We start from the raw sequence: 144,179 nt of genomic DNA, 5'->3' as shown, positions 1-144,179 counted from the left end.
CTTTTTCCTCTTTCCTTTTTCCCTTGTCTTGTTATATGCTAGATACTATATGTTGAATTATTGTCTTCGATTACGTTGTCATGTAATACTTGTACAATATTATTTTTTCATTTTGAATGTTTATCGAAAAATAAAAATGAAAACGTATTCAATCATTAGAAATCTATCCTTTTCTGCATTTGGTAGAAAATGCTGCAGAGAGCTTTCAGATAGACAGTGTCAGCCCTGGAGGCCATCTTTTTCTTTGGATCTTCAGGGCTGCTACACTTAGTGCTGTGGGAAAGTGGGGTTGCATGGAGTTGATAGAGTTATTTAGCCATAACAACATTCTTTTTTCTGAGAGTCAAGGAAGTTCAGCCTGCACCTGGAGAGGCATGACTGGGGAAACATCTCCAGTTGAGACGGTGGATTGATTGGACCATGTGATGGACATGTAGGTGCAGGGGAAGGGACTTTGACTTTCCTTTGGGTGGGGAAAACCCGGGTGCTTTCAGATTTGGATTTTCCCAGATGTGCCAATATGATATCTCTAATAAAATGGATCTTTGAGGAACTGCCTGCCTCGGAGTCTTATTGGTTGGGAGTGTTACTTGGAACCCTGACACAGATCCTTATGATACCCAATAAAATTTATTTATTTTGTGTTTTTCACCTTAACATTTTTCCTAGTATGAAAAAAACAGATGATAAATGGATGATGAAAACACCTGGATCTCTTTACAAACTATGAGTTCAGGTATGATAAAATCTTATCTACGGTATGCTATGTTACAAAACATTCTGAAAAATATTTATAAACACACTAGAAAAATGTTTACAGAAGTTACAGTACAGTTGAAAACTGTACTGTTTAACCTGCATTCAATTTTGCATATATTGAAATTATACATCTGGTGTTATAATAGATATAGTATCCTATATTAAGTATTTATATGTAGGTCAAGAGATCTGACTTATCTAAATGATTTGGTCCATATTTAGAAATTGGCTTGATCAATTCAAATTTCCATTTAAATCAGAGAATATTAATTCCAAATGTATGCCTTTAGAATATTACAGTTTTTTGAGAAATTGAATATTTCTTGATGAACTGAAGAATTCCAGACCCATTATTTTTTATGTGGTTCTCTTGTATGTGATCTATTTGGGAGTTGGGACTTGGAAGAGTAAAGTTATGTTTCTGTTCTAACAGTAAATATTTTGCTTCAAGAGTTTCCCTTAAACGTCTCCAGCTTTGCTTTGGCATTTGTAGAGCAGCAGGATACCATTATCCTATGATAAAAGTCTTTTGCACAGACATGATAGTTTAATTAGAGCAATATGGAAACAACTTTAGTATCTTTGACATAGACTCTGCATAGTGAGTCATTGATATTATAACCAAAGACAGATTTTTGGCATTGTTAAGGACAGTAGGAAAAGGATTTAGGAATATAAAATTCTTCTCCATTGGAATGGTAATTTTCTAAACAGATTCTAAACAGATAGACAAGGCCAGGGATTTGTCAGGGCCCCTAACAATGGCAAAAGGTGAAATCCCCAGTAATACTGCCATTAAACTTAGGGCACTCAAATATATGATTGTGAGATTATGCTTGGTTTCAATAAGAATAATGTGTTTCTGTTTTGCCTAGTAGATATGCTTGTGTAGTCTCCCCAGTTCCTTGATTTGGCAATACCATTATACTGCCAATTGTACTTCATACATTTTTGTCTTTCTCGCTGAATGAATCTTAGGCTTTATAAGAATATAGTCCTCCTAGAACAATTCCTGCACCAGTAGCAAGGAAAATGAGTTTATGGGTGGGTGGGGTGGGGGCTATATTATGGAAGATTTATCTGTGAGTTAAAAAAAAAAAGATGGAATTGGGTGATATTTTCAAAACAACTTTTACTACTACATTTTAGGTAGAATCATTCTGGTGATTCTGGGTGGGGAATCTATTCTCCTCTAGATTTAGTTACATATTAGTTATCAGCAGCCTGCAAAACATGGCCAATGGTAAGGAATGGAATGAATTGTAATGAAATAATATTTTGGGAGTATTTGGGCAAACTAATAATAATCCATTTGGAAATTCAGTTAATAGGGCTGCTTGTTATGCACCAGTACTTATTCTCTGAACAATGATGAGATTGCTTGTTATACAGGTAGTCCTCAACTTATGACCACAATTGAGTCCCAAATTTTGGTTGCTAAGTAAGACGTTTGTTAAGTGAACTTTGCTCCATTTTACGACCTTTTTGCTACAGTTGTTAAGTGAATTCCTGCAGTTGTTAAATTAGTAACATGGTTGTTAAGTGAATCTGACTTTCCCATTGACTTTGGTTGATAGAAGTTTATAAAAGGTGATCACATGAACCCAAGACACTGCAGCCATCATAAATATGAACCAGTTAACAAACATCCAAATTTTAATCAAGTGACCATTGGGATTTTGCAATGGTCGTAAGTGTGAAAAATGTTCATAACTCACTTCTTTCAGTGCTGTTGTAACTTCAAAGGAACTGTTGTAAATCAAGGACTACCTGTATGTAAAAATGGAACAGTGGAAATACTGATAGGATAGGCACTTTTTTCAGCATTTATTGTAAGGAATAACTGGGTAGATGGCGAGCAGCTTTCTAAAATTACAGAACTGGTGTGTGTGTGTGTGTGTGTGTGTGCACGTGCGTGTATGTATGCATGTGTGTACAACTTTTCCAACTCAATTATTTTATCAATTCTCAATTTTCCTAAACTATTGAGGCCATAGGGAACACATTTGATCAGAACAGTGTTCCAAGGTGGTAGTTTAGGTTGTTTTTCTAATCAAAATTGTCCCCATGTTTTCCGTGTCTATTGGAAAAAAGATAATTCTTATTTCTTATTTTAGAAGAAAAGTCACAGTAAGGGTCTCAAATTCAAACTCAAGTGCTTGCCTGAGGCTGAAGGCTATACCACTAAACCCTTTTCGTATATTGTTACAAAAGTCTCCAATGAATCAGGTTTTTTTTTTTAAAAAAAAAGAAGAGTATCATAGTATCCAATTAAACAATAGTAACAACAACAACAACAACAACAAAAACCCTTAACTATCTTTTTACTATTTCATTTTGACCACTTACAAGGCAGCAGTCTTCATTAATTGGATCCTAACATTTGGTTTGGTTATTATGAACCTAATCATTAACACTTGGCAGGATTTATCCCCTCAGAAAAAACAACTAAACCTAAAATTATTTCAAATACTGCCAAGCAATAAAAATTGCATTGGCACTTCTCAAAGAGAGAGGAAAAAAGTGTTTTGTCTTCAATTTGGCATATACCTCTTTCATAGTATGAGACGATAATTTCTGGAAATTTAGCTCAGTTTCAAAGCTCAATTTTAATGGAAAGCAGGCTAAAAATTGATTACATAAATATATTTTATTGCACGGGGGAAAAAACAGTTTCAGCTTTGAAGAACAAGGAAGTCATAAGTGATGTTGGCCTTGCCTGTCCATGCTTCAATCACTCTATCTCCAGTTTGTTGAAGTCATGCTCAAACCTCAGCCTCGTGCACTCATGGCAAACTGACAGGCTCTGAGGTATGATGAAGCTTTTTTGTTCAGTAGGCCATTGGCAGCTTTGTGGAATGCACTGATGCAAAGAAACAAATCTTGAAGTATTAAAGGATCTGCATTTCTGTAAGTCTTACACAGGTGCAGACTACCGGGGACAGCCGAACAAAGCTTCCACCAAGGCACAACATTTGAAAGAGGGATGCTTCAAATGCCGTGCACAATCCTATTGTACACATGTTTCCCCTTTGTTGCCATGACACTTGCAATTTACCATATCTACCTTTCATTCAAAACTCCATCAGCATCTTGATGTGGCAGAAGATTGTTTTCTCAGTCTTCTTCAAACACAGTTTATGCCAAAAACAATTTAAATTGAACCGATAGAGCTCACCCTATTGAGATGTTAAAGTAGTGCTCGACTTATGACCCACAATTGAAGCCGATATTTCTGTTGCCAAGCCAAACAGTTGTTAAATGAGTTTTGCCCCATTTTGTGTCCTTTGTTGCTTGCCACAGTTGTTAAGTGAATTGCTAAGTTAGTAACACAATTATTTATTTATTTATTTATTTATTTATTTATTTATTTATTTATTTATTTATTTATTTATTTATTGGTTCAATTTATATGCCGCCCTTTTCTAGAGACTCAGGGCGGCTAACAATGGGTTAAGCAATAGCCTTCATACTTTTGTATATACCTGCTTAGTAGGGCTTTCGGCCCCCCCTAAGCAGTGTTCTTTTTTATACAAAGTCATCTTATTGCCCCCATAATCCGGGTCCTCATTTTACCTACCTCGGAAGGATGGAAGGCTGAGTCAACCTTGAGCCTGGTGATATTTGAACTTGCAGTAATTGCAGGCAGCTGGTGTTACTTAACAGTGCTTTAGTCTGCTGCGCCACCAAGGCTCTTGTTAAATGAATCTGGCTTTCCCATAGATTTTGCTTGTCAAAAGGGCGAAAAACATGATCACATGACCTTGGAACACAGCAACCCTAAATACATGCCAGTTGCCAAGTGTTTGAATGTTGATCATGTGGCCATGGGGATGCAAGCATCATAAATGTGAAAAATGGTCATAAGTCACTTTTTTCATTGCTGTTGTAACTACAATCAGTCATTAAAATGACTGATTCTAAGTCGAGGACTATTGACTGTATAATAAAATTGATTATTGAATCATAAGAGCAATAGAAAACAGGTTAAGAGATGTTGGAAGAGTTGAATTTTGCAACTGAGGCATGCATTTAGGAACATAAGAATCGGAATGGTATGTAACTTCAAAGTGGTGGTTTGTTTTGGTAATACTTTCAGCTAAATGCCTCATTAAAACCATCTTTAAAATGCATACAATAAATGTAAAATGGAAGGGGATACAATTGTTTTTTAAAAAAATCAGATGAAATAAACAACTACATTGTATCTAGAACTATTTGAAACTATTTGATTAAAGCAGTATTTATTTCTTTGATCTCACCTTAGCATTCAAACAATGATGCTGAAGGGGTCTAACCACCAAATGAAACAGAACAATTAAATATAGAATTAAAAACAGGACAACCATATGCATGAATGGGAGAAATAAAACCCAAATAAATAATGTAGAATGTCCTAGAAACAACCGAACATGCTTACATTGTTCCATCAAAAGCTAATCTTGGAATACAGTAAGTTCACTTTTATAAAGGACTGGGTCTTTCTTCAGGCAATATTTTTACCTATATGTTTTAAAGTATTTGTCCATTTAAACTCCAAACAGTGCAATTCATTTAATGCATAAATCCTGGTTTAGGAACTGGGTTATTCAAATGGCCAAGATGACATTAAGGAGGCAAACTTTGTGGGAGGAGAAACATCTTCCTTGAAGTCCATTCCATACTGTTCTTAGAGTGTCATTCCACTTCATAGAGTGAGGAATGGTATAGTGGAAGTTCCTATCTCCCAGACAGTATCGTTCTTTCTTCATGGTCTGGATGATTACATCTGGTTAATGTCAGCTGACCTCCTTCAAGTCCTGTTGTGTTTCCTTATTGTGATGGTGGTGTGTGTTTCTGGGAGGGGTGAGCAAAGAATTCTGGGAATACCTGTCAGGGTATATGGTCCCAGAAGAGTCACTGAAAATATTATTGTCATTGCAACTGCCCAGCTAAATCTAGCAGGAAACTATACTTGGCAGCAATGCCATAGGTTTAGGCATCTGCCTAGTGGGGCTAACAGCTGGAAATATTAAAAAGAAAAATGTAATTGGACTATATATGGCTTAGGAAACTATGAAGCAGGATAACAATTTATTAATTTCTGTCAATCTAATGACTTCTTCATTGTTAGCACAGTCTTCCAATAATAACAATTACACATATACAGACATCATCAGATGGAAGAAATCAAATTGGCTATATTATAGGTAGATGGATGAACTCGATTAAAACAGATATGTCCATCAGAAACATCAGAAATTACTTTAAAGTCCTGAACCTTTTCCACTGAAGCTCTGTGGAATGAAATTAAAGAAGTTGTTAAGGATGAATAATGAAAAGAGACTGCCAAAGAGCAAGTAACAGAAAAAAGTAAATTGATTGTCAGAAAAAAATAATGGAAATAGCCAAGAACAGAAGAGAAGCCTAAGTCAAAAATAATAAGTCAAATAATTTCAGAGAGCTATTAGAAGAGACAAAGAGATCTCTGAACTCAGAAGGAGGTTTCAACTTTGAATTGGTGTGCTAAAAATGCTAATGGGCAGATAGTAACTAATTTAAAGATCAAAAAGATGGAAGGACTGAAATTCTGTATGTTAGAAATGTCAGCATCCTAGATACCTTAGAAAGTATTCTCTATATACATGAATTTCTAGTACTAGAAGATGAAGTTAGATCAGCACTTTGATCATTGCTAAATCATTGCTAGAGGGAATGATGGAATATCTAAAGAATTATGGTACACAACGGAACTGATCATCTAGGTATATGATATAAAGGAGATGACATTGACTTAATGGCACATCATCGTTATAATTTTCAGCCAGTTCATCTACAATTTGCAGGGAACTGGAGATGGGAAAGGCTAATGAAAGCTAGATGTCTGTAAATTTGGTGACTACGATGAGAACAAGAGCCAATTCATACTTTCAGTTTTTTTGTTCATGCATTTCCTTCCTTCAACATCCGATTTTGTTATATGCAAGTAAAATAACATTCTTATTTATCCATGTCATTCTCATTTGCAAATGGAAAGGCTAGCCATAAGGTCAAAAGTTCAAAGGGAATATTTGCTCCTAGTCTGTGAGATGAGATCAAAGACAACCAGAAGTCCAGCAAAACCACAAGCAAAGATAGTCCCGTTTGATCCTAGTATGAAGATTGTAGGTCTCTTAAAAGTGCAAAAACACAGCTTGGATATGAACTTGTATACATCTATGGTATACTATTAATTATCCTCTAATGTAATTTAACTACTCTATATTTTTCTCTCTCTTTTGCTACACACACACATGTTTTAGTGTTTCCTACTTCATAATTTTGGAGAGACAGAAAAATAATTTTCGAGCACTGATAAGCTCCAGCAAGATAGTTACTAACCATTAGGTTCCCCCACCCCACCCCCCATACATTACAGGAAAAATAAAACTCTCACTTGTGTTTTTGTTCAGCCTTAAGAAGGATTGTTTCAGAGAAGTCACATATCTCAACTTACAGAAATGCCTGCGTCCATTTTCATAGTGAAAACAATGGCAATCCTTGAAACAGTGCTAAAATTCAATTAATAAAATTAATTGAAGCAATCTATGGTTAGGTACATTTTGTTCTGGAACATTATCTGTGATAAACTTCAAGTTTAGTTCTAGCATTTCCTACATGTTACTTCCAGAGAATACTGATGGAGGAAGTCAGTTTATGAGCTCTTGTCAGTGGAAATCAAGGGCAGCTTTCTTAGATCTACTGCTGTGCCTCACCAATGACAGTTCAAGTTTTCTGCAACTCACAGAAAGTCTCTAGGGATATCATTTGTCATCCTTTGTCAACACTGCTCTTCCGTGTTGTGTAAACACAAGGCAGTATGTCATCTATTGGACAAAGTCTGTGTTATAAAGTTCATCAGCCTGGCAACTTTTACTCATGCTTACAGATAAAAAATTATAAGTTTCCATCATAATTGAAAATATATCCATTGGACTAATAATGCTGAGAGATACCAACTCAAAGTACATCTCTAAAGGACTGAAAAGGCTTGGCTTGTTTTCACATCAAATTCCATCTGTCTTAGAAAGCTGTACACATAGTTGATGTCAAATGAACCTAGTGGAAAAGATTTCAAAATAATATTCTGTGTCAATCCTTGCTTTCCAGTTTCATATATGTGTTAAAATTTGCATCTGATCCACAGTGGGCTGGCATGAATCAGGCTTACTTGTAGCTGCTTGTGCCTAATATTTAAAACAATCTCTTACTAAAGGTATACATTCATACTTACTCAAAGTCATGCAAAAATATTAAAGAGGGTTTGCAATTCTTTTTCAAGTGGAATGCAATGATTGAGTCAATAGTTTAAAAAGAATTACTTAAGCAGTGGCTCATATATCTCACGATGTAAGATTAACATTAGTTATTCTTCCCCTGTGCCCTTAATCAAGCAACCTCTTCTAGTATATTTCTGCTGCATGTCTTGACTGGTCTTGTCCAACTTGTGGGTCTCCAAATATGTTGGCGCTATCAATCACATTATTCCCAACCAAAATGGTTATTGTCAACCGTGAATTCTTTAAAGTCAAAGATATATTATTATATTACATCTTATTTGTGAATGGTAGGGCTGTGCTGTGTTGTTTTGCTTCTCTCTAGATTGAAGGACACAATTTTTTAAAGTCTCACTCCAAAATGTAGTTTGAGCAAAAGTTAAATCTTATGAAATTTAAAACAAAATTATAGTGAAAACTAAATTGACATGATTATTCCAGAATATCCTTAATAATAATCTGGTACCACATTAAAAAAAATACATGTGATAAAATTTTCTGAGCCCAGGAACCCAAATAATTATTTTAAAAAAATATTGTAGTACAAGAGGAGAAGGTTGCTTTTGTGGAATCAAAGAAACAATTAACTTCCTCCCCATTAAAAAGAAGATCACATGCAGTCAAGAGGCCCCACCTGAATATATTCACTGATGAATAAGAGCTGAGGTACACATACTGACTTTCCAATATTCTGTAATCTAACCCTTTTTTTCCTCCTTGCTTCCTATCCTGAAAATCTTACTTTATGCTTGTGAGCTGATGTAATGGGTTTAGTAATACAATTTGGTGACAACATTTGGAGAGAATCATAAGTCACATCCAAGGAAGCCACACAAAACCCATTTGGACTGTGGGCTTCTGATATATAAGATAAGCTTCATCTGAAAAAATGTTCCTCGTGACTCCATTTGTTCTTCTTTTCTCCTGTGAAACTTCAGTTTGTATTTGATAAATATATTTCAACCATTTTTAACAAAGTCCTACACTAGCTTTACAATAGCCCAAGCTGGACTTCTGATAAAATGACCTAATGACTAAGATCTCGCTATCTTGCATTTGAATTATTTTCTTTGAAGAAGAGTAGTTTACAGGGCTTAATTACAAAAACCAATTGAAGTTTAAAAATAATTAAAGTCATAGGAGATTGGTTTTGTGGACTTTCTGTATTTTGAAACTGACTTTAAACTGCAGACCTAACGGCCACAGTATTTAGCCTAATTTTTAGATTTTCCAATTTGTCCCTTAACCTCTGCTTTTTGTGTCATCTTGCTTGTGGTTACATTTTGGAGAATTAGAAAATTAATTCTCACTGCTTTGCAATTTTCATTGTCTTTAGTAACAATTTTGCCCAACGATGAGTTTTTTCCCCCAAAGTTACATTTATTTTTAAAATACTTTTTAGAATCATTAAAATTAATTAGGAGAGCATAATGGATTTAATACTTCTGAGTGCTCGCTTTTCCCAATTCTCTGAAGGCTTTGGAACATCTGAAGGACAAGGATGTATTTTTTGAAATTAATAAAATAATTTCCTTTCTCCCTTCATTTCTTGCATTCAGTTTGGGAAGCAACTGAGCAAATCAAAGATTCTATTCTGACTAAGCATGCAACAACCTCTCCCAACTATGATTTGGCATAATACTTTGTACTATGTTTTAAAGACCTGCATGCTATAGCAGTGTTTCATAACTCTATGGCAATAGGGATCAACAATTTAGGTAGTTCTCAATAATGACTGTAATTGAGACTATGAACTGAGTAATATGGTCATAAAGTAAAAAATCATGTGACCATACCAACTTATAACTGCAGTAACGGCAGTTTTGGCTGTGTAAGCAAATTATCGTTAAGTGAGTCATCACATGATCATGACTTGAGACTTCCTGTCGGCTTCCCTGTTGCCTTTGTTTGTTGGAAGCTGGTAGTGAAGGTCGCAAGTGATGATCACGTCATAATTGTGAGCCGGTTGCCAAGAGCCCAAATCACAATAACGTGGCCTCAGGAATGCTGCAGTGGCCGCAACTTTTGAGGACTGGTCATAAATCTCCTCATTCTGGAGGAGTAATGTGGAACGATCGCTGAATGAGGACTATCTATGTGCAAGTTCAGACTGACAGTACTGGAAACCCTACAGTAAGTTCTTTGTAAACATTGCTTTAAATCTCACTACACATTTCCGTTTTGTATTCTTCTTCTACCTGATTGTCTCTTTCCCTCAGAATTTAATTCCACTGCCAATTTTACATTCATCCCAAATTTGTTGCTGTTTTGAGTTCTCCCTTAAGGGCCATGATCAAATGGTTACAAAGTATAAGAATTTCCATGGGCCCAGTGGCAACAATACTTTTTATTGTTTAAAAGTGATTTTCATCTGCTAGACTTAAAGCATTTACTGTGAATAAACTTGGTTCCTTGACAACAGGGCTGGATAATCTCCATCAAGAGCTTTCACGTAAACAATGTTGTGAAGTTATCATTTACAAAGAATCTGCCTGCCCTATGCGTTTGACTTGTGAAGGCCTGCTATATATCCTACTTAACCCATATAAAGCTAAGGGGGCAAGCTTTAGACCGCCCCTCCCCAATGTAAAGATGTCCCCAACCCTATTAGCATTTAGGATGGAAGTGAAAACAACCCTTATTTCATTGGGTGTTGGATTTTAATTTGGGAGTAGTGGTGCAATGGCCAAGCTGAGGTAGTCATTATTATTACCAATAGTATGACTCTACATTATTGTGATTTGATAGTAGTGTTCATTGGTGAGCCACCCAGAGAATTGTGATAAGGCAGCAAAGACATTGAACAAAATAATAAATAAATAAATCCACATTATATATGAGTGATGTGCCTGGATATTTGGGGTGGGTGGTGGGAATTTGGATGATTTAGGAGGGCATTTTTTAATGCTTATTTGTGAGTATTTACAATAGTTTTGATTACTTCCATCTCAAATGAGCAGTTAATGATAGTGGTCATTGCCAGTGTCTGTAGAAAGTATGAAAATCAATCAGGAGGCATGTGAGGCAGAACGAACAAAGTTTTACCCCTTTGATAGGTGTGTCATGCATGCACACAAGGGGGGGGTTTAATTGCACTGCCCCTTTGCTTTTGCTGAGACCTCCTAGTAATTGCTGCTGCTGCTAATTTTCATCAGTGTTGGTCAAATGGGACTCCAAGGTCATCAAATGAAGCTGGTGCCCACACCAAGCATACCTATCTTTTCATTTACATATAGATTTAAGTTTCCCATTGGACATTTGGACACATTGTCCAATGGAGAATGGACGCAATATGCATATTTCTAGAAGACATATTCATATTTTGCTCACTTTGGGTGCATTAGAATGGAACTGAAAATCGTAAGAGTTTCTCATTTGGAAAATATGTAAAGCAAAAGAGCAGAGAAAATGATAAGTGGGCCATCCCTTCTTTTGCTCTAAATACAACTCAAACCTGGTGATACTGACAGAGGCCCATCCATTCTCTCTATTTGATCAAACCAAGGAATATGACTCTGGTTTCTAATGGCACTTCTTCAGTGAGAGGGAAAACTTTGAATAATGTTTTCAAGGACAGATGGCTACAGCCCTTTCAAACTGGTGTATAGGAATGGATTTTATATGTGTAGGTGTATATTGCTGAGAATTAGGTTTTCAAACATATAGGAATACTTCACTGAACCCAGTTTCTGTTAGGACTAAAAATTAATTGGTTTTAACTTGCATTAACTTTGGAATCTTTCATCATTTACCTGTAATCCCCTACTGCTATGTAACTTTTTTATCTTCAAGATCTTAGTTACAATTACACATATTTGGAAGCTCAGAAATATTTCTCATGTATTTTACAACAGTCCTTTCTTGCAACATACAGGTCTACCTTTTTCTTGTAATTTTTGCAATATTGATGTAAAAAAAAAGCTGTGTGTTTATATCAACCTACTCTGCTGAAGTCTTTCATGGCTGTTCATGTATTTTCTCAAGACTTGAATAGTTTGTAACTATTACTATGGACAGGGAAATTTTCATTAAAAGTTATACAATCCTTCCCTTATTTTTAATCAAATAGGTTACAGAAATCAGATTTTATTGCTACAGACTATTTCATGAAAGAGTTGATTTCGGTGGCCTTTAAAATTAACCTAATTAGTATACTTTTTTTGTTTTGCATAATTTATTCTGTTACTTGCTCCATTTTTTGGAATAAACAGTGAAGTTGGTGAGACAAATCCATAACTGGACCTTCTTTTTTTAAAAAATATAGGTTATATACTCTAGGTATTTAAAATTAAATAGTGTTTAATGATGGGAGCAAAATAATGCTGGAAGGTAATGCTTAATTATGGGAAAATTTCAAAATGATGGATTTGGTAATTGGTGAATTGGCAGTTTATCAAAAGGCAGAAATGTAATTAAAGCAACAGCTGTCTGAGTTTTGGAACAAATCTCTTATGATTACAGAGAGAAGGCAGAAAGTACTATTTACTAAAAGTATAAAAACTGAAAAGATGCTTTTGTGGAGAAGAATTGGAAGAATTAGTTATTACTTGAGTAGGCAAAGCTTTAGCAAAAATTATTACTTAGATTAAGTTTGCATCACATGTTTGACTGAATCAATAGAGGAGTCCAGCGTGTTATATGGAAACCAAATAATAATCAGAAGTGGTATAGGAGAGCACTGAGGCAACCTGGGCTATTGTGGATTAGCCATGTCTCAAATAACAAATCCAATTAAGTGGGGAATAATTTCCAAAGTCACAAAGTCAATTCTCAAAGAAAAATAGGAGAAACAAGGCTGCTATAAAACAAGTCTCACTATAACAAAATTCTATGCCAAAGCTTCACTGCACAGACTATACCCCCCAAAATACTGTGTAATAATAAAAAACCATGTAATAATAATGATAATAATAATAATAAGTCATGCCTACTGCTGCTTGACTGATCAATGGGGATTTTTAAATTTTTATTTTGTCAAGAACGTATTAGGTGATATATATACAATAAGTATAAGCATGAATTGAATACATAAAATAGATACGAATAGAGGAAACATTAGGACAGGGGTGGTAGGCACACTGGTGCTCTTATGCATACCTTTTACAGACCTCTTAGGAATGGGGTGAGGTCAACAGTAGATAGTCTTAGGTTAGAATTTTGGGGGTTTTGGGATGAAACCACAGAGTCAGGTAGTGCATTCCAGGCATTGACCACTCTGTTGCTGAAGTCATTTTTTCTGCAATCGAGTTTGGAGCGGTTCACTTTAAGTTTGTATCTATTGCTTGCTTGTGTATTGTTGTGGTTGAAGCTGAAGTAGTCCTTGACAGGTAGGACATTGTAGCAGATAGTTTTATCAGCTATGCGTAGGTCATACCGAAGGCGGCGTAGTTCTAAGTTTTCTAAGCCTAGAATTTCAAATCTGATAGCATAAGGTATTTTCTTGCTAGCAGAGGAGTGGAGGACTCTTCTTGTGAAATATTTCTGGAGACGTTCAATTGTATTAATGTCCAATATGTAGTGCGGGTTCCAGATAGATGAGCTGTATTCGAGAATTGGCCTAGCAAATGTTTTGTATGCTCTGGTTAGTAGCGTGATATTACCGGAGAAGAAGCTACGCAGGATTAGGTTTACAATGCTTAATGCCTTTTTGGTGATGTTGTTACAGTGGGCTTTGACACTTAGATCATTAGATATGAGTACTCCAAGGTCCTTGACAGAGTGAAGGTCATCTACAAGGTTGTGTCCCCTCAGCTTGTATTTTATGTTTGCCAATGTGTAAGACAGAGCATTTGTTGGTTGAGATTTGGAGTTGCCAATTGTTTGACCATTTCAACACAAAGTCAAGGTCTTTTTGAAGGGTAGCAGCATTGTCGGTGGTGTTAAAGATTTTTACATCATCAGCGAAGAGAACGCAGTTGCTTATAATATGATCACAACGGTCATTTATGAATTTATTAAAATTCATTTCATTTTAGTGAAACCAACATTCTCCTGTTACAAAGGCTCTGGGACACCAGACTGGTCTGCCGGAAGTGAACAGGGAATTTGTATTCCCAAAAGTTGTTTCTTGACATAGTTAATGTGATTCAGTTTTACCAAATTCACTGGTAAAGTCTCAGTCAGTGATTAACTACGTTAAGTATGTGTGCACACTCAGTTTCGGAGAAAGAAATTTATCAAAGAAAATTTGCTCGCTCAATGGGTTATAGAGAAATCTTGTAGAAAGGGCACAAAATTGCCTAGATATCTGGTTATGTTTATAACATTATTTTACTGATTAAACCCCTCCTGCTCCAGTTTTGCCAAGTAGCTGTTGTATCTTTCTTGGTTTGATAGTACTACTGGCTATTTCTGATGATTTCTCAGAATTATTACATCTGAACGTCTTATTAACAAATGTCAAGTTTTTTGCTGAATTTTTTTTATGGAGGTGATCGTACTGATATGTATTAAAGTTGCTAAAGTCGGAATGTCAGTTTGTAATAGTTCACAACCAGGTGAGCATTATTGCAACAGTGGAAAAAATAACATTAAAAGAATAAAGAGAGCAGTCCAAGAACCAACTTAGTTCATCATTTTGTTTCCAGCCAGAAGCAGGAAATGGAACTGTGTCATGCTTCCATTGTTTTACTCCATAGCCCTCAGACAACGTGGGGGTCTTCAAGAGCAAGAGATCTTTGCTAGATCTGTCCTTCATGAATTTATCCATTTTTTTTCATCAGATCGAGAAATTTAGATCTGCCAATGGAGCTTTAAAGAGCAGTTCCATTTTATACTTCCCCATTTGCATGATTAAGCTAAGAAACTTAAAAATGTCTCGCTCAAGTTTATTCTCAAAACAGATGCATGTGACTTGTAAAAAAAAAAAAAAGAAACTCTAAGGCCTGCTCGCAGGATTTTAAAGACAGACTGGATCAATAAAAGTTATAACTTGTTAATTATTAAATCATGTATGCCAGATAGCAGTGGACCAATTCACAAATTAAACTGTTGTTGATACCAATAGAAGAGAGTACAGTAAGTACTATAAATGTAGCTTAGGGTTGAACTGTGGAGTTCTTGATGCTGAGTTGGTTGTTGGTTGAGTAGGTTACCCAACTCAAATATGTAAGAAGTCCAGTATATGTTATGGAAAAGGCAGTTTTCCTGGCTTAAACATGGTATCTGTCTAAACAGCTAAAGAAGGGCTTGCTGGAAGAGAAGATCTCTCTTTTTATATCAGGCAATAAAAAGTTGGAAATAAAATCTACTGTATATTCGATGCATATGAGGAAAGCTGGGTCAAACTTTTATTTGAGAACATTAAACAGTTAAATGGCTGTATTATACAGATATCTTGGACACTCTGACCTTGAAGTATCAGTTAAGATAATAAATTAGTGTATGTGATGGAACTTGATGTTCGCTTCCACTTTTGTTGAGGATTGCTAATAAATTTTGACTAAAATGCAAAAGTCTCTTGCATGTTTTTAGGTGGAGAAAGCATGAATGTCCATGAAGGAGGTGGCATTTTTGCAATAGTTTTTAAAAAATACAACCCCTAATATTTTGCTCTACCAAAACAACTTGACAGTCCTATATTCAATGCAGAAAACTGTTTGTTTTCATCTAATGTTAACATATGGTTGACATTATAAAATATTTTTCTTTGCTCCGGAAGAGCTTTAATATTTAGTTTTAATCAGGCAATGGAGAGTAATAGAATTTTCCTGGCAAACAAAAATAGAAATATAATTTGAAAGAAAAGGATAGGATCTAACAGCGACTTGTATTCAGGCAGAAATAAATTCTTAAATATAGCCAGATATCAACTATCACAGGAAATTAAAGACTATAAATCCAGAAAAGGAAAACAATATTCATGATGTACATGTGAAAACACTGTTTTTTTTTTTTTATTGCAAAAGTTTTACAATTACATTTTCACCCCTTTTTTTCACCCCCCCACCTCCCTCCCCAAACTTCCCGTCCTCCCTAACCCTCCCTAACCCTCCCCCCCCCAGACTTCCCTATTATATACTCATAACTAATAACACTGATATATATACCTGAACCCATCCCTCCCCCTACATAATTTTCCCTCTTTGTCTCTTTATATTAAAATATTTCTAATACATTGTTTTCAAATAAAAGCTATTTGATACTTTCTAATTTGATATTTGTTCTGAACATATTCTATCCACCTTTTCCATTCCCATTCATAAGTCTCTTGTGAACAATCTTTTAAATATGCTGAAATCTTCGCCATCTCTGCAAAACTGGCCATCTTCGAAGTCCATTCCTCGATAGTAGGCAAAGCTTCATTCTTCCAATATTTACCTATCAACAATCTTGCTGCTGTTATCATATACAATATTAATTTTGTTTCATCCCGTGTAAAACCCTTAACTATACCCAATAAAAACAATTGTGGAGAAAATTGAATTTTTTTCTTCAAAACATTCTGCATGACCCACCATATTTTTATCCAAAAAGCCTTAACTTTCCTACAGGTCCACCAAACATGATAATACGTAGCATCCAAACATTCACATCTCCAACATTTTGGCTGAACATTAGGGTACATACATGACAACTTTTTAGGATCTAGATGCCATCTATAAAACATTTTATAAAAATTTTCCCTCAAATTCTGCGACTGTGTAAATTTAACATTCTGAACCCAAATTTTTTCCCATGTTTCCAACATCACTGGTTCTTCAAAATTTTGTGCCCACTTAATCATACAATCTTTAACTAATTCCGTTTCTGAATCCCTTTCTAGCAAAACGTTGTAAAGCCTTTTAATATGCATTGGACCTTTCTCTCTTATATGTCTAACCAATTCTTCCTCATGCAACATAATACCAGTTTTTTGGTCCTCTTTCCATCTCAATTGTAATTGATTATATTGTAACCAGGTTAAATTAATCCCTTCGTCCAACAGTGTCTGCAATGTCTTCAACTGCCATCTGCCCGCATCTGTAAAAAGAACCTCTTTGTATAAAAACCCCCCGAGTGACATTATATTTGTATTCCACAAGGTATGACCAAGATCCAGCCATAGCGGTATTTTATAATCCCATTTGAGTCGGTGCTTCTTCCAAACTCTCATCAAAGAGTCTCTAAGTATATGACTTTTAAATACTTTATCAACTTTGTCATCATAAAATAGGTAAGCATGCCATCCAAATTCAAGATCAAAACTTTCTGCATTCAATATTCCAGCCTTTTTACTTCCAAACCAATCACTTGTTAAAGTTAAAGCTGCTGCATCATAATATAACTGTAGGTTTGGAAGTTTAAGGCCTCCTCTTTCTGGAACATCTTGCATAATTTTCAATTTCACTCTCGACTTTTTCTCGTTCCAGACAAACTTATTAAGTCCAGTTTGCCAAACTTTCAGTTGTTTATCACTTTTAAGCACCGGAATCATTTGAAACAAAAACAAAAATCTTGGCAAAATGTTCATCTTAACTGCTGCTATTCTTCCAAGTAAAGACAGTTGCAGCTTTTTCCAAGTCTCCATGTCTTTCTGAACCTCTCGCCACAACACCTCATAGTTATTTTGAAACAATTTCATGTTTGATTCTGCAACCTGAACTCCAAGATATTTTACCTTAGGTACAATTTCAAAACCTGCCCTCCTTTCAAACTCATATTTACGATCTTGTGTCATATTTTTGACTATCATTTTAGTCTTTTTTGAGTTCACTCTGAAACCTGAAACTCTACCATAGTCTTGTATAATGTCGTTCATCAAGATTATTGATTCCATTGGTTGTGATAGGGTAACCACCAGATCATCTGCAAATGCCTTTACTCTATAATCCTCTTGCCTTATCATTATGCCTTTCAAAATTTTTGAGTCCCGTATTGTATTTAGCAAGACTTCCAATGTTAAAATAAATAAAAGTGGGGACAACGGACATCCCTGTCTTGTTCCTTTTTCAATTTTAAACTCTGTCGTCAAACTTCCATTAATAATAATCTGTGCTTTTTGCTCTTGATAAATTGCTGAAATTGCCTGTGTAAACTGGTCCCCAAAGCCCATCTTTTTTAAAGTCTTTAGTAGAAAATTCCAATCCACTCTATCAAAGGCCTTCTCCGCATCCAAAAAGACCAGCACTGCAGAAATCTGTTTATTCTTATCAAGATATTCCAATAAGTCTATTACTTGCCTTACATTGTCCTTCATATATCTACCCTCAATAAATCCCGCTTGGTCCTCATGAATCACCTTTTGAATTACTGGCATCAACCTGTTGGCTAATACCTTCGCATAAATTTTATAGTCTGTATTCAAAAGAGATATTGGTCTGTAGTTCTCTGGTTTTTTAGGACCAACTTGTTCTTTTGGTATCAAAGATATATAAGCAGTTGTCCAGGATGGGGGTATTTTACCCCCTTGTTGAATATTGCAAAATAAATCTCTAAGTTGTCCCACCATTTCAGCTTGTAAAGTTTTATAATACACTGCAGTCAAACCATCCGTGCCAGGAGCTTTGGCTGTTTTTAGCTGTTTAATTGCTGCTGTTATCTCCTCCTCTGTTATAGGATAATTCATTCTTTCCTTTTGTTGATCAGTAATTTTTATAACTCTCTTGTCCTTTAAATATTTTTCTATAAGTCCATTCTGCACCTCATCTTTGGCATATAGTTTAGTGTAATAATCCACAAAAGCTTCTTTAATTAGTTTTTGTTGAAAAATTTCTTTCCCTCCAATATCAATACTATCAATAGTCCGTATACTTTGTTTTTTCCTCAATGTGTAAGCCAACCATCTGCCCGGTTTATTAGCATTGCAAAATGTATTATGCTTCGCGTATTGTAAACTTGTTGCAACTTGTTCCGCCATAAGCATTTGGAATTGGTCTTTCAAAAGTTTTATAGCACTTCGTATTCTTTCATCTGTTGGGTTTTTAATAAGTAACTGTTCTTTATTCTTTATTTCCATTTCCAACTCAGATCTTTTCTTTTGTCGGAACAGTCTATGTTTAGAATTCATGTAGATAAGTACCCCTCTCATATAAGCTTTACTTGCATCCCAAACAATTTCAACTGGGGTACCTTTATTCAAATTTATTTCAAAAAATTCTTTCAAATGCTTTTTAAGTTCTATTATATTTTTTTCATATCTAAACAGGTTCTCATTTAATCTCCAAGAACGTCTCTCAACCTTATCCATCTCGATTTCTATCCATACAGGACTATGATCAGTCAAAATTCTTGGAAAAATCTTTGTTCTTTTTGTCTTAACAAGTAGATCATTTGACAACAAGATAAAATCAATCCTAGAAAAAGATCTATGTCTATCAGAAAAAAAAGTGTAATCCAATTCATTTGGGTTATGTATTCTCCAAACATCTTTTAGTTCCATATCTTCTTTCATATCAAAAAAGGTCTGTGGTAATCTAATTCTAGACTTTGCCAAGCTCTTTTTATCTAATTTAGAATCAATTACTCCATTCCAATCTCCCATAATTAAAATAGATCTGTAGTCCCATTGCAATATTTTAGTATGTAACATCTTGTAAAAATAATCCTGTTGTTGGTTGGGAGCATAAATTCCAATCAACCATTTGCTGTAAACAATTCAATTGCTACAAATCTGCCATCTTGATCTACTTCTATAACTTTTGCTGTTAATTTTTTATTTACATAAATAACCACACCATTCTTTTTCTGCGAAGTTGAAGATATATAATGTGCTCCTAGTTTTGAGTTTATCAAATATTTTTGATCTTGAGTTGTAATGTGCGTTTCTTGTAAACATATTATATCATTATTAAATTGTTTCAAATATGTAAATAATTTTTTCCTTTTCTGTGCTGAATTCAACCCATTGACATTCCAAGATAAACACTTAAAGGTCATTAACCTCTTCATGGAGCGCGGAGCAATATGCTTGAAGTTGATCCACAAGCTTCGATCTCGCTCCTCCCATAGCGCCAATCTCTTGTGCAGTGCTCTTAACTGCCTTCTTGTCTTGTCTTTCCTGTTGTTGTTGTTGCTTCTGTTTAAGTAGCTTGGATTGAGCTCTAGTTATACGTTGATCTTTAACTTCAGTCAACTGAATCAAATCCAAAATTGGAGAAGAATCCAGCGATGGCTCACTCAGAATACCTCCTTCTGCACCTTGCACGTTTTCTAATTCCTGCTTAGACTGTTCTTTCAATTGCCTCTCTTCACTCTCCTTAATCTCCAGAACTGTAGATGTACGTGGAGATGGTGTTCTTTCCATAAGAATAGTACTATAAAAGTGTTGCGCCTTCTCCACGGTATTCAACCGATATCCTTCTCCCTTATATCTGAAAATTACCCCAGCTGGTGCATCCCACCGGAAGGGTATCTGTAAATTTTTCAATTCCTTAACAAGAAAACCAAATTCTTTTCTAGCTTTCAGCATTTTAGGAGGTAACTCTTTAAAAATTACAAGCCGTGAGCCCCCCACTTGTATAGAGGTGTGGAAAGATTTTTGCAGGATATCATTTCTAATTTCTCTCTCAGTAAAGTATATGACCACATCTCTAGGTAATTGTCTTTGCCTGGCCACCCAAGAGTTCACTCTGTAAATTTTATCTATTTTATGAAATACCAAATCAGGATTAACTTGTAGAATCTTAGCCAGGGCTTCAGAGCAAACTTGTCTCAAGTCCTGTCTTTCCTCCTCTCGAATTCCCCGAAGCCGTATGGCAAATTCCATCGCCCGGAATTGTATCATAACAATCTCATCTTCAATTCTCTGCATTTTATTGTCGACTTCATCAATTTTATAATCATTGTCTTTCATCCTAACATTAACTTCTGATTTAAATTCTTCAACTTTAAAATCAACTTTCCCAATAAAATCTGCCAGGCCAGACGCCACTTCTGATATTTTTTTGGTCACCATAATTTGATTCTGTTTCACCATGTCTTTAATTTCATTAATTTCCTGCAAAAATTCCTGATGTGATTTTTGAAGTTCCTGTTGTGATTCTTGAAATTTATCATCCAAAGTTTTAGAAATAAATTCTTTTAAATCTGCCACATCAAATTCTTTTTTCTGAGTTTGTAACTGTTGAGCAGGGGGAAATTGCGTTTGCTGTTTGTGTGTGGGGGATCCCCCCCCTAATGCCTTCCCTTCCTGCTTCTTTGAAGCCATCCTGGCTCGTGATCTAGTTTTTCTAAAGAGGGAGGTTCCTTTTCCTTTCCCTCCTGCACAAAGACTTCTAAAAAAGTCCCCCAGATTTGATCAAACAAGGGTTAAAATAAAGCAAAGTCCAATATTGAAAAGGGAAAAAATTTCCGAGTTATTTCTCTTGTAACAAGCAAGGCAGCTTAGTAGCAACTTGGAAACTTTGTAGCAAAACAAAGTAACTTCACCAATCCACACTCGCTGGCTCGTTAACTCTGAAGCTAGGCGCCATGTTTTTTCAAAGCACTTTCACTCACTCGCATTTTCTCAGATTGAAAAGTCAACAAAGTGCTAATACTTGCGTTTCCAAATTTCAGGATTCAGGTAGTTTCGCTGTTTATTAAAGCTGGTTCTTTCGCTTTAAGTTTCCTGCAGCCGGCTTGTTCTGCAGAGGCAGAATCGTCCCACGCCGCCCGGAGTCTCAGCAGGTTGGGAGGGAGCCGCGCCTGTTTCCTCCCCAGAAACAATTCCCTGGGGGGTTACAGGGGCTCGACCTGTGCCCTGCTATCTCTCCTCCAACAATCCTCAGGATTTTGAAGTTTTCGAGCCGCTTCTCGATCGCGAAGCGGCTCTACAGGCGGCGGGGCTGGCGGAGCTTCAAAGAGCGCCGCCGTCGCCGAAGACAAGGAAACCGGAAGTCCATGTGAAAACACTGTTAAAGGAGCAAGAAATATTCACAATAAGACCATAATTTACAGCATATGTATATTTTGCCCTCTCCCCAAGAAGATCAAATGATTGTAATTACTCTTCATATATTCTCCATGTTTTAGCATCTGAAGAATTCTGTTAAAAACCAACAATAAGAATACGTTATTTCATTTTATTTATTTATTTATTGGAATTTGTCAAACAAAAACGAGAACAAGAATAAGAGAATTAAAATACAATGACAGGGACAATAGGCACGTTAGTGCACTTATGCATCCCCCCCCCTTTAGTGACCACTTAAGTATGAAGTAAGGTCCACGGAAGTCAATTTGTGACTGAAACTGTGAAAATTTGTAGCTGAGACAACTGAATCAGGTAGGGCATTCCAGACTTTGACAACTCTATTACAGAAATCATATTTTTTACAGTCAAGTTTAGTATCAACCATAAGATCCTGATTTCCTCTCTTGGAAGGTAATCTGCTTTAACTCCAGAATGAATTTAGAAACCTAGAGGTTCATACCTTCCATAATTACCATGGGAAATCCATAAATAGTTTTCTTTTTCTTTTTTAAACTTTGTGATAGAACTGGATGAACTTTGCAGTCTCTATAAAGCCTGCCAAGAGGATGAGTTAAAGTTTGCTTGCCAAGTTTCTTTGCATATTGATTTTTTAAAACATGCATCTCTAACTTGTTTACTTTTCTCAAAATAAGATGTCACTTCAAGACATGGTTGCCACTTACATAAAAATACATCTGTAAACAATTAAGTGCCTATATTTCTATGTATGTACTGGTATATAAAATTGCATTTGGTAAGAATGTGCTAATTATGTACAATATTTTGTGACTGATTAATTTCTGCCATCAAATCAATGTTGAGTTTTAGTGTTTTAGACCACATAGATCTTCTCCAGGATGATCAGTGACCAGATAAATCTTTTTGGGATGATTTGTCCCCAATCTGGTCCTTCAGGTCCCCCTACAATGCCCCAATTGTTGGACACAGTGAATCCATCCATTTTGATGCTGGTCATATTCTTCTTTCCTTTCCTTCCATGTTTCCCAGCGTTATAGGCTTCTCAAGGGAGCTGAGTTTCACATAATGCCTCCAAAATATGACAATTTGAATCTTGTCATTTGTGCCTTAATCTGATTGATTTGTTCAGTTTTCATTTGTTTGTTCTTTTGATTATTCATAGAATTCTCAAGAACCTCTCTCAAGAATCACCAAAATTCAAAAGCAATATTACTTCCTCTGTACCTGTACAAACAAAAGCCAAAGCCTTCTCATTCCTACTTGGAAGATAGACATGATCATGTCATTTGCCTCTCAAAGCTGGAAGCACATGGCCTTTAATATAGGGAGGGGATGAGTGCAGATAAAGAGGTTCTGAAGTAGAGAGATTATTGGTTGACCTACACATTTGAAAGTAAAGGGATTAGGATATTTCCTGTCTTACCCCATTATGCATAGTGACAACTCCAGAGAGTATTATTTCTAGGGACAGCATCTGATTCTCAAAGCAGTATTTTTAGAATAGAATAGAATAGAATTCTTTATTGGCCAAGTATGATTGTACACACAAGGAATTTGTCTTGGTGCATATGCTCTCGATGTACATAAAAGAAAAGATGCATTCATAAAGAATCATAAGGTACAACACTTCCAACACTTAATGATAGTCATAGGGAACAAATAAGCAATCAAATCACATTAGGAAATAGTCAGTATAAATCTTAAGGATACCAGCAACAAGGTTATAGTCATACAGTCATAAGTGGGAGGAGGTGGGTGATAGGAACGATGAGAAGATTAATAGTAATGCAGACTTAGTAACTAGTTTGACAGCATTGAGGGAATTGGCTAAAAGTTGGACAAGGCCAGTAACAAATCTGCTTCTACAAATCTGCACCAATCACAGTGAACTAAATATAATTCACAACAAGGTGAGAGGCCACATACCATAAAGAAAGAGCTCTGGAATACTGGGGGGAAAATAATGATATAGTGCATATTAGTTTAAAAAAAAAAAACTGATTAACACAGAATAGGGAAAGGGTAGTATCCATATAACTCCAGGGAGAGAGCAGCACCAAAACATGAAAGTTAAGAATCAAGTTATGAATGGATGTGTTGGGATAGAAGAGGAAAGATTTTCAGAAAACGTTTGAAAAGCTGGAGAGGAGTTAGAAGAATGATGGTTGGTTAAAATGCTCAAAGAACCAACAAAACAAAGAAATAACACCTCTCATTCTTTCCACCAAAGCTTTTATGACATGCCTATACTCGGATGAGAAAAACAACAAACACTGAAGATCAGAGTAGAGCAAAGCTTAATACAAGACTCAACAACCTTCTACAAAGCCAGTGTGATTGGAGAATATTTGGGGAACTTTGTTTAGAAAGCAAGTCTTCCATTCATTCAACACTTCCCTTTTTTTCTGACTCATTTTCTACAGATGAAAAGAAAAGGAGCAATCTTGCTAGGAGTGATAGAGTTCTCACACTCTTAGGAAAGACCAGGTTTAATTCTTTTACTTCATATAATTTCTTGAAATTTGGGGGTTGATATATAGGATGGTTGCCCAACGGGATAGAAAACAATGATTGGCAGATACTCAGTGAGTTTCATAGCTGCACTAGGGTTATGAATCTATCACTTTCATGTCCAAGAGAAATACTGCACTACACTGCAGTGGCTTAGTGAACAATTTATTTTGTAAGGGGAGTGTCCCTGCATTCAGGTAACTATCATTCTAAGCAATAAAATGTCTAATTATACTTTCAGTTAGAGTTTGACGTTTGCAAACTTTTTTAACAGGAATAGCTTGATACTTGATTACTTAATAATACTGAATGATGTACTGGTATGTCCCCTGTCACTGACTTTATTTCATCATTAATACTTAGAAATGTATGAGTTGCTCCTTTCAAGCTGAATAGAAATTGAGTATTTTTTCTAGCTGCACCTGGCCGCAGCCAGTTCTGCTGTACTAAGACCTTTTCTTCTCCTTCTCCTCAGTCCATAAGAAAGATAATCCTAAGAGATTCCTAAGAAATTCTTAGCTGCACATCCTTGTTTTGACTATCCAAGGACAGTTTCAAAGGTTATAAAACCCATGAAGCTTTGGAGAAATGCCAAATAACTGGATTGAAAGAAGCCCCTCAATGTCTCCCAAGTCTTTTACAGCAAAGATAGCAGCCTAACACCTGCTTGGTGTTAACATGACTATTAATCATTTTCTTGGTATGGGTTTAATTTAATTTTTAAAAACTCTTCTTTTTTTTAAATTGAGAAGTTACCTAACTTTTATTTTACAAGAATGTCTCTAGGTTCTGCATGGGCACCTTTTTAAAAAAGATAAATGACTTTGTTTGGAAACATTTGTGTTGTTAGTGTGGGGAAATAGAGCCGAACGGTAAGGTAGACTGCAGTGGTGGGTTTCAAATTTTTTTACTACCGGTTCTGTGGGTGTGGCTTGGTGGGCGTGGCTTGGTGGGCATGTCAGGGGAAGGATACTGTAAAATCTCCATTTCTTCCCAAACAGCTGGGACTTGGGAGGCAGAGAATAGATGGGGACAGGGCCAGTCAGAGGTGGTATTTACTGGTTCTCTGAACTACTCAAAATTTCCATTACCGGTTCTCCAGAACTGGTCAGAACCTGCTGAAACCCACCTCTGGTAGACTGTCACCTTAAAAATGGGCAGCAATCTTATCTGTTGGCCTGATATGACTGGGTATGTCCACTGTGGCAGCTGATTAGTAAGTACCAAGCTGCCATTGTCACCATTTTGGCAGAAAACCTATACTTGCTTTCAAAATTCTCAGTATGAGTTTGGGTAACACATTTTATTTCCTGGGTCTCATGGAATGATATGCAGTTGTCACCAAACAGAGCTAGAATTAATCTAGCATTAACAAGAACACTTTTTTCACTGCAGCTAAGCAAAAACAGAGCCTCATTCTCCACACACACCCCACTCCTTTTATTTACTTTCCTTTTCCCCTCTAGTATCATTGTGCTTCTCCTATATTTAGGCCTAATAAAGAGAGGTGAAAATCTGGATTTGCCTCTCAGTGAGGAAGCCCAGCTTGCTTCTCTGTCCTTAAGTCACCTTGTTGCTGCTGGGCATTGCAGAGCCTGTTAGCTGAAGTCAAAACTTGAACATTTGCCAAGTACAGCATGTCATTTTAAACATGGAAAAAGAATGCAGGCCTGTTCCTGTAGTGTTTTCTCACACAATGCTCCTTCTGAACTTGGTAGGATTTTTTTTGCGTACGGCAGGTCTTAAAAATAGGATTGGGTTAGTGTCTTTCTAGAATAGAATATCCAAATAATATTGCAAATACTGTCTCACTTCCAGGATGAATCTATCCCATTTCCTTTTGTTCTCTTCTACATGCCAAAAGAGTTACTCGTGTTCTTTCAAACAGAATGTTGATTAGACGGTTTTTCTTTCTTTTCTTCTTTTTTCAAAAAAACTTGCATAACTTACATAAAGAAAAATCTAACCAGCCCTGGAAAGAAGAAACAACTTTTGAGGCCATAAACTGAATTTCAAAAAAAAAAAAAAAAAATCAACAACCCCCCAAAAAACCCAGTGTATGTTTGTACAAGTGAGACAAATTGGTTTGAAAATCTGTTGTACTCAAAGTGTCTGTTGGTTAAGGCAAAGAATATTTTGGTCAAGCCAAATTTTTTTATATTCGTATTTCAGAGAAGTAGTAAAGCTGTTTCGATCCTTAAAGATCAAAACCTCACTGTAATAAAACAGTCTGTTGGAGTATTTACTTAGAAGTCCCACTGAGGGGTTTTATGCCCCAGGAAGTGAATTATAGCCTAGGAAGATTTTTGAACACAAATGTAGAAAATCTTGGAGTTCATAAAAAACTTCAGATTGCCAGAAGTCATCTGCTTTTCCTCTGAGAATGTCTGCACTCTGGGTGACCATCGGAAGAGGGAAAGGAAAGAAGAGAGGGAGGAGAGGTGCAGGGTGAAATCCAGCAGGTTCTGGAGAACCAGTAGTGGAAATTTTGAGTAGTTAGGAGAACTGGCAAATACCACCTCTGGCTGGCCCTAGAGTGGGGAGGGAATGGGAATTTTGCAATATCCTTCCCCTGCCACACCCACCAAGCCACGCCCACAGAACCGGTAGGGAAAAAATTTGAATTTCACCCCTGGAGAGATGCCAAAAAAGTTAAGATGGTAGCCACCCCACTGTAGATTCCTTTGCCAATAGCAGCAGTGCTCGCACCTTGTTGTAACAGCAATATTTTTTCTTTCTGTTTCAACTCTTGGGCCACCAGTTTGTTCAAAAAGCATTTTTATGTGCTACTCCTTCCTTTAGCAAAACAACTGTGTATAATACATTGATTGCTATTATATTTGAATCCCTTGCAGGGGTGTCAAACTGGCAGCCCGTGGGCTGGGTGTGTCATGTGCAGGCCACGCCCACCCCAGCTCCGCGAATGGGAAAAACGTCACAGAACGTCACATGATGGCAATGTGACACTGCGAGTTTGACACTTGTGCCTTACAGCATATAAGAACTCTTCAGGTCACAGCCAGATATAGAAGAACTATGTGGAAATATCCCATTTATGGTTGTTCTATGTGAGGGCTATATCAATGCCCCCCCCCCCAAGTAGAGCAGGGAATATGGCTTAGCATGATTTGCCACTGAATTAAGGCCTTCTCCTGAAATAGTCACAAATGAAACCTTTTTAGGAGGACTTTGTAGAGCTGGATAATAAGATATTGATCAACGGTGTAGTTATGTATCTTCATAAAATTAGCGATAGGTATCTGCTACCTATCCAAACTTCCTTGTTTCATCTATTGCATAGACAGAGAAGCAATTGGAAGTTGTAAATATTGAACAGTGTTTACTGATGATAGATAGATAGATAGATAGATAGATAGATAGATAGATAGATAGATAGATAGATGATAGACAGACAGACATAAAAAAGATATGGGTGAATGTGGAAGAGGAGAAAAAACCAATAAAACTTGTTTTTTAAAAAAGACAGATAGACAGACAGACAGACAGACGAGAGAGAGAGAGAGAGAAATGGCTAGATAGAATCTGATTGGATTTTGAATCTTTTTTATTGTATGGAAATATAATCAAGGCACTATTGGCTTGTGGATCACTGTTTTAGTCAAATGAATAATGCTAACCAAAACCCATATTATGGCTTAAAACTCATATTCAAACTATACTTGTGCCTCTAAATCACTGGTTCCTACACTGGAGGTAATTATCCTGGGGTAATGGAACAATTTGTAATTGTTTGTTTGTGAGTTGAGAGTCCAGTTTGCAACTTCTATTGCCAATGTGCTTGTGTAAAACAAAAGAGTCTGGGTCTTTTATAAGAGTGGGCAATTATATTATTTGAGATGTGGGAAAAGGCATAATTGGGTCCAATGATTTAAGAACCAGTGCTTTAAATAAATTATGGGAAAATGTATTTAACCAAAAGAAATGGTCTGGGTTATAGTATGGTTTGAATAATGAAATAACGTTGGAATAATGAAATAATTACACTGGTTTGATTGATGGGATTAGAAACATTTCTAAGAAAAAAAAAACATTTTATTGATTGTTTAGTAGTGAGATGCCATCAAATAAATCCCATCTGTTGGTGACAGAATGGATGCTTGTTTGCTGTCCTGACTTGTCCCCAGCACCACATTGTAGCTCTTCCAAAGCCATTTCTTTAATCCTCTCTATTCACATTGTCCATTGTCTTGCCTGCTTCCTGTCTCTCAACCTGGCCAAGCATAGCCTTTTTCCTAGTCCTTCATCCAATTGCATTACTTGTGTGAGTTTCTCAAGGGAGAAGTCAACCTTATTTGGCCTGAGACTGATTGGATGGTTCTTTTGTACTTTCTTGTTCCCGGTGAAGATTTCTCAGAAGGATAATCAGGTATTCTAGTATACATGCTAGCTTTAATTCTTTCCATATTTTGGCTCTATTGTAGCGAATGATACAAAAAATAAGTTTCTTAGGCTCTCCATTATCCATCTTATGTTAGCTGTGTTATTTCATATCCCTGTCTTTTCTGAAAGCTTCCTCTGGGTATGTGTGTACATGTACATAACACACACACAGGAAACTTTCAGACAAAAATAGAAGGATATAGCATCATATAGTTAACATGTGTGCACCAGTAGTGGGTTTCAAATCCCATTGCTACCGGTTCGCTCGTGGGTGCGCACGCGTGCACGCAATGCTTCTGCGCAGAGACATCTGGGTGGGTGGGTGGAGCCTCCAGCCACCACCACTACCAATGCGCCCAAATCGGGGCGAACAGGTAGCAACCCACCACTGGTGTGCACATATGTGTATATGGGCTTATTTATTTATTAAATTTATATCCTGCATCTCACTTAGAGGTAACTAGGTGGCATATACACATAAAGGTCTACAAAAAGAAAAGAAAAAATAAATACTGTACCTTTACAGGGAGAATACATGGGATGAGGGTGTGGCTAACTGATGAGGACTAATAAGTCAAAAATAGATCTATCTTAGTCTACTTAGTCTCCCAATGGCAGCAGGGTGCTTGCTGGCTGCCTGAAAAAAGCCTAGAAACTAGTGGATTGTGATTTCACTGAACTAGGGCTGCATAAAAATCTTGGTTTACATAGGAAGAACCTGGCTAAAGAGAAATACATATGGAGGAGGAGAAAGAGGAGGAGGAGGAAGTGGAGGAGAAGAAGAGGAGGAGGAGGAGGAGTTGGAAGGGACCTTGGAGGTCATCTAGTGCAACTCCCTGCACAAGCAGGAGAGTTTATACAGTGGTGGGTTCCTCCCGGTTCAGTCCAGTTCCTCCGAGCCAGTAGCGGTGACAATATGATGTCACCGAACCGGTTCTGCCCCCCCCCACCCCCCCACATTATTCTTACCTTTTATTTGGCCCCACCCCCAATCTATTGCTGCCTCCTGAGTCCCAGCTGATCGGCTAGAAGGAAACAAAATGTTTAAACTCTTGCCACGGGGCTTCAAAGGGCCGCCCTACAGCTGATCAGTGTTAAAAAGCAGTGTGGTGGTAGACTGGTGCCTCCAAAAACAAATGAGTGGACCAGTGCCTGCAAAAATAAATGGGTAGACCGGTGCCTCCAAAAACAAATGAGTAGACCGGTACAGCTCTACAAGCAGTTAAAAGCCTGGTAGACCAGTACCTCTGCTAAATCCTAAAGAATTGTCACATGACCACCAAGCCACACCCACAAAATAAGCCACGCCCACAGAACCAGTAGTAAAAAATTTTAGAACCCACCCCTGGTCTATACCATTTCAGACAAGTGACTGTCCAGTTTCTTCTTGAAAGCCTCCAGTGATGGGGCACCCACAGCTTCTGAAGGCAAGGCATTCTACTGATTAATTGTTCTCACAGTTAAGAAATTTCTTCTTAGTTCTGGGTTGCTTCTCTCCTTGATTATTTTCCATCCATTGGTTCTTATCTTGCTTTCTGGTGCTTTGGAAAATAGTTTTACCCCCTCATCTTTGTGATAGCCCCTCAAATATTGGAATATTGTTTTGTTGAATCTCTTCCTCCTCCTCCTCCTCCTCCTCCTCCTCCTCCTCCTCCTCCTCCTCCTCCTCCTCCTCCTCCTCCTCCTGCTCCTCCTCCTCCTCCTCCTAAGGTAGCAGAATTTTAAAACAGTTAACTAATGTTTTCTTTTGCATCCTGCTTCTTCATTCTGAGTACATCAACAATTTTTGGACACAGAACTGCTAGTATTTTAACTGTTTCTGTTCCTACAGCTTGAAGAAATTAAACAAATATCTCTCCATCTGGAGATGTGCTATTTGACTACTTATTATCAATTGCCAGGCTCTCTGTAGCCTGCTTTATAATGGATTGCAATACATTCTTTATCTCTTCCTTTGACCTCATATGCCTCTATCAGATCTCTTGCCATGTTTACGTCTGAGCAGAGGTGTGCAACATTTTGAAACTCAGGACACGCTATTTTCAGCTAGAAACAGGTACTTCAAGTTTTGAGCAAGTTGTTTTGGCCATCCAGAAGTGTTTTGAGCTGAAACATCTGTGCACCTGAGCTTGAAATAGGTGGGGTTTTTTTTAAGTTTGAAATTGGATTCAAGCTTGGAATACCTCCTACAAGGTTGGAAGAGTTATGTCAAGTTCAGAACATGGCATTTCACGCTTGAAACGCTTCAAATTCAGAATGTTTTGTATACTGTAACAAGTATTTTTACTTGTCCTTTCTTTTCTTGACATTGAAAGCCTCTGTTAAGCATCCTACTTCCTTCTTTCCCAAGCCTTTCATGTTGGCTATTATTTATTTATTCCTTAAATTTATACGCTGCCCATCTCATTCTGCAAAATGACTCTGGGTTATATACAGTTAAAATCAGAAATATTAAAAGAATAACCACATTAGGTACAACAATAAGAAACTAAAAGCAAGAATGGTACAGTAGTGGCATTTTTCCTATCAGTCCTCCAGCCATCTCCAACATAGAAGACCCTTGTCTGGACCCCAAACCAACTGGCAGGGCCAAGTTTTAATGTCCTTCCAGAAGGAAAAAGGGTGGGGACAGACCTCACCTCAGGCAGCAGGATAGTCCAAAGAGTGGGGGCCACAGCAGCAAAGGCTTTCCTCCTAGACCTCATCAGCTGAAACGCTTTGACTGATGGGGCCCACAGCAAGACCCTTCTGTCAGATTGAGTGGGTCGATAACCTGTTCTAAAAGCTAATTGGATCTTTTCCTCTTTGAAATTTTGACTCCACCCTCTTTTGGTTTGCTTTTCCCATAGCTCCTCAGATTCTTTTTCACGTAAGTTAAATGTACTAATTCTATTTTTTACACTGAATTTATAATCTGATTCTATACTCTCATTGTATATACCTGATTACTTTCAATTTTCTAAATTTAATCTGTATGTTTGACATCAGTAATTCATGGTTCCCTAATCTGCACCTAGAACAAATCTTCTGATTTGTTGATTTCATTTCTCTACCTTTGTTATTTTATTTTGTTTTATTTTATTCTTTTTCTTTTATATTTTATATTTTATATTATTTTATATTATTTTATATTATTTTATATTATTTTATATTATTTTATATTATTTTATATTATTTTATATTTTATATTTTACTTTACTTTACTTTACTTTACTTTACTTTACTTTACTTTACTTTACTTTACTTTACTTTACTTTACTTTACTTTACTTTACTTTATACCAGCCATCCAATGATGTCTGTATGCAACTTTGTATTCAAGTTTCTTGAGGTAGGTGTTCACTATAAATAAAGATTACTCTTTGCAAAACATATTAACCTATTGTTACCCAAATGTACCCATAGTTCTAGGTCCCACCATTGCAATTTTCATTTTTATTGCCAACGCATACTAGTACTAGTTCTTTTATCCTTTCTTGGGGTTATATAAACACCTCATCGGATAATATCAAAATGAGGTGCAGATAGAGACCCCATCCAATATGTGCCTGAAATCATAATTATAATAGCCATTCATAGAGATTAGAACCACTTCATACTTATGCTAATCCTCAAATAAATTCTATCTTCCATTTTTCTCACACATCCTCTTATCTTGGGATTTAAAGCCTGTTGTTGCAGCATTAATGCAATCTTCTTTTGCTCTCTAAGCATCCATCCCTCTTGTAATAGTCTCTTTGGGGTTGCGAAATGGCCATTTTAATAGACCTATCCCTACCCTTTTTTTCCAAGCAGACAAAAGTTTATACCAACCTCAATCATAAAAACGATCGTTAACACTGAATGAATGTTTCTATCATGCTCCATTGCCATAAAAACATTTGCATCAGCTGTTTTCCCCAGGTTCCTTACATTTTCTGTTTCATTTTCTTTGGCTAAGTACAGCCACATTTCCAGAAGAGAAAAATGTTCCAAAATATTTCTTTTAAATAACAACAAAGCAGAGTCGGTCAATTGGTCAGTCTGTCTGTCTACTCACAGTACACAGTTTCATTCTGCTTTTCCCTGCCGTGCAATTACTTTTGAAAAATCAGATTGTGGACTTCCTTCAGAAGTAAAAGTGCCCAGAGCAAAATTCTGACTGGATGTGCTGTCCTAGTGTGTTGGAGTTGAGAAAGAGGCAATTGCATAGTTCATTGTTACAAAGACCTGGGCCTTTCCCCGGTTGTATTTTGAAAGCTGTTTTGTTTGTTTAAATTGAAGGACAACTGCGGGCTCTGACTTCACCCAAAACAATAAAAGGAAAGTACTAAAACCTTGGGAACAAAATTTATAAATAGCACCAAACTATGATGTCTCGCTGTAAAACCAAACACAATCATTTTGGTAATATAGTCAAACTGTGCAGTTCGATTCTCACAGTTTCTCATGTGTGGGAAGCAAGAAAGGAGTTGTTTGAATGGAAAGCAGTATTTACTTACTTGTGTATATATTCACAGTTAACAATAACAGAATTGGAAGGGATCTTGGAGGTCATCTAGTCCAACCCCCTGCTCACGCAAGAGACCTGTACTAGGGATTCAAATTGCCGAACTGCTGACCTTTCTGATTGACAAGCTCAGTGTCTTAGCTACAGAGGTACCTAGTCATATAGGCTCCCTATTTCTTAGACTCTAGGTAGCTTACAATATTAAAACATAAACATCAAGAGAATACCCATAATGTTGCTGTTGTCTTCAAGGGCAGCCCCATGTAGCCTGAATTGTAATCGTCTAACCAGGAAAGAATACATGTGACAAATCAACATTGTTTGAAACTTCTACCACATCTGCTCAGCCTGGGGAAGAGACTGGAAATTGATAAATGGATAATGTTTTTAGAAGAAGGTCATATATAGTTTGCTTAAGTGCTCAAATTAGTTTCATGTCCTCACGACACATTATGAAAGTTTCAGGAAGGTACTTTGGAACCAAACGTTTCCCCAGTAATTCTTACTGTGGGTAAGGAGACATTTGAATTCTTATCAGTGATCCGCGTGGAGTTATGGCCTAGTCTTAAGCGATGCAAACCTTAGCTGTTTAGAAGCCTGCTGATAAGACAGCATTATTTGTTTCACTCTCCATATACAGTATGTCTATATAGTTAGTAGATATTGAGAAATACTGGTGTTCAACTTAGTAGCTTAAACTTCCAAACGGCCTACAAAGATCACAGTATTATAGTAAAGCTCATTCAGAGAATGTTCTGGTATGTTCTGGACTCTCTTATCTTCACTTCTCCTTTGCGACAATCAAAGGTGGACTGAATGCAGGGGACAGAGGGCTCAGCTTGAGCAGAATATTCTAAGTTGCTCAGCCCCAAAATTTTCAGGATGAACTTGAGTCTTCACCATTTCTCCATTTTAATTCATTTTACTGTGAGATTCACTTCAATAGGAAGCACTAGCTACACAATCCTGCATATAACATGAGTTGGGAAGTATATAGTAACATTTTTGAAAGGAAGGGTAGGATAGGTCTGATATACTTGTATATTAGAATACTACTCAACATTTGTTAAATGCTTCAAAGTATACAAGACAAAGTCTCTATCATCAAATATTGCAATCTGGATTCATTACTACGATAAGCATGAGCTATGGAGTTGCCATAATATTTTCAACCTCTTGTTGGAACGAGTTTTGGGTCAAGAGGTACAACTTAACTTCCTCAACTTTGCCCTAACTAGCAGAAGTTGATAATGCTTAGCAAAAACTAACATTTCCACATGTCTTCTTATGATTGTTCTATCAAATATACAATATATATTGTAAAGAGACAGTGTGGGATAGTGGTTAGGGTGCTGGACCAAGACCCTGGTTCAAACCTATCCTCAACCAAGAGGTTGATTTTGGACGAGTTCCTCACTTTCAGTCCATCCTTCTTCTCAGAGGTGTCGTTTTAAGGATAAACTGAAAGCATATTCTCCTATCAGGCTCTTAGAGAAAAGACATATACATTTAAAAAGTAAATGTGAAGCATGAACGCATTCGTTCTACTGCACAATGGTAATTACGAAGCAGTGGTAGGTCCTCCTTTTTCTGGAAAGGCTTTTAGTAAGAGTATTCATGATCATTCATGTCAATCAGGCCATGTGCAAATGCCAGCAATCATTACAAGCTAATGAGGCGTCTTCTTCACTTGTTGTGCATCAGTAACCAAGGGTTCCATATATTTACATAGATTATCTTCATATGCTAGATAGGCATTGGAAACTGTTCTATGGAATTGCCCTAGTTAAAATTGCCCAACTAGAGTCTTAATCACAGAAAGAATCAATTCAGCAGGGCTGTATTGGTATCATAAATAACTTATCTTGATTGAGTTGAATGACACTTGTTTTGAAGGAGCACTCAGTATAATATTGCAGAGTTTGTATAGAAAAGGAGGCTGGTTTTACATTTAATGTAGAATGACTCCTGCCTATTGAAATTTTCATGTTTCCCAAATGAATTCTGGCACGTCATAAAAATCTACTCTGCTATCTGCCTTTCCGTGGAATCATCCTACTTAAGGCTTGGATCTCATTTACAACCCCACGCCAAGTGCAGGAATCTATTACTAGAGCAATAAATCTGCTGTTCCCTCAGTTTGAATCCTGTCTATCCAGAAGATTTAGAAGGAATTAAGAATAAATAAAGATGTTCTTATTAAATCACCCAGTGCTGGGTATATAATTAATCTTAAATTTGAAACAAGTACAGATGGGCCTCAAACTTATGACCACAATTGAGCCCAAAATTTCTGTTACTTAGGGAAACATTTGTTAAGTGAATTTTGCCCCACTTTACAACTTTTCTTGCCGCAGTTGTTAAGTGAATCACTATGGTAGTTAAGTTAGTATCACGATTGTTAAGTGAATCTGGCGTCTCCAATGTGTTTCCTTGACAGGTTGCAACAGGGGATCACATGACCCCAGGAGACTGAAACCATCATAAATATGAGTCAGTTGCCAAGCATCTGAATTTTGATCATGTGACTGCAACAGTTGTAACTGAAAAATGGTCATAAATCACTTTTTTCAGTGCTGTTGTTGCTTTGAATGATCACTAAATGAACTATTGTAAGTCGAGGACGACCTGTAGTTGATTTTAAGGTTGCTCACATATACATACACATCAGTGGTGGGATTCAAGTAATTTAACAACCGGTTCTCTGACCTAATGATTTCTTCCAATAATCAGTTTGCCAAACTGCTCGGAAAGTTAACAACCGGTTCTCCCGAAGTGCTGTGAACTGGCTGAATCCCACCACTGATACACATGTGCTCCACACTTCAAGAAATTTGGTGGCAGCTGTGGACAGATGCAGGGACATCTATGGAGGGACTAAATACATAACAAGATGGTGGGTGCAAGTAAGTGATCAACTTAATTTCTTTTTAAATGTGCGTTGCAGGCATATAAGAGGGGGCTTCAAATATATGACCTCTTGGTTTTTTTTTTTCTGGGCAAGTGGAATCATAAATGGCCTTTTTCAATTTTTACTTGCTCTTATTATTCCAGACTGGTTTTATGATCGATCTTTGGACTTCAACCCTGCTATAAAATGTCTGAATTTCTCTTCTATGGCATCACAATACATCCAATGACTATGAATCTACATAAAGCTGAGCTGTATAATTTCCCCTCAAAGTAATGCATAAGTCATTATTGACAGTAAGTCATTGCGTACCTCTTCGTTCCTGGTTTTAAAAAGATTTCATGCATTCTTTTTTTTTTCTCTTGTATGAGATGAATATTTTGATGCTGCTTTAATAAAACAGCAAGACCTTTGTCACTTAAACTGGACAGTTTAAGTGGACACGTTGACTGGACAGTTTCTGAACATCGCTTGCTTTGCGTTCTTATAACCTGGATCATTTGTTGAGGATCTAAGTATTCGGCATGACTCAGGAAGGAGATTGTGTTTAAACTAATCTATTTAGCCCAAATAATTTTGGCTATTAGCCTAAATAATTTTGGTATTATAGAGCAAAGCAACTACTTTGAACTCTGCCTAGGAGGCTACAGAGAACCAGAGCAGATGCTGATGTAATTTGCTGTTGGATATGCAGTGCTGTTGGGGGTCAGCTGTTCTCTCCTTTGCCAGCTGCAACTTCTTACAGACATCAAAGTCAACTGTGCATTACACTAGTCTATACTTGAAATAAGAAATGAAGATGGGATTCTCTTGAGCTCTTGATCTAAAGAAGAAAAACAAAAAAGACTCAAAAGAGAGAATGAAGGGAAAGGACTCCTGGGCTTAGAGAATCCAGGAAAACAAGGAAGTTGCCCTGGGATTGAGAGTCCTCTTGGCACATCTCAGTGGATAATTTGAATTCTAGTCTATCTGTAGTTAACCCTAGCATCTGTTTACAATGCCAGGCCTCAAATTTGGAATATGTCAAAACAATACAGGAGTATCGTATCAAATTAGAACAGGTGAATGCAGTCATGTTAAGGTAGAAAGCAGCAATGAACCTTTGGTGAACATATTGAAGATGGGGGTCAGATCCGAGTCAATTGTAATAAGTAAATGATTAATAATGACCCTCCCCATATATCGGATAGTTTCCTCTTTAACATACATTGCAAATGTATGCAATGCAAACATTGCATGTTCATCTCAACTTTTAGAGGGCCCACCTTGCTCAGTCTCCTTTGGATATTAACTGCAGGCACATTTGCATCAGTCTACTTTAGAAGACCTCCAGGATTGCCAGATTTGGACTGCAGAACTTTAGGTGATCAGTAGATGGCAGCATAGAGCTAGACTATTTACCATTTCTCTGTCTCCATCTCCTGGTCACCTGAGTTCTTACAAACCAGGTTTGGTCAACTTTACTGACTATCCTGTAAAAGTCTTCAGGAAGCAATGTCCATTCAGTCAAAGGAAAACTTCTAAGAACTATCAGTGCTAGAAACTTTGACTCTTCTTCTTTTTACAAATATAGGTTTCAAAAAATGGTTCCCCCCCCTTTTTTTTATAACCTAACAACTTACATTCATTTTTGCTTCCATCCAAGCAGACAATGAAAAGAGTTTATGTTGGCATTTTTGTCCCAAAAGTGCTTTTTCAAGAAGCAAAGATGAAACATTTGAAGATGTTTCGTTTCTCATCCAAGAAGCTTCTTCAGATTCTTATTCTTCTTGGATGGGAAGCAAAACTTCTTCAAAGAAAAACCAGAAAGTCCAATTGCCTCTTGAAAAAGCACCTTTGGGACAACCACGACCTGGTTGACTGAGAATCTCCATAGACATTGGCATTTTTGCTTAATCTTGCAAGGAAACTGATATAAAACAACATATACAACAAAATGAAGCCCACATTCTTGATCGTCTTTCCGATGATTTCCACTGATTTTCTGGTTGTCCAACTACATCAAAAGTGTCCCAGTGTCAAACTCTCTCTTTTAACAAAAGGATGGATGGAGCTAAGCAGAGGTCAGCCAGCGCTGATCAGTGAAAGTGAATAAACTCAGTCAACTCAGTCATTTCTCTTTGATTAACATGATTTTTATTTTTAAACTCAGATGAAACTCTTAATTAGTACAGCAATGAATGGTTAGCTTTGTTATGCCTTTAACTTCAATAGCACCATTTATTATAACAATATGAGTATATGGCTCCTTCAGCGATGGCATTAAAGGCCAAATGAGTTGGAAACAACCTCCTTTCTGTTTACTTTTTTATTTGTTTGTTTCCAGGAACTACTGGGATGTGAAATTGCTGGTCTTGTTATATACACTGATTGTTGCGCATATTTTTCCACTTTGGTTAATGCTTATATGATCTTTTTAAATAATAGTTGCTATGGATGTTTGAATTCTAAGCTGTTTTCCAATGAATCTGCACTATGGATCAAGATCAGGGGTGAAATGCTCCCGGTTCGGACCGGATCGCCCGATTCGGTAGCGATGGTGGCAGGTGGTTCGGAGAACCAGTAGCAAAATTCCCTGCTCCCCCCGCCATTGCCCAGCTGAGCTGCATGATCATCAGAGGCTTTTTTTTTTTTACTTTTAAAAGCATTTTTTCTACCACTTCTTCCGATGAAAAAATGCTTTTAAAAGTAAAAAAAAAAGCCTCTGATGATCACGCGGCTCAGCTGGGATCCTCAGAGGCTTTTCAAAGCATTTTTTTCTGCAACCTCTTGGCTGAAGAGGTGGTAAAAAAATGCTTTGAAAAGTCTCTGATGATCCCAGCTGAGTTGCCTGATCGGCAGAGAGGTATTTTTTTAAAAATACCTCTCTGCCGATCAGGCAACTCAGCTGGTTGTATTTTTTAAAAAATACAAAAAATATAAAAAAATACATCAGGCAACTCAGCTGGGATCATCAGAGAGGTATTTTTAAAAAAGTCTCTCTGACGATCCCAGCTGAGTTGCCTGATCGGCAGAGGCTTTTCAAAGCATTAGAAAAAATGCTTTGAAAAGTTAAAAAAAAAAAGTTGGCCATGCCCACCCAGTCACATTACGCCCCCCCACCAAGCCACGCCCACAGAACCGGTAGTAACAAATTTTACATTTCACCCCTGATCAAGATATAGCCATAGCTTACATTCTTTCTCCCCCCACCCCCAACTCACTTGTTTTCTTTGTTGACTAATCATTATTCCCAACTAAAGATACCGGTATCTTTACATTTGTCTTAAAATTGCAACATATCATTTGCCCTCAAAAAGTCATGATATAAAACTTCAGCAGTTGCCTACAACTTAATATAATTGGCATGTCCTTTCCTTCCCTTTTTACTTAATATTATTATAAAATAATAGTAATGGTTCAGGAACCCGGAGGAAGACAATGACAAATCACTTCCATCCTACTGTCAAGAAAACTATATAAATACCTCTACGCAATGTAATGTGGGGTCCTTGGTGCTCTCTGAGCTTGGTGGTTTTCTTGTGGACATTTCATTACAAAACTAGGTAACATCATCAGTGCTGTAGGTATCAGGTATCACTGATGATGTTACTTAGTTTGGTAATGAAATGTCCACAAGAAAACCACCAAGCTCAGAGAGCACCAAGGACCCCACATTACATTGCGTAGAGGTATTTATATAGTTTTCTTGACAGTAGGATGGAAGTGATTTGTCATTGTCTTCCTCCGGGTTCCTGAACCATTACTATTACAAATATTCTCTTCTATCGGTACTTTTGTGAGGCTCAAGCAAGAATCTGAAGAAGCCTAAGGATTGCTTCTTCCAGGATCAGCCTTATTCTTTATATTATTCAAGGGAAATTCTTTAGATATTCTAGTTCTGTTTGGTTGTGAGAAGGGGGAATGTTTTCTTTCTTGTGATTTAGTTGTGAAATATCTTTTCAGTGAAGATGGACCTTGAAATCTCAGATCACATGGATAAGTAATATATGCATTCCTTCATGTTCTATAAACTCATTCATTCATTTATATTCATTCGTTTGTTCATTCGTTCATTCATTCATTCATTCATTCATTCTATGGGTCTTATTTTCAGTTAATATTTAGAGCCCCACCTTAGTTTGAAGGAAAGTTAAACTACAGGATTCATAAAAATTGAGCATCTCTACTTGGGAAAATATCATTTCAGATTGCAGGAGTGGTCAGTGGGATACTTCAAAGTATAGAACTTTGGTGCACATTGTCTAGAAATCACAAGTCTTTGGTACAGTTGTGTAGGAATGTGTGGAGCTTCATAGGGTGACGTTTCTCTAAACAAAGCCCCATCCTCAAAGCAAGAGCATGAAGAGATCCCACCTTCTAAGGGGTAGAGCAGGGCGGCCATTTCATTTACAGAGAGTCAGAGAGGGATTTCTGCAGGTGAACCATATCTTGCATAGAAGACAATCCTTTCAAGGCAAGATCATTACTGGTTAAGATGGACCAGCCTTGCCTTCAATGGTGAAGTGGTTGAACACCTAAACACCAAAGCAAAACAGCATTGAGACACAACTGGTCTGTTTCATTTACTCTGTTGGATTTGTAGGAGGTGAGTTGTGTTTGTGCGATGGCAAAAACTCAAAAAGAATCTTCTCAAACTAGCACATTGTATTATTTATTATTGTCTTGTGAACTGCAGCATCAGATGCATGATTCACATCCTGACCTATTCAATTGAATTCACCAAGAAGACCAGTCCAGCAGCACTAACAAAGCAATATGCAGGTAAAGCAACATTCAAATGTCCTTTACTAAATTTCTGTACTGAAAGAATTACTTTGGGACCTTGGTGTTTGTTTAAAGAGACACATTCCATTCAGAATATTTGAAACTGGCTGTTGCATTTCAGTGACTGAAAATAACTACATAAGAACAAATAAATAAGTTAATAAAAAAAGAAATGACTAAATAGGAAACAGCACTATGTTCATAATAAGTTTGCAATAGTAAAGAGAAACATAACATTTTAAACAATCATATTCCATATTTCAATTCCAAAATGGCATTTGCATAATAACCTATTAGATGGAATAATCTATTGTTTCTGTTACTAAAAATGTAACATGTGGATAAACTAATTTTTTAGTTAAAGAATTCTGTAAAAGTTTTGCTGCTCTCGTAAACGGCATTTTACACTTTTAGATGCTAATATCCAAAGAAATAACTCTTTCAGTTTTCTAGTTTTGCTACAGTAAATCCACAAGCTATCAAAACTTGTATTTATTTCTTGTGGTGCTTTAATAGGTACTGTTGACATATCTCCCTGTTGAAAATGACTGGGATGTCTCAGATTTTATAGGAATGACCTCTGATTTTTCTAGGTCACACTCTCACTGACTAATTCATTCTTATTCATTGTTAAGTAAATACCCTTCTGCAGAAATCCACATGTCAGGCAGAAAATGTTTAATATATAACTAATATTGTTTGCATGTTCTAAACGAAGATTTAAAACCAAATAAAAATTTTTCATGGCTCTGAAAAACAAATATTACAGTTATAAATATCCATCCACAATTTTTTACAAGTAATAGTTGCTTAAAATATTGTGTGGGCAAATCTACATGATACTCATCAGGAACATCTTTAAATGAAAATGAAAATAGATACTTTAGTTGTGATTCAAACATTCAAATTTCTAGAGAGATATAAATGCCAGTATTTAAGAAATATATATCAATATAAAATCTGGGCTAGAATTTATCCCTGAAAAGTTGCTATGCAAGCACAAAATGCATATTTGTTGAAATACCTCATGTATTGTTTCAAAACATTCAAGATATTTCAAAACATTCAAATTCATTCATAATAAATCATTGAAATATTAAGTAGCATGGTTCACTCTGTTCATGCCTTATGTGTTTTAGCTAATTTTCAGTTTCTGAGACCAATTCATGTTTTGTCCTCGTTTTCCAAATCTAAAATGGTATGGAACCCTGCCACCAACTTCTTCTTAACTTTCTTATTATTATTAACTATTATTAATTATTAACTATTATTATTAACTTAACTATCTTACTATTAATGAGAGGTTTCTCAGCTGACAGATTGGCAAAGTCCTTGTTGTGGCTTCTAATCTCAGTTTATAAGGGGCCATAATTACGAAGGGGGAGTAAAATTATATGGAGTTCTTTAAAAAAAATATTCAGATCTACCACATGTTCACAGGAAAGTGGTAGATTGGTTTTGTCAGCACTAACAAAGATATTAGAATCTACCCCAGATTTTTTTTTTACTGCAGTTCTTATCTCTCCTCATCAGTCTATTCTTAACCGATGACATGAATCTTTTACATCATCTTTGCATTTCTAGGCCACGAGAGTTAATGACCTACAGCCTAGGTCAAGATAGATTCAGCTGATTCTAGTTTCTAGGTCAAGATAAAATCAGAAGATAAGAATATACTTATACCTGAAGACTTAGAGCAGGCATATTCAACCCACGGAGCCTCACAAGATAATTAATAATATTAAAAAATAAAAGAAGTTTATTATTTCTATACAGTAACTATATTATATATTTTATATGTGGCTCAAAGCAATTCCTCTTTACTCAATGTAGCTCAGGAAATCAAAAGGTTGAACAACCACAGCTTATCTGAGTCTTTCCAGATCAAATAAGAAAAGGAAGGAGGATATCTATGGAAATTCTCAATCATCCAAGTTGTGGTTGTCCCAAAGGTTCTTTTTAAAAGGCAATTGGACTTTCTTTGTTTTTTTCCTTGAAGGCATTTTGCTTCTCATCCAAGAAACTTCTTCTGTTCTGACAGAATGGTGGGGAATGGAAGGATTTCTATTTCCTGCAGTCATCTGCAAGCCTTCCATTCCCCACCATTCTGTCAGAACAGAAGAAGTTTCTTGGATGAGAAGCAAAAGTCTTCAAGGAAAAAATAAAGGAAGTCCAGTTGCCTTTTGAAAAGCACCTTTTGGACTAAAGGAAGAAGGATGAGCTGTTCAGGTCTTTTAAAGACTATTTGGCAGTTTTAGCCACGGCTTATACACCAGTTGCTCATACATGTAAATTTATAAATTTATCTTGTATGATAGATCCTGTGAAATTGTATGGAATCTATCTATCCATTTGCCTATCGTCGCACATCCATATTTAGCTTGTTTCCATAAAATCAGTTTATAGGAAAATAAACTTTTTCTCCTCAATAATGAAGATCCAATATACCGCAAATTTTCCAAGAGCCTGGTCATCTAGGGTGGGAATTTCCTCCTGGCGTGAGACCAAGCAAAAACCATACTATGGAAGATGCAGTAATGACCCATGGTTTCCTGCCTGGATAACAGAATCAGGTCCTGCAGCTGTTGCTGTGTACCCATCTCAGCCCTCCCACTGTCCCAAAGGGAAGTGCCTTTGGTCCTGGGCTTTATGATTATAAATATAATTTAAATGAATATAATTCATCTAAAGAACATTGGATATGCACCTAGGTAATACAACAATTTTCCCATTCTGCTTCTCTACATCCACATTCTTACCTGGTTTTGCAGTGGTTTCCACTGAACTCTGATAGATTATGTACTTTTCATAATTGCAAAATTTCCCTGTAAGAATGGCAAAGCAATGAAACTCAATATGACAATACAAATAGACTTGGTTCTTTCAGCTTTGGGGAAAAAAGCAAACACATCTGCAGTCCTTCAGTCAAAGCTGCCTTTGGACAATGTAGTAATGTATACAATGATCTGAAAACACCACTTTTCAGTAACAGATTTTTTTTTTTTCAAATCACAAAGGCTTACTGTATCATACAGGTGAATTTCTGGGAAGTGACAAGACTGACATCTGAGACAGGCTGGAAGAATGGGGGAGGGCAGCCTCAGACTTTTCTTCAGGGCTTGGAAGTGATATAATCTGCTAAAGTGACAACGTAATTGACAGAAGCTCTTTGGCCTGGCAACCAAATGAGTAATATGGGAGCTTTCCAGGTTCACTATTGTTTATAACAGATTAGCATAGAGGAAACCAAAGAACAAGCAAATAATCAAGCTAACACTGGCTACTTCTTTTCTTTTTTTCCTTTGATGGGGTTCCCGCTTCACTCAGTTGTTTAAGCAATGCAAGGCTGTTTCCCAAAGGATACGCTCAAGATCTCTTCCAAAAGCTCGTGTGTCACCATAAACTTCACGGAGTACAGTGAGGCTTTGCTACCCAGGATTCACGCATAAAGTTACAACCTTGCTTTAATGTACTATATTGGGTAGGAGCTTCTGCTCGTTGGAGTTCACTACTACACCGCTACCTTTCTGTTTGTTTTGCAAATTATGACATTGGGAAAAAGCAGGGCTCATCTGCTTGAATAAAAATATTGTTATGATCTCTCTTCAAATGATCGATTTACGCTTATTTCCAGTGGGTTCTCTGAATCTAAAACATAGATCTCAATGTGAGTCTTTTGGGACTCAATAGATTAAGTGCTTTGCAATCTGTTTATTTAACCAGCATGGTTTAAGGTGTTGGCGTGGGGGGGGGTAGAAATCCTAACAGCAATGTTATTGTTTCATCATGAAACACGGATTGTACAGCCGTGGAAAAAATATTGCCTTTTGCCAAAGGGTAATGCAGAAGGACAGTATGTTTCTTGTGTTTTACTGTATTTTGGTGAGTGATAAGGTATACAGAAGGGACTCTTAATAGAGTTCTGATTTTTTTAAAAAATGCTAAAGTAGGTAAGAATGAGGAGCATTTTTCTTCTAAACCTCCTTTCAGCTGTGTTACTCCAAGATTTGCCAGCAGAGCAGAGAAGTATGCTGTAAGAATCCAGAGAGGAGTAGAGAATGTGTGTGGTAAGGGAGGAGTTAGGTCACACCACATGCAAACTCCAGCCAGGCTAAAAAGCTGCCCAGAATGTTGACCCAGAGATAGGTCGGGCTGACATAGCCCTAAATATTTTTCAAACACTTAAATCCAATGAGATTTCAAAATACAAAAGCAGGAAAACTGTTCGTTCCTTATTTCTGGACTGGGAGGGTTTGAACAGAACTTACTTTCAGTCTTCCTGCCTTCAGCTCAGGCCGGTCTTGGCAGTTATGACTTATCAGAACTGTCTCTTCACAGAGTATAATCCAGGGGTGAAATCCAGCAGGTTCTGACAGGTTCTGGAGAACCAGTAGTGGAAATTTTGAGCAGTTCGGAGAACCGGCAGCGGAAATTTTGAGTAGTTCGGAGAACTGGCAAATGCCACCTCTGGCTAGCCCCAGAATGGAGTGGGAATGGAGATTTTGCAATATCCTTCCCCTGGAATGGGGTGGGAATGGGGATTTTGCAGTATCCTTCTTCTGCCATGTCCACCAAGCCACGCCCATCAAGCCACACCACATCACGCCCACCAAGCCACGCCCACAGAACCGGTAGTAAAAAAAAATTGGATTTCACCACTGGTATAAGCCAAAAATACACTTTTAAAAGCAATCAGGAAAAAAAAATCCATCCATGTTCACCCACTCCTTAAAATGATCTTTTTTCCAGCCTTCTATGTCATTCTGAGAAAAGAGGTGGCTGATTTAAGGGATTAAATCCCTTAAATACCTTTACTCATAAAGGTAACACAGCTCTAAAGGCATCTATGTTCTTCATTTCAATCTGGATAGAAGCCTGAAAGAAAAGGGGCTGCTTTTATGAACAGAGGAGAGATGTTGTACTCCTACTTGTGTGAGGTCTGAAGCATTCTTCTGAAGCATTGTTGAAGTGTGAACAGCTCTAATATGTAACCTCCTTCCCCAGATGTAACATATACATGTCACTGTCACCATTCAGAACTGCTTGCCAAGTAGCTGGGAAGGTTCCAAGCTAGCACACATCTATCTTGGCCTTCTGTATTTTTTTTGCAGTTTTACCTTCTGATGCTAATTAAGTAGCGTTTACAATCTGGTGTTCATTTTCCCCTCCACCTTTGCTCAGTGGGATGTTTGAATTGTATACAGTCAAAATGTTTATCCCACAGGACAGTTTGAAAATAAACATAACCTCGGCTATTTCATGTGAGCTCAATTAGTTCATGATACGGAGCTGCAGAGACAAATAGGGGGAAAAAAACGTGCTTCTTCTAATGTTATAGTCCTTATGCTTTGTTATTTAATTAATTAATGATAGTGCACAGTCTAGGATTTCCATGAAGGAGTCCCTGCGGATTTTACTCTGCTACTGATTATAGGGGGAAATGCTCATCCCCGTTGAGCCAGCGCCATCTGAAGACATTCTCGTGGTCATGTGGCCAGCATGACATCACCGAACGCTGTTACCTTCCCACTGAAGTGATACCTATTTATCTACATGCATTTGTATGCTTTAGAACTGCTGGGTTGGCAGGAGTTGGGGCAAGGACAGGAGCTCACCCCATTGCGTGGAGCTTGGTTCTCAAACCTGGGCTGCCGGCTTTCCAGTCAACAAGTCCAGTGTCTTAATCACTGAGCCACCGTCCCGCCCAGATTTCAGTTAGCATAAGTGAAAAGATGCAGCAAGTCTTTGCTGAGTATTGTTAATAAATTTATAACTTTAATAACTCCTATTCTATTCTGTTCTGTTCTGTTCTGTTCTGTTCTGTTCTATTCTATTCCAACTTCTACAGTTAGGTGAGATCTTTTTAAAACAGGTAAACATTATTGAAATGGTGAATTAAGTCCAGAGAAAGAAATCGAGTCAATAAAGACTGACCATCTCACTGAACTGTTTTAAAATATGCTTTGCAATTAGTAAAAATCCAGTTATTTAAGATTAACTTTAAAAGAAATCAGTTGTAAAGGAGGAAGAGATGAATGTTCCAAACATTTAAACTGGTATTAGTCTAGCTGTGGAAATGTCTCGCCTTTTAATGTCAGGTCAGAAATAGCACATGATATCCTGGAAAAAACCTAATTTCTAAATTGTCAATCCTTTCAGGCAGACCAAGTCAGGAAACAAATACTGCGAGGCTTACAGAACTGCTATGTTATTGTTATTGGGTATGGCAATACCCAATTGGGTATTGGTTATTGGTTATTGGGTTTGTTATCATACCAAATAGAATTAAGATAGGTTATTTTCGAGTTCCTTTTTCATATTCCCATTTTCCTAGGGAAACCTTTTCATTTTTCCTCTCTGAATGGCTCATCATTCCTTCATATAATTCGGACAGAGCTGCTAAAGGGAATTTTATGGAAGGTTGTTATAGAATTAGTTGAACCTGTGTGTATTTTAAGAGAATTATTGATGTATAAACTCATTCTTGCTGGGAATGCAAGATAAGGGAAATATGTGTAAATCCATAAGGATGTTTTCAGTCACGAGAAAAAGATACAATGCAAAACATGTTGAAACATCACACTGTATGGACATTAACTGACTCCCTCCGGATCCCCCAGCACCAAAAAGGTTATGAAAAACATTGTTTGAAGGTCTGGAAGACTTGCCTTTATGATTGGAATAATCTAATTGTCAAAACCCAGAGAAAGACGTGATTAAGGGAAGAGGATTTAGTGAGATTATGAAGGCATTAATGACTTTAAAGAGTCATTAATTGCAGATCTGAAAGAATTTTTCTGCCTATTTGATACAAACCCACTTGATTGGCTACACTTGTCTTTGATGAAGTCTGATTGCCTTTTTGGGTTTCAGATGATAACAAATGAAATGCCCCCCCCCCCCGCCGGATTTCCCCCCTGCAGCTTTAATCCTAGCTGAACACGAACTGACTCCAAACACAATAATAACTGGGTCAGTTACGATGTTCACATTTAAGCTGAAGAATTATATCAATAAGAATAAAATGTAAGTTATTTGAATATGAGTCACATTGAAGCCAGTCATTTTCTCAGCCCTTTCTACATTACAGAGTTATTCTTACAGTAGAGGATAGGATGGGATGGGGGAGAGAGATGTAGCTTTTCTGTTCCTGGAGGAGAGCCAGGTTATAAATTTTACAATTACGTATTATTATAAATAAGCTACTATTATTTATTAATAATAAACAGAATGCAAGACATCTGATTCATATCTCTCATTAAAGTTGTGTCCTTTGTGTTTGGGATATTTCCTATTTCTTTACCTTTTTTGTTTATTTTTCCACTCAAAGTCCCTTTTAAGTTGAATTTGATGAGCTCCCAGACCAGGGGTGGGTTCTACTTACCTTTATTACCAATTCACAATGGGATCATGCGCAGATCGCTGATGATGACATCTGGGGCAGGGGGCAGGGCCTCCCGCCAGTTTCACTACCGGTTCTTGTGAACCGGTCAGAATCGGGGGCAACCCACCACTGTCACAGACACATCCAACCAGTTTTCATAGCAGGAACACAAACATCATTTGCCATGGACTTCTTTCAGGATATGCTTTCACCTTTCTACTGTAGCGTCCAGGCTGAAATTTCCCTGATTTTCTAATTCTATGATGTAGAAGATTTTATTTGTAAGAATTACTTGTGCTTCTTTCCCCCCACCCCTTTTCTCCAAACATATTTGCACTGCATGACAAACAAATCTTGCATCTTCAAAGACAGAACAATTTTGATTCAACCTCCTCCCATTATTTAATTGCAAAAATGTCAATGAGGACTAGAAGTCTATGACCAACCGCAAGGCATGTCAACAGCTACAGTTCTGCAACAGGGGTAGTATTCACTTACCTTTGCTACTGGCTCGCAAATGTGAGCGTGCGCATGCCTCTTCCACGTATGCACAGAGCCTTCTGTGCATGCGCAGAGGGTCAAAAATGGGACGTGATCATGTCTGGGTGGGTGGGCGGAGTGTCCTGCCGGCGCTACGGGATCGCGCGATCTGGACCGGACCGGCTGAATTTCACCACTGTTCTGCAACATAAATAGGTTCTATAAACAGGCTGGTATACTTCTTGGAGAGAGCCGGTTTAGTCTAATGGTTAAGGCACCAGACTAGAAAGCAAGAGACAAATTCAAGTCTTGCCCTAGCCCTGAATGCTGGCTAAGTGACCTTGGGCCAATCCTCTCTCAGCCCAACCCACCTCACAGGGTTATTATTGTGGGGAAAATAGGAAAAATAAGGGGCGTTAGATGTATTTGCCCTCTTGAGTTATTTGTAAAAATAATAAAGGTGATATTAGATAGATGATGATGATAGATAGATAGATGATAGATGATTGATAGATAAATAGATAGATGATGGATACAGATGATAGATGATAGATCGATGATAGATAATAGATCGATGATTGATAGATGATTGATAAATAAATAGATAGATGATAGATATAGATGATAGATAAATAGATAGATGATAGATAGATAGATACAGATGATAGATAGATGATTGATTGATAGATAGATGATTGATAGATAGACAGATGATAGATAGATATCATAGATAATGATAGATATATGATAGCTAGATAGCTAGCTAGCTAGCTAGATGATGGATGGATGGATAGACAGAGACAGAAAGACAGACAGATAAATAAATAAAAATACAAAATAAATAAAAAATTCTAGCCCTTCATTGGACACAAACCAGGTGGTTGATCTGGGGTCAGTCATTCTCCCTCAGCCCTAGGAAGCAGACAATGGCAAAACATTCCTGAAATCTTGCCATGAAAACTGTAGGGACTTGCCTAGGAGTCAAGACGGCCTTGAAGGCACAAAATAAATGAATAAAAAACCCCAAAACACTTCCTTGAAAGGGGTTTTATGGCACTTCTGCCTCAATGCCAGATCAATCTATAAACAGCTCAACTGCATTCTTGGAGACAGAAAGAACTATTCTGTCTGAAACAGAATGGGACCCACTGAGGCCTGCCTGACAGGTTGCCTTCCTTACACTTCCCAGCACCCCAAATTGGTTAACAGCCCCTTGTTGTTAATCTCTTCCTGCCTTATTATAATTTTAGACAGAGGTTCAGCCTAGTGCTCTCTATGTATGTGCACAGATCTATGCAAACTAAGATTTTTATTAAACCTCCCAACAAACTAAACAAGCACAACACACATGTTATCTCTCTTTCTCTCTCTTTCTCTCTTTCTTTCTCTCCAGTAGTGACATAAAACTATGTCTTCTTCCGAGGGCAAAACGTAAAGTATGATTTATGCATAGCAAGTGAGTTTTGGTCTGTGCATTCATTAATCCGAAGGAGGGAGAGAAGCGAAAAGGGCTTCATTTTTAAAAAAGAAAGAAATGAAGTAGGATTGCATACTTTGAACAACCTGTGGATTTCCCTCCCTCTGCACATTCTTATGAAGGCAGCCTCGCCCCTTCCTTTACACTGCGTATTTTCCATTTTAAGATTTCCTGTTCAAACTTAAGGGCAAAGATCTTGTCAATAGCTGCACGAAGCGAGGCTTATTTGCTGTGTGTAAAAGGTAGTCTCCAGGTCTTGCATTACTGGTAGTGGCGCTGCTCCTTATCAAGAGTATCAGTCTTAAGTTCATGGTCTTTGCCTTTTCCGACTTGTTAGGCTAAAGTCCTTCTTTTCTAAGCTATCTGAAGAATGGCTTAAAACAGCACAAATGATCGGGGTTAGAGTAGGCGATGCAAACTGCCTCCTTCCTGCTGAAGCTCTTTTCTTCCTCCTGGTTTTCTTCTCATTCTGTTTTCTGGATGAACCAGAGGTGGGTTTCAGACCAGTTCTGGAGAACCGGTAGCAGAAATTTTGAGTAGTTCAGAGAACTGGTAGTAAAAATTCTGACTGCCCCCCCATCTATTCTTTGCCTCCCAAGTCCCAGCTGATTGGGAGGACATGGGGATTTTGCAGTAACCTTCCCCTGGATTGAGAAGGGAATGGAGATTTTACAGTATCCTCCCCTTGCCATGCCCAAGCCACGCCCACCAAGCCATGCCACGCCCACCAAGCCACACCCACAGAACCGGTAGTAAAAATTTTTGAAGCCCACCATTGGGGTGAACCATTCATAAACTCTCGTGTGGGTATACATCCCAGAGTTCAAAACGAAAAGTGATGGAGCCAGTGATGCAGAGGTTGATTGCAAGGAGTAAAATCAGAAATGTCAACCGGATATTGATTTTCTCTGAATCATGAGCTCTTAAAAAGAAAAAAAAAATGCTTGAGTACATAGTGGTAAGAATGCAAGGGTGCTCAGGACAAGCCCTGTTTTGAACATACTGAAATTAGGCTTTAATAACAATAGTCAGGTGTGAGAAATCATAGACAAAAGGCCGAATAATAAATGAACTGAAAAATAAACAAGGCTTACTGGGAATATTCGTCTTGGAAACCGGTCCATCCACGTGATGTTTTATGTGATCTTTACCCTTACTGGTTTAAAGGAGAAAGCAACAAATGAACTAAGAAAGAAAGAGAGAGACAGAGAGAGGGGGAGGGAAGGAGAGAGAAAGAGAGAAAGAGCCCTGGTGGTGCAGCAGACTAAAGCACTGTTATTAACATCAGCTGCCTGCAATTACTGCAAGTTCAAATCGCACCAGGCTCAAGGTTGACTCAGCCTTCCATCCTTTCTAAGGTAGGTAAAATGAGGACCCAGATTGTGGGGGCAATAAGCTGACTTTGTATAAAATATACAAAAGTATGAAGGCTATTGCTTAACGCATTGTAAGCCGCCCTGAGTCTTTGGAGAAGGGCGGCATATAAATCAAATTAAAAAAAAAAAGGAAGGAAGGAAGGAAGGAGGGAGGGAGGGAGGGAGGAGGGAGGAGAAATCAGATCCACCTGCAATATTAAAAAGATCTGTTATAGGTAGTCCTCAACTTACAAACAATTGAGCCCAACATTTCTGATGTTAAGTGACATTTGTTAAGTGAATTTATGACCATTCTTGCTACAGTTGTTAAGTGAATCACTGAAGTTGTTAAGTTAGTAACATGGGGATTAAGGGAATCTGTCTTCCCCATTGACTTTGGTTGTCATAAAGGGATCAAATAACCCACATGATCATAAATATGAACCAATTGCTAAGCATCCAAATTTTGATCACATGACCATGGGGATGCTGCAATGGTCGTAAGTGTGAAAAACGGTCATAAGTCACTTGTTTCAGTGCCATTCCAACTTTGAACAGTCACTACAGAAACATTTGTAAGTCGAGGACTAGCTGTATTTAAAGTTCTTCTAGCATTTTGCCATCCACATCATGATTAGATCCAGGACCCTGTGAAAGTTAACAGCTGTATCAAAAACATGAACAACAGAATGGTCTTTTAGCACCATATATGAAAATGTTTTCCCACCCGGAATTCCTTTGGGGTTGGTAAAATTAACTTCTTCCTAATATAAGAGTCATATCTACAAAGATGAACTGTGCAGGCAATGGTTTTCCTATGGCACTCTTTGGAAGCAAAAGTTGGCCTTGATCAGTAGCAAGGTAGATAAATGTAAAGGTAAAGGTTCCCCTCGCACATATGTACTAGTCGTTCCTGACTCTAGGGGGCGGTGCTCATCTCCGTTTCAAAGATGAAGAGCCAGCGCTGTCCGAAAACGTCTCCGTGGTCATGTGGCCGGCATGACTAAATGCCAAAGGCACATGGAACGCTGTTACCTTCCCACCAAAGGTGGCCCCTATTTTTCTACTTGCATTTTTTATGTGCTTTCAAACTGCTAGGTTGGCAGAAGCTGGGACAAGTAACGGGAGCTCACCCCATTACACGGCACTAAGGATTCGAACCGCTGAACTGCTGACCTTTCGATTGACAAGCTCAGCGTCTTAGCCACTGAGCCACCGCATCCCTAGCAAGATAGATGGGTGGACTCAATTACAGCAGCAACGAGAACACCATCATTGGAAGAGGTGAGGGACCACATTGGAGGCAGATCTTCCCGGAGAAAATTTCTTTATGTGATTGCTTAGTGGCTGACACTGACTTGATGGCACATTATCAAATCATTGGGTTAAATCCCTGATTTTCTAAATCAGCTTTTCCTTCTTAGCATATCAATGTAACACCTGAGTTGTGGCCTGCTGTTGGTAGCATGAAGAGATGACACAAATATAGAGATTTTTGTCATGATGAGAACTCTGCATCTGAATAGTCTGGCACCTTCCTTACCTTTTGTTATTATTATCGTTGCTACTACAACCTGATGATTGAGAAAGAGTCACGGTGCTCTAAAATTTCCTTATCAGCCACATGTAATTAATCACATTTCCAGGTAATAGATGATAACCACTTTAGTGTTTGATTCTGCCTCTAGAACCAGGTATCTGAAGAACAGGGCAATGAAAAGATTACATGTATCAACAATGCAAACAATTAAGAGACCTTGATATGATACCATGGCTCCTGCTTGACTGAAAGCTCTCTGTCTTAAGTTCATGGTATACAGTCATCCAACAGATTTAGGTCAATGGTGAAAGTGAGCCTGAATGCGTTTTACTACAATCTGCATAGTGTATCTACGAAAAATTCGAAAAATCCCAGCCAAACCCAGTACTTTTGAAAAAGAATTTTTGCTCATCTTTTCCCCACCTATTAAACAAGGCCAGTGATGTAAGATGCTGTGACCCCTCCCCTCCCAGATATATTAATAATACCTTCCCCACTGATTCCCATGTCATTTCATTGCTTAAAAATGTCAATTGTTGCTCCTTTTATCTATAAAAGAGCTGTTAGAACTATTGGCATGAATGCTCAGGCAATATTCTGCTCAGCAAGACATCAGTCCCTTTCTGAAAACTAGGCCCAGAATAGTGAAATGATCAGAATAACCATGCGGTCTTGAATGGTTAGCATTTAATCATTTTTACCTGTATCAAAATGTAACTGAACCCACTAAGTACCTGCTGCAATTTTGAGTACTGTATGACACGATGTATCTCTCTTCTTTCGGAGCTTTTCCATGGGATAGAGGGTGGTGATGCTGATTTAATTAATTCAATTTATATGCCGCCCTGAGTCTTCGGAGAGGGGCGGCATATAAATTGAATAAATTAAATTAAATTAAATTAAATTAAATTAAATTAAATTAAATTAAATTAAATTAAATTAAATTAAATTAAATTAAATTACTGGGGTGTAGGGGAATACAGAATATAGAGAATAAAAGAGTTGGAAGGGACCTTGGAGGTCCTTTCAATATTTGATAGAGCCTGACTAGTAGACCCAAAACACATTCAGCTATTGGTCAGTGTGGAGGCACATATTGCATGTGCCCATGATTGCAAATATCACAATGAATACAGACAACATGGGAATAGTCCAACTGGGATGTTCATTTGCATTGCAAACACGTAGGAAATGGAAAAGGTGGTCCCCAAAGTCTCAATATATACAGAAAACAATATAGAATAACAGAGTTGGAAGGGACCTCAACAGTCATTTAGTCCAGTCTGGACCATTCCCCTGTTTGAGCAGGAAACCCTATACCAGAGGTGTCAAACTGATATCATCATGGAGTCATCATGTGATGTATCACAGCTTTTTCCCCTTTGCTAAACCAGGCGTGGGCGTGGCCAGTGTGTGATGGATCCAGCCAGTGGGCCGCAAGTTTGACAGCCTTGCCTTATACCATTCCAGACAAATGGCTATCCAACTTGCTTGAAAAACTCCAGTGCTGGAGCACCCACCACTTCTGAAGGCAAACCATTCCACTGATTAGTTGTCATCAGCATCAGGAAATTTGTTCTTAGTTGTAAGATGGATCTCTCCTTGGTAAAGTTTCCCTCTGCTACTTCTTGTCTTGCCCTCAAGTGCTTTGGAGAAGAGGTCATCCCATTCTTCTTTGTGACAGCCTCTGAAATATTCGAAGACTGCTATCATGTCATGTTCTTCTCTTCATTAGACTAGACCTACCCAGAACAAGGGAAAAGTTTAACACTCGGGCTTGTCTTTACCTGCCTATCTCTCTTCTTTCCTTGTGAAAGTTGGAAGGCATCCCATCATGACTTTTCCTTTCTCATGGAATATTTGGCCATAATACAACAGGAGAGTCTGTCAAGGAGGGAGGATCAATAATATCAGTATCGTTGATGTGATTGGGCAATTGCAGCCCAACCCCTTTTAGCATGAATTGTATGCATACCTGCATGTCAAAAGAGGTAATGCTCCAATTGGTTGGTTGTACCTGCCTTTGTCCCTCCTGCAGATGCTGCTCTGAAAGCTACCATGTTTTGTAAAGTTTCTATTGGTATAATCATGTCTCTTCCTCATTTGTATTAATGTAGATTTGGAAGTTTTATTCCTGGCTTTTGTGTAATGCAAAAGACAGGCAAAGTGTGGTTATTAAAATGCAACACATTTTATAATAGGCTTAGCCTGTTATAACAAGATAGTAATAACAAAAATAACAAGATAGTAATAATGTAATGTAACCCATAATGAAACAATTCAAAGCACTACATGGAAAAGTCAGTAAGAGTAATATACTCACCCTGATCAGAGTGTAATATTTCATCTTGTCTAATAGTGATTTGTTCCTATGCAATACCCCCTTTTTAAAAAAATAACATTCTTACAATCCCTTATATAGATAACTTTTATAGAATAATGACCTTCATTTCTGGTTGGCACTTGAAAAGGTTCAGATGAGATAATTGCCTAGGGGTCTGTAAAGTTTAATTAAATTGAAGTTAATAACATAGTTTACAATGTTTTGAAAAGGGATCCACAAACATTTTAAGATGTTTATTTGCCAATAGCAGAGGTACAGTCTTGAAGTGTTAATTCAGAGAGACTAAATTGTAGCTTCAGAGTACTCATTCGAGCAATTAACAGCAATCGTTCCAGTTGCCATTAGACACTCCTGATGTGGCTGTTTACTGACTCAATAGTAAAAGAAGTAGCATATAGTAAATGGAATTTCCTTATACGGTGGTACCTTGGTACTCAACCGCTTTGAAACTCGAATTTGATACTTAGTGCATTTTGACATGAAAATTTTGTCCCAGTGCTCATTATTTGTTGTATACTCGATGTACAAACTAGAATCTTCTCGGTGTCGGTTGCCTTGTGACTCACTACCTTATTCCTTATGGCAAAAAATTGTTTGGTACTCATCGTTTTTGGTACTCATTGCGTCTCCTGGAACCAATTAAGGATGAGTGCTGAGGTACCACTGTAAAGTTAATTATGCAAATATGACTTTCCAGGCTCTGTTCACTGATTTCTTTGGTTTCAGCATTCCAAGAACCGATGACTCAAATGCATCATCATCACACTATTGCAATAGGCAAGGCTCTTGTTCAAGTTGTGTTATTTCATTTGTCCCTGTAGGATCTGAGGCAACCAAAAATTTTAGGCTGTGTAGAGCACCTCAGAATTGGATAGTGTTGATTGGACAGTCACAAACCAGAGTTCTGCTACTTCAGGATCTACTAATTCATGGGATAGTTCCTTGGAATATGGCCGTTCTATTTTTACTCCTTACCATGGATGGTCTTGCCCTACCCTTTGTTCTGATTTCCTTCAAGACAATCCTGTCCTTATGGTAAATCCAGGCAATTTGGACTGTATATTTTTCTTAGAAGAGAATAATGTAATAGATCCTCAGGCAACTTCGTCCTTGTTTGATCAGAATATTCATTTACGTAAAGTGGATGAAACAGCAGTAGGGAGGCCTTTAGCAAGAACATGATTGATAGATGACTCAGCAAGAAAGGGCTGGCACGAAGGTGAGATGGCAGAGTTTATTTATTTATTTATTTATTGGTTCGATTTATATGCTGCCCTTTTCCGGAGACTCAGGGCGGCTTACAATGCGTTAAACAATAGCCTTCATAGTTTTGTATATACCTGCTTAGTAAGGCTTTCGCCCCCCCCAAAGCGGTGTTCTTTTTTATACAAAGTCAGCTTATTGCCCCCACAAACCGGGTCCTCATTTTACCTACCTCGAAAGGATGGAAGGCTGAGTCAACCTTGAGCCTGGTGAGATTTGAACTTGCAGTAATTGCAGGCAGCTAGTGTTACTTAACAGTGCTTTAGTCTGCTGCGCCACCAAGGCTGTGAGTGTGAACAACTCACCAATGCAGGGGACACCTTAATTGCAGGTAAGTAAGTGACTGCAGATCAGAGACTTAAATAACCTTTTTTCTTTCTTTCTGCTGAAAGAAAGAAAATAGCTGTGATTAAAGTGCCACTGGTGCCATGGCATATTGACAGAAAGCTATTTTTAATTTTATGGCAACTACTTATCTAGAATGATGGATAAGGCCATTGTTTTCTTCTGAGTCACAGGCATTGATATACATTGGCAGGGCTACGTGACTGAAGGAGAAGAGAATCTCACTTTATCTTAATTTGTTTTAGGACTGTCTCCCCTTGATTGTATTTATCTCCGTCTCTATCTCAGTGCCCAGAGTGCAGCTGGATGGAAAGATCTGCCCAACGTTCCACTGATAGAGATCCTCCACGTGAAATGAGCTTTCCTTTGGCACAGTCTGGATTTCCTCCTTCTATATTGTACAATGTTAGTCTATGAATAGCAACAGAAGCAAATAATTTATCTGCGATATTCTGAGTAATGGCCCCGCCCCTAATTATTCCTGTTCCTGTGCCAGAGTTATGTAAGATACGTACGTGTGTGAATATATTCATATTCATGTATTTAACTTGGGAGGGACATTTTGGGGATAATCTGTAATGTGAGCATAGGGAGATCTATGGGAAATACCCCTGAATCTCATTCTTAGCAAACAATTTAATCTTTTTTTAGGCTTTGTGCTTTCCTCCTTTGCTGAAATGCAGAATTACTATATTACTATGCTGGCTATTGTTTTAACTAGGTAAAAAGTTAAACTCTCCCTATTCAATCTGTGAGAAGAGAATATTATAGTATTGTAATAATTTTGTGGAGTTCTCCACACTCAACCTCCTAGTGCACAGGTGTCAAACCAAGGGTGAAATCAAGCAGGTTCTGACAGGTTCTGGAGAACCGGTAGCAGAAATTTTGAGTAATTCAAAAAACAGGCAAATACCACCTCTGGCTGGTCCCAGAGTGGGGTGGGAACGGAGATTTTGCAATATCCTTTCCCCAGAACCGGTAGTAAAAAAAAATGGATTTCACCACTGTGTCAAACTTGCGATGTCACATGAAGTATCGCGACTCCCCCCCTTCGCTAAACCAGAGGCGGACGTGGCCATCGTGTGATTTATCCAGCCCGCGGGTTGCAAGTTTGACACCCCTGTCCTACTGTGATAAAACTGCGCATCCCAGAATCCTCAAGTTTGATTTCCTATCCTTGGAATTCTGGGCATTGAAGTCCTAATACATTTGGAGCAACTGCCTTATGGACAGTTGCGATACTGGATCAGAAATGGTTATTCAACTTCTGTCCCATAAATTGTTCAAGGACAGATATTTTATCTCTGTGTTTGTAGGTGCAATTAGGGACTCTTAGATCTTAAATATGACAATTATATGATCACTCAGAGTGTCATATGTCTTCTTTGAAAGAAGCACCATCTGTTTTAAAATATATTTAAGATTATTTTCTACCATATAACCAACCACTTTCTGATTATAAATATTACTTTTAACCAATGCAGTTGACCAGCTTTATCCAAGTGGGGCTTGTTGTCCTAATGCTAATCCAGGGTTTTGATGCCAATTTTGTCCTTTCCTTCTGCTCAGAAATTAAAGTCAAGTTGCATTTCTAAGGCCCAGAAAAAGTGTTGGCCTCATTCTGTGAGGTCAAGGAGAATCCGGGCTAAACTTTCCTTGGTAGAGCCCAAGATTTGATTGTTTGGTAAATGGGGGGGGGGGGATGGGATAAAAAGACAAACAGGAAATTCTCAAGAATTCTGTGCATCCACAATTTTAATCTTTTTTTTCTCTTTCAGAACAGTTATACAGCAGAACATTCTGCCCATGCTTTCCTTTTAGGGAAGGGACCTCATGGACACTTGCTTCAAGTCATTAATGCCCCAAAGGAGCTTTCTTTCTCTTCTCCCTCTTGCTCCCTGTCCTTAATCATTTCTTAATTCAGGGAAGTTATTTCTCCTTTCTTCCTCTGACATTAGTAGTAGTGTTAATGAGTTCCCAAAGTTTTTTTAAATCCTCCCCTCCTTTTCCCGACACTATCAAAGCAGTAGCTACTTCCCTTTTCTTTTAAAAAAAAAAAAAAGTTGCAAAACCACATAGTCCTGAGCAGTTGCCAAAAAAGCTGCCTTGTCTTGGCTCTTCTACCGAAAAAGGAGGGGCAGGATTCCCGGTTCCACCAGTGCTAGTGTGTATGTGTGTGGGGTGTTATCTGGGACCAATAGACCAGAAGCTTCACCTCCTGTGGCCTGTCTGGCAGTCAGGTCTTGTTTTCCTTCGACAGAAAGAGTCCCAAGACCTCCAATCCAAAGATTGCTGGTTTACTTTGACATAGGAAAGCCACCAGGAAAAGAACTTAAATGGAAGTTTCAGATCATGGACAAATAGAAAGAGAGAAAGATCTCCTCAGATCAGAGGAGATGGTGGGAAAGATTCTGATGCATGATAAAGTAAGATCTCATCATCTTTCTCCCTCCCTTTTTTAACCCCGAAAGCAGAAAGACTTCCTACAGATCCAGTAAATATTGATAAAATATATTCTCTTTCCCAGTGGTGAAATCCAAATTTTTTTACTACCGGTTCTGTGTGAGTGGCTTGGTGAGCATGGTGTGGCTTGGTGGGCGTGGCTTGGTGGGCGTGGCAGGGGAAGGATACTGCAAAATCTCCATTTTCACCCACTCCAAGGGAAGGAAACTCCAAAACCCTCATTCTCTCCCCACTCCTGGGGGAAAGTATTGCAAAATCTCTATTTCCACCCCACTCTGGGGCCAGCCAGAGGTTGTATTTGCTGGTTCTCCGAACTACTCAAAATTTCTGCTACCGGTTCTCCAGAATCTGTCAGAACCTGCTGGATTTCACCCCTGCTCTTTCATGAGGAAACTTTGGTTTTCTTTCCCTTTTTTCAGTTGTTTGTAAAATGGCTTGTGAGAAATTTTTAAGAAAGGAAGGAAATACATAAATAAAAGGACAGCAAGCAGAGGTAGACGTCACATTACTGTAACAACCGGTTCGTCCAGAACCGAAAATGTGAGCACGTGTGTGGCCTTCTGTGCATGCATGCGATATCGAAAAACCAGCGATTATATAGGACGTGATAGCACCAGGCTGGGTGGGTGGGCTCAGCCGTTGGTTGGAACTACCGGTTCGCTTGAACCGGTCTGAACCGGCAGCAGCCCACCATTGGCAGCGAGGGAAATGTCAGAAGAATGTGCCCAAGTGTCAATCCAAATGTACATATGTACATCACTGTACATATTGCCTCAATTAAAATATAGGAATGGAGGGAACATAGAAAGGCAGGTTGCTATAGTAGCTAAGAGTCTGTAGGATTCTCAGTCATGCAAGTCATGGTTGTCCCAAAGGTGCTTTTTCTGGAGGGAACTGGACTTTCTTTTTTTTTTGAAGATGTTTTGCTTCTCATCCAAGAAGCTTCTTCAGCTTCCATTCAGCTTCCATTCCCCACTATCCTGTCAGAACTGAAGAAGCTTCTTGGATGAGAAGCGAAACATCTTCCAAAGAAAAAGACAAGAAAGTCCAGTTGCCTCCAGAAAAAGCACCTTTGGGCTATGGTAGCTAAGACATCAAGCTAGAAACCCGGTGACCATGAGTTCAAGCCCCATCTTCAGCACAATGTGGTGACCTTTGGCCAGTCACTCTCTCTCAGCCCTAGAAAGAAAGCAATGGCAAGCCATTTTCAAATTCTTCCCAAGACAGCTATAGAGACAGGTCTAGGCAGTCAAATAAAATAATAAAATAAGATGTATAATAAATAGGGTAGCTTTTCTTTTTTAACCATTAGATTTTTGGTCTAAGGCATGACATAGATCAGTCTCTGGGGAGGTGACTGCTTTCAGAGGATGTCAACAACATCAGGACTTCTTTAAAATGTGATAGGAAGAGGCAGCGGGATTTCACAATGAACATTCTGGGATCATTTTCCCAGTCTATCCATTATCTCAGAACACCCAGATTGGGCTTCTGCAATTATGGGTATCTATGAACACATTTCAAAATCTTCAGCTGTCTAAAAATACCTGCTTTTCATAGCTGATCTGCAGAAACCACAGGGAAGAGAAATTTCGCAAACTTCAAATATTTCTATTTTATTTTATTTTATTTTATTTTATTTTATTTTATTTTATTATTTTATTATTTTATTATTTTATTTTATTTATTTTATTTATTTTATTTATTTTATTTATTTTATTTATTTTATTTATTTTATTTATTTTATTTTATTTTATTTTATTTTATTATTTTAATTTTATTTTCCTATTTCATTTTTAGTATAAGTCAAATTGATTGCATTTTACTTCAGTTCTGGATCTTGAGCAGGGGTGAAATCTACTTACCTTCTCTATCGGTTCAGAAGTGCGTGTGCACGGACCCTCTGCGCATGCGCAAACCCTTCTGTGCATGCGCAGAGGGTAAAAAACAGGTTAGTTCCTGGTTAAAATCAGGAAGTAATGACAACCGGGTGGATGGGCGCCATCGCTACCAGTTTGGCCAAACTGTTCCGAAGTGGTAGCATTTCACCCGATCTTGAGGTCTATAAATACTCCCACATGGATTTGCCCATAGAATAAGGGTGTTTTTAGAGTCTCTTTCCTAGGGATATCTGTCTCAGATTGGATGGGTGTCAGAAGACCTGGAAAACTGATGTGGTACTTTTTCCTCTGCTGTTTTTTTCAATTCCACGCCTTTTCTTCCTACAGCTTTTTCAATATTTATTTATTTATTTTATTTTATTTTATTTCTATACCGCCCTTCTCCTGCGGGACTCAGGGCGGTGTACAGCCAGGATAAAACATAGCATATAAAATTTAAAAACATTTTAAAAAACAATTAAATAATTTTGGCCCGAATTTAAAACAACCCAATTAAAACTGAATTCGATTAAAAAACTGAGAGGATATGCTGGTTTGAGCTGATTTTAGTGTGAAGTTTCTTTTTGCCTGTGCTTTTTCACGTTTGTTCTATTAATATATGTTAATAAATGTTTATATATCAATTGTTCGGGAGATGACTGCATACGAAGCTTGAATTTACATTTCTGCGTAAAAGCAAAAAACAAAACAAAATATGATTCCTTGCTAAAAGCCACATGGAAACGATTAATGTGTCAAACGTAATATCTAACACAAGACTGAGGCGTTGTTTTATGCATGGCACCCAAAGCTGAAGAAAATACAACAGATAAGAAAGTTTGTGTACAAAGCAGTAGCTTCTGAAAGGTTTTGAGCAGCCTGTCCTAATTTAGGACCTTTTAAATATTTCAACTTTGAATTCCATCTACTTTCATCTACTGCTGTATCGCTGGAACTGATGGGAGAAATACTATTGGTCCAAACATCTGGGAGAAAGCAGTTTGGATCAGGCTGGACTATGGTAACAATAGATCATCTGATTAAAGGAGAAAAAGTAAGCAGTTACATACAGTAGTAAGTGTTTTGTGAAATCATACCAATTGCATTCTCCTTTATGACTTCCATTTGACTTGACATCAAAACATGTCAAAGCATGTCAAAGAAAGGCAGCTGATCGATGGAAAATAAAGCATATCTGGAAGGACACTGAGAACCTTCATCGTGAGATGGGGAATGATATTATGGAGAATGATATTAGGAATGAATCTTAAAATGCTCAATCTCTCTTTCCTCTTCAAACATTCAGAAGTGCCAAAGTCAGAAATGAATTTTCTCTTCTCTGCGTTAATATTTGAACATGGAAAGCCTTGTTGCCCTTCGAACTCATAAGTAAGAAACCATCTGCACAGCACATGTAAATCTGCATCTGTCCACATTCAGCTTTACTATTTAATTTGGAAGACAAATGGAAAGTACTTTTTTTTTAAAGGGCTGTATTTGGGGTTGGCGCTCTCAAATGATGTCCTCATTAGAATTAACTCTGCCAAAGCCTTCTCTTCTAGGAAGTGAAGCTGAGGGCCAACAATTTGCTTGCAACACTTTGAAACAAAATATTTGGGCCCAGATTTGCCATCTTCCTCCCTCCCCATCTTTTACTGATTATATGAGCGTCATATTTTACTATCTGAAAGCATTAGAGAATTAGTTTCTTGGTCCCAAATCATCTTGCTGAAAAGGCCTTCCTTGTGGCTAATAATGTTAGTGTATTCTCAAAAACGAACTCTAGTTTTTGTTCCCACTACAACTCTGCCCCACTTTCAAATGGGGTTACAGAATCTGTTTTTAATATACAGATAATTGATGATGTTGGACTTCATGTAATAAGTTAATACATTAAAATGATTTAGATAGTAGGTTTTCCTTGCCAGCTCTTCCTCCTCCTCCTCCTCCTCCTTGCTGTTATTTAGTGTTTTTCCCTCTCAATATTTTGAGTTCGTTCTCATGACATATTAAGCCAGCTTGAGCCAAGCTGTGCAATTAGTGTATGGGATAGAGTTTTGTATGAACCAAGACAGTCAATTGGACAAGTTATCCCTAGGCAAGTATTTGGTGTGAACACTGCCCCTATTTCTTTTTTCTAGACATCTAGAAGCTATTAATGCTAATTCCTCTGCCCTACTGACTCATGCATATTCATATCTTATGGTATTAACTTACAACAGTGGAAGTGTCTCTGAAACAGTAGGGGAAAAATGCAATTGCTCTGATACCTCCTATCCCCTTTTCAACATTCAAGTGCAACATTGGGTAGGGAAGTTCGTTGCAAATTGAAAATGTCTTATTGCACGCTGAAGCCTAATGTTGAACACCAATATATCTTTATCTCTGTCTCTCTCTCTCTCCCTCCCTCCCTCTCTCTCTCTAATGGCACTGCTATGAAGCCACCGTAACAGTTCTGTTTTACAACCTGTACAGCTGAGTAGGCACATGTACTTCCTTTAAACTTTTTTTAAGGGCTTCATGACCTCCCTCTTCCCTCGTAATTACAGTATAAGGCTGTTTTGCAACTTGTATCATGGGCTTCTGTTATAAACAGAAATGATAAAGTCCATCTGTTTTCTTTTTCTTACATTCAACTATAATACCTTGCATTTATGTCTGGTCCTTGCTTGCATTATAAATATGGTAAGTATTGCATTATATCAATTATCTAAGACCACAAACAAGCAACCTCTCCAAACTAGCTGGCATACAGTTCCAGTCGATAACTTTGCTATGACCTAATCTACAATAAATCAATGCAACCTATTTTGAACACTGCAGTTCATCCACTCATTAGTCTGTTCCACTCTTTGATTAATGTAAACGGATGAGGTATTATTAACAAGTTGAAGATTTCCAATTCTACATTGGCATCTTAGACTGAGCTGGAAGTGCTGTGGAGATCCTGAATCCTGGAGGCTGTGGTATTTGAATGAGTTGAAATTAAATCCATGCAAGATGGAGTTGCTCTGGCTTGATCTGGCTTTGCATTGGGCTACCTTCTGCCCAAAAGAGCAAGTCCATGACTTGGGATCCTCCTGGACTTGGCCTCCTGCCTGAACAGCAGCTGGAAGCTGTAGCCAAGAAATGTTTGTGTGGTTTACCCAATTTTGGTTGGTATATCAGTTATGGGTTTATCTGAACAAGTTGCGCATACAACAATGACTCATGTGATTAGTACCACACAATTAGACTGCTGCATCATGTTTCACCTGTCCTGTTCTGGAAAGTGATCCAGAAACTGCAATTGGTGAAAAACCTAGCAATCAAACTATTAAGAGGGAGATTCAATTTAATAAGCACCCATCCACTCACCCAGTCAAACCATCCAGCAAGAACCAGTGGTTTGCTCCCTCTACTAGCCATTGATAGACTCTCTAATCCAATTAATGTATAGTTATTGTATACTATTTCTACTTCAAATAGACATTTATGATCATACTGTACTTTTCTCAAACAGTTAAGATATATAATAGGAGATTTTTAAGCTAAGATTTTAACTTTTGATTTAGTTTAGCTTTCTGCCAATACTTCGCATTGGCCATACTGGAAATATAATTTTAAAATGAAAAAAAAATGCTAAGTGCTTAATTCTTCTACCTAAATCAGTGGAACTCCAGATTAATCTAGTCTGATTGTCTCATGCTGGTAACACACCGGTTTTTCATTCAATAAGAGACACAAATGGGTTAAAATGACATTTCTGTTTTTACATATATTGACTTTTGAGAACACTTTTTCTATTTCTTACGTGTTTATAATGCATTTGAACATCCAGTTGGACTATTTCCACATTGTCTGTATTCAATGTGATATTTGCAGGACTATTATCGTGGGCATGTGCAGACAATATGAGCCTCCACACTGTCCAATAGCTGAGTGCCTCTTGGGTCTATTACTGGCCAGGCTCCCTGATGTATTGAGTCATGAAATAACCAAAAAACAAAACAAAACAAAAACCCTTTGAATCCCTTCTCTAGAAAAAGAAGAAAAAAATTGGCTCGCTGGCATCCCTTATCGCCCATAACTACATCTTTCTCAATATGTTGATTTCCTCCCATTGTTCAGCAGTAGAAAGACATAAGAATGTACAACATGTACACTCAAGCTTTCAAAAGCCCCACAGATTTTTCTGAGAGCTGCACACAATATCAAAGAGAACAGCGTTACTACAATCCAAAGCCTTTCTGCATGGCTGTGATGAAGGATTCATTAAACCAGTGGACTGGGAGAGCTAACAGGATAACAGAGTTGGAAAGGACCTTGGAGGTCTTCTAGTCCAACTCCATGGTCAAGAGGGAAATCCCATACTATTTCAGACAAATGGTTGTCCAATCTCTTCTTAAAAACCTCCAGTGTTGGACCACCAACACGGAGGGGAAGGAAGGTTGGAAAATCTCGTCCTTCTGAGAGCTTGTGAGAATGGTGCTTACTTCTTGAATGGCGCAAGGAAGGCCATGCATCATGTCGGCTGGGTGCTCTTTCACAAAGATGCTCTTCTAAAGGTTGCCTTCTCACAAAAATGCCCAGCCAATATAATGCATGGCCTTCCTTACTCAGGCTGCCTTGCACTATACTGGAAGCGGCTGCTATTCCTGCAAAATTGCACCTTCTGAGAGCTTGTGAGAAGAGTACCCGGTTCCAAAATGTTGTGAGGGAGCTCTGTAGGATGGTTGTGCATCACATTTATTTATTTATTTATTTATTTATTTATTTATTTATTTATTTATTTATTTATTTATTTTCAAATTTCTATACCGCCCTTCTCCTTTCGGACTCAGGGCGGTGAACAGCCAAGTAAAACACTTTATATACAAAAGTTAAAATAGATTTAAAATAATTAAATAATTTGGCCCATAATTTAAAACATTTTAATTTAAAACCAATTTCAAATTTTAAAAACCCATCATAAAATCAGGACAGCCCGGCTAACTGAAAGAGGTAGGTTTTAAGGGCCCGACGAAAAATCAGCTGGTCACTGTTTTGGAAAGACAATTTTCAAAAGAGGCAGGTAGAGCAAGGTGTGACAGGGTAGGTAGGAGGCCCAAGTCCTTTGGGATTGGTGGGGGAAAGATAGATGGCGGTTGTAGCATCTCCTCTGACAATCATTAGGGTGGGTAGATTGCCAAGTTTCCAAGTTTTCATCAGATTGTCATGGTGGCCCGGCAACAGCCATAATTTTTTGTACAGGATGTATTCGTTCAGCCCTGTCGTAACTTTGATTGCTGAACGAATGGTCATTCACAGAATTTAAAAACTACAGAAACTTAGGAAAAAAAGGTATAAAAAAGATGTATAAAGTTTAAAAAAACAGTGATACAGAGACAAAGAGAAAGAAAATATTCAAAGAACAGATTTTTGATCTTTGCAGCAGTTCCTATCATGATTATTACCATTTCTGCCCTTCCAAATTATATATTTTGGTTCCCATTTTCCCATTCACAACCCTTTGAAACAGTAAATTCTGAACTCACTCATTCATTTTTGACCACTTTTAGCAAAAAGTCCAGAGAAGTTTTCCAATCTTTTATAAAAGTAATTATTGTTCTTTCCGTCACCAATGGAAGTCTATTTAAGCATTTCAGCAAGTTCTACCATCTTCACATTTCATTTTGGGTATTTTAAGCTATTAACATTTACAGAAGTTCATATCATGCAATAATGGGGGAAAATCAGAAATTAAGCCTGTAAATCAGAATATGAAGGCCAAATTTCCAAGAGGGTCACTTTATTGTATAACACTATGAAAATAGACATATAAGGCTGGGGTGTGTGTGGTTGCTTTGTTTCTATCCTTTGCTCAAGGCACAAGAACTATCGTATTTTTCGGAGTATAAGACGTACCGGAGTATAAGATGCACCTTAGTTTTTGGGGAGGAAAATAAGAAAAAAGCTGATTGGCAGGTGGATTGGCCTCCCGGAATACCCCCAATCAGCTGTTCCCAGAGGTGAATTTTAGCAACAGGTTCCTTGGTTGTGACCTCTGTGCCTTGCTTTTTTTTGCTTTTTTTTCTGCCTCTGAAACTTCTGAAACTCTGTTTCAAAAAAAAATTTTTTTCCTGCCTCTGAAAGCTGCCGAAACAGAGCTTCAGAAAAAAAAGCCTCTGAAGCTCTGTTTCTGAGGCTTTTTTTCTGAAGCTCTGTTTGGGGGCTTCTTTTCTGAAGCTTCTTTTCTGATGCTTTTTTCAGCCTCTGAAACCTCTGTTTGAGAAGCTGGGCGGGGCTACATTTGGAGTATAAGACGCACTCAGATTTTCACCCTCTTTTTTTTTCACCTTTTTTTTATACTCCGAAAAATATGGTATATTCTTCTGCAGTTTTATTTTTCTTTCATACACAATTTTTTAAACTCTAGTTATATCCATTTAAAAGAAAATATTTAAATATGATGGTTTTTGGTTCTCGGATTATCATTTTAGCTACTTTACTTTCATACAGAATTAGTGCCCTCTCACTCTTTTTCATTTATGTTTTCTTGTGAACTAATTGTACATTCCTACATAGGAACAGCCTACATTTCCAATTAGGTAATCTACCCAAACAAATTTTTCCATGTGTCATATGTAAAGCATATGAATACGAAGTGAAGGTTTGCAAAGAGATGTCCTTGCAAATGTCGACATATTGTATATGTTTAAGCTTCACTTGGATGCTTATGACTTTGGATTCTTCATACCCAGCAAAATCCTTCTCCTGGATCCGGTAGACCAAGAACGTCTCATTTGTAGGAATGAGGGAGCATCATTGTCTGGTGCGTGGTGACTGCTAATTGCCAGCTTAATCCTTCCGCTGTGTCACAGCACAGCTGAAAGAGATGCTGTTGTGTTTAACTGGATTAATGACTGCACAATGACAAGCCTGCCTCCATGCTGTTCTACAATTAGAGCTCATTATATATTTGCAACCTGGCAGGCCTTTAAAAATATAATTACAAGCCACCAGTATTATCTGCGTTCAATTTGAGACAGCAAGAAGAGAAAGATTACTGAGAAGAGGAGCTGGCTCCAGGAAACTTAACCATACCATATTGTTCTTCTGCATAAAAAGATAGTCCTTCTGACCCACTAATGCCTCCCTTCTGACTGCCACTGTTTTGGGCAAAACACAGAGGGAAAAGGTGGATCTGGAGCCTGAATAAGGAAGCCGGGATTTGATATGTAGGTGACAACTCTAATCAGAACAATTGTTTACCAGGGATAAGCATGCCATGCACTTAGAATGAGTAATTTGAATTACACAAGGGAAAAAATTACAGTTCCATTTTATTGATAAGAATGTGCCGCCCTTTAGTGCATACTGTAATAATGGGTTCATAAGAACTATAACGTTCATGAAATGGAGGGCGATGATTGTCATTGTCTTCAGCTGCCATTATATATTTGTTTTTGTTTTTTTTTTATTATTATTATTATTATTATTATTATTATTATTATTATTATTATTATTATTATTGATTGTTTTGCTGACTTTTAATCCTAGGTTAGATGCCCAGAATTGCTGTTGGGACATGGGCAGCCAGATAAATGGCTTGGAATGAATGAATGAATGAATGAATGAATGAATGAATGAATGAATATTCCTGTTTACAAAATTATAACTACTACAGAAGGCATATGGTTCCTTAGAACCAAAACAAGATCTCTAGCTAAGTAAGGTGTTCAGTGTTCTGGTCTTCAGGTCTTCAAATGTAGTATTTGAAAATGTCCTGGTCAGTTCAGCAAAAAAAAATTTATGAAACAGCAAGAAAATCCTGGTGTGTCATTACATCTTTGCTAATGACTGCTTTCTTTAGAGATTGTTTGCTTGTTCCTTATTTTCTGCTGATCTTACCTACTTTGTCTTATTTGTGCAAGTTGTTTCACTTCTTCAATCCTTTAACTTACTCATCATACTCTGATGCAATTTGAAGCCACACAATAATTTTAAACAAAAGTAGAATCTCCTAAAGGTAAGAGGGCAAAACTAAAGGTTAGTTTCATCCATCCATCCATCCATCCATCCATCCATCCATCCATCCATCCATCCAATTTATATAACTGCCCATGTATCAATGGATCTGTTTTATTAGTAGGCGGCAAAGTCATTTCAAACTTGTAAAAACTTTTTCTATATCTTACTTCTTCCATGCATCCTTAGTTTTTACTCTTGTCATATGGACAGTCATCTAGTTACTTCAACAATCGTAGCAAGTTGCTATCTTGGCTATGTACAGGAGCAGCTTTTTTTTTTATTATCATGCCTTACAAATATTACTTCACTTTTATTCACAAATCACTTAATGCTCTTACTGGGCCTTTCTAGGCCTTCAGATATGCGCTCTTGTTCAGTATGGTTCAGCATGAGAGAAGTTAGATAATCATATAAACACTGTTAAGCCAGCAGCAATAAAATAACATTCCTTGGGGCTTCCTCATTTGCCATGAGACAGGCTAGAAAAGAAAGCAGAGAAGTAAGTTCCTTAATAATATTTAGGATGTATCATTGAATTTCTGGTTTATGGAGAACACAAATTCTTGGTTACTGCCATAGTTCTGTCACGTTCACGGATGTGTCTAGAGAATCCAAAAACTCAAAATGGTGGAGTAATGGTATGTGAGAATGACCTGGGGTAACAAGAGGAACAGCCGTAGACTAGACAACTATCACACAAAAGATATCTCAATCTACAGAAGCAGAGGTTGTATGAGAATGGTCCAGAAGAGTTCCTCCTAATTTTCTGGAGGATAAAAGGGAAGGAGGAGAGAAATATTTTCAAACTTGCAAGACTGTTGTTAGCCCTTCAAGTTAGTCCATACAAGAAGAGTGACTCTATTGTTATTGTAAGTTTATATTAATAGATTCATCCATAACACTCAAGGAGGAATTCCACCACATTTTATTTGCTGCATCATATCTGGAAGAATACAGTCTCGCAGAATCTAAGATTGGCATAGCAAACCTTTCTGTGCCACTTTCTCATGGCCTATGCTGAAGCTTTCTCACTTCCTTTTTCTGTTTCCTTTGCTTTTGATTCAATTTGTGAAGGAATATTTTAAGCCTCAGAAAGCTACTTCTTTCCTTTCAATAAGCAGGGGAATAATAAGGCCCTCATAGAAGTATAATTGTATCACTCGCACCCCAAAATTAAAGTTTGTTTGCAGATGGTAAAATTGTGCAACGCTGCTCTTGGGTGTTTGGTTTGAAAGTATACAAGCACACAAAGTGTAAAATCTCCACTTTTTCAGCACTATTTAGTTAGCTTCATAGGACTAGGCCGCTTTAAGATATGGGGACTTCAACTCTTAGAATTCCTTAGCATTCATGCTGGGAGTTGAGTTCTGAGCATTGAATTCCACACATCATAAAGCCTGCTGAGGTTGAGAGAGCTGTCTTCTGCTCTTGGGAACCTATCAAGGCTCTTCAAATTCGCTGGCAAGACATTGACTGCTGTAACACCTGTATTGTAGGACCAGATATTTTGAAATGAGTTCTATAAAACACTTTTACAGAAAACGGAAAACATTATAAGGTGAGCTCAGGACAAGAAGGGGTAATGCAGTGGAAAGGATATCCTGAAATGTGTGATATCACCCCTCATGTAGCTAAGATCTTGGCAAAGCAGCAGTTGCAATGGTCTTAAACAGACAGTCCTCAACTTATAACTCTCCTTTTAGGAGCAATATTTCAGTTCATGTGATTCCAAATCCATCCCTTGCAGATAATAAATCAATATTTCCATGGAGTGGCCTTATATACATCCATTGTGATGGTAGACAAAAAGTGAGGGCTTCAAAAAATGTGCCAAAATTCTAAAATAAGCGTTACTTATGATATCATACTTAGTTTTAATATTGTAAGCATCCATATTTTCTGAAAGATATGGGAATGGACTGCAGAGAAAATTGCAATGGAATAACAAATAACAAATATGAGAAGCAACCTAGAACTAAGGAGAAATTTCCTGACAGAACAATTAATCAGTGGAACAACTTGCCTCCAGAAGTTGTGGGGGTTCCAACACTGGAAGTTTTTAAGAAGAGATTGGACAACAATTTGTCTGAAAAGGTATAGGGCTTTCTGCTTGAGCAGGGGGTTGGACTAAAAGACCTCCAAAGTCCCTTCCAACTCTGTTATTCTACCATTCAAAATTATTCCAAGAAAGCCTACTAAAAAAAAGTGACTTTTGGTCCCAACTGTGTTTGTAAGTTGAGGCCTATTAGCACCACAAAGAGGTTATTACCTAGTAACAGAGGGAGTCAACAGTGGTCCCAATTATATTACTATAGCTCTACTAACATTTTCCCCATCTTGTGCCAGGAATTGCAAAAGTAGAATATATTGGCAGACTGGTAGTATATAATGCTAATGATCTCCACCAGTTTTACTGGCTCAAATATGGCAAGGGTTACCTTTAATTGAAACAAAGACCATGGTTCATATAAAGTGGATTTTCTTTTGGGCATTATTGTTTGTCTGGAAATAATTTGTATGCATACTAATCCTAATCAAATTGGGCAGATGCTTATGTGGCATCCAGATGAACAGGAAGTTAGCACAAATAGTGTATTGCTGTGTGAATTCAATGGGAAAAAAATAATCCAAATACACAGGTCAGAGAATGTTGGCATTTTTGCAAAAGGAAGTGATCATTCAGGGCATTGGAACTTATTATATTTGGACTCAGGCATGTGATCATTTTCTGAGTAATAATATACTCTAAGCCAGGAGTTTACCACCTCTTTCCAGCTAAAGGTCATCTATGCTGGAATTATATTCCAAAAAGCAGTTGTAAGCCAGGACAAAAACTAAACGTGGTTGAATTGAATTATGGCTTCTGCAATTTCTCTCTATATTTCCAACGATTTCCTCTTCCGTTTTGTAAAAAATTACAATTTGCAGAGGGAGTACTTTGGGCCTAGTCTGTGGGCAACAGCTACTTCAAGTTCGATGGGATTTTTATCGATGTGACCTTCGAAACCTCATGGTTATTGGACAAATATCAATGTGTTCATGTAGAAATAAATAAAAGGTTCCAGAAAGCATTTTGCTTTGTTTCAGAAAGTGTGATTCAATGTTTGCAGAAGGCCTATTCACAGAATTAAAATCATCAGAAAGATCAATTAAACCTTCATACAACTTCATACCAAGTTGTAAACATGTGTATACAGTTGCATGACATAACAAAAGAAAACATTTTAGTAATGTTATTCTACCGGTTAATTCTTTGTGGATTAATTAGTCCATTGCATAATGAATCTGGATAGACATTACAGGAAGACGAAAAGATATTATACTGACATCATCTGTTTTTTTCCCCCTGAAGTAGGTTGAAAAGTTTGTTGATCAGCAAATGGTGTTTTTGTGTTAGCACTTACAAACATTAGAATGAGAAAAAATGGCAAGCTCATGAATTGTCCAATCTATAGTTTTAAATGTTCTTGGTTTATGAAATGTTTAGGTGCTAAACTTTGATTTGTGATTTTGAGATGGTCATAACTTCAGGTTTCAAACTGTAAACCAATGAGAATGATTTAGTACAGTGATGGCTAACCTTTTTGCCATTGTGTGCCAAAAATGGGGGAGCACGGGGGGGGCACGCTCACATGTGTCCACACCCATAATTCAATGCCCCCCCAGCACCCCGCCCCGCACCCCGTGCATGCACACGCAACCCCACCGCGCTCCCCTGCTTTTGGTATGCGACGGCAAAAAGGTTACTGGTGAGGCTTTCTTGGAGCCTGGGGAGGGCGAAAACAGCCTTCTCCATCCCCCCAGAGGTCCTCCAGAGGCCGGAAGTGGCCCATTTCCCAACTTCCGGTGGGACAGCAAGGCCCAAAAATCAGCTGGCTGTTACGTACATGCCCACTGGAGCTGAGCTAGGGCAATGCTTGCGTGCCCACAGATATGGCTCCACATGCCACCTGTGGCATGTGTGCCATAGGTTCACCATCACGGATTTAGTAAGTATTGAATGTGATGTAAACTGGTACTCATGACTTCTAAAATGGTGCTTTTTTTTTTTTTAATGGTTACCACTAAAGGCTGGCAAGTGGAGAAATGGATCAGGGCCAGTTTTAGGTTAGACTGAGTAGACACTGGCCAGGGTGCCAAAGCTTAGGAGGGGCAAAGATCAGCCCTCCTTCCAAATTATTCTAAAAATGGAAATCTTTGCATTGTAAGGGAGCAGTGCCATCATTCAATATGATTAAGGGGGTGTCCGATAATCTTGAGCTGATAATGGAGGAGACAATATGATTCTCTTTTGTTTCAGTGTTACTTTTGGTTTCTTCTGCCCTTAAATGCTCCTAAAGGACTCTACCACATGCTTTTTGGACTGATTGTGAGGCTCAACTCTTGATTTGGGATCTGCTTTAAATTTTATGCCCGTTTACAGCATATTGATTGGACTGCTTATATATGGGTCCAGATTCTGTTTGGCTTTCATCTTAATTTTCCTTGTAAACTTCATATCCATATTGAAATTCTATTTGTGCTACAGCCGAAACCTCCACATTTCTGGGATTTTGCACTGTATTTTTCATGCTTACAGTGAACTATGAAATTTGCAATAGTTTTTCATCCCCATCCAGAAAATTCCAAAGCAATACATAAAAGAGTGAATACAGCTTTCCGCATAACTATGTAATAAAAACAATAAAAACAATATGTGACTATTGACTCTGAAACAACAGTTGTGTTTTTTTACCCAAAGGCACTTCAGATACACCAAGGCCTAGAAAAAATAAGGACAATCATATAGAAGAATCAAAGGTCTTCAAATACTTAGACATTATTTTCCAAAGTTCTTCTGGAGGAAATAAATAAACAGTGTCATTGTTTGGTCCCACAAGTTAATTAATTCCAATTCTGTTATTTTGCTGGCAATAGAGGTGATAATTATGTCTCTGTTGCTATGAATATAAGACTGAAGTGATGAGCATCTCGCTTTACAGATTAGAAATTTGTACTTTTCAAGAGTTAATATCTCTTAAAGTTGTCCAGTCCAAGTTTTTAAGATCCATACTCTGCACTCCTTTGTATGCATTAAACTCTTGCTGTGCTTGGAATCTTGGCTGGTTCCTCTTTGTGGCCTGTTAAGACTGCATTATCTTAGATTCTGATCCAAACTGGTTTTTTGCCTGGAATTATATGCCTGGTTGACATTGTTGGATAGCTGTATGAAAAAAAAGATTTAAATTTATATTGTAGTAGGTATGATCTCTCACCCCAATATCTGATTTTTTCTGAGGTCAGATGAAGCCAATTTGGAATTGGAACAACCGATGTTCAAATGTTCCAGATTTTATCCCCCACTTTCTCTTTAGCCACACCTCTTTTGCCAAGAATCTGCAGTTCATTATTTTTGAGGAAAGCTAGCCACCTAGCTAACTAACTAACTTCAGCTATCTAACTAACCAACATCTTGTATTTGTGGTGCTGGAGAGCTTTCTTGCCTTCAGCGTTACTGAAAGGGTAGGGGAGAACTTTGAAGATGAGATCCAAACACGTCTCTACCGGCTGGATGCCATTAAAATATTCAGACCAGATGATTTCCCCTGAGGTTAAACTTTGTCTGTCAGACTGGACCACGAGGAAGTGTTTACTCTTTTTTCTAGAGAAGTAGCTAAGATCTGTACTATCACTTTCACTCCTCTTTAAGAGACTATGTTCTTCGGCCTTCCAAATACACATCTACGTGTTTCAAACCATGGAAAAGCCCAATCCATTTTAGTGTATATTTGCCAGTGTTTAGATCTTTTAAGGGGACACGGTGGCTCAGTGGCTAAGATGCTGAGCTTGTCGATTGAAAAGTCAGCAGTTCAGCTATTTGAATCCCTAGTGCCGTGTAATGGGGTGAGCTCTCGTTACTTGTCCCAGCTTCTGCCAACCTAGCAGTTCAAAAGCACGTAAAAAATGTAAGTAGAAAAATAGGGACCACCTTTGGTGGGAAGGTAACAGCGTTCCGTGCACTTTTGGTGTTTAGTCATGCCGGCCACATGACCATGGAGATGTCTTCGGACAGCGCTGGCTCTTCGGCTTTGAAACGGAGATGAGCACCGCCCCCTAGAGTCAGGAACGACTAGCACATATGTGTGAGGGGAACCTGTACCTTTATATCTTTTAGCCTTTTTGTCTTTTATATTGAACATATGTGTGGTATAGTGGTTAAGGTACAGTAATCTAAGTACAGGGGTTTCTGCAAAAGGGAGATCCGAGTCAAGATCATGGCCACAACTTCGCAGTTAATACCCTGACTCCTTTTTAAAGTACCATGTTAGAAAGGGCTGGATGGTTGCATCCAAATTTTGGTCTTTTTTGCCCCTCCCACCTGCCCAGGTTCAAATTATACTCAACCCCAGAACTCACTGAGCAATTTTAAGCCAATGACTCTTACCATATCGTATTGTTGGAGAAAAGATAGAAGCAGGGAGTGATATGCACACCGATTTTTGTTCTTCAGTAAAAGGTGGGATCAGACAAGCCATCAAATGAATAAAATGTGCCTTTTATTCATCTTATTATGCAGGTTGATGGCCCTACTGTACTAAATTCTAAGTAACTTAAATGACCATTACAGAATATAGAAAGGAATTAAGCAGAATAAAAAAGCCTGAACACCGACTGTTTATCCAAGGTCTGTTTATACCTGTGTTCCAGTGGTGGAATTCAATTTTTTTTACTCCCGGTTCTGTGGGCGTGGCTTGGTGGGCGTGGCAGGGAAAGATACGGCAAAATCTCCATTCTCACCCCACTCCAGGGAAGGATACTGCAAAATCCCCATTCCCTCCCCACTCCAGGGAAGGATACTGCAAAATCCCCATTCCCTCCCCACTCCTGGGGGAAGGATATTACAAAATCTCCATTCCCACCCCAATCTGGGGCTAGCCAGAGGTGGCATTTGCCGGTTCTCCGAACTACTCAAAATTTCCGCTACCAGTTCTCCAGAACATGTCAGAACCTGCTGAATTTCACCCCTGCTGTATTCATAGTATTTTAAAGTACAGGTTGCCCTCAACTTGTGACCACAACTGAGCCCAAAATTTATGTTGCTAAGTGAAACATTTGTTAATTTTGTCCCATTTTACCTTTCTTGCCACAGTTGTTAAGTGAATCACTGCAGTGGTTTAAGTTAGTAACGTGGTTGTTAAGTGAATCGGGCTTCCCCATTGACTTTGCTTGTGAGAAAGTCGCAAAAGGTGATCACATGACCCTGGGACACTGCAACTGTCATAAATATGAAACAGTTGCCAAATGTCTGAATGTTGATCATAGGACCATGGGGATGCTGCAATGGTCATAAGTCACTTTCTTCAGTGCTGTTGTAACTTTGAATGGTCACTAAATGAATTGTGGTAAGTCGAGGACTACCTGTACGTCACCAGAATGGCAAGAACCTTTTATAATTGCTGTTCTATTCTAATAAGGCTCCTGTTCCCAATTTCCCTTCAGCTCCAACTCTCCTGCTTAATCCCACTCACTATATCAAAAATTGAAAGAATCTGCAGTTCATTATTTTTGATAACAGCTTCCCAAATAAGACAAGGCATTTGGCTGCCTTGCAGAAGGGAGAACTGATATTCTTTCCTGACATGGCACAAATCCATCCCCAAATTGGTAAACGTTATACTTGTTTTTGAATCCTGGTTCCAGAGGGAGTGAAAAGTGTGGTCTTTTGCTGTGTGTGCTCCAGGAAATTAAGATTTGGGTGAGGTGGCTGAGGTTACTTTTAAGGGATTTAAATAATGGAATCATACTCTGTCTTGGAAGGGGAGATGGTTCTATTTTATTTTTTAAGTCAGAATTTCACGGAATTTCAAACGTAACATATGTGTATCTGGAGAGGTGGAAACCAAGTAGGCGCTTCAAAATTTGGACAATTTAATTATCATTTGTGCACAAGCAAGTTGCAGGTAAAATGGCAATTTGATTGAAGACTTCCAGATTCCAAAGAGTTTCTTCATTGCCAAATATTGTGGATGAAAGGAGATAATATTTAATTTCGCAGGCGTCCTGATTCCTGTCTCCAGCTCAGAAAAATAATAATTATACATGTTGCAATATTTTTAGGATCAGACTCAATAATAATAATGAGAGTTAGAGGTTTAAATATATTTCTCTTTAATTATAATAGGCATTCTATATTCACTGAATATTCACAGATAGAAGCAAAGAAAATGGTGAAGGTGGCTCCTTATATATACAAAGGGTGGAGCCAAGAGTGGGAGTGGTGAATTATGAATACATTAAGAGTCAAAGAATAAGTTAACCCCTGATATCCCATATATACATTATTTACACATTAGGGAATAAGGCATTTACATCTGACAAATCCCCCTCTAAATGCCGGTTCGCTATACAACACCAATTACATTCAGATTCAGGACAATATAAGACATACAATTTGGAAGTTAAGTATTTGTGCTGTTTAGAAGGTAAAGGCTTCGTCAATATGTCAGCTAATTGTTCAGAGGTATCACAATGCACTGCTTTGATAAATCCATCTTGAGACAATTGTCTCACATGTTTAAATTTTATATCTATATGCCTGGACCTTTGTCCAATGGCATCGGATCTAGATATTTCAATGGCCGCTTTATTGTCTTCATGCATAACAAAAGGCAAAGCAGGTTTTTTCCAAACATCTGAAATTAAATCATTAAACCATACAAGGTTATTTGCAGCTTTGGATAAACAAACATATTCCGCTTCTGTGGTTGAAGTGGCTACCAGTTCTTGTTTACCAGTGTACCAGTAAACTGGACAGTCATTTAACAGAAAAATATAACCAGAAGTACTTTTTCTGCATGATATATCTCCAGCCCAATCCGCATCTGCGTAACATGTAAGTCTTGGTTCTTTATTATCACTAGGTTCTAATACTAGGCAAAAGTCTAATGTACTTTTCAGATATCTTAAAATTCTTTTGACAGCTTCCCAGTGATACATTGTTGGTTTGCTAACGTGCCTTGATAATAAATTGAGTGGTAATGCAATATCTGGCCTGGTCCAATTAGATATATAAAGAAGTGAACCTATGACTGATCTATAAAATGTATTATCCTTGAATTCAGGGGAAGATTCATCAGTATTTCTAAGGAAATCAGTTTGCATAGGAGTGTCACAGGGTTTGGCATTGTTTAAATTGCATTTGTTTAGAAGTTCAATAATCTTATCTTTCTGAGTAAGTTTGAATCCCCTTCTAGTTTTGTTAATTTGTACACCAAGGTATTTGTTTACTTTACCTAGAGATTTCAACGAGAAATGTTCATTTAACTTGTTTACAAAGATTTCTCTTCTCTCTTTGTGTTTTCCTATATATAAAATATCATCTACATAAATCAATACAAATTCAATTTGATCATCACTCTTTTTGACAAAGAAACAGTTATCAGCAGTGGTAGCGTTGAAATCCATGGTCTTAAGTACTTTTACCAAGCAATCGTACCATCTTTTGCCAGATTGCTTTAATCCGTATAAACTCTTGTTCAATAGCCAAATTTCATTTTTATTAGTGTATTGACTGTGAGGTGCTCTTACATATATTTCCTTATCTAGTTTTGCGTGTAGGTACGCAGTCTGTATGTCATATTGAAATACATCAAGATTGAGTGCGGATGCTACTACTAGAGCTGTTTTAACACTCTCTGTTCTTACTGTGGGGGAGTATGTGTCAGTATAGTCCTCCGGATATTTTTGTGCATAACCTTGTGCAACCAATCTAGCTTTGTATAAGGTATTGCCTCCTTCTAGGTTCTTAATTTTATAAATCCACCTGGTACCAATAATTGTTTTATCTTTAGGTGCAATCGCAGGTGTGAATACATTTAATCCTTGCAAACTTTCCATCTCTTTTTTCATAGCTAGTTCCCATTTTTCCTTTTCTTCACGAGGGAGTTTTAATACTTCCTCATATGTATTAGGTGTTATTTGTTCACCATTCATATGCATTATGTAATCTCTGTATTTATTTGGTATTTGATTTCTGTTGTTCCTAATAGCTCTTTCTGGTTTGCTATGGTAGTCATGCAAATATCTTGCTTCCTTTTTTGTTAATGTGTCTGTCTTTATTTTGTGTTGACTATTTGTCCATGTTTTGGTTTTGTTTTTATTTTTGTTGACATTTTGATTTTCTATTGTCCCTTCCTCACGAGATTTGGTATCTTTGCATTTATTTGGAAATATTTCATTAAGATGTAATTTAGACCAGTTGGCCTGTTCATGGAACACAGCCGTTCTGGAAACTATAAATTTATTATTATTATCAATGAATCTGTACCCTTTGATGCCAGTTTCATATCCCATAAATCTTAGTCTTCTGGATACGTTTTCTCCCTTTCTTCTCAACTGTTTGGGTATGTGTACGTCTGCAGTGACCCCAAATATGTGCATGTGTGCTAATTTTGGTTTCCTATTATACATCACCTCATATGGTGTCTTATTCACAATACTGGACCAGGTTCTATTTTGAGTGTAATTTGAATAATGTAGGGCTTCTGACCAAAATTGTTTGCCTAAACCAGCATCCTCTAATGTGCACCTAATCATGGTTTGTAATGTGGAATTCTTTCTCTCTGCAATCCCGTTCTGGAACGCAGAAAATGGACTAGACGTGTAATGTAGCATTCCTCTATCCTTTAACCATTGGGAGAATTCTTTAGACATGAATTCACATCCCCTATCTGTCATAATTTGTTTTATTCTGATATTATGTTGTGTTTCTATGCGTTTGTAAAATTCCTTAAATTTTTGAAAGGTTTCATCCTTGTGTTTTAATGTGTAAACAAAACCATAGCGACTGTAATCGTCTACTATTGTTAGGAAGTAACGTTTTCTATAAGTGATTGATGGAGTTAATGGGCCAACTAAGTCCATGTGTACTAAGTCAAAAATTTTGTTAGTTGATCTGGTGGATTTTTTTGGCCTGGGACTAGTTTTTAATTTAGTAGATTTACATACTGAGCATTCCAAATAATTTTCACAATTTTTTATTTTGACACCTTCTGCGTGTTCAGTCATTTTTTGTACTACAGGAAAACTTGCATGTCCTAACTTCCTATGTAAGATATGAGCACACTCGTCATGAATTGGTTTACCTATTTTTGGTTTCTTCTCATTGTGTGTATCTGTGTGATCATGAGATATTTTACATTCATCATTGTCACTGTTACTAATATTTTCATCATCTGCCTCAATACAATCTTCCATATTTGAATCAATGTTATGTAACCATCTTTCTTTTGTTATCAGATAGGGTAGGCCTCCTTTAATCATCACAGTGCCTACATTTGTTTTATTCTTCTCTAAAGTTGCTTTTCCCTTTGAGAAAACTATATTGATGTCAGAATCTCTGCTTAGTTTTATGGCACTTAGTATGTTATGAGGTATTTCTGGTATTAACAATACCCCCTCTATTTTTCCTAGACCAGGCAAGGTCACATTCCCTCTGCCTAATACTTGAACTTTTTCTTGATTAGCTACCTTTATTACAAACTTGTCTTCTGTAAATGAAGACAATATATTTTTGTTATTAGTGGTGTGATTAGTTGCCCCAGAATCAATAAGCCAATTATTGTTCTCATTTTGTTGCGTTTTAGTGCTGTCTTGTTTATTTAGTCCATTCAGTGAACCAGATTTTCTCTCTTTTGAATTTTCTCTGCCCCCTCTACTTTCTCTGTAATTTGGTGGGCTTCTATATTTATGTCTATCTGTGGAAGACTGTCTATAGTTGTATTTATTCCTATATTCTGACCTATGTCTTTCCTTTGAAATTTTGGGACAATCTCTTCTATTGTGTTCCCTGGACCCACAATTGTGGCATTTAAAAGTTTCATTATATTTTTCTTGGAAAGCTACCTTCCTAAAAGATTTGTGTTCTGTGTGATTGCTATAACGATTTTTTCTTGAATTGTCTTCTGCTATCAATTTGTTAGACAGACTTTCTATTGATAAATATCCTAGATTGATGGTGTCTAAGTGTGACATAAAACTATCCCATGATGAATCAAGTGAGTTGATAATAACACTTTTCATTGTTTGATCTGAAATCACTTCCCCCCTCAAATGCAGCTCAGCTCTTATTTTGTTTAAAGATATTAAATGCTCACTTATGGAAACCCCTGGTTTTACTCTGGAAGAAAAGAAGTCCTTAGACATTCTTGTGGTGGTAGCTACACTATCGCTGTGAAACAAATTAAACATGCATTGAATTATTTCTGAAACAGTTAGATTTGGTTTGATGCTATGATACATTGCAGGAGACACGCTAGATATTATTAAGAAAAATGCCTTATGGTGTAAACAATCTATTTTTAAAGTCCAAGGTCTTCTTGGGGGACTAGTGATAAAAAATAGTAAATTTTCTTTCATAAAGACAACCTGGAGCTGTTGATACCATTCTTGTAAATTAATGCCATCAACCCTAAGTTTTGGGAAGTCACTGGGTAAGTTACCCACATTATTTTGTCCATTACTTACAACCTGAGGTAGTCCGTGGTCTCGCAAGTGTAGGAAATTGCAAAACGGCATGGGGATGCTCGCAACGAGTCTGCGCGGTTCTCTGGCCAGTTCAAGTCTTTCCGGACCGTCTACGTAGTTTCGCACATGCGCGTTGTTCATTTCTTCTTTGACGTCGTCGTGGAAGGTTCTCTCCATTGTATCTCGCTCGCTCCGCTCCTCTTCAGACGAGTCGGTCTCTGGCTCGGTCTTAGGAGTTCTGATGGCGGCGACTGTTCTTCTCTTTCTTTTGGGTGCGTTGGCACTTGCTTCGGTCTGCGGTGTAGGGCGGAATCGATATGGCTCTCTGGGCTCGGGCGTCGTCGTTCTCGAAGTCAGAATGGGAGCGTGCAGGTCTTGAAGTATCGGCTTGTTCGCTTGCTTCTTCGTTGGCGCTTTGGAAATTTTTAATTTTGGCCCAAATGCAGCAAAAAGCGTCTTCATTGCTGACTTTACTTGGGATTTCGTTAAGTCGTCTTCATTTTCTGATTCTGGCTCTTCCGAAGAGTTTGAATCCTCCTTTTCACTTTCGTTGTTTGATAACGTTTTTCGCGCCAGAAATTTTGAACTGAGCATTTTGATTGGCTCTGCTTCGCTCACTTTGGAGGCTTGTTGAAACCAAGATGGCTGCCATTCAAAATTTCGCGCGGGATCACATTTTTTCTTTTTCATAACGACTTTCTCTGTAGTCATATCACTCACAGTTTTTTGGTCTTTGGGTTTCTCTTTAGCGATGTTTTTCTCTCTCGCTGCTCCGCTGTTCTTCAGCATTTCTTGGAGGTTCGCGATGAGGCTTTCATCATTCTTCTGGCTTTTTAATAACTTCAGTATCTCTGACCTGAGTTCGTTATTTTCTATTTCGATTTCCTCCTGGCCATCATTTTCATTTATTAATTCTTCTTCTTCAGTGGTGTATTCTTCGGATTCTCTCGAAATCGCGTTTGTGGATTCGTTGATTATTTCTTGTTCAGTTTCTATTTCTTTGCTGTAGGCCCTGGTGTTGGGCCTATCTTTCTTAGACATTTTTAGGTATTTATTGAGTCAATTAACCATCCTCTGCTACCAGTTTTGTTGCAATATTTTTAGGATCAGACTCAATAATAATAATGAGAGTTAGAGGTTTAAATATATTTCTCTTTAATTATAATAGGCATTCTATATTCACTGAATATTCACAGATAGAAGCAAAGAAAATGGTGAAGGTGGCTCCTTATATATACAAAGGGTGGAGCCAAGAGTGGGAGTGGTGAATTATGAATACATTAAGAGTCAAAGAATAAGTTAACCCCTGATATCCCATATATACATTATTTACACATTAGGGAATAAGGCATTTACATCTGACAATACATTTATAAAATTGAAATTATTTGGAAAGAAAATGATGGAAATAATACAACTGATTCCTGTAATAAGGGAGCAGATTAAAAACAAATGGATGAACAAACAAACAAACACAATTGATGGAGCCAATCTAAGCTGCCAATCCCCAATGAGAATAACTGTTGAAAAGTGCCCAGTGGTCATTTGCTTCTGCAGAAGCATCTGTAGCAAATGGGGATAATGTCAAAAAGACAAATACCATGTGTCTCAACACCATAATGCAAGCTCTGTTCTTTTGTACTTTGGCCAAAGGGGACACCGCATACAGTCATGAAAAGGATCTACCACAATGCCATAATCCATTTTTCATCTCTTGACTCACCTTGCTCTCTCTCCCTGCCTTGAGTACAACTAATATTGGGCCAGAAGTACCACCTTAACAATTGAATTATATTATGTTTGTTTAATTTTCATGACAGCTGGGGTTCCTTTTGAAGACAGCTAGGAAGGAGGGAGGGATGGAGGGATGGAGGGAGGGAGGGAAGGAAGGAAGGAGGGAAGGAAGGAAGAAAGGTCCTACCGACAACCTCCCATCGACCCGTGCGCTCCCACAGAGAGGGTCTCCTCGGGGTGCCATCAGCCAAACAATGTAGGCTGGTGACCCCCAGGGGGAAGGCCTTCTCTGTGGGGGCACCTACCCTATGGAACCAGCTGCCCCCTGAGATAAGGAGAATCCAAGACCTTGGTGCCTTCCGCCGTGCCCTTAAAACTTTCTTTTTTCATCAAGCTGGGCTGGCTTAACATATTTTTAAATTTTTAATTTTTAATTGGTTTGTCATTTTAAACTGGGGCCAAATTAAAATATATTCTTTTAATTGTTCGTAATGTTTGTATTGTATGTTTTTATCTGGCTGTACACTGCCCTGAGTCCCTTGGGAGAAGGTGCGGTATATAAATTTGAAATAAAATAAAAAATAAATTAAAAAAAGGAAGGAAGGAAGGAAGGAAGGAAGGAAGGAAGGAAGGAAGGAAGGAAGGAAGGAAGGAAGGTAGGTTATTCTCGACTTAATTCAGCTTCTCATGAACAGCTCTTAAAATGTTACATCTTGAAAAACCTTTCAAAAGAGGGTTTTGGCCTCTCGCTCTCCCAGTGTAGCTGCATTGAGACAACAATCCTTTCCTTTCCTTTCCCCACCTCTGTCTGTCTGTCTTTTTGCCTGCCAACTTACCTAGTTGGTTGCTTAGATGGATTTTATTCCAGTTTGGAGGTGCTGAATGACTTACTGAAGAAAAGATAAGAAAGGATTTATTTCCTATTTATTAAATGTACAGATAGTCCTTGACTTACATTACACTAAACCAGAGATCTTCAAACTTGGCAGCTTTAAGACTTGTGGACTTCAACTCTCAGAATTCTCCAGCATAGCTGACTGGAGAATTCTGGGAGTTGAAGTCCACAAGTCTTAAAGCTGCCAAGTTTGAAGACCTCTGCACTAAACCATCATTTAGTGACCGTTCAAAGTTACAATTGACTTAAGTGACTTAAGTTTTCACATTTATCGATTGTTACAGCATCCCTATGGTCATGTGATCAAAATTCAGGTGCTTGGCAACTGGCATGTATTTATGACATTTTGCATTGTCATGAGGTCATATGATCACCATTTGTAATTCCCAGATGGCTTCCGACAAGGAAAGTCAATTGGGACAAGCCAGATTCACTTAATGACCACATGATTCACTTAACAACTGTGGCAAGAAAAGTCAAAAAATGCGGCTAAACTCCCTTAACAATTGCCTTGCTTAGCAGTGGGAAGCTACCTGTATATAGCTGCCAAATCCAGTCTCACCGATGTGGCTCTATACAATATATACAGAGTATATGTGTATATGTGCACATATACACGTATTGTGTATATGTGCAATAAAACAATTGACAAAAGAATAGTATAATGCCACAATTAAAACAAATAAAACATCATTTAAAATAAAACATGGACGTAAACACTTAACAAATAAACAAACCACAAACCAACTCATACTGTTCAACTAGTGCAGTGGCTGTCTGGAATAGTATGATTTTTCCCTTTCATTGCCCAATACTCAGCAAAACATCCATACATCTACCACTCTTCAAAAACTTAATAGCCAGTGGGTGGCTGGAGTATCCCAGGCAGTCAGTCTGGTTTATTTCCTCTGCAGGGAAGAAGGTTAGTTGGTTAGAGCATAAAAACCTTGTGTCCTCCAGACATGATCACGTCCCTTTGAAAAGACAATGAAAAGGCAATACAAAATGAACTGCTAGGCTTCATACAGAGTTCTGGAACAGAGGTGGGTTTCAGCAGGTTCTGACCAGTTCTGGAGAACCGGTAGAAATTTTGAGTAGTTTGGAGAACCGGTAGTAAAAATTCTGGCTGGCCCCACCCCCATCTATTCTCTGCCTCCCAAATCCCAGCTGATTGGGAGGAAATGGGGATTCTGCAGTAACCTTCCACTGGAGTGGGGTAGGAATGGAGATTTTACAGTATCCTCCTGCCACGCCTACCAAGCCCTGCCCACCAAGCCATGCCATGCCACGCCCACCAAGCCACGCCCACAGAACCAGTAGTAAAAATTTTTGAACCCCACCACTGTTCTGGAACCATTGTGTACCTTTACATTTAGTGGGGGTTTTCTTTTTTCTTTTTGCATCCAATTGCTAAGCCTGCTCCAATAAACACAATTTGTTCAGTCACCATCTATTATTTCATGATCCACCTAGGGACTGTAGCCAGGGGTGAAATTCAGCCGGTTCTATCCGGCTCGGGCGAACTGGTAGCGGCGGCTGCGGGAGGCTCCATCCACCCGCGTGGATGTCATGACGTCGCTTTTTGCGACAATTTTAAGCCTCTGCACATGCGCAGAAGACTTTGTGCATGCGTGGACAACGGCACTTGCAAGCGAAGTGAGCGCACGTGCGGCGTGCACACATTTGCAAACTGGTAGGGAAGGTAAGTGAATTTCACCCCTGACTGTAGCCTCCACTTTGAAAAATATTATCTTAGCTTCCCAGGTCCCTTCTAGGGATGTATTAATTTTCTGTGTGAAAGAGAGGATCAGCACTTCCTCAAGAAATCGTGGTCAAAAATCCTGGCCTAATATAATGCTTGAATTCATCCGCTGTATTAATATTACACTTGGTAATCCCATGCCAAAAATTCTCCAGTCTGAACATTGGCATCTGCAAGTATGGCGCTACATCACGTACTTCTCCTGTCCAAAAATCAACCATTATGAGAAACAGCATTTTTCAGATATATTGTGGGCTTCTTTTCATGGAATTGTCTGCCCAAGGTGTTTTGGAGGATTTTAAGGCAAATCAGCGGGTGATCTCAACATTCATTTTCATGCTTGAGCAGTCATCCGAACCATTGCTTTGTCTTCAAGCACCTGCAGTTTTCATAAAATGGTAGCAGTGGCTGTTGGCAATTGGATATGAAGGCCCCATTTGTTTGCATTTTGAACAATTCTAGATTGTTATAATTTAACATCTACAGATCATGCTAAGAACCATATTTTTGTAGAACTATTATGGTTGCTATACCACACAATATCCATAAACGTAGCTCTTTTGTATTGATGATACGGTGTTAAAGATTATCAATGTTTCCAACAATGATGAATGATCAGTATCAATACTCTTAAATTTTTACTAATCGGGACCCATTTCTGTGGTTTTGACAAACTACTGTGAAGCGAAAGCTCAGATTAATAACAGATGTTCAGAAACCTCATTGGAAAGGGGCCAGTTTATATTACTGGGAGCCACAAACCTATTACTCCAGATCCATTGAAGTGGAAATACGTTGTTTCATTCTGCTGTTTCACTCTGTCGAAATTTACAATGACAATGCATCATGGTGACATTCAATTGGAACAAATTAACTGTCAGGCCAGAGCAAAACTTGTAAGTCTGAGGACTACAGCTCTCTCAGTTATGTGGTATTCACAAACATCAGAATGACCACAAACCACACTACTTTTAAACAAAGAAAGTGCAGACGCACTTGCTGGAATTAGCTTCTCCATGGCCCTAAAATTCAACCCACTGAAAAAAGATTGCATGATTTAAAAAAAAAAGAAAAGGACCAAGTCAAAAGGAGAAGAATAAGATTTTTAAGACACTGTCTTAGTAAAATAAAAACAAAAATATATTCACTGTGGTCATGAGTAAACATGCCCTTTTTTTGTTGCTCAATTAACTAAGCAGAGTTTTCCACAACTTTTTGCTTCAGGTGAGACACTGCAAGTCTTCTTCACCATATGAATTTCCTGAGACACAGAAGGGGCACTTTTTTTCCAGAACTGCTCATTAATAAAGGTATGATTGATAGTAAAGATGCTGCCACGTCACATAGACAACACGCCCATGCCATGAAGTAAGAGAGGATTCTCCTGGCCTTCAGCCCTCTGCTGCAGAGTATGGTGAATATTTATGGATCTTCTGGGCTGTGTGGAGATACCAACCCATGTGGTAAATTTTTCATCTGTTAACACAGTCAAGAAACAACATTCGTATCAAAACATCAGTAGAATTACATGGGAGTCATAATATGTCAAATAGTCCACTTTTTCTGGCGTAGCTAGAGTTGAGAATGAAAAGGGCTTGGTGAAAATACTAGGTGGCTTTATGGACCAAAATGAAGCTGTGATACAGGTAGTCCTTAACTTACAACCGTTTGTTTAGTGGCCATTTGAAGTTACAAAAGCCCTGAAAAAAGTGGCTTATGATTGTTTTTCACACTTACAACCATTGTGGCATTGCCATGGTCATGTGATCAAACGATGGGCACTTGGCAACTGGCAGGTATCTACGACAGTTGCAGCAACCTGAGGTCATGTGCTCATCATTTGTAATCTTCCCAGAGAGTTTCTGACAAGCAAAGTCAATGCTAATGACTGAATGATTCACTTAACAACTATGGCAAGAAAGGTCGCAAAATGGGGCAAAGCTGTCTTGCTTAGCAACAGAACTGTTGGGCTCAATTGTGGTCGTAGGTTGAGGACTATCTATACTGAGGTTAAACATCAGGATAATGAAAACAGCTGCACCTCTACATTTTAGAGATAATGAATATTTACACCTTCTTTAATAACTAGGTGCTGACATACAAGTATTGCATGCCGAGCGAGTATAAAGGAAGTATGTCTTATAGCGTGTGTTGAGCTTAAAAAAAGGAATACTTTGACTGCTCAGGTGCCAACAAACAAATAGCGAGAATTAGTGAGAAATCAGCCCAATTTCACTTTTATCTTAAAAACATTTGGCAAAGATAGTCATTGGTATCTGTTACGGGAACTTAGTTACTTACTGTGCAAGGGTACAGAATTAGGAAAGAGAAAAGGAGAAGGCAGGAAAATTTGTAATAGAAAAGAGTCCTGGAAAAATAGGAAAGCAGTTAAGTCATCTGACTTATTTTGATCCTAACCCCATTCCACAGTTCCTTCTGAATCATTGAATAAAAGCATTTTTGCAGTTGTTTAGATGTCCAGTTAAAGCACAGCTGCACTTTGTTGCCGATTCTTTTTTCCTCATTCTTTTTTTACATATTGGTAAGGAATGTTTACCGGATGGAATTGGGGACTCTGAATCCTATTAAAATTTGCCGAGAATAAGTGGTTGTTACAGGTGAAACACTCTGCTTAGAATTACAAAAGAGAAGTCAATGGTGGGCAATGGTGTACCACTTAATATAGAAACAATTCAGCTAGAATTTAAGTTCGAGTGTTAATATGTTGATAAAAGCACTTCTGTAAAGGATGCCAGGTAAGGATAATAATGCACGAACTTCTTGAAGAGAGCTGTTGACAATCTGGCTGAATTATTATCAGCCTTATTTTAGGTAGTTATTCCTGGATGGCAGGTAAGTGAATGCATACTCAAATGCCATTCCATATTTTTTTAAAAAAATAATTATATCCAGAATTAGCATTTCACATATACACACACACACACACACACACACACACACATATATAACCTTCTCCCATTACATACTAATTGTATATGTGTATCATATTCCCCACTACCTGTGGCTCTCCATATGTTCCACAACAGAACAATGGCAGAAGCATTTAACAGTCATAGTAGTAACTAAAGATCTCTGAGCTACCGGAATTTAAAAGGGTATGACATTTATAACAGTGGACTTCTTATCAATTTCAGATTGCGTGTGTTTTTTTTTCAGTTAAGAACTTGTTTATCAATAAATAGTGACAGTCCTGAGAGAGCTGGGTTTTTTTTTTTTCCATAAAGAAAGAGTCTCTCTGGGAATACATATATTAGCATCCCCAGTGGTGGGATCCTGCAGGTTTAACAACCAGTTTGGTGATTGCGCGCGTGCTTAATGCACAGTTTTACAAAACCTTACCTTCCACGTTACTGCTAGGGAGTAACACAGCTGAGGCATGGCAATCCACTGTGCCACGCGAATCTGCTGAGAAGATATAGGTCAGTAAAGCACAGGGGTGGGCAGGCCCACCTGATAGTCGGAGCGAACCGGTTCGCTTCCAGCTGAACGTCGGAGCTACCAATTCGCCCAAACTGGTCTGAACCGGTAGAATCCCACCCCTGAGCATCCCCAAGGTGCTTTTTCAAGAGGCCACTGGACTTTCTGGTTTTTTCTTTGAAGACGTTTTTCTTTTCAGCCAAGAAGCTTCTTCAGCTCTGGGATGAGAAGGGGAACATCTTCAAAGAAAAAAAAAAAAAACCAGAAAGTCCAGGTTCTTTCTTGAAAAAGAAATGACCTGGATGACTGAAAATCTCCATAGACATATATTAGCATATTCCAGGTTCACAAAGGCAAGATGCACTAGTGAGAGAATAAAGAAAAATTATGAACAACTCCTACTGTGTATGCTGATCTTCCTCATTTATCAGTAGGAAGACTCAAATCCAGGAAACCCACACCGGCATCACACAACCTCTGCCCAACAACTTTAACATTGTTTCCCAATGGAAAGCCAAATGGGTTGCTGAACACCAAGACATAGGAAGACATATAAATGACCCCACAAAAAAAAGGTGCCCAGCTTTGAACTAACATGTCAACAATGGACTATCCTGAATAGGATTCGTTCCTCACATGGCGTCTCTTGGGACTCTCGGTATAAATGGGGCATAGTATCCTCCCCTCAGTTACTGTAATTGTGGGGGACACATCAAACTGTAGATCACATCATGACCTGCTGTAAGTTTAGGGCATATACCCGTCCAGTATCTGATCTTTTTAAAATATAAACAATGCTGCACTTCAATAGTTAGATGGCCTAGACATTGTTACTTGAATATAGATCTTTTTTTTCCTTTTTTTTTTCTTTAATTTTTATGCCACCCTTCTCCAGAGACTCGGGGCGGCTTACAATGCGTTAAGCAATAGCCTTCATACTTTTGTATATTTATACAAAGTCAGCTTATTGCCCCCACAATCTGGGTTCTCATTTCACCTACCTTTGAAAGGATGGAAGACTGAGTCAACCTTGAGCCTGGTGAGATTTGAACTTGCTGTAATTGCAAGCAGCAGTTGTTAATAACAGTGCTTTAGTCCACTGTACTACAGGCTCTTCTTTCTTTTTAACATTTATATTTCATTGGATTGTACTAATCTAGATGAAATGGTAATATATATTGCTAGTCCATGTATATATGCCATACACCAAACAAATAATAAAGCATATTCTTGATTTTCATATTAATCATACTTTTTAAGACTGCACTATAGAATGGCCTGAAAGAGTGGCTGAGAGTAAGAAGAGAGGCAACCTGGAATCAAGGAGAAACTTCCCAACAGTGAGAATAATTAACCAGCTTGCCTTCAGAAGTTGTAGTGCTTCATCACTGGAGATTTTTTTTAAAAAAGACTGAACAGCCACCTATCTGAAATGGTATAAGGTCTCCTGCTTGAGCTTGAGGTTGGACTAGAAGACCTCCAAGGTCCCTTCCAGCCCTCTTCTGATTGATTGATTGATTGATTGAATGAATGAATGCAGCAGAACTTCCAAGAAAAAGCTGCAGCATGAACATGGTAGAGCAAAGAGATCCACTGATGAAAGCACTATTGCAGAGTAAAGCTTGAGCACTGTTTCTTGGCCAGCTGGAAGAACAAAAAGTAAGTTTCTTTGCTTCTTTTTCCAGTGATAAAGTTTCGCGGGTGCTTTAATTTGGTTTTGTTTTTTTGGGGGGGGGGGTGAGTGGAGGAACCAGAACAAAAATAATCCAGAGGTTTTAGTCAGAATGAGATATGGGGAGAATTGAGCTCAAATTCTTTTTGCGGGTTCACTGGAAAAACTAGCTATGAAACTGTCATTGTCATATAAGAAGTGGGTTAGGGCCTCTTAATTCATGATTAAAGATGACTCATAATCATTTGAGACAACTAGTTTTTCTTTGTGTCTCCCCAAATTTTATCCTTAGATAACATTCTGCTGACAGTTATTTGAGATTTTGGCTGTGGGGATCTTGGATAAAAATATCTCTTGTTTTGTTTTCTCCCACACATTTTTAATTAAAAAAAACACCCTCCAACTTTCTCTGTTCTGTTTATATTTATAGAACGTCTACATTTCCAAATGCTAATCAGTACTTCTAACAAGCAACCCAAATATAATGTTTCCCAACCTCTGCTTTCCAATGTCAATTGATAAGAAAAAAAAACATTCATTTTATCTGTGCTTGAAAAGAAGAGTCTGTTTGGGGCAGTGGTGAAATCCACATTTTTTTACTACCAGTTCTGTGGGCGTGGCTTGGTGGGCTTGGTGGGCGTAGCTTGGTAGACGTGGCAGGGGAAGGATACTGCAAAATCTCCATTCCCATCCCACTCCAGGGGAAGGATACTGCAAAATCCCCATTCCCATCCCACTCCTGGGGGAAGGATATTGCAAAATCTCCATTCCCACCCCACTATGGGGCCAGCCAGAGGTGGTGTTTGCCAGTTCTCCGAACTACTCAAAATTTCCACTACTGGTTCTCCAGGACCTGTCAGATTTCACCCCTGATTTGGGGGTGAGGAAGGTGGCTACAAGTAATTAAATATACTGGGGTATCTGCAGAGGAGAGGTCAAAAAAAGTCAAGATAGTGAAAATAAAGCCCCACCCCTTTTATATGTGTTGCATAAAACAGGGTAGGGCTTTGGTCACATGATTGCAGCAGCCATCTCGATTTTTTTCCCCCCACTCTTGCTGGGAATGCTCCCAAAGGCTTAGTGATTCATACCTAGACATTTAAGAGTCAAGAGATCAATGCCTTCAACTTGAATTTGTCAACTTTTTAAAAATTAACAAAAGGGAAAGAAATCAAGTTCTTTCTCTAATATTCATGAAGTTTACACTATGTTTTGATATCTTTTTTTTTAAAAGAACCTAAACAAAATCCTTAGTCATTATCATAAACCAATGAGATGAGTATAGAAAATATATTAGAGTGAATATTCTCTTGGCTGACAACAAGCTACATTTTTTACAGACTAATGCAAGGAATAAGACACAGAAAATATATTTAAATGGGTGATGACTTTCCACCATTTTTGTTTTCTTTCGGCCAGAATGGGGCCTAGAGTGATTCTTGGAAATGAGGGGTCCTTGAGGCTCTCTGAGCTTGCTTATTTTCTTGCAGACGTTTCATTACCCAAAGTAGGTAACATCATCAGTGCTAGTAAGGAGAGTGATTTGCTATCAGTTTATATTCTAATGGCTTGCCTGTCAGTGTTAGTGGGAGTGGCCTTAGAGATTCTTTTGTTGGGCTGTTTACTGTTGCCTCTTTGGTAATTTCTTGATTCGGGCATTGTTTACCTGATTGTTGATCTGATGTTGGAAATACAACCAGTGAACTTTGGCTCTTTGGACACAAACCAGCATCAGGATGCACGTGTGAAAGGTGGGGGTTGGCAACATCATGACAAGAAACCAGTGGTGAAATCTAAAATTTGTTACTACTTGTTCTGTGGGCGTGGCTTGGTGTGTGTGGGTAATGTGACTGGGTGGGCGTGGCCATTTTTTTTTTTACTTTTAAACCATTTTTTCTACAAGAGGTTGTAAAAAAATGCTTTCAAAAGGCTCTGACAATCCTAGCTGAGTTGCCTGATCATCAGAGGCTTTTTTTCTTTTAAAAGCCTTTGACGATCCCAGCTGAGCCATACAATCATTAGAGGCTTTTTTTTTTTTTACTTTTAAAAGCATTTTTTCGGCTGAATAGGTTGTAGAAAAAATGCTTTTAAAAGTTAAAAAAAAAGCCTCTGATGATTGTGCGGCTCAGCTGGGCATGGGGGGGGGCAGGGATTTTTGCTACCAGTTCTCCGAACCACCCGCCTCCATCGTTACCTGATCGGGCGATCCGGTCCGAACCGAGAGCATTTCACCCCTGCAAGAAACCCATTTTGCATTCTCCCCCCACCCCCACCCCACATCATTTTGGTAAGCACAAACCTGTATGCTTGAAGGAAAAAAATGTTTAATTGTTCCTGATTAGCTAAGAAAATCAACCAACCAATAGACCATCAGACAAAGAGTTCTCACTTGAGACATAAATGATACTACTTTGGACATGTTATGGGAAGACTCTAGCTTTCTGGAGAAGGCTGTATGCTGGAAAAGGATGGAAAAAAAAGAGAATAAGAATTGACCAACAGCAAGGTGGATAGACTCAGCTTTAATGGTGAGAAGTTCACTGTTGGAGGATCTGAGGGTCCTGATTAGGGACCTCAATCTGGAGAACATCCATCTATGTAGTAATTCAGTAGTCCACATGGTTCAACGGCATGTAATCATCAATTGCATGCATGAAAACTGAACACTTGATAGTATTATCATACTTAAATGAATACTAAATGCTAAAATGAATAGAGGTCCTTGTGTGAACCTAATCTTGCTCATTCTATTGGAATCTTTGCAAATGGATTTAGGATTTAGGAACTCCAGAAAGTTTGGATTACTTTGCATCTAGCTCCAGAATGTTTGGGAATTTTGAATTTAAGGTTGGATGGCCTTAAATGGCCAAGCCATTGTGCTGCTATTTTGTCTTTTAGTTTCATTTCATTCTGAATTTATAAATATCCCTTTCAAGTTACCAGGCAGTTTCCAACAAAACGTAAATCGAAACCACATTAAAACAAACATTCAAATTGTACCTCATCAAAACAACATGTACCATGGGATAGCAGCAGCCAGAGAGTCAGTTAAACTGTCTTGCTTTGAAAAAAAAAAATCCCTGTTAAGAAAACAAACAATCTAATAACAACAATACGCAGAGAAAGAATAATACACGTCAAGCAAAACAAAGCTCATAATAATAAACCATTGAGTGGATTTTTGCCCACAGAACTGGAACACATGGCACTTCGCTGAAAAGAAAATCCATCAAAGGGTAACATTTGAACCCGTCTAAAAGGGTGAAATCCAACGACAAGCACGTGGATTTAAAACGTGTAGAACATATTGGATCGTTGTTTTGTGCTTTTTTAAAATCTGGAAATCGCACAAGCCAGGTAGATGCCTTCTTTCTACTGTTTTTCAGTAGAAAGCTGTTTTCTTTCTACTGTAGTGTTTCTGTTCTTCATTGAAAGTGATGAGGAAAATACAATGACAATTTAATTGACTAGTAACAAAAGTCTGACTTAGGTAAAATCTTCCAGGAAGTAGGACCGAGTGAAATCTCTTGTTTAAATGTCAAGTGCATGGGGAGGCGCTCAAGAAAGCCAAGATGGCACCCACATACCATGCAGCTGAAGACCTGTTTTTTTAATTGCATCAAACCCACATAAAAGAAGGCATGACTTTAATTGGCGGCCATCTTAACTCTTCCCCCACGTCCCAATCTAGTCCTTGCAGACATCACGGGTTGAATGCAAATATTTGTAACCCTCATGCAGCACCAGTCATGCTAAATTCCTACCTGAAAGTAATGGAAGTGGTTGGGGCAAGCTGCCTTGTAAAATAACTGAGAGAGATACATATTTTAGTATGAAATATTTTAGTGGAAGTTTATTTTCACAAGGCTGAAAAGCAGCTTTTTTAAAAAAAAAGCCTGTCATTTCTGGAACTTTGAGTCATCAAAGCACTGATATTTATTGGATTTCATTTTAGGGTAGATGTATAATGTAACCAATCTGTTGGTTTCCATTTACAAACCTGGCGGTCTTTTTTTGGTAGTGTCCATCTTAATAAAAATATGAATTTTCAGAAGTTTAAAAGAATGTCATATTGGGAGCAATTATGGACTGACTTCCAATTACAGTGGTGCTTTTGATTCACCAAGTATATTTTAAAGTCCGACCAGAAAACCCCTTTCTGCAAACAATTATGCATATGAGTAATTCTGTCCAAGTGAACGGCATTCGGCTTTCATTCACTTCAAGGAGACCTAATCCATAATTATTCCCATGGAAACCCAGTCCTTATCTCTCTCTCTCGCTCTTTCCCCACTCCTTCAAGGATACTATAAAATAATCACTTAGCATAGCTTTTAAATTGTACAGTCCTTTCAATTTCACTCTCTCTGCGGGTTATCCAATATTCGAGGGGCTGCCACAAAGAAGAGGGGGGGGTGTCAATTTATATTCCAAAGCACCAGAAGGCAAGACAAGAAATAATGGATGGACACTAATCAAGGAAAGAAGAAACCTAGAACTAAGAAGAAACTTCCTAACACTGGTTAGGAACCAGTGGAAGGGCTTGTCTTCAGAAGTTGTGCGTGCTGAAGGTTTTTAAGAAGAGACTGGACAACCATTTGTCTGAAATGGTATAGGGCCGTGATGGTGAACCTATGGCATGGGTGGCACAGGTGGCACACGGAGCCATATCAGTGGGCACACGAGCATTGCCATAGCTCAGCTGCAGCGCGCATGAGTGTGCTGGCCAGCTTATTTTTGGGCCTTCCGGTCCCACCAGAAGTTGGGAAATGGGCTGTTTCCGGCCTCTGGAGGGCCTCCAGGGGGGTGGGGAAGGCTGTTTTCACCCTCCCCAGGCTTCTAGAAAGCCTCTGGAGCCTGGAGAGGGTGAAAAACGGGCCTACTAGGCCCACTGTGCCATCATGTGCTAAAAGCGGGGGGGAGGCACGGGTTGGGGCGCATTGAACTATGCGTGTGGGCACACATGTGGGTGACCTCCCTGCACTTCCCCCGCTTTTGGCACGCAACGGCAAAAAAGTTAGCCATTACTAGTATAGGGTCTCCTGCCTGGCCAGGGTGTTGGACTAGAAGACCTCCAAGGCCCCTTCCAACTCTGTGTTTGTGAGAGAAAGAGACAAAGAGAAATACATATTAGGTACATAGCAATACAGGTGGTCTTCAACTTATGACCATTCGGTTAGTGATTGTTTAAAATTACGATAGCGCTGAAAAATATGACTTATGATTGGCCCTTATGATTTCATAGCGGCTCTGTAGTCATGTGATCATTATTTGGGCAACCGGCATGTATTTTTGATGTTGGCAACATCCCTGAGTCATGTGGATTGCCTTCCCAGCTGGGTTTTACAAGCAAAGACAATTTTGGAAGCTGGATTCATTTAATGACCACCTAATTCACTTAATGACTATGATAAAGTGTTGTCAAATTGGATAAAGTCATGTGATGATTCACTTAATGATTATATCATTTAGCAACAATTGAGCTTGTAAGTCTAGGAGTTACTTGTATTTTTCAAGAGATACATTAAAATAGCAGAATCCCCTCTCCTCCTCACAGAGTGTGTGGAACAACTTGACGAAGCATATACATTAAATGGTATAATAACAACTTTGTATTGATTTAATTTCTAGCACCTACAGACAAGGTTGGTGAAAGCTCCCATCTGAAATCTTGGATAAACATTGCTGCCCCTTCACAGAATAAATGAACAGGATCTCTATTAGGACTGATTTTTTTTTTCTTATAAATGATTTGTAGTTAACTATGAATCACAAGTTATGTGACATTGTTTAATTCAATATTGAAGGAAACAAAACTTTCAAAAATGCTCTCCTACGTGGACAACTGTTTAATTAAAAGTAAAGCACAGTCCCACGCGCAGCCATAAATAAAATAAAATAATCCTTACTTTACAGGTACACTGATGGGACTTGAGCTAAATAGCGATTGGCTAAGCACGCAGCTTGGAATCAAAGTAGATAACTCTGAAAATGCAACTCAGCACGTGGCAGTTATGAAAAAAAAATGCATTTCCAAAAGGAAAGAGATCAAAAGTAACTCCCACCAATCCGGTCATGCCACATCTGAAAATAAAGGAAAGACAAACCAAAATAATCCTGGAGATGGAACGATCCTTGGTACAAATTGTTACAAAGCTTGGAATTTCAGCATTTGGGGAAGAGTCTTAGTGAATTCAAGTGGATTGAATGATGTACTTTCTCTATGTTCCATAATACTTGAACTTGGCATCATGCTTAGATGTTGAATAATGCCCAGAGTTGAGGAAAGGTAACCCTATGGGCCAGGAATGAAATTCAGCAGGTTCTGACAGGTTCTGGAGAACCAGTAGCAGAAATTTTGAGTAGTTCGGAGAACTGGCAAACACCACCTCTGGCTGGCCCCAGAGTGGGATGGGAATGGAGTTTTTGCAATATTCTTCCCCCAGGAGTGGGGAGGGAATGGGGATTTTGCAGTATCCTTCCCTGGAATGGGGTGGGAATGGAGATTTTGCAGTATCCTTCCCCTGCCACGCCCACCAACCCACCACGCCCACCAAGCCATGCCCACAGAACCGGTAGTAAAAAAATTTGGATTTCACCACTGGTATGGGCTTATTTGATATGAGATTGTTGTTGACTGCCAATTGATATGATTCAAGGATAAATGTATCAATTGCCATTCAGTATGATGGCTAATACTATCTTCAGAATTAAAAGCACCATCTGTGTGAAAATGTAGGACAACAAAAGGTGAGAACTATTGTCTTCATAATACACTGGTTGAATATTTGAGATGATGCTTTCTCTTGTCCTATTTGACTCTTAAGTCCTGTAAATCCATGAATCAGTTTCAGTAATCCTGTTTAATCTTCATTTTAAGGTGGAGAAAATTCATTAGTTTCACCTTTCCACATTTGTTTGTTTGTTTGTTTGTTTGTTTGTTTGTTATTTAATAATGAGGGCAGATGTCACACCACCTCAAAAGTAAAAATGCAAGTGAATGTTTGTAAAAGTACAGCAGTTATAAACATGTTGTTACTACTGCTTATCCAAGGCCAACTAGCTACTTCAAAGTTATGATGAAACTGGAATCCAGCAGTTAATATTTCCCACCAGGACAATATTTAGCAAAAGAGCTGGCAATACTGGGCTCTGAGTCATGGGTGGTATTTTACCACGCAACAAGCACTGTTTAATTGATGAGAAATTCCATTAGTCAAAATCCCCCAGTTATTTTATGAAATGTAAAAAGGCAAAGTGAAGAAAACAAATGTGCTGTGTAGTAACTATATGGAATTCCTGGGAAAGCTCATCAATTGGCACAGGAGGTGAGATATCACCCACATGCAGATGATGCTCAGTTATGCATTTCACCTCTGGCCAAACATCAGATGTGGTATTACTGACCTGAGAGCCTGGATGAAGAAAAACAGGCTTAGCCTGAATCCTATCAGCCCTATGGCATGGCTGTAGAGTTGAAAGCCTACAGAATCCAGAAAAACCCAGTATGACCCCATCTAGAGATGGGGTCATACTGCCCCATTTGCTTACAATATGGAGGTTCTTCTGGACTAACAGCTCTCACTGGAACAGTAGATGGATGCCATGGCTAAGACAGCCTTTGCACAATTACAGCTGTAATTGTAAAATTACAAACAATTTTGTGCATCAATTGTGGGATATTCCTGAAACTTTATAAATAATCATTCATGCTTCTGATTCGACTACTGCAATTATGTGGGGCTATCCTTCAAGAGCACTTGGAAGCTTCAAGATGATACAATGCAACTAGGGGCAGAATGAAGACATAACACATTTACTATAGGACTACGGGATAGAATAACAGAATAACAAACTAACAGAATTGGAAGGGATCTTGGAGGTCCTCTAGTGAAACCCCCTGCTCAAGCAGGAAACCCAACACCATTTCAGACAAATGGGAGTCCAATTTCCTCTTACAAACCTCCAGTGTTGGAGCATTCACAACTTCTGGAGGGAAGTTATTCCACTGATTAATTGTTCTGTCAGGAATTTGCTCCTTAATTCTAGGTTGGTTCTCTTCTTGATTAGTTTCCATCTATTGCTTCTCACCCTGCCTTCAGATCAGGGGTGGGTTCTAAATTTTTTTACTACCGGTTCTGTGGGCATGGCTTATTTTGTGAGCGTAGCTTGGTGGGAGGGTAATGGGACTGGGTGGGTGTGACCAACTTTTTTTTTTACTTTTAAAAGCATTTTTTCTACAACCTTAAGAGATTGCAGAAAAAAAATGCTTTTAAAAGCTTCTGACGATCCCAGCTGAGCCGTGCAATCATCAGAGGCTTTTTAAAAAACTTTTAAAAGCATTTTTTCGGCCGAAGAGGTTGTCGAAAAAATGCTTTTAAAAGTAAAAAAAAAAAGCCTCTGATGCGGTGGGTGGGGTAAGCGAGTGGTGACCAGGCCGGGGACTGGTTCGGGGGCGTGGCCAGCCAATGTTATTACCGGTTCTCCGAACTACTTGCGAACCGGGAGCAACCCACCACTGCTTCAGATGCTTTAGAGCAGGGCTGTCAAACTCCCAGCCCATGGGCCGGATGTGTCATGTGCTGGCCACGCCCACACCCGGTTTAGCAAATGGGGGAAAAGTCCCGATTTGTCATGTGATGCCACCGTGATGACGTGAGTTTGACACCCCTGCTTTACAGAATAGGTTGACCCCTCTTCTTTGTCGCAGCCCCTTAGATATTGGAACACTGCTAACATGTCTAGGGGTGACATGTCCTTCTTTTCATTTTAGATACAAAGTCAAACTGCTGGTTGTCACGGTTAAAACCTTCATGGCTCAGAGCCTGGATACCTATGAGACTGCCTTCTCTGAAATGAATCTGCCTCGCCAGTCAGGAGAGGGGCTTGCTCCACAGGGAAGTGAGACATCTTAGTGATGGTCCCACTTCTGTGAAATAACTTAGCTCTGGATATCCAGTCCTCTCTCACCTTATGTCAAAGCTCAGCTACTCTGGCAAACTCTGAAACAAGAATCCACTTGGATTTCTGGAAAGGTCCCTATTGCTAGTAGAATAATGTAACAGAATTTTGGAAGTCCATCAAAACAATTTCCCTGTTAATTTACATCTAGTAGAATTGAGGCAGGGTTGCTCTTAGTCTCTTTCTCATATTTCCTCCCTCCCTTGGGTTGAGGTGTCTCTACTACGATTGTCTTTTTTCATTCATCTGCTTTTCTAAGGACTGTTCCACCTTCCAACAACTTTCATTGGCTTCCAAAAAGCCTTGAAGACCTGACTCTTCAGGAAGGCTTTGTGGGTTGTGGAAATTCAATCTAACCCCTGGGGTGGTACTGTCATTAGATGATGATCAAAAGGACCAGTCTATGAAGATTCTCAGTCATCCAGGTCATGGTTGTCCCAAAGGTGCTTTTTCAAAAGACAACTGGGCTTTGTATTTCCTTGAAGATGTTTCATTTCTCATCCAAGATGCTTTTTCAGTTCATCTTCAGAATGACCAGTGTTTTCAAGTTTATGTCTGGCATTCTGTAAGCTGCTTTTCTCTATGGAAATTGGAAGCATAGAAGCACAACATTTCTTTTTAACAGAAGTAGACCAAAAATGGTGTAAGTTAGGGACAAAGTATTAACAGGGCCTCTCCCACATATAAGTAGTTCTTGCTTTATGACCACAACTGAGCTCAAAATTTCTCGTTGAGACATTTGTTAAGTGAGTTTTGCCCCACTTTATGACCTTTCTTGTCACAGTTGTTAAGTGAATCACTGCAGTTGTTAAGTTAGTAACATGGTTGTTAAGTGAATCTGGCTTTTCCATTGACTTTGCTTGTCAGAAGGTCTCATGATCACAGAACCCTGGGACACAGCAATTGTCATAAATACGAACAAGTTGTCAAGCATCCAAATTTTGATCACATGACCATGGAATGCTGCAACAGTTGTAGGTGTGAAAAACAGTCATAAGTCATGCAAAGTACTTTCTGGACCTTCATAGCCATCTTGCCATTTCACCTTTCCTATTCCAACTGTTTTGCAATAACTTAATTCCTTCTTTCCCTTCCCCTCCTTGGCTGCTACTAACCTGCTACCATTACTGCTCTTTTGAGAGTCACACGGGAGATCTCAAAACCACTAGATTTTGGATCTGGGACCAGAACCTGGATTTTGTACAGGTCCAAGCAGCCCCTTCAGGCTAGTTGAAATTTCTACAGGAACTCTTTTTTTTTTTTTTTAGTAATGCTGCAGCTGTCACTTGTTCTTTATTAATAAGGAAGTGCTACATATGCAGACTTCATGCAGGAAGATTTCAGCCTGAGGGGCACACAAGTTGTAGAAAATAACAAAATGAACACGCACACACACAGAGAGAGAGAGAGAGAGAGAGAGAGAGAGAAACTTATTTGGCAGTTAAGCTCTAAAGTTTAAAGAACTCTAATGAATGTGGAAGAAATAGATGCCTCCGGGATTGTGGAGTCTACTGGGTGGTATGTGCCTTTTGCAAGCATGTGATTCCAAACATCCAAAGTTTAATGCCCCAAGTAATCACATCCTTCCCATTGACTTCAATGAGGACTTGGCCTGAATAATTACTATCAATGCAAGCACCACGCACAAGGAGTTTGTAGTTTGGAAAAAGAAAAAGCCAACATTCTCGTCCTTCTCCTCCACATGGTTCTAATTAGAAATGGCTAATTGCTATCCATGCCTCCAGAAGGTTTCATAGACTAATAAAGAGAATTTCTGTTGGGGGACTTGAAGAATCTTTTCTTCTTTAAAGCCTCCAGTCTGTAGATTACTTAAAGCCAGTGTAGCTTTGCTAACTCCAGTGGTAAAAATAACTTGTGGAGGGAGGCATGTAATGGTTTGAATTTGGGTACATCTCAATTGCATCCACTGTTTAGAATGTTTAGTTGGTTTTAGAGGGGGAACCCCCCCCCCATGGTAAGTGCCTCTTTTAGCCAACTCTGTTCCAAGCAAGGGCTAAAATATATAATAGATCATATTTCAAAGTTCAGTAGTAAGGAGATTCCAATTTGCATTTCAAGCGAAGGCTGAATTCCCCAACTTTATTAATCATATAAGAGAAAAGGTGACACAATTGAAATAGCAAATGAGGTGGCATGGTCACAAATTGTTCTCTATAATTACATGTAAATTGCCAAATGGATTCAACAGCAATTTTACTTGGACCCTATAAATGAATGACATGTATACAGTAAGAGCAGAACCCGAAATGAATATAGAATATTGAAACACATCTAAATGGGAACAATTCTAAAAGCTTCATATAAGAATCTGAATGATATTGGTTTCCGGTGCTTTTCTATAACTCCCCAGTAAAATCTAATAGGCATTTCTAATAACTATAATCAATAAAGAGTGGATTGTATTGGAGGTGTCATTCTTCTACTGGAATGGGCCTTCCCTTGTCCAACCCCTAATCTTCTCCAGAAGATTAGGGGTTGGACAAGCTGCTTTGGAGTGGAGCATTGGGAAATCCTGTTTCCAAATGGAAGTCCACTCATCTAATCCTGGATGAGGTTTCTGAACTGCTTTCAAATGTAGTTCCATGTACAAAGCAGTGCGCTAATCCAAGAAGGAGCATAGATAATTGACTCCAGGCACACCAGTTACATTCCATAGCCATACTTTGAAGCTTAGCTGCTTGATTAAACTGTTTAATCCAATAAGCATATAATCAGTGAGCAAGTTATATATTCGATGTGGAATAAACAAAATGGAACTTTATTTCTACTTTTGATTGCCCATTTGAGTTTCATATCAGTAGTAATAGCTTTTTTTAAAAAAAGAGAATAAATCCGGTTCATTGCTATCTTTGGAACCCTTCTGATTTGCAGTTGTACTGGACGGTTCCTGTATTCTAAGGAGGCAACTCTTCAGTTCTGAATCATTTTTCTGCATTGCATGTTCACTTGGTTTAATTGTGAAACAGCTTGCATAATTTAGATATAATGTAGCCTCCCCCGCACACAAAGCCAGAGCCTCCTTTTGTTAGGTGGCTGCCTGCTTGGGATGCATGCACAAAACTAAAACCTGGCTTGTTCCATTTCAGGATCACAGAACCCCATACATTTACCTTGCATCCCAATTTCCACCTGAGTGTTTCTCTGAGGCATATTTAAGAGAAAGAAATGGAGAAAAATCTCATACGTTTTTCAGGGATAATATTCTTTGCCCTCTTGCTAGCTAATGGAAGCGTAATGTGGGCTGAATTAAAATGTGTGAAACTTCTTCTCTGCGTTCACACTGCATAGCAAGCATTTATTCCATTTTCTAATTTTTCCAGCGGCAGCTGAAAATACTCAACTCTTGTTTTTCTGTTGTTTCTGATTCCGATAGAAAGGGGATGGGATTCTTTCATTGGAAACACGCTGAAGTCGTTAACATTTGATCAGTTATTGTATTGTTTTTGAGCACTGCTGCAAGCTTATGAGGCTGTTTTAATAAAAACTCTGGGTTGAATCCAGTGCAAAGCTGCCAGAATGTTTGCAGGGAAGTACATTTGCCACATGCTTTTTGCTTGAAAATGGTGTCCTTCCTGTCTGTGAGCATTTGAAAACAAGGAGCCACAGCAAGCATCTTTTCTACACAGTTCTGTTTCCTGGAGAATATCACAAGCCAAAAATCATAGCATAGATATTTTGTAGCCGCAACTACAAATAAAAATGATTCTTTTAGGTAGCCAAGGAATGTCCTGTTGAATTATCATGTAATATGCCATAGAGAAATTACTCAAAATCTAACGAAGCATTTTTGGATAGGAAGTTGTTTATAACATTACATGTTGTTCACTTCCAGCAAACATTGAAATTCAACCATGGAAACATTTCCAGTTTTGTAGAATGATCCTGATGGCATAGGAACTCAAACCAGTTGGGTGTTTCTCGAGGTGAGAAGTGACTTGTGTGAAACAGCTGATTTTCATCAGAGCAAAGAAAATGCTTGTGAAAAACAAGAGATTGGAATTGCTGGATCTGACGCCCCATTTAAAGGAGTCCTATGAAACCTGATTCAGAACAAGCAAATGAGCAGTATGAGTATAATCATAACAAATCACTTTTTTTTTAATTTGAAGAGAACTGATTTCTGCAGTTATGAGAGAAATGAATGACTAAGCTGTTCAAATTATTTTCCTTTCCATTGTCCTTTGTCCTTGTCCAGAAATTATGTGTAATTAACACTGATATAGGAACTGATTAGAGTCTCCATCAAACAACTTGTCACAATCATCTAAGCTAGTCATGTTTCTTCAGGAAGTGACCCAGAACGTTAGTCATGGGTACAAAAACCTTTCTATTTCCATATGAGGCCTCAGGATTGGCTCAGCACTTTGGTCATCCCATGGTGTTCTCTGTTTTGGGGAGCCAAGCTGATTTACTCGCAGCTTAGATGTGTACGAGAGGAACTTTGATGTTTGCTTTCAGCTGAAAGTTCTGGGGAGTCTGGAGTTTTCCTGTTGAAAGTAACTCTTCTTTCACTTGTCTTCATGCTTTCTGAGCTTTAAACCTCTTAATGGGTCCTCTAAGGGGCATGCTGAATTGGCAGCTTTGTTTCTCTTTTTGTGGTGGGGGTGAAATTGACTATGTTAGCTTCTCCCTAGATCCTCTATTATTCTCACTGGTACCTTTGATAAGAGAGTTCTGCATTTTGTTGCTATATGCTATATCTCCTGGGAAAACTGAAATAGTACTTTCAAGAGAAGGTGTAGATCCTAGGGATCCATTAAAAAAAGAAAAGCAGCGCCACAGCAATCATAACATAATGTTAGCTACAATGTTCTAATTGTTTTGTGGCCTGTCTGGCTATTTAAAATATTTTCTAGTACCACATACGTCTGGCATGAACGATTTTCTTTTTCCAACACTGCTCTGAATCTCCCTGTCACTGATGCTGCTTAGGAAGAGAAGTTGTTAAAAGTGGACAGCCCTTCCTAGTTAGCTGATCCTTCTTACACGATAGCTTCTGTGTCCTTGTCATTTTCTTTCTACGGGGCCCTTTTCTTAAATTATTTTCTTGCCTCCCTTTTTAAACCCTGGAAAACCAGAGATGTGTATTGGGGACTATGTGTGCTAAAGGGGACAATTTTGCCGTTTCAATATGGTCTCATCTACTGATGTCCTGTTGCCTTCTTATTCAGAGCTAGTTTACACCTTGAACTGTAACACTTCTCCCAGTTCTGATCAGGTTTACTGTCTGCCGTTTACCTACAATCACACCATTCCACAAGCCTATTTCAGTTCACCAAGTCCATTGCTCTGATTCCCACTCTCTGGGATTTATAGCTCCCGTTTACTGTAATCCTTTAGACTTGAGCCTATTTTTCTGCAGATCTGCTTTAGACAGTGAAATCACTTTTTTGGCTGTGGCATATTCTCCAGCCCTCAACCCATTGTAAGCATGAAAAATCAGTTTTCTCCTCATTTCGCTTCTGTCTGTTTCTCTGTGTATTTGAGTCTGAGGAAACAGAATTTATTGAATATTCTCTCCTTCAGCATTCATTCTAATAACACATTTGAAAAGCTCTTTATCTCCCCGCCACTTCAAAAATTTACTGGTTATAGAACTCAGAACTATTTTTATTACTCTCAGAGTATAATCCTTTCCTGATATATTGTTTAGCACTGCAGTATACAAAATTTACTTCAAACTGCTCACTACAAAGAACAACTAGACAATTTGTAGATTATAGGAAGGCTACAACCATACTAGGTTTTAATTTTCATTGTGATCACTCTGTACTACTATATACCACCACCGTTACAATCTGAATCTTAATAATATGATTCTTACATATTAAAATGTTCAGAGTTTTAGGCTAATAATGCTCAGTTACCTTTCTATAATTTATAGCTATAAATTACAGCTATACATACTGGTAGCTTCTGTTCATCTGTAGCTTATTTTAGTTTTAACCTACACTTTAATATTTACAGTGCCTGCATCGCTATTTTATCTTGCACCTTTTCTCGGGGCTGGCTTTATTAATTTTAAATAATGTCTGACATTTGTGATAGTAACGCTCTAAGTTATTTTTTTTATCTTTTGTGTTCCAGATTAATATGCTTACTTGCAGTTAATTCTCCAGTTTTATGTTATCTGATGCTGATCTATGACTTAACATTTATCTATGATTACTCATCTTTGGATTTCGTCCCTAAGAGACAAGTTCCATAATAGATATACGTGCATGTGGAATTGTGCTAACAGTTTAACAAACTTTGGAAGATGAACTCTTCCAAACTGCAACTTGAGAATTCTTCACTATGAGCATTTTGCTGATCCAGATGGCAAGTGAAGTCATATCAGTGTTTACAGTCACCTTACTTGGCATGGTCAGGTTTTATTCCACACCTATATATATATATTTTAAGATTGCTTCAAATCTACACTTACGATAATGATGGTGTGGCAGGCAGTCACGTATCAAATTCTGGCACCATCTTTGAAGACATCAATAACTATGGCTTCTAGGTCATTTAACTTGGCTGCTGCTCAGAACTGCCTCTTCTTGTGTAGATAGAAATATGTAAAGGTAGAAAAACATGGGGTGCTGGGAGGAAGCAACCTTTTGAATGTTTTGTGATAAGTGGGTATTTTGTAATTATAAAAAGAAAGCGTTCCCATGGCAGCCATTTTGTGAAAGAATCCAAAGCAGGATTTTAGGCAGTTTTTACACTTGGCAACTTTAGGATGTGTAGACTTCAACTCCCAGAGTTCCTCAGCCAGCAGAATTCTGGGAATTAAATTCACCTATCCAAGTTTGAAAAAACAACAACAACCTGGTCTTAGCCTTTGGTTCATGACCAGGGGAAAAGTGCTGCTTATAGCCAAATTAAAGAGAACTTGAGGTTGCTATTTTAAATAGGAATTCATCCTTGCTGTCAGCTTATTTGAGCAGCTTGACTCTTAAAAGGGAAAATACAGCTTCAAAGAGACAGATGACAACTCTCTTGGTCAGCAAATATATTCACTTTATGAGCAAGGTGATGTGTATTTGCCCATGGGCACGTATCTATAAATCACACTTGCAATAAACCAAATGCAAATGTGAATTCACTGATCCATTGACTACTCTGTATAATTGTCATTTAGTGAACACTGGTGAGGTGTAAGTGGCAGTGAAGAGGGAAGGGGAGAAATTCCCCACTGTTTATCAGTAACTATAAAATGTGGGGTGGATTTCTTTTTCCCCTTTGTTGTTTGGACTGTGGGTGGCCTAGACAAGAAACCGCTGCAAACTATGGCATCACAAAATTATTCACGGCTAAACAGGCATCCTTGTATTTTTTAAATGGTACCAATTTTCCAATCCTAGGCCTTCTATACTATTACTATATATATATAAAAAAACAATTAACCACTTAAGAGCCAACCCTGCCAAAATTCCAGCAGTTTTATCACCGATCCCCGTCCCTCCCCGCCCCATTTTTATTCATTTCCAAAAGATTTTTCAACTGGCTTCAACTTTCATTAATTGAAAACACAAGACTCCCTTTTTTCACCTTCTATCTTTTAGGCTTTGGGGATCACCTTTAACATCCTAACTCCCCCTTTTTTTGATGTTGATCTCCCACCCATCCCAGGGCCAAATGTGATTTGAGGGAGAAAATTGAGGCTGTTCATCAAAGGGGGGGGGGAGGACTTATTTTTTCCAAAGCACTGGAGGGCAGGGCAAGAAACAATGGGTGGAAATTAAATCAAGGAGAGAAGCAATCTGGAATTAAGGAGAAACTTCCTAACAGTGAGAACAATTAACCAGTGAAAAGGCTTGCCATCAGAAGTTGTAGGTGCTTCATCACTGGAAGCTTTTAAGAAGAGACTGGACAGGCGCTTGTCTGGAATGGTATAGATTCTCCTGCTTAAGCAGGGAGAAGGGGGCTGGACTAGAAGACCTCCAAGGTCCCTTCCAGCTCTATTCTGAATTTGAAAACTTCGAAAACCTATGACATTATTATTATTATTATTATTATTATTATTAATTAAATTTATATCCCGCCCTTCTCCCCGAAGGGACATGCAAAAACAAAAAAAACTACTGGGAGCTGCCTTCAGAGGAGAAAAGACCCTGAGGGTCTTTTATGGAAGCCTTTCCCGAGCAAGATCTCCTTGCAAGATCTCCGCATTTTGGACAGCACTGGCGTGTTCTTAGGAAAAGATTGGAAACGATATTCTTGAGGTCCTTCCCGGGGGCTGATGAAATCTGGTCGGTCTGCCAAACATGTCCGATGGCTCGCGCGCGAAGTTGCATCACAGCCGTGTACTTTTGTGTGTGTGTGTGGGTGTGTGTGTGTGTGTAAGAGCGCGCGCCCTCGCTCGCTCGCTCGCCGGAGCGGATCCGCTCTAGAGACTGACCAAGCGTAAGCTGAACGGTTTGGGATTCCACCGCCGCTCTTAAATATGATGGTTATTTTTATCCTGCTACGTAACGTGCCGAAAGACCGGCCCACCAACAGCCGAGAGAGCTACACAATATTTCCCTTTTAGTCGGAGGGGAAATGGAAAAAGGCCAGGCGGACTTTGATCACGTGGCTCTGAAGTCAATGAAAAGCGCGGGGGGAACGGGTGGGGGGGGGGGAGGAGAAGGGGAGTTTCTCCGGCTGTTTAATTTATGCGCTTTCCTCCCTTCCAAATCCTTGTCCAATAGCCTTGGTCCGGCTTAACCCTTGGCGTTGGGGGGAATCTTAAGGGAAGGCTGCCTGCTTTAAGGGTGAAAGCCCAGAAAAACCATCCTTTGGTGGGAGGAGGAGGGGGGGGAAGGAGGAAAGGAGGGAGGGGGGGTCCCTCTATAAACACAAGCTGGCCGTGGTAATTGAAGGCTTGGAAAAGGCGAAGGAAACGCGAGGCTTGTACGAAACATCAGCAGACAAGAAACGGGGTGATGTCAGACGCTCGTCCAGAATTAGAAGCCCTTAAAAGCCGAGCTGCTCTGAGCTGCCCTGCAGAAAGGAAGAGCTCTTTCAGCCTGCGTAGTAAGGACAGAGAGAAGCAGGCGAGCTTTTGTATTCAGGGATCGGAGGAAGGCCAGATCTTTCTGAAAACGCGAGGTTTTTGGGGTTTTTTTTTTTTTTTGGTAAACAACACTGTGGAAAGATGCGACTAAACACGGGTGTGTGCCCCGCTGGTACGATATATAATCCGTTATCAGGAGAATTAACTCTTACTTAACACAGAAGTGGTACTGTTTGTAAATAGTCCCCCTTATAATTCACAATTAAAATTTTTAACCGGGCCACGCTGGTAGTCCAGCACGCTATTACAATATCGTAGAACTGTTGTTTTTTTTTAATTTTTAGGTAGAATTTTTTTTTTAGATTGTTTTTTTTTTAACTAATTCCAAACAAGGCTATAGTAAAAAGCAGGCCAGCTGGGGTTTGGGTATATTCAGAAACATAAATCCCAATTGAAATGGTTTTAAACGAGTAGAAACAATTAAATCTCCTTTTTTTTGGTCATTTTTAAAAAAATTCCAAAGAGAGTTTTCACTTTGCTTTATGCTCTGACCAATGTTTTTGTGTTGAAGAATGTAATAGCATATAGTATAAAAGCAGGTTAGGGTTATTTGAAAACAGGTTTCCTTAGTTCAAGTATTGTAGAGTGATAGCAATAGCGCTTAGACTTACATACTGCTTCACAGTACTTTACAGCCCTCTCTAAGTGGTTTACAGAGTCAGCAATCTGGGTCCTCATTTTTTTACCGACCTTGGAAGGCTGAGTCAACCTTGAGCCGGTCAGGATCAAACTGCTGGCAGTCGGCAGAGTTAGCCTGCAATACTGCATTCTAACCACTGCGCCACCAGGGCTCTTGATAGGTGCTCATGAATTGTCCATGAACCAGATTTTATGAAAGCATCTGCAATAGCTGTTTTAGATTGTATGTTTGTTTACCTGTGTTTTGTCTTAATAGCATACATATGTGTTTGTAGAGACATATAGAGTCAGGCCACAAACTGGGAGATTGTGGCCTTAGCCACAAAGCCAATTGGGTGATCTTGGGCAAGTCCTTCCATCTCAGCCCTAGGAAGCAGGCAATGGCAAACCATTTATGAAATCTTCCCAATAAAACTGCATCCATGTAGTTATCAAGAGTCAACACTGACTCAAAGATACACACACACACACACTAAAAGAGGATGTATCTGATTGTGCATCCACCTAATTTGTCACTGTGAGAAGTAAACCCCAAAAGTTAGTTGTAAGTAATGTTTTATCAAAGCACGCTTTGAACTATAATATCTTAAGACCCATCATAGGGTGACAGAAAATTCACATTTCCTTTTTCTAGTATTTTTATTATGGAAACAGAACCCTACTTCCGATCCATGTTTTGGCTTCCTAACAAAATAGGATTCCTCACTGAAAAAAGGTTCAGTTGACAAAAATACATGGACCAGTCTTCGCATTTTTATATGTCTGGGTCAAATGACTTGCAAAATACATTTTTATAGAAGCATTCAAAGTACTGATTGAGCAACAGATGAAATCTGCAGTCTTCCTCTTCAACTGATTTCAACTGACCTGATCATGTACTGCAGGGGTGGGGAACCTTGGCCCTTTTATGACTTATGGACTTCAACTCCCAGAATTCCTGGCTCAGGAGTTCTGGACGTTGAAGTCCACAAGTCATAACAGGGCCATGGTTCCCTGCCCCTGATTTACTGCGCTCAGATCCTTAGCAGTCTCAAGCAGGAATTGGGAAAACTTCAGCAAACTTAAGTACCTAAGACATTTGGATCCTTGTCACGCCATTCTTGTTGTTCTCTTATATGTATAAGTTGACAGAACCCCAAAACTGCAGGTTATGAAGTTTTGTTTTTTTAATTTGATTTATATGCCGCCCTTCTCTGGAGACTCAGGGCGGCTTACAATGCGTTAAGCAATAGCCTTCATACTTTTGTATATTTATACAAAGTCAGCTTATTGCCTCCACAAACTGGGTCCTCAATCCCCAAAAGTTGAGCACCATCCTCGTTTCAATAAAAAGGGAGAAGAAGCTGGACAAAGACTAGAGGTTCTTCATATAAAAATAGGCCTTGGCAGGGGATTGGTTTGCATGCCAACGTTACTAGACCAAATCAAAGAAAAAACAACCATTTTTTCCCCATGGAAAGAATAAAACACTACAGGTAGTCCTCATTTAGCAACTTCTTCATTTAGGGACCATTCACAGTTAACAATGGGGATGAAAAAGGAACTTTGTGACCAATCCTCATATTTATGACCTTTGCAGGGCTGAAGTAAGATTTTTAAGGACATTCATGGTTTCACTTAGTGACCACTTCATTTAACGACCAAGTTGTTGATCCCAACCATGGCAGCTTAATAAGAACTATCTGTATTAAGATTTAATCAGTGTCTGTGAATACATGTGTAAGCCGGTATGCACGATCCCAATAAATGTGGCCTTTCTGTGGTGGCAATTCTTGCATTACATTTGAGGCAGGGGTGAAATCCAGCAGGTTCTGACAGGTTCTGGAGAACCGGTAGTGGAAATTTTGAGTAGTTCAGAGAACTGGCAAATACCACCTCTGGCTGGCCCCCAGAGTGGGGTGGGAATTGAGATTTTTGCAATATCCTTCCCCCAGGAGTGGGGAGGGAATGGGGATTTTGCAGTATCCTTCCCCTGCTACGCCCACCAAGCCACGCTCACAGGACCAGTAGTAAAAAAAATTGGATTTCACCATTGATTTGAGGTATGCCTTGGGGTCCAAAAATCACCATGATGATTCTTATTAAATAAAAAAAAGGGGGTTGCTGCAATCCAATGGAAATTTGTCCACCTGAAGAAAAACATAAATGAAATGGGATGGTAGAAACATCTTGCAGGGGAGTTAAAAAAAATGCAACCCCCCCACTCCACAACAAACCAACAGCAAACCTATCCTCAGTGTCATGGTTTATCTTCTGGTAAATGGAAATTTGTTGCCGCTTTGAGCATCCACTTCTCATATTCTCAGAATTCCAAACTTCGCTCGCAAATATAGAAAAGTTTCTTACCTCTTTACCAGAGTATCTGAGTCATTGCCTGGCTCGGTTCTCAGTGACCTTTCCAGTCATAAGTGTCGTGGCCTATTGTGTAATCTTTGATCAGTGATTAATGCTACGTAGGACAGGAATGTCTGTAAGGGACACGTGTATATGAAATAATATACACTTTCTGTACCATCCTGTGCTAACTGTACTGGACAGATGTTGGGCAAGAAAGGGCATTGTGTATTATACTCCAGACCAGTTTTTCTCAACCTCTTGAGTGGACTTCAACTCCCAGAATTCCCCAGCCAGTGTGGAATTCTCTGAACTGAAATCTATACATCTTAAAAAGCGTTGTGGCTGGAAAAATGCTGCTCCAGACTGAGAAAGGTTGATAGGAAAATGAGTAGGCATTTGCCAACCATCTGGAATGACTAACTACAGAGCATGGTTTTCTGGTAGTGGACTCTGAAGGACATGGTGTGTGGGCTTGTTTGTATAAAACTCTGTTTAGGGCAGCAGTACAGGCAGGATAATATTAAAAAAATTTTTTAGCAGCATGGTAGTCTAATCCAAGAATGCAACATATACAGGTAGTCCTAGACTTATAACCATTCACTTAGTGACTGTTCGATATAGCAGCATTGAAAAAAATGACTTATGCCCAGTTTTCACACTTAACAAAGATTGCGGCATCCCTATGGTCACATGATCAAAATTTGGGCACTTGGCAACTGGCGTATATTTATGACAGCTGCCCTGTTGTGGGGTCATGTGATCACCAGGTGTAATCTTCCCAGCCGATTTCTGACAAGCAGAGTCAATGGGGAAAGCCAGTTTTGCTTAACGACCACATGATTCACTTAACAACTGTGGCAAAGAAGGTCCTAAAATGGGGCATACCTCACTTAAAAACTGCCTTGGTTAGCAATGGAAATTTTGGGCTCAATTGTGGTCATATGTCTGTAACCTAGAATAATATATTTTATTTATTTATTTATTTATAAAATTTGTATGCCACCCTATCTCCAAGGACTCAGGGCGGCTCACAACGACAGTCGACCAAGCGACTGTTAAAAACAACGAATATACATAAAAATCAAGAAAGTTTTTTAAAAAATTTAAAATATACTACCCCATCAGTCCAGGCCGAGGGACATAAATAGCCAGGTTTTCAATTCACGGCGGAAGGTGCGAAGGTCAGGGGCCAACCGGAGCCCCAAGGGAAGTTGGTTCCAAAGGGTGGGGGTGCTCACAGAGAAGGCTACCCCTGGAAGTCGCCAGCCAACATTATATTCTGTATAATCTAGAATAATACATTGGTTGCATTCAAAATTACCATTTATGTTGGTGGAATCAAAACATACAAATCCAGAACTGATATAATGTTTACATATAATACATTAAATATAAACCCCGTGTTTCTTCCAGAGGTTCAGAGCGATATTCATCAGTACCCCTCCAATGTTATTTGCACAACAACCCTATAAGATAAGTGGGGCTTGGCAAGGAGAAGTTAACTAGTCAAACACCCACTGAGTACCCACTTCCATGGCTGAGTATGGGTCTCTCCATTTTTTTGGTTGAGTAGTAGAATAGAATAGAATAGAATAGAATAGAATAGAATAGAATAGAATAGAATAGAATAGAATAGAATAGAATTCTTTATTGGCCAAGTGTGATTGGACAAACAAGGAATTTGTCTTAGGTGTACATCTCAGTGTATATAAGGAGAATAAAATACATTCATCAATTATTTGACAGTGTTGAGGGAATTATTTGTTTAGCAGAGTGATGGCATTTGGGGAAAAAAATGTCTAGTTGTTCTGATGTGCAGTGCTCTATAGCATCTTTTTGAGGGTAGAAGTTGAAACAATTTATGTCCAGGATGTGAGGCGTCTGTAAATATTTTCACAGCCCTCTTTTTGACTCGTGCAGTATACAGGTCCTCAACGGAAGGCAGCTTAACCTCCTCTCTGTAATAAGTAAGAAAATGTATCATGAAATTCAGTGTATATTTATATGAGGGTTTGCCACAAAATAATCCCATTTTGTATACAATAATATGAATGAGTCCAATAAATTTCCTGGCACTATCCAGGAGAGTTATTTTGGGAAGAGAGTCAAAATTTCCTGATCCTATGGAAATAAAATGTAGCAGTGTGGCATTTAATTCTTCTCTAATATGTCAGTTCACAGGATGGAATTTAGCCATAAATAGAATGCTGTTGCCTTTGGCTACTGTTAAACAAATAGAGCCTTCCATTAAGAAAAAAACAACCCCCAAAAACCAAAAATAAGATTGAGGGAATAATCACATATTAATACCTATGGCAAACTATTGGTGGAGACATCATATGTCCATAATGAAAGGAGGACCTTCCTGAGTCATTTGATATGATGTCACATGGAGATGACAGATTGGCTTGAATAAGGAATGTTTCATATGTTGTGGTCCCTAATTCTGACCAGTCACAGGAAGAAGAGTAAATGTTAAGGAATAATGGTGATACATTCCAATTTGATGATGCACTGATGATGTTACCTAGTTTGGTAATGAAATGTCTGAAAGAAAACAACCAAGCTCAGAGAGCACAATGGACCCCACAGTTCAACCCCAAGCTACAAATATTCTCTTCTACAGTCCAATTTGTCAGATGGTTCTCAGATTCCACACTCCTAAATGGACCTTGACCTTGAAATAAAAATATATGTTTTTAAAATATGTCCACTCAACTTCTTTATTATATGCTCACATTCCTCTTTATGGAGTGTCGTGGAAGAGGGTGAAATCATCTCTAGTTTATAGTTAATATCCGCAGGAAAATTTACTACTTTTGGTTATACAACTTAATTTACCTCAAAAGCAGTTTTAGAAATGGAATCTTAACAATTACATCTGCAAGCATTGTTAGAAAATGAAAACTCTCTCATTTTATTTTATCCTGAACATCTCAAGTGGCTGCTTTTTGTTTTTGTCTTCGTGGTATTATTATTTTTCCCCTTTTTCTTCTTTTGCTTCTTTTATCCACTGCTTCATTTTCATAACTGGAAATGACCTCAGTCATCTAAATCACTGTTCTTTGTTTCTAGCTTTAAAAACACACATCTTGATCTTGTGAAAGGAAGGCTTTTTGAATGCACTGGTTCCCCTTTTGTTATATGGTACATAAATCTTGTATGATATAACACCTAAATTTATCATCGGTCAGCACTTCCAATTACACCAAGTGCATTGTCTTCAGCTTGGGTCAGAGCTAACCCAACTAGCATTTCCGGACGTTTTCTTTTTAAAATAATTTTGAAGCTGCCTTTTTTTTTTTTTTTTTTTTTTTGCAGCTTTGTAACTGGATGATTATGAAAGCATTTAAGCTATGAACTTTTGCAATCAAGAGTTTCTGCTGTCTAGCAGTATTTTTCCAATACTTCTAAAAACCTAACTGCCCTGAAGTTACACTTGATAATGGAATTAGATATTTTTGCCTGAAATAAGGACTTGCTCGCAGTTTGTTGCACAAATTCTAAAGACAATCATGAACATTATGGTAGTGGAAGATGCTGAAATGAAAAGGATAAACTCTATTATATTATACTGAATTATGTTTTTTTTTCTGCACAGAAAACTTACTCCAGGCCTGTTTAAACTTTCTCTGTTATAACTTAACTTGACTTTTTTCCCCTCAGATTTTTTAAACTGTGTCTAGAAACAGAAATGTTTCAAATAGGTTTGTGCTTGTTTAATTTGGAAAAGAACTGACAACTGTATTACTGCATTCAATAAGAGCAACACACTGATTATTGTAAATTAGTTTAAAAGTAAATTTCTTTAAATTTTGTAGAATTGAACTCTCTGCACTCTGTTGTATCAGATGTTTGAACCAATCTACAATCTACTGATGTTTTATAATGGAACATTTCTGAAATAATTTACAAGTATTTATCATTGTTAACAAGAGGTGTGCTTTCTCACTTTTCTTTTGAAATTTTAAATTATATTTTGCCATTACAAGTCAGTGTCAAAAGAAATAATTGATTTGTAATGGCCAAAGAATGTTTTAAAATTATCCCCTTCCCATATTTGAGATGAAGCCACCAAATGGCATACATTAAGAATAAGGGATATATATTATTATTGCTTCCATCGCTTTCTAATTTATTATGTATTTATTTTCTACATTTTTACTCAGCATGCCAAAAACAAAATCTCAAAGACAGTTAATAACGTTAAGATTTAAATAGAGAATAACGATAGCATCATAAAATGATATAAAATTGGATAAAAGCAGATAAAAAGTATTAAAAATAACAACCTATTGAAATTGTAACTAACGTCAGAGCTATAAGGAATTACAAAGAGGATTATTTTTTTCACCATAAAATAAAGATGGATCACTAACCATGATTTAGGTATATTCAAGTGTTCCTCATAATCAGAAATATTTTTAACATTTTAGAAATTTGTTTATGTTTTTAAACCGCCATGGGAGTACTATAGAGAATTAACACAGCTGTCACTAGGAGGAAGACTAAATGTTTTAATTGCTTTTTATTCCATTTGAGAGACAGTTTTTGTTAAAGACTAGTGTTAATAGCTGTCAGTATAAATAGGTTTGCTCATCTTAACAGTGGCTTAATGTATCATTTTAGTCCTCAAATGGGTGAAAAGAACTTGGAATGTTCATTCAGATCTTTACATTGAATGATACATGATAATCAAATAGGTAGCAATAGTACATACATAATTCTGGGAGAAGTTTGCCATGCCACATATTATACAAAAAATATATCTTTGAAAGATGTTCCATAAACCATAATGCCAACTTATATATGTTGTAAGGTTAGAAAACTGTTATTTTGAAATATTCCCAACAGATTAAACTGCACTCAGCTGAATCACTTGCTATTATTCTGTCTGGGGGACACATGCAATTGTAAACTCTAGATATCTCTTTTGGATGCTGCGAAGAACACGAGGAATCCCCTTATCTCTTTTGGATCTATATGATTTGGAAGAATTACAATGGGGTACCATATATGTGTAATGCAACTTCCAATCTTAGGCCAGAATGTGAAGAAAACAACCATGACATGCAATCAGCAGATGCTAATAACAATTTATATATTCATGCATATATAATAACAACATATATGTTCATGCATTTCTGCATTTTACCTTTTCTATATGTATGTATGCCCAGACTGATACACTAGGGTTGATTGATTCTGTCTTAAAAGTAGTGACCTTATAAATCTACTAGATGTGGTTTTTGACCCTGGGAATCTTGTTCCAAGTTAAGTGGCAGACTTCTTTTGCCTTTTGAAAACAAAACAAAACTAAACATTGTGATGGTCATCATAATGACCTCGTGGGGGAGGGCCTTCTCTGTGGCTGCCCCAGCTCTCTGGAACCAGTTACCTCCTGAGGTCTGGACCATCCCCACCCTACTGGCCTTCCGAAAAGCTGTGAAGACCTGGCTTTTCTGGCAGGTCTGGGGCCGTTGATCTCGCTTTGCAATCTGACGAGATCCAGCCATGAATGGTGTGAATGTGTTCTAAGGTTTTTAATGTTTTTTAATCTTTTAAATGTTTTTAGAATTTTTTTTTAAAAAAACGTATTGTGAGCCGCCCTGAGTCTCCGGAGAGGGGCGGCATATAAATTAAATAATTAAATAAATAATTTATTTATTTATTATAAATAAATAAATAAATAAATAAATAAATAAATAAATAAATAAATAAATAAAGTTTTGTTTTGTTTTCAAAATGCAAAAGCAGTCTGCCACTTAACGTGGAACAAGATTCCCAGGGTCAAAAACCATGTCTAGTAGATTTAGTTCCACTAGATGTGGTGTTGACTTCAAAGAGAATGTAGACAAATTCCCAGAGGGCAATTATATCATGACTACCTATACTCATCACGTGCCTAGGTGCTAGTCCCAGGCATGGAGGCAGTCTGCCACTGAATACTAAGTAGATGAGATCAACCATGTGGAAGAAGGCTGTCTTGATTTCCCTAGTTGTGGACTTCCCAGATACATCTGGTTGGCCAATATATGAGATGGAATCCTGGCTAAATGAGTCTAGACTTGACCCAACTGGGTGTATTCTCATGACCCCATTTTTGTCAAACTAAGTGGCTTTGAGTTCTGTTCTAGGGCAGTAGGTCAAAAAGCACATTGAGACAGGATGAAATAATTGGTAGGACCCAAATGGGGGGAAAAATGGGTGGGACCAGAACAAAAAACAGAAAGTCAAAGGGCTCTGATCTAGATTTTGAATGGAAAATACTTCTGCTATTTGACATTTAATGTGAAATGCAAGCAGAAGGCAATCCCCAGACTGAATTCTTCCAAGAAATGACTTCAATAATAAAAGATGAACACTTTTGTCCCAGTGAAATTTGCTCTCAGTTCCTTGGTATGCAAGATAAATGTCAAATACACCTGGGATTTTTCTGATTTTTGTTCACATTCTTTGCCACTACTAAGTAAGCCTTAGCATGATGCTCAAGCTAAGGAAGCTGTAGCAATTGATGTGGAAAGATCTCGGTTTCAGAAGAAATATTACATTCTAGACAATGGAAATGAAACTAGTGACTTGGTTAGATAGGGATCCATCTGCAACCGCAGCTGTCAGTATTGCACAATTTTCTATTCTATTTTACAATTTTGTTGGCTTCTAACTGATTCTGCTGTCGACTTGAGAAAAAAACCTTTCTTCTCGGAAGAAACTATACTTGATTTTTGAAAAATGACCATTCTTTTCTTTGCTATGAGTCAAATGTTTTCAGGAGATGTTCCAGAACAACCTCTGATATTGAAAAATACTTTGAAGGGGGAGTGTGTGAAATAGCCCTATTCTACTTTGGTAGGGATCCTATCTCTATGGAGTAAAGCTTTCTGGCTTGATGAAATATTGCGTCTTTTTTTACTCCTTGACAAAGAGATTTTGTGCATGTACAGAAGCCCCATTGGAGTGAAGTGTTATGGCTGCTTTATGCCTGTGTTTTGAAGCTGGAAGAAAGACACTTCACTGCATCAATGTGCTTTGGAGGGGAACTTTAAAAAAAGTGTTGCTGAGGTGAAGGATTCCTCTGAGCTTTTACAATTCTAGTTGAAGGTAGTCCATGTATAATTCTTTCTTGTTATCCCCATGCACTGCAACATGGTTTACCATTTCCTAAGGGAGGAGTTAAGGGAAACTGCAGTACCCCAGGCAGGGCTGCCTAACCTCTCTTAGGTAGAGAAGGCTACCAAAACAGATGTGACAATGAGGGGTCCTTGGTGCTCTCTGAGCTTTGCTGTTTTCTTACAGACCTTTCATCAGCCAAATTAGCACTAATGATGTTATCTAGTTTGGGTAATGATATGTCTGCAAGAAAACAACGAAGCTCAAGAGAGCACCAATAACCCCTCATTTCAACCCTGAGCTACAAATATTCTCCTTTAGATGTGATAATGAGTTACACCAACAGTCCCCAACCTTTGTGGCTTGCTGGCCTGGCAGGGGAGAGGGGGGACTGGGCCATGCACATGGCGGGCCAACATGCATGCACATGCATGCACAGATCAACCTGCGCAAGTTGAGCTGCCCGCGGCTCATGCAAGTCACGCTGTGTGTGCGCACACCAGCCCACCACTCACGTGGCCCAATTGTGAATAGGCCATGGCCCAGTTGTGGGCTGCAACCTGGGAGTTGGGGACCCCTGAGTTACAGTACATGCACAAAGTTAATGTGTATATTTTAAAAGATGGAAAGCAGCTATTGATGACTCCTATTTTGAATTACTTGTGATGCTGTGGAAGGCTACAAACAATCACTTCCCAACCTATTTTCTTAATCTGCATTTTATTCTTCAAAGATCTCATCTAATATTAGAGACACTCATCCTTCTTATTAGATCATGGGTGCATTAATGTTTGGGGCTCAGTCTACAAATGCCTATAAATTTCTTGTCAAGGCCATGCTTGATAGAATAGGTAGGACTATAATTGCACTCAACAATGAACTAAAGGGCCACCATCAGTGAGCTGTTGGGCAATATTGGTCTGTTGTGTGGATGTTTGGGTGGTTTAGGGGTGGGGAATTGTGGTGGGTGGGAGTGTGGTTAGGGATTATTATGTGTGTTGGACTTGGTCTTTGGGTATTAAGTGAATTTTGTTGTATGGGTATACTGTGTATACATGTACAATGACAATAAAGTATTATTATTATTATTATTAGGACCAAGATCAGGGACTAATCAAAATGGGAGTGGGGAGCTAAATTGATTACCTAATTTAAAATTAAGTTGAGAGTAGTTGATATGAATATCCCTAATATTTATGGGTTTTTCTCTTTCTGTCAACCTCCTATTGTTCAGTAGCAACTGATAAAGAACCAACAGAAAGTAGGAGGTTGAAGCTACTCAGCCACAAGCTAACACAGGGATGGAATACTGAGTCTGCTTGCAGATCTATCCTTCTGCAGTGTTGTGGGACAATTTTTTTTAAAAAAAAATCTCTATTAGAATTATTATTATGGTTGGTTGCATAGTCAGCCAGTAGTTTAGACCTTCTCAAAGACCTATTGTAGGATAGGCAAATGTTAATTTTTGATAGTATCATTGCAGCATGTACTGTAAGCTGTTCCAAGTAAAGCTGCCTTTTGCAATTGGCCGTTGGTGATTTTGTCAATGCCGGTGGTGTTCAAGTGGTGCTCCAGATGTTTTGGGATTACTTCCAAGGCACCTACTGCTTTCTTTTGCCACAGTCGTTCTACTTCTGTTTGTAGATCTTCGTATTTTGTGATTTTCTCCAGTTCTCTTCTCATCTGCTGTGTCCAGGTACTACAGTGTCCACTATCCAGAATTTTTGTCCTTCTTTTCAACCATTGTTAAATCTGGGGTGTTATTATTATTTTTCACAGCAGTGTGAAATCACAGCTTCAGTTTGTCAGCTGATGTTAGCTTCATATGCATTGAGTTCTTAAGAATTAGGATGTTGTAATACAGTATAATGGTGCAGTATATGTGTGGATCTCAGCAGTGTTTCCTTTTGTAATTGACAGATGGAAATTTTGTGAGTGTATAGCTTTTCTAAGTTTCATCCAATATTTTTTGGTATGGCATCCAGTGAATCGGAAACTATTGGGACCACTGCAACCAGTTTATAATCTTTCAACTTTGATTTTTCAGATCTTAATACTTTGTGATCTTCTCCAATTCTTTATCTTCTGTTCTATTTCCCCCCTGATATTGCCACATCAATTGCCAACATTCTTCTTTTCAACCACAGTTAAAACTGGCGTGTTATGAGCCAAGAGTTTAACCGTTTGTATTTGGAAATCCCACAATACTTTAAGGTGCTCATTTTCGACTATGTTTTTAATTATGTGATCCCACCAGTTTTTCATTACTGACACAGGGTAATTTTTACAGGTGTTTCAGTGAATCATTTTGGTATTTGTGTTATGTTGTCGCTTATAATCAGTGTGATTATTATTATTATTTCAAAAGTTGATGAAATCATTGTCTCTTTGAAGAACTCCATACCAGCTTCTCCCAGTACTTTGGAGATAGGGGTTCCAGGCCAGGGGTGTTTGCAAAGAATGGATGCTCAAAACTTCAGGATAGCTTTGGGGAGTTTCTCAATCATAGTTTTGGGTCTAGGTGTGGAAGTATAAATAAAAATGATATTGTAAACCCCAACCCACTTTATATGAATTACACATATGTTAAAAAAAGGACTGGCTTCAAATGTATGGGCGCACCTCCTACCTTGACACCCCCCCCCTTGCAGACACCCCGTCATGAAGGGAATTTCTAGAACGGTGTTTTTCAAACTTGGCAACTTTAACATTGTTACAGGTTTCCAAGGATCTAACCCAATGATTCCAACATGAGGTATGCTTGGTTCAAGATATCTTTATTCATATCATTTGTCTCTGTTACAGGTCATCGTCTGGAATACCCTTGGGACTCCTGGACTGTGCCTTTTATACCTGGGAGGCGGAGCTAAGGTAAGGAGGGGTCAAGGGAAGGATCTGGTGGGTGGATGTTAACCCTTGTTGTACCATGGGCAAGGCATGTTAGACATTTACTTCTAACAAACATGAGTGCTATCAGCTGTCACCTTAAACTTTCTGTGGTTTGCTGTTGTGCGGTGACAGACTGCCATGAACTCTGGGGAGGGAGGATGCTTGGGGAATCGAAAGTAGAGACTGTACTGCCTTGAGACGCTGCCCCAAGGTCATCCCCACAATTCCTCAACCATCATGCTGGTCCACATTTGGACAGAAAATTCACATACAGTGAAAATTAACAGGATCTCAATAGGTAAGATTTGTTTGTTTGCCCTGAACTGTATGATGCATTTTTTAAAAAATGGATTATAGCTGATGGGCTATCATTCTCCAAAAATCCATTGTGCTCTTCAATCTCACATGAATCTTTTTGATAACTGAAACATGAATGTGGTGATGTGGACCAGAAGATAACATGTTATATCAACAGTTGAAAATAGTATTTTTCTGGCTATTACAATAGAGAACATGCCAAATTTTGACACTGGACTGGATCATTATCATTATAAATGAAAACAACAAGAAAGACACGATGTGGGGAAAACTTAATGCATGACTGGATTAACGCTGCTGTAACTAGGCATGGTAATTCTGGAATGAAATACTTCCACTTATTAAAGATACAAGGTGTTGCTCAGAAATGGAAGAATTGCTTTTCCTTGGTGGAGAATTTTCTCCAGTCATAAAATGTAAAACAGAAGTTTCTCCCCATCCAAATAACTCCTTCCTCAAAGAAGGATCATCAAATAAACTAGCATACAAACAAATGGTAAATAAATAAAATGAGAACAGGAGGTACAAAATAAGTACAGGACAATCCTAGGCAAGATGTAATCAGGGGAAAACTAGGACCAAATCAGTGCATTGAAATATCTATTAAAGACGTCTGCATTCACAGTACTTGTCAGCGATGTTGAAAAAGATAACATCTCCTTCACATCATTTTCTTGGTAACAGCAAAGAAGTGAGTCAGTACCTTCTTTTTCAACAGTCTAGCTGTCAGGCTTGGAAGCCATTTTTTACAGTGGGCCTCAAGGCTGCCACATATTCTACTGTGGGAAACTGGGAGTGGGGATTGTATGGAGCATGGGAGATTTGTAGTCAAAATAACATTCTTTCTCAGAGAATCAAGGTCATCTTACCCCGGCACCTGGAGGGGCATCACTGGGAGGAATCTTCTTTTGGGACATTGACTGATTGGACAATGTGATGGGCATGAGGATGCTGGGACAGGGTCTTGAACTTTCAACTGGGTGGGGAAAACCTGGAAGCTTTCAGATTTGGGTTTTTCAAGATGTGTCAACATGGCTCTTATAATAAATTGGAATGTTGAGGAATCTCTAGCCTCGGATTCTTATTTAATTGAGGATGCTATTTGGAACCCTGACATTAGCCCAATTTTTCTCAGCTTTGGCAGTCTGAAGATGTGTTAGTTTCTGAACCCAGAAAAACAATGCTAAACTCCAGAACAATCAACATTTAATTCAGCACACTGAAATCTGTCTGAACATTTTATAAATTCTTTCTGCTCATTTTAGCTTTTATATTTTCTGCATTTCTCTTTTTTCTGCACTCTTTGTACCTTCACTGTCTGATTCGTTTCATCTAGGCACTAACTGTAATTTTGCAGAGTGTTCCCCGGAAACAAGAACTGTTATAAGAAAAGGGAAAATTACAGGAGCGGCAATGAAGCCAATAACAACAGCAACAGTAATCTATTATATTTGTTTTTCTAGTATGGAATATATGAACTGCAAAAAGTTTATATATTACTATGCGAGGAATTTTTGACTTCATAATGTAGAGTCTGTGCACGCTGTACTCAGAAATAGGGGGTTTAATGGATCTAACTCCCTTTAATTGGATTACGGAAGTGCAGCCTTAAATTTATTTCAAATAAATACAAAGGTCTTCTTGCTTCTTGCTAGCATTGTCACTGAGCATCCCGCCCGCTCCCTACTTTTGGCAGGCTGTCAGCCCAAAACAGCAATAAAGTCTTCCTTCTGGTGGTAAGTGCTGCAATGTGCCAAGTCATTAAAAACGACCTGGTTTGGGTTAAAGAGCAGCAGCTGTTTAATATGGTTGGGTTCAGCTTTGAGTGCATTTCATGCTGACACATCCTCACTTTGGGGTCACAAATAAGGGCTGTAATTGGTTGGATGTGAGCAGCCCTGGAGAAAATCCCCACTAGGGATTTTCAGACAGAGAGAGAAATTCCTCTTGGCTCTGATAGGGCTTTAGAATTAAAAACCCGTCATGAATGTTTATATTGAAGGGAAAAGTCAGGCTGTTCTGCTAAAGGAGGACAGGGACCTGTTATCATCAAAGATTGGAACAGTGTTTTATTCAATAGGAATTTTGTGGCGGGACTTCTAAGGCACTTCGTGTCTGTCATGGCCAACCTGGGCAAGGACAAGCTGAATTGCTTGTCAATGAAAAGCACAGACACCCGCAGCTTCTTGTGAATTTTTTCTGTGTCATCCAACTCTCCAAGGTTGGAAAGTTTGGATTTGTAAACCAATGCTGTTGGCTTATGAAACTATTGTTCTAAAATACATGTGCTCCATAGCCTTTAATGAAGTAAGTGCCGTTATGAGAACTTTGGCTTCTACCCCTTTTGGGTACTTCTTAAGTAATGCTTAGATGTAAAAGAATGACCGGAGAAAGAAAGAAACAGGAGAGGAAGGTTAATGACGTCTTTCAGTACATCAGGAAGCAAGTTTAGAGAAGAGGGTGGCACGCTGCTAAATGGTTCCCTCTGGATTTCTAAGGTCTGAGCATCTGTATTTCTTTCTTCCTCCAGTCTCTACACACTTCCATAAGGGAAAAAGAAAGATTTCCTGCCCAGTTACTTAAAATTTACTTTACTTGCATAGTTCGTTATTATATATTTAATTTGTCAACTGTAAATAGGTGCATTTTCAGGCTTGGGACCAACTCAAAGAGTTGTGCAATGGGAGAGAAATGGCCATTTAGCAACATTTAGGGGGGGGAAAAGTTTTGAATGTTCATTTATTTACTGATATCTACACACATGCCTATTCATGGTCTTATGGGGTAAAGAACAGCCTGCAAAATGCCCAAAGAAAAAGAAATTAAAAATAGAAGCAAAACTATCTAAATCTACTTGACATGAACTTCACTGATCTCTCTTGAAAACCATCCTTGTTTCTAACTTCTCCTTCTGCCTCTCCCTCCTCCTCCTTTTTTGAGGACCTCACAGTTCCATCTGAACATGGCATTTCTTGATCTTTCCCTTCCTCTCGATGCATTCACTCTTTCTTCATATATTTGTGCTGCTACTCTCCATCTACTTCCAAGTTAATGAATTGCAGGCAGCAACATGTTGATTTGTAAGCTTGTCTCTAGATCAGGGATCCCAGTTTGACATCTTGTTAAGGAAGGAATTGCTGTATTATGATATTCAGCCAGTTTGAGTAGATGCTTTCTACCTGGAAGCACCTGGAAAACTACATTCTTGATCCGGCCTTTACTACCTCATATGTAATTGAGCTTTTTAAATGCCTCAGTATTTCATCTACATGATTTATACATCAAAAAAGGTGTTTGCACGCAATTTCCAAGTTTGTTTAAAAGCTTTTCCATATCTATGGGCATTATATATTTAAGGCAAGTACTTTTGAATCATCTACGTAACAACATCACCAGATTAGAAACATATTAAATTGCATGGCCTTAATTCTCTTTCTGTTTAGCCTAAAGGCTTAAAGATACTTTGGACAAAACCTGCTGTGTTACTTTGGTACCCAAATTTTATTCCTGTTTCTCCAGTCATCCATTATGTGATTCATTGTTTAGAAGCATCTTTGGGTCCTTGCTTTGGTATGTATTATTCACTTATAAACATTTGATTCCCCTTCATATTTAGGTGCTACAAAATATTCCAATGAGCCATCTCTTTTTATAAGTATTCATTTTGTCCTCATCTTGCTGCCTTGTTTTTCCCTTTTCCCCTCCAGTCTGTGGCTATTTATACTGGTATATGATTTATCATGGGTTCTCCCTTTCTCAGAACTTTCTAAAATAGATATAAATAACACTCTTAATAAGGTAAGATACTTCCAGGTAGGAACTGGTTGATATCATAATGCAGCAATTCCTTCCCTAACAAGACATCATGATAAGAAAAAGCACATGAAACTATTTTTGTTGTGCTTTTGAGACAGTGCTGACTCCTTGCAACTACCTGGACAAGTCCCTGAAGGATTTTTTTTTTTTTGCAAGATTTCAGAAGTGGTTTGTCATTGCCTGCTTTTTTGGGAGAGGGAGAGAGAGAGTGACTAGCCCAAGCCAATCAGCTGGCTTTCTGCCTAAAGCAGAACTAGAATTTACAATCTCCAGCTTTCTAGCTTTATGTCTTTAACCACTGCACCACACTGGCTCTATAGAATGGTTTAAAATGGAGGATGATTTCACTGTCAGAGCGAAGAAATAATCCCATAATGAATTTTTCTCTCCTCTTTAGAGCACATTAACTATATGATTGAATGAAATGTGCATTTTTTTTCAAGGAACAATAAGAGATGAACTATGGGCTAGTTTGGTAATATTCCTTGCCTGGGAAGGTAGCAGTTGTCCTATTCCTTCTTGTTTCTAAACTGGAATTAATAAAAAAAAAAACCAGAGGACAATAAAGAAAAGGTGACCATAAGGAAAGGCTATGCTTGTTTTAGATGACTGCTTATTCCTTGTGGCTCCAGAACTTGTTTTTGATGGCTTCCAACCATGTTCCTGATTGCACTGCTTAAATTTGGAAGCAGCCTGCTGGACAACAGAGGCATTGTATTCTACTGGTGTTAGATAGGGAAATAAATAAAAATAATAAGATGAGTAGTTCAGAGAACCAGTAGCGGAAATTTTGAGTAGTTTGGAGAACCGGCAAATGCCATCTCTGGCCTGCTCCAAAGTGGGGTGGGAATGGAGATTTTGCAGTATCCTTCCCCTGCCACACCCACCAAGCCACGCCCAAGCCATACCACGCCCACCAAGCCACGCCCACAAAACTGGTAGTAAAAAAAAATTGGATTTCATCACTGCATAAAAGTGTAATCTTCACCCATCCAAAAGTTGTCCTGATTTTTACAGGTAGACCTCGAATTAAGACCACAATCAAACCCAAACTTTATGTTGTTAAGTGAGAAATTTGTTAACTGAGTTTTGGCCCATTTTACGACTTTTTTTTGCCACATTTCTTAAGTGAATCACTGCAGTTGTTAAATAAAATAGTAAGGTGGCTGTTAAGTGAACTCCCTGACAGCCAGCCGCGGGAGAAAGGTGAGCAGTAGGAGTCCGGGAAATGCACCATTTCTCAACCCCAGCCTTGCCACAGAGCCGCTTCCTGCTCGCCCTTCGCCACGCAGCTCCACCCACCCACCCCATTCCCCGGAGTCGGGGAATGGTGCATTCCCCGGGCTCCTACTGCTCACCTTTCTCCCACGGCTAGCTGTCAGGGAAGGCAAGTGCCCGAAAGGTACCGGAGTCGCTCACTCTCCTTCTTGAATGAGCCGCTCTGGTCCACACGCCGGCTGCGCAAGCGCACACCCAACCTGCCGCTGAATTAAATAAACAGTGTGCGCTTGCGCAGCTGGCGCGTGGACCAGAGCGGCTCATTCAAGAAGGAGAGTGAGCGACTCTGGTACCTTTCGGGCACTTGCCTTCCCCGACAGCCAGCCGCGGGAGAAAGGTGAGCAGTAGGAGTCCGGAGAATGGGGCGGGTGGGCGGAGCTGCAGGAGAAAGAAATTTAAAAATTTTCCTACCAGGGTCTGTGGGCGTGGCTTGATGGGAGGAGGTCTTGTGACAGAGTGGGCGTGGCTGTGAGTGACATTGAGTTGGCCACGCCCACTCAGTCACAGGACACCCCCCCCACCAAGCCACGCCCACAGAACCGGTAGGGAAAAATTTTAGATTTCACCCCTGATTTACGACCATCGTGGCATCCCAATAGCAATAGCTCTTAGACTTATATACTGCTTTACAGTGCTTTTACAACCCTCTCTAAGCGGTTTACAGAGTCAGCATATTGCCCCCAACAATCTGGGTCCTCATTTTACCCACCTCGGAAGGACGGAAGGCTGAGTCAACCTTGAGCCTGGTGAGATTCAAACAGCCAAATTGCAAGCAGCTGGCAGTCAGCAGAAGTACCCTGCAGTACTGCATTCTAACCACTGTGCCACCACGGCTCGATGGTCATGTAATCAAAATTCAGGTGCTTTATTTATGACCATTGCAGTCTCCTGGGGTTGTGTGATCACCTTTTGTGACCTTCTGACAAAGAAAGTCAATGGAGAAGCCAGATGCACTTAACACTTAACTGCAGTGAGTCACTTAACAACTCTAGCAAGAAAGGTTGTAAAATTGGGCAAATTTTGTTATGTCTCACTTAACAACAGAAATTTTGGGCTCAGTTGTGGTCATAAATCAAGGACTACCTGTATCAATGAACCTTTTTTGATTACGCCAACATGTATCTCTTCGTATCTACTTCAGTACCTAATGATATTCACTTTTCTTCAGCCTTGCTATCCAGACAAGCCACAGTTGCTTTGAAGGAGGCTGTCTTATATATCTATAAACTATCTAGCTAAATAAAATATCAAAAGAAGAATCTTTTGGTGAAACTGAAAATCGTAGCTACTGCGGACTTCTTCCCCGGATTGTGTGATGTCCTGTATTCATGGGAAATAGGAAGAGTCAACAGAAATGGATGAATAAAGAGAAGTTTTTGCAGATTATCTAGTTAAGGTGAAATGCATTTTCCTCATGAAAACCTGGTAGAACATGTTTTGGGGAGTCTTTGAAGTATGAGTATGTGTACTCTGCCTGTTGTAATTGGCAAAGCACACAATTAAAACAGTGATCTTTTGCTTCTCAGTAAGTTTTTTTTTACCATAATTGGGTAATGCATCAACAGTGGTATCTGTACAAAGAGCAACTAAATACATTTTTATGGAAAAACATGGTGTATTTGGGAGAAAGAAAAAAAGACACAAAACTGCATCTTTTGTGTGTCTGCTATGTTTGTCAGGCACTCCCTCTCTGTGTGGGCTTATTGTTAAAGCTGCAAGTTTTAACAAATGTCCTAAATTACCATTTGCTTTGAGAGGATGGCATTCATCCCAAAGAAATAAAATTAAATAAATAAATGACGAATGGATTTATTTGAAGTACATTTAAATTAATGTATTCCAAGTGGAAGGCAAGATATAAAATTAATTAAACAAAATTAAGTCCATTGTAGAGCACACTTGGACCAATTTTATTTCAATAATACTTTCAGTCTATGCATGACAGATATGTATGAAGTGTGAAGTTTTGCCATTTTCACAGCTGTCCTGAGAACAATGGCTTCCAGGCCCAAGATTAAGAGTGGTTGTTATAAGATATTTCCTAAAATTTATCTTCTTTTGTTTTTAAGGATTTGATGGCTAGATTTGCACGTCGCCTTGAACTGTAAATGTTTGGTTTTGATTTATCCTGAAGTGCAAAATGAGCACAGCCATTTTGGTTTGTAAATAATGACTTCTGCTTATAACAAGATGGGAATGTACTAATTGTAAGTGTATTTAGTAGAAATGGTTAGGACAATGTATGAACCCAGTCTAACATGAGATTGTTTTGTAATTATATAGATGATTGATCTTTAAGCAAGCTCTCTGTCTATCTGTCATCAGGCAAGGTGGCCCTGGTAAATAGAGGTTTTTTGTTTTTTCACTCTAGGGCTGAAAGAGAATAATTGGTGCAAATCACCCAATGAGTTTCAGTGCCTAAAAAGAGTCACCACACTGATTTTCTCACACATATTACCTCAAGAATGATTATAGTATTGTATGTAACCTAGAAGGCAAACTTGTAGGCCAAGGTCTTGGATTGGGATGGTGGTAGAGCCTCTTTGTTGCTGTTGTTCTATCTTCTGATCAACTGTCTTCTTTTTCTTTGATGTTGAGGGCTTTTCAAATTGCCTGAAACTTTTTGATGTGAGTTCAGCAATCTTTCATAGTGCTGTTAAAGTTTGTTTTTCAAAAGGCTGCAATGGAGTGTCCTCAGAAATTGAAATATTCTGATTTTACCTCATCCTTATGTCACATTTGTGTTCATAAACTCTTTTGTGCAAAGTTTTTCCCATTTCTTTTACAAGGAATCCAGTCAGCAGGTGATGGCATCTATCACATTAGAAGAAGTGCATCTGAAGGAACTTCCAAACCTGTATGTGAATTTGTTGGGGCCATTATAGAATGGCGCTGGTGGTGTAGATGTGGATTTATTGCTGTTGGTAGACATCTGGGTTTGTTGAAGAGTCTGGTCTGCATGGTGACATAATTGCCCTATTGGTTGTTGTTGCTTGTGAAAGTCTGTGTTAAGTTGGATGTTTGGGTGGTTGTCTATATGAAAGTAAGGCTCTTCCATCCAGTCTCTGAGAAAATGCAATGCCATTGTCCATTACAAGCTACAACTTATTTTTGAGTAGATTCAAGTATTAGCTGTAGGTTACAACCAATATTATTCTGGTAATGGGTTCTTTCTTTTAATCAGACAGTGTCTGTGGTCTAGTTAGCACAAGACAGTTCTTTTGTTCAAACTTTTTATTGCTTAATAATGAAACAAACTGAACAGATGTAGAGGCAGACCATGAGTCCAAGTAAATCGGTATTTTCTGTTCTTTCTGGAAAATGTTTCATTACATTGCGTTCCTGGACTTTTCAATCCCAATCTGGTTTACTTTTTGGAAAATCTTTCAGAACTTTACAGTGGTTCCAGTCATTCTTGGAAGACTGTTTTTTAAAAGGTAATGTTGAGGGATTTCTTACCCAACTCATCCATCTCATGATATATTTCATTTTCCTACATTATCTACTGTTCAGCTACATAAAATGCTAAATGAGACCATATGGAGATTGAGAGTATATTGCCATTAGTCTGCAGGTTTTGATCAGATCTAAGTGAAGCAGTGGAAGTGTTTAATCATTCAACACTTGTTTATGATAGTGAATCTGTTTATAACAATGCCAGTCAATAAATTGAATCTCCAGTTGGACAAGACAGAAGTGTTCTTAATGGGCTAGTTATCTGTCCAGGGAGTGGCATTTCAACTTGTTCTGAAAGTTTTTGCAGTATAGCTGAAGAATCAGTTAAACAACCCGAGGATATCCCAAAATATATGTTTTACTAGATGTCACCTATGTTCCAGTTTGGCTAGTGATTTATTTATCTATTTATAAAATGTATTGGCTTCCCATCCTACCATAAGGTAACCCTGGGCTGCTTACAGTTAACATCTATGGTTAAAACAGAAAAAGTTAAAATCAGACATTAAAATCAATGACACACGGGGAAGGCGGGGGTGGAATGGGGGGGTGGGGAGGTAGGATCTGTTATTACTCAATCAACCAGCTACATTGCACTGTTCCCCCACTGGGGCTCCAAGCTGACTGAAAGAGCCACATCTCTAGGCCAGTGATGGGTTGCTACCGGTTCACCCCGGATTGGGTGAACCGGTAGTGGCAGCGGCAGGATGCTCCGCCCACTCACCCAGACGCTTTTGTGCGTGCACGAGCAAAACAGTAGCAAACTAAATTGAAACCCACTACTGCTCTAGGACCTTAAAAAAAAGATAGGATGGTTGAGGCCGACCTCACATCGGGGGGAGGGGGGCAAGATGTTTCAGAAGGCAGGAGCAACAGCAGAGAAGGCCCTCCTCCTGGACCCCACCACGTGGAATAATTGGACTCACAGGACCCGCAGCCTGCCTCCTCTGCCGACACAAGTGGGGTGAGACAGTCCCTCAATTAACCTTGCTTCAATAAACCACATCCTTACATCCAACTTTCTGCCTGGATGATAGCATTGTGTTGCATGTGGAGCTCTCCTTGAAGGACTGGATGCTTTACCTGCTCGAAATTGTAGCAGGAGAAATACTGACAGGATCGAGCCGTTATGCCTAATTCCGTGCCAGCTGACATGATCTTCATGTTCTCTCTGTTGATTTATGATCCCAATTCATGAGGCTGGTTTTAACTAATAATGCCCTCCACAGTTTGGAACAATAGTTCCGTATTTCAAATAATGTCTTTTTCACGGTGTCCTTATTCAAACCCTCACATCAACATCAGAGGGTCTGCTCGGCATGCCTCCCACAGAGAAGCATTGTGGGATGCTGCCCAGGAATGGGACTTCTTAATGGTGGTCCCAGCTTTGAATTGCTTCTTTCTCTGCATGGTGGCAAGCCTGATCACTTCTTTGTTATCTTTCCAGCACCCAAGGATTTTCTGTACACATAAGCATTTTGTTAACATATATTATTAATAACTTGTCTATGGTAACGGAGCTTTATAATTTAGTTTTCTTTTTCTGTGTTTCCATAGTTGTAAATGCTTTGTTTTACCATTTCCATCCCTCTTCCCCGCCCACCACATTCTTTAATAAACAGTTATTCCAATTTTAAAATACCCAATTTCTCTGGGAATCTTTAGTTTTGAATACAGGTAGTCCTTGATTTACAACAGTTCATTTAGTAACCATTGAAAGTCACAACGGCACTGAAAAAAATGACCCATGACCATTTTTCACAGTTTGTAGCATCCCCATGATCATGTGATCAAAATTCAGATGCTTGGTGACCGTTGCTCTGTCCCACGGTCATGTGATCTCCTTTTGCGACCTTCTGACAAGCAAAGGCAATGAGGAAGCCGGATTCACTTAACAACAGGATTACTAAATTATCAACTGCAGTGATTCACTTTACAACTCTAGCAAGAAAGATTGTAAAATGGGGCAAAAATCACTTAACAAATGTTTCACTTAACAACAGAAGTTTTGGGCTCAATTGGAGTTGTAAGTAGAGGACTACCTGTAGTATGTGAGTCTTTCAATCAATCAATCAATCAATCAATCAATCAAATGAATAATAAAAGGATTATTCAGTCATCAATTTTTTGTGTCATTTTTTCCTGGGGTTTGTTTTAAGAGATCCAAAACCTGTATTTCTAACAGGTTGCATGCAAATCATGTGACCTGTGTCTTAATTTTAAATCAATCTGTCCTCCCTCCCTCCATCCCTCCCTCCCTATTTTTCTCATTGTAAAGTACTTTGATCCTTGCTATCCAAGGTAGTCAAAAGCCAAAGAGAATAGGATTCCCTTTTATTGTTGCACAGAGAAGAGGGAATTTCAGTATAGGTGAAGTTGGCTTAACAAGCAAATGATAATAGTCCAAAAAAAAAAAAAAAGACAACTGACATATTTTTCCTCTAGATAAAACTACTGTTACCTTAATTGCAGACAGGCTGAAAACCACCTATAAAATGTCTACTTTCGGTAAGGCTTCGGAAATATTTTTCATTGATATAATTTTAGATTAGCCATCTAGCCATTTCTTGGACCTAATTGTATATTAAATATGTACTTTCAGAGCATATCAAATGTATATAACAATCTGCTGTTCAGCAGCAATGTCTGCAAATGAGTTTGTGAGAGGTATTGGTCATAATTTGCTTCAATTTGATCCAACAGTTGCTGGAAGCAGATGTCAAACAGCCTCTGTCTAAATCACTATTAATTAATTATTTTGGCAGCTTACACATTTCCTCATGTGAAAATCTGTGAAATGGATACATCTGAGCAATGACCTTTTCATTTGATAGCAATGTTTTATGGGCTAGCAAAAAAGTAGTTTTAGATGTCCATGAATAATAATACTCATCTGAATATGCATTATACGTATCATCTCTCTCTCTCTCTCTCTTTGTATCAGGGGTGAAAACCAGCAGGTTCTGACAGGTTCTGGAGAACTGGTAGTGGAAATTTTGAGCAGTTCAGAGAATTGGTAGCAGAAATTTTGAGTAGTTCAAGAACTGGCAAATACCACCTCTGGCTGGCCCCAGAGTGGGGTGGGAATTGAGATTTTGCAATATCCTTCTCCCAGGATTGGGGTGAGAATGGGGATTTTGCAGTATCCTTCCCCTGCCATGCCCACCAAGCCACACCACACCCACCATGCCACGCCCACAGAACCGGTAGTAAAAAAATTTGGATTTCACCACTGCTATGTATATGTTTATGTTTATGTATATGTATATGTATATGTACATATGCATATGCATACACATATGCATATGTATGTGTGTATGTATGTATACACATGTACTTTGGTTTTTAAGCCCTTAATTTTCAACTTCTCTCCTTGTTTATTTATTCGTAAACCTTATTGTTTCAAATGAAGGAGTTGAAGCGGAGAGAGAGAACATAAACATAATTGGAACAGAATGTCTTTTTCATGCTAATAATGAGTGTCATCATTTTATTTATATTGTTAGGGTTTTTTCTAACACAAAAGCACTTCAAAGAGCAGAGAAGAATAGAACAGAGGAACATCAGAAAATAAATGTCAGGGGCCTATAATGAAAACCAGCTCGGAGGGCAGACAGGCCTATGCAACTGACAAATGAAGTTGGTGCAGTTAATGTATATAGACGAGGGCTCAGGGTCCACGCAGGTGTCTCCGAAAAAGATAAAAAATTGACAGCATGAGATTTGAGAAAGGCACAGCTGGGGAAGCGATGCCACTTGCTAAAATCCTGCATTGCTACAAAGGGATCCATGGATACCAACATAAAGAAATAAGAATAATTTCTTTAAAAATTATTATAAGAAGAAAATATAAAATCTTTTCAGAAGTGTCACCAATAAAAAGTATATTGCATTATCACAACAGTTTACTGCTTAGGGCAGTGATGGCTAACCTTTTTGCCATCACGTGCCAAAAGCGGGGGGAGCACAGGGGAATTGCGCGGGTGCGTGCCCACACCCATAATGCAATGCACCCAGCCCCCTAGAAAGCCTTGAGCCTGGGGAGAACGAAAAACGGGCCTTCCCCACCCCCCCACCCCCGGAGGCCCTCCAGAGGCCAGAAACAGCCTGCTTCCCAACTTCCGGTGGGCCCAGAAGGCCCAAAAATTAGCTGGCCGGTGCACACATGCGCACTGCAGCTGAACTAGGACAATGCTCGCGTGCCCACCAATATGGCTCCGCGTGCCACTTGTGGCACCCGTACCATACGTTCGCCATCACGGGCTTAGGGTATAACCTCCAGTGTAAAATCGGGCATTTGTTGGTAAGCTAGCAGCGGTAAGTAAATTGTTTCTCAAAGTGAGTACAGATAGTCCTCAAGTTATGACCAGAATTTATGTTGCTAAGCAAGGCAGTTGTTAAGTGAGTCCTGCCTGATTTTACAAGCTTTTTTTTGCCACGGTTGTTAAGTGAATCCCTACAGTTCTTAAGTGAATCATGTTAAGTGAATCTAGTTCCCAACGAACTTTGCTTGTGAGAAGTCAGCTGCGAAGGTTGCAAGTGGTGATCACATGTTCTGGGACCACTTGCAATGGTCAGAAATAAATGGTGGTTGGTCAAGAGCCCAAATTTGGATCATTTTACTGTGGGGGTCAGAGGTGATATTCAGCAGGTTCTGACCAGTTCTGGAGAACTGGTAGTGGAAATTTTGTGTAGTTCGGAGAACCAGTAAATACCACCTCTGACTGGCCTGCCCCCATCTATTCTCTGCTTCCTGAGTCCCAGATGATCAGGAGGAAATGGGGATTTTGCAGTAACCTTCCCCTGGAGTGGGGTGGGAATGGAGATTTTAGAGTATCCTTCCCCTGCCATGCCCACCAAGCCACGCCCACCAAGCCACGCTCACAGAACTGGTAGTAAAATAATTTGAATCCCATCACTGGTGGGGATGCTGCGTTGGTCACTAAACAAATGCTTTTAAATTAAGGACTCCCTGTATCTTTGAAAAGCGGATGTTTAAAGTGTGTTTGCAGATATGAGTAAGTCTATTTTACATCTGGGGGTGCAGATAACTAACAATCTGAATTGGTTTCTCCACACGTCATCCTTAGCGAAACACGCAGACCAGTATCTGCATTTCCTGCATCAGATGAGGAGAGTACATCTTTCTCCCTGTGTCCTAGCCACTTTTTACAGAGGCACGATTGAGAAAGTTTTAACAAACTGCATCACTTTTTGGTTTGGTGGCAGCAGTGCCTCAGATAGAAGGTCCATACAGGGAGTGGTAAGGACAGCTGAGAAGATTATAGAAAGCTCGCTTCCTGTTATTCAGGATACTGCTTATAAGCGCTATGTGCTTAGAGCTCAAAGCATTGTTAGAGACCCCACACACCCACTTCACGGTCTGTTTCTGTTGCTCCCCTCTGGGAGGAGGTTTCAAAGTATTTGTAGCAGGACTACCAGATTCTGTAACAGCTTTGTTCCCTATGCCATCCATCTGGTAAACTTGCAAGATTCGTTTTTCTCACCACGTACAGGTATACATCCGGACTAGACATATTTAGTCATGTTTATGTAGTGTATATTGGAGGTGGTGATCCTTTGAGAGCTGTATGCAATGAAATTTCAGTTTAATGTATGCCAATTAGTGTACATTCAAAATGACAATAAAGTTATTCTAAATTCTATTAATTATAAGAATCATGATAAAGTCCACTCAACAGGGTTCTGAAGCCCTTTCCATTCCCCTGGTTGCTAGTAATAGGATTTACTATTAATGAAGTTGTTAATTACAGTCTTCAGAGGCCTTAAGATAACTTTCAAGTGTACATGTCAGCGCTTCAGCGCTGGCATAGAGAGGAGAGATAAACTCTGAACTTTTGCCTGCTAAATCCCTTTGAAGCCCGGTCATCGTGGAAATGTGGAGGGGGGAGACATTCCTGTGATATGACGAGACAAGAAGTCTGGGGAGTGACTTGGAAGATAGCCAATGAGAAGCAGAGAATTGGGGATCGGAAAGGGAGGGATTGGGGGGCAAAAGGTCAGTCTTGTCCGCATCGAGTCATGATCCGGTTGCTGTGCTCGAATAAAGAAAAGATTTCTTTAAAGATTGGCAGTTTGGAAATTCATTTATTTTGAGATAGCATCGAAGTCTGACAGTACGATTTTGTGATCTTGTTCACGATCTGGTGTCAGCCATATTAAATCCAAACAAAATATGGCTTAGCATATTGTGCACATCATCAGTTAACAGGTTTATACATCACCGGTTGCAGTGATGGAGTTACTTTTCTGTGTTTTCTCATGAAATGCTTTGATACAGGAAGCATATAGGCAAGTCCAAGAATGTGGTTTATTATTATCTTTTCATTATCATCTGAAGAACTTCTTCTGTATCATCCAGATGATAGAGCACTGGTTTTAAGGTTTTTCAGAACGAAGCTTAGGGATGTCTGCAAGATTGTAAGGCTTGTACTATTTAATGCTTATTTTCATATAAAGAGGCACAATCCAAAAATAAAATAAATGAACCAAAAATATTTTCCCATTCCATATTGCTAAGGCGTCGAAATAACTTCTGGCCAATTTAATTAATTAGGTCTATTTTACAGACTGTTTAATCTCACTAGGCATACATTTGGTTGTATTTATTCTAGACTAGCTACAACTCAAAACACATTGAGCAGTATAGACTACATTTGGCTAGCTGGTAATGGAAGAGATGGAAACAGTATTCAAGTTTTAAGTCAAGCATGCATTTATCTATATGTACATTGGAATCTGAGTGCCATTTATCCATTATTTATGAATTTATAGTTCTGGAGAGGCAGACAATGGAACTGAATTCTTAAAAAATGCAAAAGAATGACATTACAAAAAAGCTCGACAACATATTTAAATGCAAACTAGACAACATCAGAACTCATATTAACAATAAGGTTGGCCTATGGTAAATACAGGTGGCTGTGGCTTATACGATTTATACAATTGGCAGTGTGGCGGGAAGCTACTCTCAGGCTGTGTTGAAGACAGGCAAAATGGTCCTTCCTCTACAGTATATTATTTGAGAAACATAGCTAATTGCTCAATTGTCATTTGTGACATCCCTTAGAGATTTGGAATAACCAGTAAAAAAAAAAAAAAAAAGCAGAAATGTCTAAATTTTAGGTCTCAAAGTTGCTTCCCCACCCCACAAAAGGCAACTGGACTACGTTTTTCCTTGAGGAAGAAATATTTTTTCCTTGAAGAATCAGATGTTTCTCTTCTCATCCAAGAAGCTTCATCAGTTCTGATAGGATGTGGGGAGGCGGGGGATGGAAGGATCATATTTCTTTGCAGTCATCTGATCATTAGCACTCTCTCTGAGAGCTGTTGTAGTCAACTGGTCCTCTTGCAAAGAGGTATGATTCTTCCATGCTCCCCATCCTGTCAGAAGTAATCCTTCCATCCCACCACCATCCTTCTTCTTATTATTATTATAGGAGTGTTTTGTTTTTGTTTTTTAATTTCCTAGTGATCAAAAGATACTAGAGTTAGGAGTAAGATTTTTCTCTTTGCTGTTTACAGTATTAACTAATGCTGGTGAGTCTGCAAGAATTAACCACATAAGCAGGTTAGATCAAGGTGATAACAACAGTAACCTAACACTCTACAATTATTATGACAATACTTATTTTCAATCCACCTGTGATCAAAGTTATATCTGGGCAGATTACAATGTTATTTGAAACACTGGACACACCTAAAATCAGTGGTGGTCATCTTTGACCTGGAATGACCTGGTTGTCTTCTATGACTGGAGTACAATCTCTGTCTGAACAAAGGTCATTGGTTGATGGACCTACAGTATAGCCAGATGCAACCTCCTTTCCTCTTTGAATATACAGTACCCTAGTGAATGCTAAATAAAACATTAATTGTACCTACTCTGATGTGGTGTTTGCACTTAAAATTAAGGACAGAATTATAGAAAGCCTTGGTGAAGAGGTATGTCTTTGCTTACATTGAAAATACATTAACACAAGCACCAGTAAACCTTGTGAGAAGCCACTGAAAATGCAGCCCTTTCATATGAAAGTACATGCCTAACATTATTTGGCAAATATAGAGGAAAGGACTGATGGCCCTGGAAAATATATATGTACATACTGTGCAATGGCTCAGCGGTTAAATCTACTGCTGAGTTTGTCAGCTGGAAAACTGAGAGCTCCGGTTCGAGACCCTGGTTCTTCGTGATGGAGTGAGCTCCCATTCCTTGCCCAGCTCCTGCCCAGCTAGCAGTTTGAAAGCAAGCAAGTAGATTAATCCCATTTTGGTGGGAAGGTAACAGCATTACAAGCACCTTGGCATATAGCCATGATCATGGAAAATGTCTTCAGAAAACCCTGGCTCCCTCAGCCAAGAAATGGAGATGAACATCAGGCCCTAGAATCAGACACAAAGGTTTCCCTGGACAGGGAAACCTTTACCTTACTATGCCTGCGTGCGCACATGCACAAACCCATACAAATACACATATCTGGAGAAGGCATTTCTGGAGATATTCTAGGCCTGAGCAATTCAAGACTTGAAAATTATCATCCAAGTCTTGTATGAGATCTTGAAATGGACCGGTAGGCAGTACAGTTCAGGGGTGGGTTCTACTTACCTTTACTACCGGTTCGCAACGGGACCACTTCTTCTGCGCAGAAGCTTCCTAATGACATCAGGGTTAGTGGGTGGAGTCTCACGCTAGTTTAACTACCAGTTCTTGCGAACAGGTCTGAACCGGGGGCAACCCACCACTGGTACAGTGTGACTGATCACTGATATGATAGAATTATACCTACTAATTCCATTCTTCCTGTTTCAGCACTCCAAAAAACAACAACAACAAAAAAAAAACAGCTTACTTCAATCCATTGTCCTGAGCTATTTCTGCTTGTTGATTATGCAACTGACAGTGACTGTAGCATAAAAGCCACTGATTTTTTTTAATTTATGATTTATCTCTCTTGTTTTTTATATTTTCCTTTCTCAACAGATCATTTCCCATCAATTCAAAGACATCCTGATGAAATGCATTGAAAATGCATTGAAGTCACCCATTTCTCTCAGTGGTGAGATGAGTAAGTAATAAACAAACAAGCATAGAGGAATATGAGATGCAATTTTTGATATTCTGGTTGCATGGGGCCATCCCAGATGTAACTTTTTTTTTTAAAAAAAAACTCTGGTAGGGCTTAATTTGAGATGAAGTTGAATATCAGAACCTGTTTTCAATGTTTCTTTCAACATTTGAGTAATTAATACATGGATGGATGATTTACATAGAGTACTGTTTACTCCATACCACATACCCTCTGACAATAGAATTGCCGAATAGCCTTTTGGATCCATATTCATGGAATATCCTCGGGATAGCAAGGGAGTATCATGGCATCATGTATCGTATATCATGAGAATCACATCAATGTTATGGTATCATTGCATGTATTGTTATTTTTGGAGTCACCATGATGCACCACAATTGCTGCACACCTATATTCCTTACAGCAGCTTTATATCTGCTGGTTCATTGGATGGGGAAAAAATTCATTGTCTTCTCTTTCTAACTCCCAACTGAATTGCTGCTGAAAAGAGAGAAGGGAGGATGAAATCTTCATTCATTCCAAAATAGGCTGCTGGGAATGTGATGATGATGACATTAACCATTCAGTTGTGTCCGACTTGGCAATTCTACAGGCCAGGACCAGCGGTGAAATCCTCTGAAGTCTGCTATCAGTTCTGTGAGACTGCTACCTGAGGCATGCCCGCACAGTGCTAAAAAAGGAACATTTTGAAGCCTTCCGAGTCTGCAAAGGTAAGTAGAGCAGTGGGAGTGGTGGAATCTGCTCTGCCACACGATTTAGATTAGCTAGAAAGCAGGAAATCCCATGATTCTAGCTAATATAAATCGCATGTCACAGCTTATCCTCACCGAACTGGTAGCATTTCACCCCTGGCCAGGACTCTCTACATCCTGTGATCTTGCATTGCTTCTTAGAGTCTTTCTACTCTTTTCTACTCTATGAGGTCAGCTTTGATAGAGTTCAGCCATTGTAATCTTCGGTGGCCTGGTTTCCTTTTTACCGCTAACTCTTCCCAACATAATTGTTTTCTCCAGTGAATTGCCCGATATGACATGACCAAAGTAAGTGAGACCCAGTTTTGTGATTTTGCTGAGAATGTAAGGGTAAGTAAATATTAGGAGATTGGCCTCAATATTTGAAGAACATCACCAATGGGATTCCAGAATGAGATGGCTTTATCTCTTGTTCTCCTTTCATTTGCCATATTCAGGAGAGTTCTTCTGCCTTGTAAAGTTCAGTGTTTTCTATCTTTGGCTGCCTGCTTGATTGAAATGATTTACTTAAAAAAAAATTTAATGCACTAATCAGAGCCAGAATTTGCCTTTTTTTTTTTGCCAGTCCTATCATGTTGCTATCCTAAGGGTTAACGATTGCATTATGACTTAATAACATGCTTCTTTCCTTGATTAATTCCTATAATAATCCCAGCATCTGGCTGCATGAAACAGAGGATAAATACTTTTCTGACAGAACTCCCATAAGCTAAATTCCTTTCAACCTGAGACTTCAACCAATTTTTTAAAAAATCTTCATTGCTTAAATAAATGCCATTCTGTTTTAAGGGAAACTAATGGACTGCTCCAATGGACATATGTAAACAATTTCATGATAGCTAGAGCAACCTGATTTAAACTAGTTTCTTTCAAATAAATTGGGATTACAATTGATTGGGAATTCTGGGAGTTATAATCCTGATACAAGTCTTCCTTCCTTCCTTCCTTCCTTCCTTCCTTCCTTCCTTCCTTCCTTCCTTCCTTCCTTCCTCTCTTTCTTTCTTCTCTTCTGCCAGAGGAAGAATTTATTCATTTGTTCTTAAAGATGTCTGCATGTCTAATAATAAAAACTTATGTGTGTCTATTCCCAAATTAAGTTCCACTGGGTTTCATGGAGCTTCCTTCCCTATAAGTAGATAGAAGATTGTAATTAAAGTCTAATTGAACTGTTCTTACTACTTATTTTATTCTAGCATCAATGCCACTGAGTCATGCGATTCTGCTCATTATTGATTACTGATTACTATTAAATCAATGAGTCTCGTGAATACAAACTACTTTGGATAGTAAAGAAATCAATGAGCTGGAGTTAAAAATAAGTCTTTGTTCTCTATTTATTTATTTATTTGGTCCAGAGGGGCTGTTCTCAGGCAAAATTGTTGTCTGCTTTGATCCAATAGTAGTTTCTTAGGACTTTCAAATCTGTCAATAAAATAACTTTATTAAAAATGATAGTTATATAAGGGAATTGAAAATTAGGAAAAGAGAATTTTAAAAAAAGATGTATCTAAAATGACCAAATATGATTTTGAAAATAAAATATATCTATCATTATGGCATCATTATGTCACATTAGTATAATTGTTTATGTTTTGCTTAATAAGCTACAATTGGCTGGATTTAGCAAGATCCAAGCCAGGGGTCCCCAACTCCCAGGCTGCAGACCAGTACTGGTCCATGGCCTGTTGGGAACTCGGCCAGTTGTGCAAGCAGTGGGCAAGAGTATGAAGGTTCATTTGCATGTGCACAGGAGCTAGGTTACGCATGCGAAACCATTCCCCCTCCCCACTGCCACTACTGCTGCAGGTTTGTGGAGCCAGAAAGGTTGGGGACCTCTCAGCTTGCCCCTTTTCAATTTTCCAATATGGCAGCTGGGGAAACAACAGGATTATCCTAGTTTTCACACTTGTGGAAAAGTGCAGATAAAGAGTATAAATGATGGCATGACATAACTTTGCACTCTTCCAGTTTTCTCTATTAAAAGACCAAGAACTGCTTCCTACCTAAATGAGGTCTCCATTTTTAGGAAAGAACCAACCAACCAGACAAACAAAACACAATTTTTGCTATTGAAGTTGAAGCTCTCTTTTTATATTTCCTTCGATTTTTATTTTTCTTTCCAAACAAGTGCTTCTTAAAGCGCTTCCCAACCATCTCATTAAAACAGAAAAGGAGAAAAATCTGCCCTGGTCCTGGACTTATAATGAGTTCCTGCTGTACAGCCATTCTAATTTTGTGGCCACAGTTATGAAAAGAACACCACCTAATTAAACACAGTGTTGAAATGAGTACTTGAAACAGACTTTGATCTTGATGAATTTGCTGTTACAAGTGATCATTTGATTTAAAGGGTACTGCCTTATTTTTAGCAAGTTTGTCAGTGTTTAATATGTCTCTGCATGAATATGTGTTGGGAACATGGGCACCATCCAGACACTTTCAAATTCTATTAATGTCTAGGAGAAACATTTTCAAATTCAATAAAGTATTTCATTTCTTATTTTTTGGTAAGGTCTTTCAACTCACCCACCTCAATGGACTGCTGTTCTGGGAAAAACTGGAGGACTGGATTTTATGTGCATCGTCTCAAATTCCAGAGAACAAAGTGAAATATAAACAAATAAATAATATATTTCCCCATTGGGGGTACAATTTCCTTGGAGCCAATACTGAAATATTTAATATTAGTGTTAAGTACATATTTAAATGTAATATTCTCAACAAATGAACAGTACTTGATTAATCATGTGTTATTAAATTGGTGACAATTTTTAGTGACCACATTGATGTTCTCCAAGACAATCTGTCCCTAACTTGATCTTTTCAAGTCTTCCAATGGTGGGCTCCTCGCCATTGTAACTGAGTCCATCCATCTTGCTCTTGGTTGTCTTCTTCTTCTCTTTCCTTTCACTCTTCCAAACATTAGACCCTTCTTCA

The 144,179-nt window shown here is 38.5% G+C and overlaps 1 long non-coding RNA gene across 3 annotated transcripts; it reads left to right on the top strand.

The window, feature by feature from the left end:
* Window positions 1-71,015: 71,015 nt before the first annotated feature.
* LOC117662013 (uncharacterized) lies at window positions 71,016-143,935 on the top strand. 3 transcript variants are annotated; one of them, XR_015731907.1, is made up of 6 exons: window positions 71,016-71,065; window positions 87,627-87,712; window positions 122,429-122,494; window positions 140,382-140,457; window positions 141,083-141,200; window positions 143,755-143,935. It is a non-coding gene; the product is annotated as an uncharacterized LOC117662013 (long non-coding RNA). The 3 variants fall into 3 exon arrangements; XR_015731905.1 differs by having other exon boundaries at window positions 140,382-140,466; XR_015731906.1 differs by lacking the exon at window positions 71,016-71,065 and adding an exon at window positions 86,184-86,342 and having other exon boundaries at window positions 140,382-140,466.
* Window positions 143,936-144,179: the final 244 nt, after the last annotated feature.

This window comes from Pantherophis guttatus, chromosome 2, assembly GCF_059756535.1.
Source record: "Pantherophis guttatus breed Tessera chromosome 2, ASM5975653v1, whole genome shotgun sequence".
NCBI classification, from domain to species: Eukaryota; Metazoa; Chordata; class Lepidosauria; order Squamata; family Colubridae; genus Pantherophis; species Pantherophis guttatus.
Note: the sequence above shows the minus strand (reverse complement) of the source record. Positions and strands in the feature narration are given on the sequence as shown.